The sequence below is a fragment of the Ascidiella aspersa genome, chromosome 5, assembly GCF_963924565.1.
Source record: "Ascidiella aspersa chromosome 5, kaAscAspe10.2, whole genome shotgun sequence".
Lineage (NCBI taxonomy): Eukaryota > Metazoa > Chordata > Ascidiacea > Phlebobranchia > Ascidiidae > Ascidiella > Ascidiella aspersa.
This window is the reverse complement of record NC_139451.1, coordinates 20,886,043-21,013,164: the sequence shown is the minus strand read 5'-3', so window position 1 is coordinate 21,013,164 and position 127,122 is coordinate 20,886,043. Positions and strand designations below refer to the sequence as shown.

At 37.9% G+C, this 127,122-nt stretch overlaps 5 protein-coding genes and 1 long non-coding RNA gene across 9 annotated transcripts in view; 4 read left to right on the top strand and 2 right to left on the bottom strand.

The window, feature by feature from the left end:
- Positions 1 to 363: 363 nt before the first annotated feature.
- On the top strand, positions 364 to 4,118 carry LOC146145350 (arrestin domain-containing protein 3-like). The gene is made up of 9 exons (XM_083389735.1): positions 364 to 706; positions 898 to 992; positions 1,509 to 1,604; positions 1,693 to 1,820; positions 1,959 to 2,138; positions 2,472 to 2,562; positions 2,640 to 2,740; positions 3,265 to 3,364; positions 3,617 to 4,118. Exons 1-9 carry the CDS (start codon positions 594 to 596, stop codon positions 3,655 to 3,657), a joined length of 945 nt encoding a protein of 314 aa, XP_083245861.1. The 5' UTR covers positions 364 to 593; the 3' UTR covers positions 3,658 to 4,118.
- A 4,281-nt stretch (positions 4,119 to 8,399) lies between these two features.
- LOC146145349 (arrestin domain-containing protein 1-like) lies at positions 8,400 to 13,053 on the top strand. Its single transcript, XM_083389734.1, has 9 exons — positions 8,400 to 8,586; positions 8,778 to 8,873; positions 9,394 to 9,489; positions 9,578 to 9,705; positions 9,845 to 10,024; positions 11,495 to 11,585; positions 11,663 to 11,763; positions 12,272 to 12,371; positions 12,634 to 13,053. The coding sequence occupies exons 1-9, from the start codon at positions 8,475 to 8,477 to the stop codon at positions 12,672 to 12,674; spliced, it is 945 nt and encodes a 314-aa protein (XP_083245860.1). The 5' UTR covers positions 8,400 to 8,474; the 3' UTR covers positions 12,675 to 13,053.
- A 1,326-nt stretch (positions 13,054 to 14,379) lies between these two features.
- LOC146145348 (uncharacterized) lies at positions 14,380 to 20,385 on the top strand. The gene is made up of 3 exons (XR_014498708.1): positions 14,380 to 14,539; positions 16,427 to 16,487; positions 19,949 to 20,385. It is a non-coding gene; the product is annotated as an uncharacterized LOC146145348 (long non-coding RNA).
- A 4,534-nt stretch (positions 20,386 to 24,919) lies between these two features.
- Positions 24,920 to 70,013, bottom strand: LOC146145347 (zinc finger protein GLI2-like). 3 transcript variants are annotated; one of them, XM_083389540.1, is made up of 29 exons: positions 69,683 to 70,013; positions 68,995 to 69,143; positions 49,690 to 49,791; positions 49,064 to 49,201; positions 47,225 to 47,338; positions 44,874 to 44,967; positions 44,049 to 44,245; positions 42,413 to 42,695; positions 41,439 to 41,618; positions 40,235 to 40,337; positions 40,031 to 40,195; positions 39,793 to 39,865; positions 38,752 to 38,861; positions 38,116 to 38,265; positions 37,229 to 37,393; positions 36,266 to 36,430; positions 35,074 to 35,175; positions 34,260 to 34,449; positions 33,601 to 33,795; positions 32,711 to 32,940; positions 31,812 to 31,902; positions 31,126 to 31,270; positions 30,477 to 30,717; positions 29,494 to 29,637; positions 29,005 to 29,269; positions 27,746 to 28,293; positions 27,317 to 27,403; positions 26,839 to 26,998; positions 24,920 to 25,951 (listed from the first exon to the last, which is right to left on the bottom strand). In XM_083389540.1, the coding sequence occupies exons 1-29, from the start codon at positions 69,940 to 69,942 to the stop codon at positions 25,812 to 25,814; spliced, it is 4,986 nt and encodes a 1,661-aa protein (XP_083245666.1). In that variant the 5' UTR covers positions 69,943 to 70,013; the 3' UTR covers positions 24,920 to 25,811. The 3 variants fall into 3 exon arrangements, with proteins under 3 accessions (XP_083245666.1, XP_083245665.1, XP_083245667.1); XM_083389539.1 differs by having other exon boundaries at positions 40,031 to 40,337; XM_083389541.1 differs by lacking the exons at positions 68,995 to 69,143; positions 69,683 to 70,013 and adding an exon at positions 58,987 to 59,161 and having other exon boundaries at positions 40,031 to 40,337.
- A 43,973-nt stretch (positions 70,014 to 113,986) lies between these two features.
- LOC146145346 (uncharacterized) lies at positions 113,987 to 120,759 on the top strand. Its single transcript, XM_083390324.1, has 4 exons — positions 113,987 to 114,184; positions 116,268 to 116,359; positions 119,716 to 119,846; positions 120,405 to 120,759. The coding sequence occupies exons 1-4, from the start codon at positions 114,005 to 114,007 to the stop codon at positions 120,560 to 120,562; spliced, it is 561 nt and encodes a 186-aa protein (XP_083246450.1). The 5' UTR covers positions 113,987 to 114,004; the 3' UTR covers positions 120,563 to 120,759.
- Positions 120,760 to 121,891: 1,132 nt separating this feature from the next.
- The window catches only part of LOC146145345 (aspartate--tRNA ligase, cytoplasmic-like), a 13,092-nt gene continuing 7,861 nt past the window's right edge, over positions 121,892 to 127,122 (bottom strand). For both annotated transcript variants that reach the window (XM_083389480.1, XM_083389479.1), the window contains exons 9-12: positions 126,351 to 126,497; positions 125,976 to 126,099; positions 124,939 to 125,122; positions 121,892 to 123,475 (exon numbers count right to left, since the gene is read on the bottom strand). In XM_083389480.1, the coding sequence (XP_083245606.1) occupies positions 123,384 to 123,475; positions 124,939 to 125,122; positions 125,976 to 126,099; positions 126,351 to 126,497 (547 nt within the window). In that variant the 3' untranslated portion in view covers positions 121,892 to 123,383. The remainder of the gene's footprint in view (positions 123,476 to 124,938; positions 125,123 to 125,975; positions 126,100 to 126,350; positions 126,498 to 127,122) is intronic.

The window sequence follows — 127,122 nt, the reverse complement described above, 5'->3', positions numbered from 1 at the left end:
ACAGTTAAAACGAGCCTCACGACTTCGATCATGTGAGCGCACAGCGCATAACTTGTTTAGATCGAAAGACAGCATTTCAAATGTACACGTGTACAATGGGCAAGAAATACGAAGCGGCATCACGTGCGTCGTGCGATGACGCAACACTCGTGATCCGCTGCCAACGTGTTGTTGAATTCGCGCGAAATAGTTTGGTCACCAGACCGGCGCATCTACTTATTTTTATTATTTGCAATCGCTAAACTAAAATCACGTGAACTATATTGTCCATTTTTACATGGGATTGCCTCAGCATTTTTCGGGTTTGCATTCTGCATAAATACAGCAAGCCATCGACAGGATTAAGTACTTTGCTGTAGCGAGCAAGCCACACTTAACAGTTGTAAATTCCGAGAGCATAAACTGGAAGAATAAGCAATTCGCTTTCTGTTGGTAAATAGAATGTTACTCGTAATGCTATAATTTCGAGCATACGTTAAGCTTGAATAAAATGCGCCAGACTGCATTGTCCTAATTCGTTTTAATTTAAATTTCAGAATTTGTTTAAGCAAACTCTAAATAATTTATCTTTGATTATTTGCAAGAACGAAGAAATGAAACCTACAGTGGAAATAATTTTCGACAGAAAGGGCAATGAATTTGAAGCCGGTGAAACCGTCAAAGGTGTTGTTACTTTTATCAACACAGATGAGATAAGAAATCGAGGCAAGTCAATTTTAAACGCTAAACACGAATATTTCCGGTGCGTTTTTAAGTTTACTTTACATTGTTTTATTGTAAAACCACAATACACCAAAACATATTTCATTACCGTATTTTTTTAATGACAGAATTAAAGTTAAAAATTTGTTTATAGCCACGAACTTGAAATCTGTTTAAATTGCTGCGTTTTTTACGTATCTTTGTGCGCTGCGTTGGCAAGTGTCAAACAGGATACAAGAAAGCTGAGATTGAATATTATATCAATGATGAAGTGGAAGTGTGGCCAAAAGGTATAGTTTGTGACGTTATTTGAAAGTTAAAACCCTTTTGGATAGTCGTGTTGTGACGTTGCGAATGCTTTTTAGGGTGATTTGTAATACATGTAATTTAGGCTCCATGATAGGATATATCAACCAAGCTTAATTTGTCTATATGGCATAATGTCAACAGAAAAAAAGAGCTAAAACAATGCAAAATAAAATTTTACTTCATATGCTTTGTTCATTAAAACCTTTTGAAATATTTCCCCCTTTTTTTTCATTTTTTTTAAATTAGGTATTTCCAAGTCAAGTAATACTCAGACCAACAAAGTGCTCAACCAAACCAATTTGTAATTGATATTCTAAATTATAGTATAGTGCTGCCACATTAGCCTGTAGCACGATTGTCAGTTGGGATGGAACTTTACAGATGTCATAAAGCGTAGTAGAAGCAGAAAATATTTCGACGGTTCAATCCAAAACATTAATAGTGACTTATATTTCAACGCATCAATAACAATATAATGTTTTCTCTTTACGTTACAGAGAAAACTGATGAATGTGGCAAAGTTTTGGAAGCCGGTCGAAACGAGTTTCCGTTCGAGTTTGTGATTCCCACTGGCTCTCCAATTTCATTTAACGGTAAGAGAAAGGTTTTTATAAATAAGTATAACTGGACAAAACTGCACCAAGTTGTCATTTTAAAAATGCAATACTTGTGTTAAAACAGGAAAACATGGTTCTGTTGAATACTACGTCGAAGTGGAAGTGGATAGGGTTTTCAGACCGACCAACTATAAATTCCAACGAACATTTTCAGTCTACAAAACAAACGAAGGAAAACAAGAACTAAGACTGGTAAAAAAAGGCGTTTTTTGCAAATTATTTAAATTAGAATCCCACTTATCCTACAGTACGATACAGTTAACGTATTGAATTAGAATTACTATTATCGAAATTTGGCTATATAGGCGTTTTAACGAAAGTCTTGTTTAGGATTCCATGAGTGCAAGTGTCGTGCAATCACCTTTCATGTTTTGCAAACCCGACGATTTCACTCTCGGGGTAAAATGCGATCGAAATCTTTATAGAAGTGGTGACGTTGTTCACATTCAAGCGGACATTGGAAACAAGAGCTGCTGTATTGTGACGGGATTGCGATGCTCACTGGTTCAGGTAAACGGATCTTATAAATTATGTTTTGCATTATCAGGGTTTCCAATCTTCGAGAGATTTTGCAAACTATTTAAAAACGCTATGAATAGAAAATTATATATTGTAAAAGAAGTCTGATGATTTCTGTTAGGTCTTCGGAATGTAGATATACCTTGGGAGATATTTTAGGTCACAATAATTGTCTTTTCTAGCCTATTCGATAAATTTTGAAAACCTGAACCACCAAAATCCTGGCGACGTATGAAATTCTAATCAAAGAAACACGAGATCAAACTGTTATAAACTACAATGACCAATAATAATATAAATAATATAAATTCATGTCATTTCCAGGAAGCGACTCTAAAGGGCGATTTTCTCTGCAAAAATCATAAAGTTTCTTTAGTTGATCAAGTCGAAGTGATGCAAAAAATCAACAATGAAGGTGTCTATTTCAAAATAGTAATGTGTGTTTTGCTTAAACGATTGTTGAATCACTAATGCAGTACATTGCTTTACCAGGTCCTTCAACCTTTACTTGCCAAGGAAATCTAATTATTCCAGTAGATGTTTTGCACAGCCTTCAGGGATGTTCAATGATCACTTTGAAATACTGCTTAAAGGTAGGCTATAGCAAACTGCATGGTTGGTCGAATTTTTAAACTTACTTCAAAAACACTAGATTCAAGGGGGTACAGTAATTTTATTGCATGTAGAGATGCTATTTCGTCGTATTTCTTTTGACACATCGGTAGTGCTGGATTTTTGTTATATTTTTTATTTTAAGTTGTAAATAAGGATCTCTTTTTACAGATTTGTAAGATTGTAAATCAGAAAAAATGTATGGTTTTGTACTGACATATAGCATTAATAAAATCATAGGTCATAGGCATTAAAAAGTTGGGCGAAAATTGCAACAAAATTATAGTAAAAAAATAAACACCATTTTTGTGTTTTTAATGCATAGAATTTGTTGACATAATAAAGTTATTACATACAAAAACAGAAAGAACAGAGGGCTCAAGTTCGCAGAATGCAAATAATACGAATATTTATATTAACGAAGGAAATTAAAATATGTTTTCTGTCAATTTATCGTATCGACTCTCCAAACACAACGTATTACCTTCTTTGCATTTTATGTCAGATCGAGGCTTTGATCAAGTACGGCAATCCGGTTTATGTCAGCATCCCACTTCGCATTGCTTCACCAGGAACAAAAAAAGATACTATTTTTCTTGCAGATGGTACTTGCACTTGAAAAAACAATTATTCGTTACCTATACACACGTTTTGCTGATTTTTTTTTATTAAAAACAATAGTTTTGAATAAAGTATAGTTTTCTCTGGTCCAATAATTGTGTGATCAAAGTAACTGAATCTAACCATAACTCCCTATATTCCTAATGATGAAAGTCACTAGTGTAACATACCTAACAAACTCCCGTTAATTGCTCCGGTATGTGGCTATAATACTAATATCATTTTTTTAATTACAGAAGTGAATAGCAAAGGCGGCGTTTTCGCAACTAAAGAATAAATCACTTTACTTGGCTTTCATCATACAGTTTGAAAAAGTCTCCAGTAACAGTGTTGTTTTATTTTCGCTTTCGTTACTAATTCTAAGTTACCTATTTTTTTAAGACATTATTAACCTATGACATTCTAAGTTCTTTTTTGTCGTGGATTTTGCAAAAGCTTTTAATGCTATTTTATTTGCACCTGTATTGTAAGTTGTAGCTTTACCACATGTTTTTAACGTCTGTATTTAACCGTTATTTTGCGCGTAACCGCATACATATTTTGTTCGCAATAAAATCTTGGTTTCGTCTGTAAATTTGGACCAAGCTTAAACTAATGTACTCTTTAAATTGTGGGGTATAAATTAAGGTTATTACTACTATTACAGTTATTTTGTGACTTGTCAAAAAAAATCAAAATTTTGTCAAAAATAAGTCAAAATCGATAAAATTGCACATAAATTGTTTACAAAATAATAAAAAACTAGACATATTTCAAAAATTCTTGTTCAGTTAACATTTTATCAAAAAATTAGTTTTAAGTTATATTGAACGGCAGAATTAACCACCCTGGTCTAGTCTATCGCATTAGGTTCAGCCTAAAATTAGTTTTTGCATTAAACAGTTGTTTATCTCTGATTCGAACAATGTATTAAACAGTATTTGGTGTAATTTTTTTGCTTAAAAAATCCCATTTCTTGTTTCGATAAATAGGTTTTTGTTGATTTTCTGTGATTATTTTTACATTGTATTTCAACTGTTTACACAACATTTTTTATAAAATAACCAACGTATTTCTATAAGTGCTTGTCTTTTTAAAATTACAAAAATATCAACTAAGCATTTTCATAATTTTGCTTAAACCTGAATAAAAATACCTAATTTGCGTTTGGCCGTTAGTCATTTAAACATCAAAATCGTGTGGTTGACGACGCCAAGGCACAAACAACAAAATGTTGTTTTTTGTTTAAATCAGTGCTCTTCAACCTTTTTTTAGTTTGTGAACCCTTAAGGTTTTGTGACAAACTCATTTACCCTGTTTACTTAAAAGGTAAACTGAGGTAAAAAGCGATCTGAAAAATCATTATGCTTTACAATATCATCATGTTAATCAAACCGAGCGGAGATGGCGAAGTTTTAAACACTGTCGGTGAGAGTTCGATTATGGCTGCAGGCTGCTTGCGAGCAACATTGCATGTCATTAAACAGCATTCAGTGTTAAATATTTTATATTTCATTAAAAGTTTGTTATGCACCCTTGTATACCTTTTCGCGATGGGGTACCTCGTGCATATTTTAATGCACCCTAGGGTAATCCGTGCACACCGGTTAAAGAGCACTGGTTTAAATCAATATATTTTTAATAGGTAAAAACTTTGTAAAAAAATATTTTTAGGTCAAAATTTCTCATTTTTTAGGTGAAAAAATATTCGACCTACTTACAACATAACTTTGTGACGTGATTGATGAAAACTCTTTATGATTTTACTTCAAACGAAAATCGCTGAACAGCCATGTACGTATAGATTTTCATTAACTATTATATCTCATGTTTTTGGAGCATAATGGTTAGAGGTTGTAGTAAGACGTAATAAGAATATCAAAGCCCATACAAAATTAGGTGTCATTTTGAACGATTCGAATAAGTTTTTTCAATTTCAACATAGAGAGAAGGCACTGGTAGTAAGTGTATATATATCGCTGAGGCAAACATCTGAAAGAAGGAAACGAGAGATACACTATCTAAACCGGGTTGAGCGGCGATTAGAAGGTAGGTCGTCGATAGCAGATAAGGCCATCCACGTGATTCAGATGTTAAAAAGAAAGAGAGGTATGGAAGCTTGGTCTGCATTAATTTCTGGGTTGTGCCGTGTTATTTCTACGGTTTCCTTTATCAAAAGACGACGCCAACATCGACTTGTCGCAAGAATCTTGGTTTTTTTTAAATCTATTGTGTGACCAGGATTTTGAAGCAAATGCCTGGCCACGTCTGTGTCCTGCGTGGACCGTGATGAAGGGTCGTGGTTGTCCATACGCGCTTGTAGATTACGCTTGGTTTGTCCAATATAAGTAGATCCGCACAAACATTCCACTTTGTAAATCACTCCTGACCGACGTAGCAACTGCTGATGGTCCTTGTATACAAAAAACGATATCTCATGTTGTTCTTTCTAATGGGATCATTGCTAGTTTTGACTTAAATTTGAATTACATTTACACTATTACGGTATTTTTATAACATTGGTCAAATTGCGATTACTTTTGGTGTACTGCCGGTGCGCCGTTGTTACGTTTGTGATATTCGCAATTTTAGCCCAATTGTTAAAAAGGGACAAATATCCAGGTTTACGCCAAAAGTATGTACATGTACCTAAAGCAGGGGTGTCCAACTCAAACATGCCGGCGTGCCAATTTTTATCTTATAACTTCTTCCCGTGCCAAAGTTTCGTAACCGAACCAATTCTTTTTAATCATAAAAACGCTTATTTTACCAAAAATAAGAACGTTTATTTAAACTTGAAAAAAAACTGTCTAGTTGAAATGCGCATCACTACATCAAAGTGTCTCTCGGTTAGCTGACTTTTGTTTCTTCACACCAAGCTATATAACATTACGTAAATGCTAGCCTCCACACAGTATAATGTTACTATATCAAAAGTAATTGTTGGTTGTCGTGATTGCCGCGATTGTTTTATATTGTGAACAAACAAATTGGCTGTATAACAAACTTGGTATTTTCTGGCAATTAGCTGAATAACAAATTGAGCTTTTTTGGCAATTGGCTAAATAACAATTTTAGTATTTTTTGGGGAGGGCTTGCGTGCAATTTTTTATTAGGTCGCGTGCCACATTTGGCACGCGTGCCGCTTGTTGGACACCCCTGACCTAAAGGTACGATTCAAGTTTTATTTGCGTCATAACGACTTTTTAATTCTAAAGAAGAAAATGTATTGTGCTTATGGCTCAACAATGGAGAATTGACTGCTGTAAACTTGTGAAGTAACTTGAACAATTTACAAGTTTTTCTTTTAAGTAATGCGAAAGTGAAAAAATTAGCTTTATTTTGCATCTGAAAAGTATTTCGGTTGGTATGGCATAAATAACCGTGTGTTACAATCATTTAGGAAACATGCCGCGTGCCGAAAAAATAATCCCCTGATCTAGCACTCACGACATTCATTCATCACGTGATGTGACGAAGCTTGTCAAATGCTGTCTGTTTTAATGCCTATTTGTTGGACGTTTACCGGTATTGTTTCGATTTTCTAAGGCGGGTTAGCATCTCCAGCGTTGAATATCACCTATCTGCCACATAACGGTCGTTTATCGCAGTACATTTCATTAATATTTGCTAAAGCTTGGACATAATAATAGACCAATTCAAATAAGTTGCCAAGAGAATTTTTTTCAACCGCATCTTCATTGTTTTTTTCAACCGCATTTTCATTGTTTTTTTCAACCGCATCTTCAAGTGTACAAATATTGTCTAATACACAAACAATAAGTTATACTGATTTAATGTGAACTTGGTTTGTCTTTTGGCTAGCTTAGCTTTAAAATAAGTTTGCATATTAGAACACACATATTGTTGACTATTTTAACTACGTAAGTGCTAAAAATTGTGATGCTGTCTTTTCACATAGATCAACGCTTCTTTACCGTTGCGCCCTGGAAGGCCGCCAAGTGCGTCACGGAAAACGTGTTCAAAATGTTGGACATATATTTTTTCACATTTTCTATTAGGAAATGTAATAAAAACTTGCAAGAAATTTAAAAGAAATGCCGGTATACCAAAAAAAAATCGCTTCAGATATGTCTTTACTTAAAAAGGTTAAACACTGACCTAGATTAACTTTAAATGTTATCGCGTTCCCTCAAACTAGTTTTATAACACTTTTTTTAATTAGTAGTTTTGGTGACGACTGTGAACTCGAATTTTAAATCAAACAAACGCTTTTCATCGCGCTTTGCGCTAACACTTTACTGCCGCCTTAAATGCAATTAAACACGATTTTAAGTATAAAAACAATCCGAGGCACGGTTGATTTACAGTTGTTCTAACATGAAAATAACACAACTCTTAGTTAACATTTTGTGCGGCCCGCAGAGATTTTCTGAGTTTGGTATTGGCCCACGACAAAAAAAAAAGGTTGCTGACCCCTGTTTTAATGTATGTAGTATTAAATGATATCCTTAAAAACGGGTTTGTGGAAACCCGTTTGCAAAACATAGGCTGTTAGCCCGTCAACAGTTAAAACGAGCCTCACGACTTCGACCATGTGAGCGCACAGCGCATAACTTGTTTAGATCGAAAGACAGCAATTCAAATGTACACGTGTACAATGGGCAAGAAATACGAAGCGGCATCACGTGCGTCGTGCGATGACGCAACACTCGTGATGCGCTGCCAACGTGTTGTTGAATTCGCGCGAAATAGTTTCGTCACCAGACCGGCGCATCTACTTATTTTTATTATCTGCAATCGCTAAACTAAAATCACGTGAACTATATTGTCCATTTTTACATGGGATTGCCTCAGCATTTTTCGGGTTTGCATTCTGCATAAATACAGCAAGCCATCGACAGGATTAAGTACTTTGCTGCAGCGTGCAAGCTACACAGTTGTAAATTCCGAGAGCATAAACTGGAAGAATAAGCAATTGGCTTGCTGTTGGCAAAATAGAATGTTACTCGTAATACTATAATTTCGAGCATAGGTTAAGCTTGAATAAAATGCGCCAGACTGTATTGTCCTAATTCGTTTTAATTTAAATTTCAGAATTTGTTTAAGCAAACTCTAAATAATTTATCTTTGATTATTTGCAAGAACGAAGAAATGAAACCTACAGTGGAAATAATTTTCGACAGAAAGGGAAATGAATTTGAAGCCGGTGAAACCGTCAAAGGTGTTGTTACTTTTATCAACACAGCTGAGATAAGAAATCGAGGCAAGTCAATTTTAAACGCTAAACACGAATATTTCCGGTGCGTTTTTAAGTTTACTTTACATTGTTTTATTGTAAAACCACAATACACCAAAACATATTTCATTACTGTATTTTTTTAATGACAGAATTAAAGTTGAAAATTTGGTCATGGCCACGAAATTGAAATCTGTTTAAATTGCTGCGTTTTTTAGGTATCTTTGTGCGCTGCATTGGCAAGTGTCAAACAGGATACAAGAAAGCTGAGATTGAATATTATATCAATGATAAAGTGGAAGTGTGGCCAAAAGGTATAGTTTGTGACGTTATTTGAAAGTTAAAACCATTTTGGATAGTCGTGTTGTGACGTTGCGAATGCTTTTTAGGGTGATTTATAATACATGTAATTTAGGCTCCGTGATAGGATAATTTGTCTATATGGGCTTAATTTGTCTATATGGCATAATGTAAACAGAAAAAAAGAGCTGAAACAATGCAAAATAAAATGTAACTTCATATGCTTCGTTCATTAAACCCTTTTGATGAATAGCAATGAAAATTAGATTATTTCCAAGTCAAGTACTACTATAGAGACCGAAAAAATGCCCGGCCAAACCAGTTTGTAATTGAAATTTTAAATTATGGTATATTGCCACATTAGCTTGCAGCACGACTGTCAGGTCATGAATCATAAAGTATAACTATGGGAAGTATAATCCACGTTACATAACGTTATTCTGGCTAGTTTAATTACAACTATTAACCAATACATTAATAGTGACTTTTATTTAACCACATCAAAAAAATATATTGTTTTCCCTTTGCGTACAGAGAAAACTGATGAGTGTGGCAAAGTTTTGGAAGCCGGCCGAAACGAATTTCCGTTCGAGTTTGTGATTCCCACTGGCTCTCCAATTTCATTTAACGGTAAGAGGAAGGTTTTGATAAATAAGTATAACTGGACAAAACTGCACCAAGTTGTCCATTTGTAAATGCCATACTTGTGTAAAAACAGGAAAACATGGTTCTGTTGAATACTACGTCGAAGTGGAAGTGGATAGAGTTTTCAGACCGAGCAACTATAAATTCCAACGGACATTTTCAGTCTGCAAAAGAAACGAAGGAAAACATGAACTAAGACTGGTAGAAACATGTGAATTTTTTCAAAAAAAAAAATAGAATCCCCCCAATTGTACAGTATATTATACCGTTAACGTATTGAATTAGAATTACTATTATCGAAATTTGGCTATATAGGCATTTTAACGAAAGTCTTGTTCAGGATTCCATGAATGCAAGTGTCGTACAATCACCTTTCATGTTTTGCAAACCCGACGATTTCACTCTCGGGGTCAAATGCGATCGAAATCTTTATAGAAGTGGTGACGTTATTCACATCCAAGCGGACATTGGAAACAAGAGCTGCTGTATTGTGACGGGATTGCGATGCTCACTGGTTCAGGTAAATGTTCAACGTGTTATGAATGATGTTTTGCATTATCAGGGTTCCAATCTTCGAGAGATTTTGCAAACTATTTAAAAACGCTATGAATAGAAAATTATATATAGGAAAAGAACCCTGGTAATATCTGTTAAGACCTTGTGAGATATTTTTGTCAAAATAATTGTCTTTTATAGCCAGGGTTACCATCTTCTCAGACCAAAAATAAGCACGCTAATAAAGACCAGGGGAAGATCCAGGATTCCGGGGGTGAAATCCAAGCTTTTAGGAATAACGTTATAAAATAAGATAAAAACTTGAAAACAGCTATTTTTGTATGCGCAAAACGTAGCTTAATCCACCGAAGCTCGAAAAAATGCGTTTACTTGGTAGAAATTGGCAAGTTAATCACTCCTATTTAATTCAAGCTTTATATTTTTTTTACTTTTTTGCGCCAGAACGCATCTGTACACCTTTTAAAGCAGGGGTCGGCGACCTTTTTCTAGTCGCGGGCCAAACCAAACTCAGCCAGTTTTCGACGGGCCTTAATATATTTCCATTTCGATATAGCTACCATGCTCACGTCGCCTTCGGTCTGAGAAGCCCTCTCAAAAAGCCAAATATACCTAAAGGGCGAGGAAATACGACTCGCGCGAAGCGCAGAAAATTTTTTGCACTTTTTATTTAACATAGTTGAAAACATGAGGCATGGCCGATTGGCCGTGTTCACCGTCCATCTTGTGAAACAGGTCGCGGGCCGGATGCAATTTACTGGCGGACCGGATCTGACTCGCGGGCCGTAGGTTGCCGACCCCTGTTTTAAACCGTGGTGCATGGCAGCATGAAACGCCTGAAGCTGACCTGCCTGGTAGTTAAGTTTAGTTCACTTGGCGGAGTTTGGCTTGTAATAAAATTATTTATTGAATGATTTACTGTAATGCGTCACGTAAATGTCAGTCCTCACGTCAAGCCAAAAGTGTACTTAATTGATAAAGCAAGCTACCACAATTCCATAGGATACAATGCATTTTTTTGATTTAGAATAAACAATCACAACTCTTTAATCTGGGTTAAAGAACTTGGTAAATATAAATAAAGGAAGTCTCTCACTCCTCCTTTAATGTTAAAATAATTGATAAAGAACACTTTTAGAAACTAAAATAAGACAAGCTAAGCACACAACTCTAAAATAATCACGTTTCTTAGAAATAAGCACATTTGTGTTTTCTAAGACACTGCACCCAAAAATAAGCACATTTGTGTTTTCTAAGAAACTGCACCCAAAAATAAGCACAAATCTTAGAAATAAGCACGGTATGGCAACCCTGTTTATAGCCTATAGGCCCTATTCGATCATATTTTGACATCATCGTTGGATAACTTGTGAGCCACCAAAATCGTGGCGTCGTATGAAATTCTAATCAAAGAAAAACGAGATCAAACTGTTATAAAGTACAATGATCAATATATAAATTTTCATGTTATTTGCAGGAGGCGACTTTAAAGGGAGATTTTCTCTGCAAAAGTCACAAAGTTTCTTTAGTCAATCAAGTCGAAGTGATGCAGAAAATGAACAATGAAGGTGTGCATAAAAATAGTAATGCGTATTTTGCTTAACAGATATTTAAATCACTAATGCTTAATACATTGCCTTACCAGGTCCTTCAACATTTACTTGCCAAGAAAATCTAATTATTCCAGCAGATGGTTTGCACAGCCTTCAGGGTTGTTCAATGATCACTTTGAAATACTGCTTAAAGGTAGGCTATAGCAAAGTGCATGGTTGTTCGAATTATTATTAAACTAATTTCAAAAACACTAGATTCAAGGTGGTAAAGTATTTTTATTGTATGTAGAGATGTTATTTCGTCATATTACATTTGGCACATTGGTAGTGGATTGCTTATTTTTTTTTACTCTAAGTTGTAAATAAGGGTCGTTTTTTAACAGATTATTATACAGATTGAAAAGCAGACAAAATATTATGGTTTTGTACTACCATAGCATAGTTCAAGAAAATGATTTGTCATAGACAGTAAAATCTTTAAAAAAATTAAAAAAAAAGAAACATTTTCTTTATGTTTTCAAGGCATAGAATTGGTTAACATAATAAAGTTTTTACATGAAAAAAGAATAGAGGCCTAAATTGGTATAAAGCAAATAATACGAATATTTATACTTACGAAGGAAATTAAAATATGTTTTCTGTCAATTTATCATATCGACTCTCCAAAAACAACGTGTTCACTTTTTTGCATTCTGTGTCAGATCGAGGCCTTGATCAAGTACGGCAATCCTATTTGTGTCAGCATCCCACTTCACATTGCTTCGCCTGGAACAGAAAAAGATACCCTTTTTCTTGCAGATGGTACTTGCACTTGAAAAAACAATTATTCGTTACCTATACACACGTTTTGCTGATTTTTTATCAAAAACAATAGTTTTGAATGAAGTATAGTTTCATCTTGTCCAATATTTTGTGTCCAATAATTGTGTGATCAAAGTAACTGAAGCTAACTATATATCTCTCTATTCTTAGTGATAAATGGCACAAGTGTAACATGACTAACAAACTCCGTTAATTGCTCCGGTATGTGGCTATAATACTAATATCATTTTTTTAATTACAGAAGTGAACAGCAAAGGCGATGTTTTCGCAACTAAAGAATAAATCACTTTACTTGGCTTTCATCATATAGTTTGGAAAAGTTTTCTGTGTTGTTTATTTGCTCGTTTATTACTTATTCGAACTTACCTATTTGTTTTTAAAGACGTTATTAACCTATGACATTTTATGTTATTTTATCTTACAGTTTGCAAAAACTTTTAATGTTATTTTATTTGCACCTTTATTGTGAATTGTCACTTACCCACATGTTTTAACGACTGCATTTAACCGTTGTTTTGCGCGTTACCGTATACACATTATGTACGTAATAAAATCCTGTTTTAGCCTGTAAATTTGTACCCATATTCAACTAAGTTGCTCTTTAAATTGTGGGGTATAAAATACAGTTAATCCTACTACTTCAACTCATGAAATACATAAGATGTACAAATCTGGTAATCTGTTGAATATACAAAGCTCTGCTGACATAAGACGAAAGCGTTATAGGATAGATTGTTGGATTTAATCAAATACAACCGGTTCTATCGAAACAATTATTACCTTCAGGTCAAGGCAATTTACTCCGATGACGAAATTTCAAAGTCTTTCGTGGAACAGTCATTTCCTCAGACCTTAAGCATTTTTTCAATAAACATTCGGAAGTCGTTTAAGTTTTGGCTTGCTCTGCGTCACGGAATGATTCACAAAAGAATGATCGCATAGGTCGAAAAACTCGTTGCCACGCCGCACTGGGAATATAGACAAAAAACAGAGGCGTGAATATACCATCAGGGGAAACGGGATTCAGTACAATTTTTCGCATACATCTAGTTGCCTTTATGCTGGTTTTATGCTGTTCTAAGCTTTACACACACAAAAAAGTAGGTAAATATCATCTCAAAAACGCTTCTACCGTATTGCCAGCCCCTTTGTTTTACATGGAAAATTGTGCAATGCATTTCGTTTTGGACGGTTTGGGCTTTATTTTGTTCATTCTTGTTGTGTTTGGATTACTTATTGTATTGCAACTTTTTAAGACATTGTAGTCAGCACAATGTGGAATGTTGCAAGGCCCAGGAAAAGTACAAAATATACAGAAGACGTGATACAGAAAGAGAACCACTTAAAGGGGTTGCAAAAACAAGTTTTTTTATTGCATAACTTTATTTTCGCCTAAAATGACATACAAATAACTCGTTTACCGAACCTTGCTCCTTTAGGCTACTTCATAATTGAATCAGTATAGTGTCATTATTAGGGCGAATATTTTTTGACCTAAAAATTGACAAATTTCGACCTAAAAATATTTTTTTGACGAAAGTTTGACCTATTAAAAATACCTTGATTTAAACACCATGCTGGTGTTTAAAGTACTGCATTAGTGTCTTGACGTTATCAACCACAAGTTTTTGATGTTTTACCCTACTTCAGGTCGAACATAAATCAGTTTTTTAGTTTAGCAAGGGGTAACGTTATGTAGCTTACTAGGTTTGTGTACATGCAAAAACGTAATGCGAATGTTACCAACAAGCTAACATCAAGCAATACGCAATCTGTCGGAAATTGGAAAAAACGATTGCGATGCTTTTATGTAAGGTATGGCAAGGACGTACAACATTACCGACGCGCATCCGCTATTGCAAAATCTACAAGTTGTTGGATGGCCACCAAACGCTGCATTGCTTGCTGTTTGCGCGTTTTCCAACGTTCTCCACTCCTGTTTTACGTCACTATATGCACGATTGCGCGTTGTGCGGTTTGCCTTTCTCAATTCCAATCGATTTTGAAAGGCCTTATAGGAAAAAATTGTTAAAGAGCCTCAAAAGTATTGCAACGTTGCCTTGGAGAAGTACGAAAATCTCAAGGAAGTTAAGATGAAATTCGCAATAGCAGCTGTTCTTTTGCTGTACTTCTTCACGCAAGTTACGGTAAGAAACTTTACGTATTACGAATTGTTTTACTTTATTAGTTGCATGATAAAACTTTCTTTCAAATAAATGTTAAATAACCTGCAAGCCAATACAGGAAAATCTGTAGTTTCATTAATATTTATAATTTAAATATTTTTAAGTAAGCGCGACTCTTTAACGCACTCTTTGATATATGCTGTGGAAGTTTTTTTTAATTAATAAATTTACTCAACAGCTTTAAACTTTAACACTTATTCAAGGTATTTTAGGAAAATCTGGTAGTTCTGTTTATCTCGTAATTAATGTTGTAAAGTCGCAGAAAATACCTATAGAACAGATAGTGCCACAAATCACAATTATATCTTTCTTTTGTTTCTATGTCGGTTTTGCATGTACGTTTTTTTCAGCTATCGCCTGTAGCTGCAGATCACAATCTCTAGGGCTACCGTATGTTTAGGCTTAAAATCAGGACTCAGGCTTCCAACTGATATAGCATTTTTGTGGCCATTTAAGTATTGCCCGAATATGCAATTAAAAATATGATTCCGGTTGATTACGACCAATGAACTTAAGAAGTTTAATATTTCGCTCGAGAAATTCGCCTTTAATATTTTTTCGGCACATTGTTCATACAGACAGCTTGTAGTATAATGCTATTTTGAATTCCTATCTTCGGAAAACAACACCTCCTACTAGCAAACTAATACTGAATTAGCTAATGTACAAGCAATCAACCCAACCACTAGACAAGTTGCACGCTATAGTGACGTAACAATTACATTCGCAGGTAATGCAAGGAATAAAAAACGCACATCGGGTAAGGCTCTTCATCAAGTTGGCACAACCACAGTAAACTTGAATCCATGTAATGTAGCCTATGGATGCCCTGGACGTACCTCGCCATTAACACAGAAAATGTGTAGAATTCCTACTGAATTTACTTGAATTTTACAACAAAATTTCCAGCCAAGGTGATAAGGGAGAAAAATGCCAAAAAAATTTAAGACATTGCCATCGGTTGTTACTTGAGTGTACGGATAATGTCTTCGGGACTCTGCTGTGGTATAAAAGTTAAAACTATTAATGTATAGTTGTGGCACCCTAATCGCTTAAGAATCGGATTTGTTCTGCGATGGTTACAAAATGCGACCTGTGACTATTAAACGTAACACAATTTTATTTAAGAAATAAATTTGTTTTAAAAGTATGCGATAATTTTCTGCTATTCCGGTATACAATTAAAAGTTGCTCCATTACCACCTTAAAAGCCCTCGGTATCTCTGATATTGCGCCCATACCCAGATAAACAAACACTGTGTTACATAAATGCAAGAAAAACTGTCAAACATTGTCTATACAAAAATAAAAAGCAATAAAAAAAATTGTCTATACAAAAATAAAAAAAGTTGCTTACAGTTGCAAGCTTTGTAGTGAAAAAAAAACAAGCTTAGCAGCGGAAACAAGTTGAAACAGTGCTGCCCCAAACACATTTTTGAATTGTTTCCGTATAGGTTCAGTTCTCATGCCCTCAGGCTCAGGGCGATTTAACGTCATAAGGTTGAGTTCCTTTCAATATCAAGAGGACAATATCGACTTTTATATTTTCTCAGAAATTTTAAGCGACTGATCACTGATTTTCGACAATTTGGTGCAATATAGCAAACGATTTACCCAAAACATTGACAAACTATAGCTTTTTACGGTATCTGGCGTGATTTTGACCTCATTATCGCTTTGGTAAACTGTGGTAATAGAAAACCAACGCTTCGTTTACAAGTGATAACTATTATAAACATAAAAAATCTAACGGATTTAAAAAAAAACACGGTTTGTTGCTTTATTAATACGATTCTTAAAGAGTTATTAATACGATTCTTATAGACGTTACCTTATGTTTGTTCACAGGCCACGCACCTCTGCAAGACGGCATGCCAAGGCAACGATTGCAGAGGAAAGAAGTCAACGGGTGAGTAAACAGAACGCTGCAAAGTTGGCCATCAGTCCAGCGAGCTCCCCGGCCAAATATTAAATAGCGCATTTGGCATGCACGATGTGTATTGATTTCCTCAACTCTGATTGATAAAAGCGCTGAAATGTCAAGGTCGCACCGCGTTGCCAAATAACCCGAAGCAGGATGTTGTTTTTCGGGTCAGTTGAACTTGAAACATAACATTTTGCAGAAATCCTGCATCTAACATTACGTAGAGGGGTAATTTTGTTCACTCTTATAGGTTACGCCAGAGCCAAATGGCGCAATAAACCACAGAATAGCTTTGTTTTCCTTTTTAGTCTATTTTTTTACAAATGCTTTGTTTTAAAAGCAATCGTTGCTGGCTATAGCTTCCTTGCCGAATGAGCAAACCGTGGAGCTAATGATACGGAGCCGTTATAGTTGGCCAGTGCTACTTCGAATGACAAACATATGCAGGGGCATTATTTGAGTTCAACATGGCGCAAAAATATGATTTACCTCCAATTTGCCGAAACAATTAATTGTGAGAAAGGATTTTAACGAGCACAAATAACCAATGATCAAGTTAAGTTTATACCTAAAGTGCTATACCGCCGTGCCATATAGATCGCGTATGACTGACAGTGTATATATCACAGTTGCATAGCCATACACTAAGGCAGTGGTTACCAACACGTTTTTAAGGCGACCCATTTTGAAAGAAAAATTAGTTTGGTATAATCCTCCGACCCAAGCAAATTGTCGTAGTATCATACAAGACTCGCCGAATCTGTCGATCTATGATGCAAGCAGAGCAAGCCAAAAAAACAACTGGCCTGCAGTGAGGTTCGAACTCACGACCTCCGGTCAATTGATACGAAAAGCCGTAATCGTTGGTCATAAAGCAGCTTCCGAGGGGCTAGATCACAGTTGTTATTAAACACATATGTGTGTGTGTCTTTCTTATCATACAAGATTGCGTTGCAAATGAACTGCACTACCAAAGCAGTTACTTTTTCCGAAAATAATATGTTTATCAAACCACTAATTAGATAGTTGTACTTGCTTGCTGTCAGTGAGTTTTTGAAATCGAGACGTTAGTTTGCTAGAGCATAGACGCGTGTCAGCTTTAACTTTTAACCGGTTTCGCTGTTTAGTTATCATATTTTGGTTTTGTGATCTCTTCACGTTTTATGTTATTTTTTTCCAAGATACAATATGCCTGAAAAACAACCGACCCAAAAAAAACAATGAGGCGACCCAACTTTGGGTAGCAACCCATGCGTTGGGAACCACTGCACTAAGGTACGCCACAGCGGAAGACAAAAATTTCGACAATGACGTCTCTGTAACAACACATTTTTTCACCCTTTTTGTCTAGCGCTGACTAAACACAATTTCTTGATGCACACGGTTAGAGAAGAAAGGAACAAATTTTAGAGTCGTAGAAATTGTAAATTGTAGTGTGTAAATATGAAAACATGATTTCATGCAACAAAAATTCTTCACTGTAAAAATACATATTATAAGTGTGGTTAAGTTACCTGAAAGACCGGTGAAATTTTTGAGCCCAAAACCAATCTTCGCGTTTGTGTCCATAGTCGCTCAAATCTTTGTTTGATCGCCGTTTAAAACCGACATTCATATCTACAAATGGTTAAGCTCACTTACACAGAAAATGCTGTACTTCTTGCGATATAAAAGAATCACCAGCCTGCATTTAAACCCCAAAAAAGCTCAACCAATCCGTGTGACGAATTTCCATGCTAATTGTTCATGGGTTTAAAGCAGTGGCTACTAAACTTGTGAGCTCGAGGCACACTAAAAAAATAATATTCATGGCACATCTGAAGCAAAACTGTGGGACAATTATTAAACGTTATATACCAAAATCCAAAAAAGTCCTGCGGCACACTGTATGCCACGCAGCACTTTGATAAGTGCTATAGTTTATAGGTTTAAAGCGCTAATTTCTAAATTTTAAAGGTTTGCCCTCTAACACAATAAAGCATTCGCCGTAGACCATCATCAACACATTAAAATCCAGCATAATTTAATTTGTCCCTTACGAGACGGCAAAGCGATATGTAAATTACAGAATATCATCAAATTTCCAATATATGGTGTGCATTTATAGGGTTGCCTGCTTACGTGTATCAATAAATGGATTTGCAAAGGGTTTGGTTATTAATTTCGCGACAGATTTAATATTTCTTAAGACATACCGCTGGCGTGCCGGTGCACACAGGTCTAAGGCTGGTGGATTGAAGTTACGGCGACGCTCAGCATTACTAAACCAGTGGTATACTTACACTTTTAACTTCTTGCCATTGGAAAAGTTTGCTGAAATTGCCACGCAACATGATTTTCAATAGTATAATGTTTTTTGTCTAACTGTGTATTAAAAACGCCAAACGAAATCAATTGTTACAATTATGTAATAATAAGATGAAATGCACATGTCAATACCTGTAAACATTTAATTACCTCAGTTAAGTTTAAATGCCAATCGGAATCATTGTGCGACGCACTTGGAGAATTGAAACGACGCATTAGGGCCCAGCAGGTGGTTGCGACACTATATAGTTCTGTTCTAAAGGATCGATGCCTAAACTCATACAACAAATTTTGCGACTGTCTAGTATGCCTTTTCCGTGCGGCACTGGTACGTTTAAATGCACTGAGGTTGATTTAATCCTCGCAAGACATCTGTCAGGGCAAACTCGCGCTTGTTAATTGCTAAATGACTTCCAAGGATTGTTTTCTCGAAATAATTGAATTCCGATTAGATCATCAGCGTCGCGCGCTCGCAACGTTCAGCTGTGTTACACATTTCGGGACTCCAGCAAAAAGGCAAAAAAATACGTTGGTACAAATTAAATCAAATCATGCGCAAGAACGAGAGTATGAAACACCAATGTTTGAAAACATTGTTTTGAAAAAATATATATATATTGTGCTTCGCGTGGACCACGGTAGGCAAGACATTTTCAAAAATAACGACATAAATTGACGCCACAATCGATGATTTCAGAACTATGCTGATTTTTTTCATAAATTTACGTCACAATCCAAATAGACTTTCAGAAATATGCAGATGATTTAAGTAAAATAGAGTCTAATACATTTAGTGCTAAAATGTTTATTTAAACTCCTTTGTTAAAAAATTGATTTTACTTATTAAAAAAATTAAAGATTACTTCTTAAATACAAACGAATATTTCAATTTGGCTTTCATGGACCCCATAAAATTAGTTCACGGATCCCCAAGGGGTCCATGGATCACAGATTAACAACCCCTACAATAGAGTGTCATATTGGTATTAAACTTTTGCTCTAAATTTTGGGTGTCGTAATTATTATATGTGCGCGACCTATCTGTTTAATAGTTACCATAACTTTGAAATTAACTGTGTAAGTCTTGCTCCATCCTTAAGTGTAAGCGTGTTAACACTTTATTGTTTTTTCTTTTGCAGAACACTTTATTTGCCTCATGTGTTACGCCAAGAAAGCTTGCCCGTCGCAAAACCAGAAAATGGACAAAATTAAGCTTCACGATCCGACCGTGAGGGATTTTCTTGATCACGTGTTCAAGTGAATTTCGAAATGTAATTTTTTTCGCCGTTTGCGTTTTTATGTCAGTTGCTAAATCTGATTTTTACAATAGTCCCGTTTTTAACGCAAGTAAATAATGTAAAGTACTTTAAATGTCCACTGTTCGAATTTGCTTTTGTTCATGCTGTCCTAAATGTAAGACAGTTTTCCGGCCATACATTTAAGTCAAATTTGTACTTTACTCGCCCCTGAGATTCTAGTTGCCCTTTTGATCAAGTTTTTTCATAAAAACTTCGCAAAAATGACACTAAATAAAATATTCAAAGTTCGTATATAGTCCTCGAACTATAAAACCCGAGTAATTCTCACTTGAGACTTGAAAAGATCCAGTCTGATAGCAAAAGTATTGCGTTTATTTGGTAGAGAAGAAAAAAAAAATTTATTTGAAAAATAGCTTTATAGCTTTATAGTCTTCCCGTAGCAAGGACAAAACAGAGGGAATTGCAAAACATATAATGTATCCAGATTAAAATGGTATATCTTTATATAATTATTATACGACTTTTCTATAATATCACATAAGGCGTTTCTATAGTTTAATGTTTCAAACCATTTAAATTGAAAAACATATATAAATCGAAAAAAACATTTAAATTGAAAAGAACATTAAAATACACCGGGCATACTGTGTCGAATATAGGGCGACTGAAAGAAGTAAAATGTTCGCCCCGAGTAGTTTATGGTATTAACTGCTTGTTCCCATAGCCCCAGTAAAAAAAACGAACAACATGTGCCTAACAAATAAATATTGCGTTTTAAATTAGTTATAACTCATGTATTGAAACTTAAAATTGGAAAATATGCCTGCAGAACATATTTGGGAATTGAAGGGTGTAGAGTTGTTTAAATATGATACTGTATAGTTTATGATTGTTGTGTGGGATTCGAACTCACGCCTTCATTCGGAGATCAGAAATTTACATCTTACGAACATCAACTATCATTCATTTTACACATTGCAGCACTCTTTTGAGAATAAAATACATTTGTCGCTATAGTATATGACTGTACAAGGAAATTTGCGCAACCCATAAACTGCTGTCTGAGCGATTCTTGGGGCATTCTTTAAACAAAGTTGCGGGAATAATTAGGCCCGAACATGTCTTCGTTGTGAAAAGGCTAAAATTCATCAGCCTACTACTTCTTACTTCTAGTTCGTTTTCGTTACCAGCTATAGACGTTTTGCAGATATTGAAGTGGACATTGTATAGGCCCACTTTGGGCCACTTCCCCTTTCACACTGTTTTTACATTTATTTATGTGCATCGCTCGTTTTACTCGATGCCCCGAAGCTTTACCCATGACAGATGCCACAGTAAGGCCGTGGTGTGATTGTTATTATCGTGGGTTTTACGACAGGAAACACCCAAGCCATATCTTCTGGTAGAGGTCGGCAATTCGAATTAAATCTCTGGGCTAGCCTTAACCAATTGTTAGGTTCTTGCCAACAACGTACGACTTCTACCATCCACAATCTAACGGAATTGTTGGAAGAATGCACAGTCGACTAAGGTCGGCGTTAAAGGCACTTCTTACAGACCTCAACTATATAGGTTAACCAACTTCCAATAATATTGCTTAAAATTAGGGCAGAATCAAAAGCAGATATTATGGGTGTTCGGCAGCGGAGTTGGTGTATGGAACCACATTAAAACTACCACGAGAATTCTCGTCATCTATAAAAAAAGTCTAAAAGAAAGAAGATAGCCATGTAAAGTCTTAAACCTGTTAATATCGAAAAAAAATTTCTGCCAACGCATTTTTTCTTTGTTGCAGCTACAATGGTGCAAAGAAAGAGTCAGGCTATTAGTTGGATCAGTTTCGAGCATATTGACGGTTGTATATAATTTCAATGTTATTTCGTGTAAACAATTTCACTATCTTGTTAAAAATGATCATTCCTTATTCGCAAAATTGAGGAAACCGCGAAGTATTCATGGGCTTAATCTGTAAAATAAATTTTAGTTGTTGTTTTTGTGTCTATATTTTTGTAAGTTTTGCCTGCAACTACCAAGGAAATGTAAAACATCATCAAACTCAAAGGAAAAATTCTACTTTCGTTTTACTTGCAGTCAAAAAAATGTTCTCTTTTTGGTTGGTGAGAATATGGTAGCCCTATCGTTAAGGTTTATCATCAGAATAATGTACCGAAACGATTAAAAAGCAATGTACTGAAGCAATTTTTAATCAGAATAATGTACCGGAACGCTTAAAGCGCATGTATATTTTGGAAATGACTTTACAAAGTTACGTCCTAAAGTTATGTCTAAATTAAAAGGCTAAAATGTTTCACGTCACATTACGAAAAATTACCTGATTAACAGTGCATACATTTTATACATGTAGAAGGCAGCATTAAGCGAATGCGTTTTGTTGATTAAAATCGCAGTGCGCGCTAGTAATTTATCGCTTATTATTCCCCTATCTTGAAATTTTGGCGAATCCGGAGACTTGCGGCGGCTACCCTTACATAGCAGATCGCCAGAAAAAAAAATTAAACATTGTATTGTGTTGTTTTTCATTGTTGAATTGTGTATCGGGACACCAAACAAGAAAGCGCACAATACAAGCAGAGGCAAAGAAGGGCAAAATGCCTAAAATTTACTTGGATATTGTAATGGAATTCGGGGGTCAGATATTTTCTCTGTTGTTTCGCTAGGCCATAGTGTAAAATGTAAAACCACCAATGTATAGTTGATAAACCCGAATCGCTTAGAATTTGTTTTAATGAGCTTACAATGATCTGACTTGCGGCGTCCTGATGAATAAACTTAGGAGATTTTGTTCAGCAAATAACATTTAATAATTTTTACCTGTCCTAAGTTATTGTCATGACACAAAATAGCTTCACAGACTTTTAGACACTAGGCCTACTATTTAAAGACGCAAACAATCAAAGATAGCGAAAACACCGGGCCACACGTAGCTGTACCTTGCGAGGTACACCATTGTGGAGCATCACATTAAAGGAGACCTGGTGAAAAAGAAACTAGTAAAACAAAACATTTTTTACCGGAACAGCAAACTTTTTTTTACCGGAACAGCGAAAAGCGAAAATAATTTTACCTTAACGGCGTCCCGGCACCATGTTCACTGTAACGCCTTTACGGAACATTCCGGTGTAGCAATCATTCAACTGAGCTGTGGCCGGAACTATCCAACGCCATGTTTCCACAACCGAAAAGCGTACCAGTATTGTGAGTCACAATTTGTGACCCGTTTCGGGCACGAGTTATTCCGATGTTTATATACGTGAAAAATTGGACAACATTAGCATTAAATCTTTGGAACACAATACACGGGTTTTTCAGTAACTTCAATAAAAATATAAAAGCCATAATATTTGATAAAAGCGACATTTCGCAATTTACAGACGTTTCAGCAATAACTCATGCCATCATCAGTGTAAAAACCAAGTGAAGATATTGATTTTTACACTGATGATGGCATGAGCATTAAATCATTACCGGAATTGGGTAGGCCTACCCTACACTATGCACGGATCTGTAATGTAGCTTGATAATAAATTGTAAAGCCAAAAAGGTCGAGTAAATCGACGTTTTGATACGAGCTTGTATCATCTTCAGTTAATGTGACTGAGAAGCTTACATTGGCCAAACCCGACGGACCTGTTAACGAGGGTCAAAGAACATAGAGTCGACGAGAAATCAGAGGTTTGCAGGCATTTTCTGCAACATTCCGATCATAAGGTTAATTTTGGCAAACCCGAAGTTCTCGGATGGGCTTCAGACGTTTTTAGATTGCGGCTACTCGAGACGCTATCTATCCAAGACTGCAGCCCCGAACTGAATGTTGACACCTTATCACAGGGGTTCTTAAACTTTTTTTACCGCGGACCCCTAAAATTTTCTTTTAGCTCGCACGGACCACTGTAGGAAACTAAATTCAAAAGTGACGTCATAAATTGAGGTCACAGTACAAAGTTTGCTGATTTTGGTCCAAAAATGGGAAAGTGAAATGAAGTCTAAATACATTCAGTGCAAACCAGTTTTGTTTTTATTTAACTTGTTTTTTTGTTTTTTTATAAATTGATTACTTCACAAGTACACTAATATTTCAATTAGGCTTTCATGGACCCCCTAAAACTAGTTCACGGACCCCCAAGGGGTCCATGGACCCCAGTTTAATAACCCCTGCCTTATCAACACCTCTGTACCTGTTCAACACCTGAAGGTGCTAAATAATGCCTCAACTTGCGAACCTCAGACTGATAGCAATTGCGATCTTTTTGGTTTTGCAATTTATTATCAAATTACCGGAAGTATCTTACCCAACTGCCATAGGCAAACCTCTTGTTTCCTGTATTCCGTGAGTAAAGTGTTTTTTTACATTGACTGATTTGACGCCACTAGTAGACTTAAAGAGAGTTTGAGAAAAATACTGTATGCCTTTTTAAAAGGTAACGTTGTTTATTGTGAGTACCGGAACGCCTTTTATGTGTACCTATAAACAGGTACATGTGTAATAAAATCAGATAGAAGTGAACTAATCAAATGCTTTGGCACGTCTGTAGTTTTGTCAGGTAAAATACGTTCTAGGCCAGACAGAGGTTCACATTAATTCACACGGATATCCAAACGTCCACAGGTCTGCTGCAACTTCCGTCATGTGGTAAAATAGATTTATGTACGAACATTGATTTATAGCTATTGTACCACGCTAAAATAGACAACGTTTTGATTCACAAACGGTAACATAATGAGGTATGACACTCAAAGTATTAAGACATATATTAACTTATTTTAAAATTGGTTTTCAAGTCTCGGCGAGTTTCACTATCGGCAAAACAACGTTAACGGTTGAGGCGGTGGACCACTTATACTGACCATCCCTTCAGCTTGTACTACTAGGTAAATTCTACAGTCAGCGCGAAATACCCACTTGTATTGTTTTGCTTCAATTGGCTCGCTGTCAGGCACATGCTTACGCAAAAGGCAAACAGAAACGCTCGACTATTTACACGAAGAAAATGCATAAGAAGGTTGAAAAATTGCAAAAGTGGGGGCGGAACGGTATTCATAAAAATCAATAAACGTCGTTAAAACTTGGTCGCGCACCTGTAGTACAATACAAAGGCAGCAAAGGTAAGGTGATAGGCAGTTTTTAAAGGCAGTGCAACAGAAACGACTAGCATATGGCAATTGGAAACTTTTGAAAGTATATAAGGTTAGGGCAAACTTTACTGTCTACTTGTCTCACCCCGTAGCTTGTTGGCTGCCACGAAAGCGTTAAAAAGGGTAAAGGTAAAATATTATTTTGGGGGTTTGTATTGCAAGCTCTACAGATCTTCCATTCATAAAAGATCGTCCATCCATAAATCCTATTTGAAAACTTTGGGCAAAAATGCGACTGAATGAAACTTTTGAACGAAAATAAAAAAAATCACGAACGACAGCTTCCGCCGAAAATAAGTTTGGCTGTAAAAAAAGGTTTGAGGCACAAATTTGCCCTTGACATTCATTTTCAAGTTTCTATTATATTGTGAATAGAAGAAAAAAATTTTTTTAAATACTGCATGGTGACAAAAACTATGTTTAAGATATTGTAATCCGCCATTGGTTATTGGGAAATGGGCGAAAATTTTAACGTACAAAAACGGTTACCATAGACTCCAGTCGGCGACCGAATGCGAGACATTTGTCGAGGCAATTGGCCCGTTTCAGTTTAAGACAACATCTCAACCATAACCCCGTTGACGACCAGTTACTGTGGTAACATGCCCAGATACTTGTTTTCCTCTTCGAGCGCCGACAGCATTGAGCTCATGCTGTTGATCGCCATGTTGGAAGCCGGGTGTTGGCTGTTAGACTGCTGGGCAAATGGTTTGTTCATTACGGGAGTCGCTGCAAAGAAATACAAATTCGTTTTAAAAAGAATACAGCTTCTGAAGCACCGCGTGCGATTTGTTCAACAGTTTCGTACGAGTCAAGTTATAGGAGAAGTCAAATTATTTTTAACCGGTGGTTGATTTTAATTAGACGTTACGCTACATCATAGGGCACGAGGCTATTTCGTAAGCGTTTTGACCAGTGGTTCTCAACCGCGACTCAGAGAGCCGCATGCGGGGTAGCATCTTTTTAGCAGCTCGGAATAATGTTTAAAAAATAGAATGATTTATCACATGCACATTTGCCCACGAGATCGCACGACATCAGCAGGTATTTTGGGATTAACTGTTTAAAGACGTAACTTTGTGACGTCATCCCTGAATATTGTCATGCCCCCAAAACAAAAATACTGGATTTACCCCTGCATATAACATTACGCTATGCCAAAACAACTCTCGAAAAAAGCTTGCCATCTGAAGCAGGAAAATAAGACGTTTTAGAGTAAATGGGAAGAGAAACAGTTTCTTTTTGCGGCTTTTTCGCTTAGTTTCGTTTCAGTTAATTTTCGGATTCGTTTTGTTAAATTTTTGTAATTTATGCAAAAAGCTTCACCTACTAAACATTTATGTTAAAAACTAGAAATAGGTTTAAGTTCCATTTAAGAAAAACCCCGCGGGCGGCAGAGTTAACCCCGCAAAGGGAATTGCTATTCATAGTACGTTTAACTACAATCTCCTGTCAATATAATCCGAAATAGGAACTTCTCACCTATGTGTAATAAGCCTTGCAAGTGTAGTTGCTGGCTTTAATTATGAAGGGACACCTTTAAGAAATTTACATTGAAACTCATCGTAATGAGGAAGGTTTTTGTTTTCCAAACACTTCTCAGCTATACTCGTTACCTAGACGTGACGAAAACGCAGACATGGGTGGTAGCGTGACGTCGGTGTTGGTGGCCGCACTCATTGCGTCATCATTGTCGTCAATGACGTCATTTCGGTATGCGTTCTCACCGTTGGGGCCTGTGGTGCTGTCCGCCGGCATTTTAACGTATTGTTGTTGCTAAAAAAAGTATTTGCCAATTTTCAGTAAATATAGGAAAAAGGGCGAAAATTAAAATCATATCCTTTAAAAGAAAATCAAGCAAACTACTACGCATACAAAGCATCAATTCAATTGAATATCCTAAGATTTAAAATCAAAATCAATGTAACCGTTGACTTAGAACACACAATTCTAAAACCTGACTTCGAAATGTTTTTGTTTATTTAACAAAGTCTAATACAAAAGGAAAAGTCCAAAAACGGTACTTGTCTGACAATATTTACTCTTTAAACAGGAGACGAGGTGCATTTAAGATCTTATTGCCGAGCAACTAACCATTGGAACGTTTGGAGTGTTGAAAACATCTGGCCGAAGCTGGGGAATGCTGTCAAGAAACTCTTGCTGTAAGAATTCTTCGGGAATCTAAAGACGAACCGTAAGTAAAACTTTAAAATGCATTTTCTTTGAACAGGTCGTTTCGCCGTTTTTATAAGCGGAAATTTAAACACTTAACAAAATAACAATGAAAAGACAAATCTTTTTGCGTTCCAGTTTGTTATAAAAAGTTCTAGTCAAACCGTTTGTGTATATCGACATTGCCAAACATATTTGACAAAAAACACTTAACTACGCTGAACAACAAGGAAAAATTTAATCACATTCTAAGATACGCATTTATTCAAATCACGTTTAAAACTTAAAATTTCACAATTTTTAATGTCTCGTTTTGTCTAGCAACATTCATTCATTCACTCCGCGAATTACCTGTGCATCGGGGGTAAAGTTGACGCGACCGCCGTGAACGGGTTGGTCCGATGATTGCGTCACCGGAACTTGTGACGTCACGCCAGCGGGGGGCGCCGCGTGGCTCTGACGCAATCGCGTGGCCCTGAGGCGATTCTGGGAAGACGTCGAGGCGCTGGGCGGTGGCCTCGGGGTCAGGTTATTAGCGTTGGGGACCGACGGGGCGCGGGAAAGTCCCGGGTGAGGTGCCGTGAGGTGATAGGCGGGGTCGTAAAACTGCTGATTCCTCGGGGCGCCGTTTTGCGGAGTCATCGCGTCCATATGGCCACCTACTGCGCCTGCGGGGTAATTCATGTATTGCGGGAAGGCTTGACCTTGAGAGGGCGCGTGGTGACCTTGAAACGACCTCTGTGGCTGATGCGCATGACCGGGGTGGTTTTGGGGACCAGGATGGCCACCGCCAGCGTGATGAAGGGGATGGGCAGGGTGGCCAGGGTGCGAGTTGTACTGTGCTGTCGGGTACTGGTAGTATTGCTGTTGTTGGTGATGAGAAGTTGGAACTTGATGATCTAGAATAAACAAACGTGAGCTATAAACGATGATGTTTATTTCGAAATTAGTGGCATCGGATAACTTATTTTCCCACTATCGACTTGACTTGCTTAAAAGTGATAAATAATAAAATAAAATCGTACTTGTTAAAATACTCTTCTTTGTTTTATTTGAAAAACAGATATTTACGTTGAAAAACAGATATTTATTATTATGTGGATAAGTCAATTATCTGCAGAAAGATAAGGCATTAATTGTCTGCATTAATTTTATCGACAGAGATTGGTCGCATCACGACGTTATCATTTTAAATTTGAATCAAAAACTTGTCAACACAAAATTATATTGATAAGTTGTCTGGGTGCACATATTGTTGACTATACACATGTCCGAATGGCATTCCAGTCCGCAATGTGTTGAAGAGAAACGGTTACTTTACCAATATATTTTGCATGAGGAAAAAAATCAGTCCAAATTCACTTTCCATCTTCCCGTCCGAACGCAAGAAATTCGCAAAACGCCTTACGTTAATTTTCCTTTATTGTTTGTCCGGTATATATATATTTTCGCCTATAGTTAAAATAGTATTTCCCGGAAGGAGATTGTCCGAATATGTGGTCGTAACGTTGGTACTTTAATCAAATTTATCCGGAAGAACATGTTTACAATAGAAAAGATCAACTTTTACAACGTGAAATATGTATCCTAATATCAAAGAAAAAACTTACAGTTGTAGCCGCGCTGGGCCATCGCCGCCGGATTGCAGCCGATTTGAGCCGCTTGCATATCAGCGTTCATGTTTTCCATCAGCAACTGCTCGTTCACTCCCGGATGTGGATGGTAGGTCATCATCGACGGGTCAAAGTTGTGCTGAGTCACCGGGTTGCCGCCGTGATGATGCGGCGGCTGTTGGTGCTGACTCAGCGTCATGTTGCTGTGGTAACCGCTCTCGGCGCCGCCGAAGGAAGTTCCATTGCTGTCGGCACGCTGGGCCTAGACACGAAAAAGCAGGATTTTTAACGGAAAATGGTATTTGGCGAATCCGACTTAATTGGTTGCTAAAATGTCTCTTGTAGCAGGTTTATCCAATAATGTGATATACATAGTATTTACATATTCACAAAATTAACTAAAGTTCTGATCTTCTGGTACAAACATTTTTAACTGTACTGCAGTGAAAGTGTGTTATTATACATTTTTCAATTCAGTAAACTAACCTGAATGCCCCTAGGGTTAGGGTAACCATTGCATTGTGATGTCACCGGCCCTCGGCTTTGACCATTCGCCATAATCCCGGGGAGCGGGGCGACGTTGTTCCAGCTATTGTGGCGCTCGACGCTCGGAAGCTTGTTCGGATCGATCTGTGACGTAACAAACGAGTGTTTACTTTTAAACACATGGACGGAAGTGAAGCCAAATAAGTGGGAACAATTTAGGAGGGTTTTTAGTGGTTTACAGCTATTCTGTGGGTAGTTGTAACTAGGTCGTTACTATAAATGCTATATGAAATACATATTTACTGATTATAAAGCATAAAATAGCCAAACGGCAAAGAGTTCTTCCAACAATGGATGATTCCAAAAACATTTGAACAGTTGACTAAGTTATCTTATCTTTAGGTGTTAACCGTGTAAAACTAGACTTTTATATTAGTTATTAATTATCAATTATTTAAATGCAGTTTTGCATATTTTATTTAAAATGTGAACTGACAAATATCAATTAATTTTATGGTGTTTTGATTTAACGTTTTAAATTACCTTGGAACTCATCTCGGTGCATTATTATCTTTTTAACACTTCGTGATGGTATTTTATTTGCTACTTTGCTTTCTTTTTCTGTCTAATATTGTATTTTATTCTCTATGCTATTCCATCAGTTTGATCTTTACATTATTTTACACTGTTGATGGCATAAGTTATTTCCGAAAAACGTCAAAAAAACAAAACAAATATGGCGATTTTATACAATGTCTATAGCTCTGTAACAGGTGTGTCACACCAATGAAATCATGTAGAAAACTAGGCAAGCAAGTACAAAATAGGATTCATTTTTTAGAATATCTTAACCGGGGTACAACTTCAAGGAATTTCAACTGACCTAGAATACAAGAAATATTAGAATATAGAAGGATAGTGGAAATGTAATGAGTAAATTTGTTTCTTATTTATAAAATGTACTTTACAACAGATTTGTTCACCTGGTTGCCCTTGCGTATAGGGTCGCTGGCCCGTCGACTGCCAACCGGATGGTTGACATCACGAGGCTGAGGGGTGCGGACCTGGCGCGCATAGGCCCCATCGCTTCGACGCCGTACATCACAACCCCCTTGGGGCGGCCCCATAGCTTTGGGTGGCGTGGGTTGCATGCCGCCGTAGTTGCTCGGATTGTGGTAACCGGACATTTGCGGATCTGGTATGCGGCCGTTCGTATCGTCCAGCCTGAAATGAGAGAGAAAGTTTAATTGCTATTCTGAGACTACGATATTTTAAAAACATCACGAATAAAACAATAAGTAAACAAGCAATAAACCTTTCATTAAAATGAAAAACGCCCCTCACGAAATTATTGTTTGTATCTGCAGTTTAGTGTCATGTTATCATGATAACTCAATGTGTAAGGTTTAAAAATTTAAAGCTTATGTCATTTCAAAATGTTTCAAAACACTGCTGCCTTACAAAAGTATAAATCGGATGCAATCAAAAACAAATATTTCAGCGATTGAGGTCAAATTATGTATTATAGACACTGATAAATAAACCTGCCTTAATAACGCTAAGGGCAGGGAAGTGGTCATTGCCCATAAAAAAGGATTTCAACAACAAATATAACGAACGATGTTATCTCACCATTTCGTAAGTTGACCCTTTGAATAGGTATCTCTGTCCAACGGCGTAGGCGGGGGCCGACCAGTGACCTCGCTGAACTTTGACCTCAGTTGGTGAAGGTCGTAGGGGTCAAGCGACTCGTTTATGCTTCCCATTTGATTAGGCCCTAGGAAAACAGTCTCTGTTATACCATTTCAATTTCTCGTAGACTGTTCTAATACAGTGCTTTTCAACCGGGTGTATTGTACACCCCAAGGTGTACCACAATTTTTAAAGGGTGTACCACATTGATGGGGTGTTCTGGGGTGTACAAGATACCGAAATACATTAAGCCTATTATCAGGTATCATAATAAATAAACAGGTTTATTACCAGACTGACTGCTGGAGTGTACAATACATGGCACAACCTGTATTTAAGCGTACGTAGCTTGCAACATACTATATATATTCTTTTTGCGACATCATATCCAAATAATTCTCTTGATGGTCGTTATAGTGAGGTACTAATTAGTTCTTCATAACCGGTAATAGTTTATTTTGCAGTACAACGGGGCTTAAGTTTAGTGCATTGCGTGGACTGGGGTGTACAATTTCTTCAACATACGTAAAACTGTATACTGTCCTAAAAAAGGTTGACAAGCACTGTTCTAATTTATGCATCGACACTTTAAACTGATAATGCAATCGCCAGCACAGCGATGTTACCTTGTGCGTTCGATTTTGAGCTAGATCGCCTGGATGAGTCGAGAGAGATGGGATCGTATGAACCAGCCACGTTTAGCATGCGATTCGAAACCTTAAGAATAAAAAAATAAAAAATTGAATAAGTTGGTTGCATTGAATATGTGATAATAGAAATCACCTTGACCCTTGTAAGATTAATGTCGACCTTAATTCCTGATTAGTAACAGTCAAATACTCTAGCAAAGCTAGCAAATTTGAGGTCAGACACAATTATAGTATTTTGCTGTGATTCAGCTTGGTTTGAAGTGTTGCAACGCCGACACAAACAAGAAAAATAGAAAAAAGAGAAAAAAAATAAAAAAATAAAAATAACGTCAAACGACTTCCATTGTACAACGGAACTGTCTTCGAAGTAGTTAGCAAAAGTTTCATTAAGTATAGTTCTGAAACTTGCAACTACCCATATAATTAATAGGTATAACGAATAAATTGGTGTGCCTGGTCGTCTACATTAAAATTGGAACCACTCAGTGAAACTACTTATTTTAGAATTATCAAGAAAGGCATATCAAAAAATTCATGTTATTGGAACTATAAAAAATAATTAGGACTCGGAGCCCAGGGAATGTACAAAAAGGATACCATGAATTAAAATCGACCACTTTCAAAGAGCTTATTAATTTTTATTGGTAACTTCAATAGCAACACAGCGACAGCGATGAAACAGTTCCTGATGGCTGACTTTTCACCTGCTTTTACGCCTATACTTAAAAAACGCTAGAAGCCTATACTTAAAAAACGCTAGAATTATTTCAAGGGGGAAAAAAAGGATAAGTCATACAAGAAAATCTTAAACGTCGTGACTTCTCATAATAAATGACGCCCCTTGGTGCTGTGTTACGCAAGAATACGTCACTTACTTGACTTGATCTGCGACTGCTCATCGAGGCGTTGGAAGATTTGCGGCTCACGTCGCTAACCGTTCCGCTATCTCGTCGATCGTTGCTGATCAGCGACACCTGGCGGCGGGACGGCAGCAGCCCGTTTGTCAGCAAGGCGGCGCCCTTCGCTTGCTTGTGAAACTTGGTGTGCTGCAGATGTTGTGTGGACGAAGTGACCTCCGGCTCGCCGATGAGGTTTTTGCCCAAAGCTAAAATAAGACACCGTAAGACGGCTGTGCTTAGCAGACTGGCAGAATCTTGCCAGCCTTCTGATGGCAAGCATTTTTGGCGTAAATTCTTCGGTTTTTTGGTCGTGCCCCAAAACTTAAATGGTGTTTTTGTCAGGAATGTATCAACCTTGCCATGTTTAGACGATAAACAAGATTTAAAAAATGTAAATGAATTAGCAAAAAGTTTTTTGTTGTTTGGTATTCACAAAATGCTCGTGTTTGCCATTGAGCTATATTTTAAATTTGCCTACACCAACCCATTGACTGCTGTACAGATAATAGTTAGAGCAGCCGGTTTAATTTTTCTCAAACTATTGCTTTGCAATCGAAAATTTCACTGTCGTTTCTGAAAATTACTTTGCCGATTGTTAAAGAGAACCGTTTTGACAAGAAAGGGTTGTAAAACTGCTAAATTATGATTTAACAATAATAGTAGCAACACGACATTATATCGTCCGTCATATACATGATGTAATTATACCTCAATTAGATATAACTTATACCTTGACAAAATACGATACGTAAGCCGTAATCGTTGGTCAAAAAGCAGCTTCAGAAGGGCTAGATCACAGTGTTTGACACACATATGTGTGTGCATGTTACCTTGACAAAAATAATAAATTCGCAAAACAAACCAACCCATTTTCATTCTTTCAGGTGGCTGAGGGTTCGGGTTGTTGGGGTCAAAGTTTAGATAATCCGAGCTTGAGTATTCGTAGGCCTCTTGCCCGCCACCCAGCGACAGGTTCTGCATCTTCTTGTTGACCAGTCGGGGAACCACCCCGGTGCGGTGGTGGCCACGTGATAGCGCTTGCACGCCGCCCGACGTCGAGTCTTTTGAGAGACATTTTTTTTAAATTTTGACTGGGGAGTTTTAGTTTCTAGCGAGAAACCGGCCTAGGCTAGTTTATTAGTCTACGCTGGGTATGTTAGAAACACAAAACATGGCAAAATAAAATCAGCAGTTATTTCAACAGGTTGGAATAATTGTAAGAAAACATCAAAACCGTTAAATTTAACCTACTGCTTTCAGACATATATAATTGTGAAACTATGTAGGAAACGCATAGTTTTCACAATTATTAAAATGTGGGCAACGATTTGACTGGCAATTATTAAAACGTAAGCAACGATTGAAGTACTAACGTCCAGTTTTACGGACACATTTTTCTAAAGTAAAACAAAAAGTTTATACAAATCGTTGAAAAGATAATTTTCGTAAAGAATTTCACACAGAGATAGTCAAAAAAATCAACATTAGGAATTTTATCAATGGAAGTACTTTTTCGGGGACTTACCCGGTAGGGGATTTTCGTCGACCACGATGTCTCCGTCGCTGTCTCCCTCGTTCGCTCCCACATTCACGTCCACGCCCGAGTCGTTGTTTTGTGACGTCATGTGGGGTGAGTTTTGCGGCGTCACCGACACGTCAGACCCGGAAGTGCACGAGGATTGGTTGCTCTGCGGGTTCATGTTGTTTGGGGGGTTCTGAAATTTTCGGAGGAAGAGTTAAGGTAAACCAGTTAGCAATTGGGTAATTGAGGGGCCCTTTGCGAAATATGAAGTCACACCGGAATTTCGGTGAATTTTTGAACGGATATTGCCAAACGCCAACTTGAATATTAAGTTTGAATAACATTGAAAAAAAAAGGTTTTCCAATGTTGGATGGAGACAGTCGATAGTAAGTAAAAAATTATCCGTCAGACTATTCCTGACAGCTTTGTCTGATTTTACAGAAAAACATTGCGTATTTAACAAAAAATTAGATAAACCAAAAATATATGAAACTGACTTTAAAATTATCTTTATTCCTTACTGTCAATTTCATGGAAAAACTACCTCCATCAAACTTGGCAAAATGTTTTTGCACAAAACTATACTGGATATTCTTTCGCATTAAATGAACTACTGATATATCTTGCGACTAATAATGATCCCTGAATAGATATTATAAAGCAAGAAAAATTCCTATATGACTCAACTATATTGTAAACTGTTCAAACTAAATATGAAAACAGATCATATTGTTTTGCCCCTGAAAATATACTGAATACAAAAAGTTGTACAAACAATATGAAATTTTCGCATTCAAAGATAATTGCGTCACTTACGTTGTCGCTTGAACTGTGGTTTGGATTGGGAGAGAAGTCATGACAATTGGACTTGGACGACGTTTCGCTGTCCTTTCGCTTTGCTTTCTCGACTCCGGGCTCCTAAAATAGTCGTCAAAGGTTTTACAAATAAAGCGCTGAACATGATATTCTAATACAAATCAAAAACAGCTCCTCTGGTAATTTTAATTTTTGACCAACGTTGATAGTCTAACGTCTAACGAAACGTCATAAACAACTGTGGCGTATCATTTTTAAACGTCTGAACTTAAAAGTAGAATATTTGTTCATGTAGAACTGATTTCGTCTCTTAACTTTTCAATATTACATTTCACTTTTGCGAAAACCTAATGGTGTCTAGACCAGATTTTCCTAAATTTTTTTCACAAGGGTCCCCTAAAACTATTTTTGCTTCGCGTGGATTACGGTAGGCAAGAAAATTAAAAAATGGACGTCATACATTGACGTCATAATACAAATAGACTTCATAAATCTTCTGATTTTTGTCAAAAATAAGTTAAAGTGAATTGGAGTCTAAATACAGTCAGTACAGAACCGTTTTATTTTTAATTAAAAACTATTTTCTTCGAAAAATTGTTTACTTCATGGGTATACACTAATATTTCAATTAGGCCTTCATGGACCCCCGCCCGCAAACTAGTCATCGGACTGCCAAGGGGTCCAACGGACCCTAGTTTAAGAACCCCTGGTCTAGACACATAAACAGTAAACTAAAACACGTAGCTTAAAACAATTATCATAAGATGAGTTTTACAATATACGATACTATCTCAATACAGCCACGTTTCCAACAGCGTATCACCCAGTTGTTTTAAGGGGCACAAGTGTGCGGTGACTAGTATGTACAAACATTTTGTGAAAATCATGGTAAATTGTAAATTAGTACACCGAAACCCACTGCAGCATCACCTAATCTGTCGATCAATGATGCAAGCAGGGCAGGCTTGAAAAACAACTGGCCTGCAGTGAGGTTCGAACTCACAACCTCCGGTCATATCGGGAGCGTCCATCACCTTACTAATGCTACGTAAGCCGTAATCGTTGGTCAAAAAGCATTCAGAAGGGCTAGATCACAGTTGTTAACACACAGATATGTGTCTTTCATTGAAGTTTTAAATTGATATAAAAAAAATGTAAAAAAGTTTCCGTTTGACGTTTTTTATCATTGCACCTGTTTGACATTGAGACCCGAGCCTTTTTCCTCTCGATCTCGCTGTGCCTTCATGCGTTTGGTCACGTGAGCTTCGGGCCCGTGTACCGTCTTGACGTGCTTACGTAAGGAGCTCGGGTCGGTGTAGCGTTTCGAGCAACCGGCGATCTTGCAAGCGTACGGTTTCTGAAAATGAAGAAAAAAAAGGTTACTTCTGTTAGTGATTATGACAGAGTTTTACTAAAATAGGTTCTTCTGGTATATATTTTGTATATACCAGAAGAACTTATTTTTAGTATACTATGCCTGGTAGCAACAGGATATTTATAACAGAGTTTTATTCAGGCTGATTTTTCCAATCTTTTTGTCTTCGAATAACGGTAAACATAATAAAAACACGTCCTAAGCAAAACTTATAATTACAACGTTAATGTAAACTATTCACCCAAACTAAAATAAAAAATCTGGCGAATACATGCAAAAGTTTAAATCCACTAACTTAAGTGTTATCGAAGTTAAAGACAAAATAACTTTAAAAGAAAGTAGATATCTTCAAATCATTCAAAATAACTCTTTAAACAGATATAACAAAAATAAATATTCAAGTGCGATACGCAAGCATACGGTTGGCCACTTGTTTGATCCTTTTCCATAGCCGCCACTTATTTCGTAATAAAAATGTAACTGTATGATTAGGGTTCAGGGTTGTTCAAAAAAACTTTTTTGGCCGAATTTCAGTGGGAGTTGTTAGGCCCCCTGGAGTTGTAAGGTTGCGTCTAAAACCTGACAAACCAAATCTAAGCACGTTCGGTTCAGTATTAACCGTGCTACGTCAATTTGAAAATTCAGATTTAGGTTAAAATTAAAAAAAAATATCTTTACCCTGAATAATTTTTTTGGCTTGTAACGGAATAGCTATAATAAACCTGTTTTACCGTTTAAAAGTGGGTAGTCAATGAAAATATACGAACATCGATTTCATACCTCGTTCGAGTGCGTCCGATTCTGGTGCTTTGCTCGGTCCGACGCGTTGCTGAAGGCCTTCGTGCAAGACGGGTACTCGCACACGTAGGGTTTCTCGCCGGTGTGAGAGCGCAAGTGGGTCTTGAGGTTTTCGAGACGCGAGTAGGCCTTGCTGCAGCCCTCGTACTAAAGAAAGGCGGACGTCAAATAAACGGGTTAGCAAATCTAAACGCCAGGCAGGTAATGTGAATTTAAGGCATTTTTATTTGAGTGCGATATGCGAAGCCGCATAGAAACTTTTATGATTATTCGCAGCGTATTTTTCATAATTTTAATACGAATGCAACCAGAAGTGGTTGTCTCATTGTCTGATAGGCATTTACATGTATGGACGAATAAATAGGCATTTCAAGGTACAGGAATGTTTGAAATACACTAAGTAGCATAGCGAACTCGAAACCTAATATAAGTATACCATTCTTTTCTAACGAGAATAAAAATAATATAAGGAAATTTTTTTCTAATTTAAATGAAAAAAGAATTGTTATAGCGTTTTCGTGAAAGCAAATTGTAGTTCGGATAATAATGGGTGTGCAATTCGTTTTGAATATCACCAATACAACGCAAAGCGCAATCGAAATAAAAAGCACAAGCGAAACCCTCACTTTATTTTCATTACAATCACGCAACTAAACGGAAAGGCGGACGAGAAATAAACAAATAGCACCTATCAAGAAGCTACCGGTTGGGCTAAAGGCCAGCCCACTTAACTTTATGAATTGCAAGAATTTTAGAATTTAAAGCACAGATATACTCAGAGGGTTATCGAATTCTCATAAAACACAAACATAGAAAGCGTCGGTAACGTATTTGTATACTTACAACGAATATAAACCAAAACCACTCACATTGCACTTGTGTGGTTTCTCCCCGGTATGGCGCCTCATGTGGACGACCAACATGTATTGCGCCTTGAAGGGTCGCTGCTCCCTCGCGCAACTGTGCCACCTACAGACGAATTCCTTTTTGTCGCCGTGTATGTGATCGTTGTTGATGTGCTGTGAAAACATTTTGGTAAATCTGAATCTCTTAAAATAAGCGGAAAATCATTCAAGAAATTTCGATAGTAACGCTATCCTTTTACGCAAGGAACAACTGTCCTGTTACTAGACAGGCGCTCTACCACAACGTCATGGTGCTCAAAACCAATGGAAAAAAATAAAATAAAAAAGTAGCCTATCCTTTTATGTCGTGATCATGTAATTAGTGACTTTTGTTGGTTTTTATTTCACTTTACATATTCATGTTTTTAATTAGTATTTTTTCGTTGTTCATTTGAGGATTCTGGAAACTTTTTTGTTAAATATTTATTGAAATTTTACTGCCTTACTTGACTTTCATTTTAAGAGATTTGTCTTTAATTGTTCTCAAAACATCTTAGGAGGTCTTGTCAAAACAAGTAACGTTAGTCAAGATGATCAGCACAACCTAACAGCTGTATTTAAATTACAAACAAATAGGCCTATTTACGTAAAACTACTCACGTGCACAAGCTGTTCTTGCGTGTCGAACTCCATGCTGCAATTCGTCCAATCACAGTTGGTCTCGTACACCGCGTCCTCGTCATTGTTGGCTGCGGAACCGGGCGAAACCACTGTGAAAAGTTGACATTCGATGTTACAGTGTTTTGTTTAAAGCAAACGCTGGCGAATGGTGCAAGGAGTAGAGCAGTGGTTCTCAAACTGTGGGCCTTTGGGCCATTTTTAGTGACTATTTTTTAATCTTTAGTTTTGTCATGTAGTTGTGAGCAGCGTGTAGCAGTACATTCACTGTACTGTTTTTTTAAATGGTGTGGCTTAGAGTCTAGGATCACCCTGCTATCCATTCCCAAAATACTATTCTTTAATAAATCATTTAGGCCTTATAAACAACACAAAGGTAATTTTTTTTTAAATGCGACTATAAACTTTTCGCACTACACGTAAGATTTATTAAGATTACGTGTTATATGACGTAACTTTGTGACATCATTTGATTCACTTAGTGGGCCTTTAATAGGTCTTAACAGAGCATTTTGGGTAGCGGCAAAAAAGTTTGCCGGCCACTGGAGTAGAGCATAATTTTTACACCGGCGAAAAGCCAAAACAAACTACTTTCGATGAAGTACACTTGACAAGTATTTTATTGTTTGCTGTGGAGTCCATTTTCGTTTGTCTTTGACGCTGTCACTTTCCAACGCGTCCTTTGTGCCGCCAGGCGATTCTAACATTTGTTATTAATGGCATGGACGTCGGCAACCGGGTTAATAACTTCCCATGTTCGGCGAAATAGGACCTACAATTGCGCAGAAGTGTCTCACGTGACAACATTACAAGTTTGTCTTCTACACTAAAAAAAAAAATAAAAAATAAAATAGTGACCTTGTCTCGTGAGTTGACCTTTTCAATCGCCTTCACCTATTTACGGCGACGATTACTGTCCGATTTTTTTCGAAAACAAAAAACTTTTTAATGTACAATCCGTGCTAAATTAATCGTTTCATTACACTTTTTAGGTGTATTTCTGGAAAGACTGCACATTTTTACCTGAGTTTGAATTGTGGTTGTGATTGTTAAGGACAGGTGGGTGACGTTGTTCGTTAAGAAGCTTGGTCGTTGCCTGCGCAAAAAAAAGTTGTTAAATAACAAGCAAGTGCACGAAAAATAGACTTTTCGTTTGTTAAACGTTGCGGTTTTGTACTAGCCTATTTTATCTTGCTATTATTCCTTAATTATAAGCCAATATAAAAAAGCCTTAGGGGAAACAAAACTCGTTATCAATTACCGTTCGATCGAGGTAACCGTGTCCCGGCGCAGTTTCCTGCTTCATGTGCGCCGGCGTGCCACCGTGCGGCTGCATGTTGCGATGCATGTTGACCGCCGGGTGGTGCGCTTCAAACGGATTGGGAATGGACGAACCCTGTTGCTGAAGCTGCTGCTGTTGCTGCGCCTGCAGTTGGGCCTGGGAACGCTGTTGCTGGGCCACGGCGGCCATATTGTGTGAGAAGGCTGACGTCATTTGACGCGACAGCAGGTGGGCGTGTAAGTGCTGCGGTGACGTCATCATGGGGGTGTGGTAGCCAAAGGTGGGACTGTAGCGAAACATCGAATGGTTGCATGAAAAGTGTCACGCGAAACACTTGTAACATGGTGAATTCGAAATTTACTAATATAATTATATGATGCTTTTCTAGCGAGAATAAAAATTCGTACAACAAATTTTTTTCTCATTGAAATGCAAAACATGTTAGTGTTTAAGTAAAAAAAAACAAATTGTTGTTTCAATCAGAATAGGTCTCCCGTTAAATACAAAAATTATTATTATTATTTTTAAGCTCTTAATAATGTATTGATAGAAAGTGTTAGATCTAAATCTATCAAAATAGTTATGGAGAAAATGTTAAACTAACCAATTATTTTGGGCATTAACATAAATAGTAAATAAAAGTGCCAGTATTACGTGTTAACCAAAAAATTCGTTCGATGTTTTTAAGACCCAAATTAAAAAGAGTTTAAACTTTCTAAACGATTAGGGATAATGTGTGATAATCGTATAGGTATTCAATCCAAAGTTGACCAATCGTCGTCAACCAAACAATTAATATTGCACTATCGAACACTATCAGGAATCAAACAATCGTTGAGCTCAATCGTTGAGATGCACGTAAAACATTTAATAAAATCAGTTGGATTTACATCGAAAACAGGCGAAAGACTATGTTTTACGTGGCTGAATACGTTCGGTGGATTGATTCAACAAACCTGTCCGACTAGGACAGTTGTTTTCAACCGGGGTGCCGCGAAGAATTGTTAAGAATCTGATCTTCGCTCAATTGGTAAGCTTCTTGATACAACCTTTTGTGTACGATTAGAGATCTTTGTATCAAACGACATTTTTTACATGTTTAATTGACTGTGTTGTACCAGTTAATTTTATAGTGTCATTGCAGTAAAGTACTCAACGAAAATTCCAGTCGGGATGCCGAAAATCTATTTATCATTTTTGAGGGGTGCCGTAGGTCATAAAAGGTTGAGAATCACGGGACTAAGACAATGAGATATTCCTTCAACATTGTTGTTAGTAAGAGTGCCGAAAATCTATTTATTATTTTTGATGGGTGCAGTAAGCCATAAAAGCCTGAAAATCACTGGACTAAGACAATGAAAAATTCCCTCAACATTATTGTTCTTACCTTATTCCGCCAGCTGCCAAATGCCCGTAGCTACCGCCACTAGCCACCGAAGAACTTCGCGAGTTGCTGAGACCCAGGGGCAAAAGGGAGTTGGGAGAAGTCCGGATCATGGAGGTCAGGTCGAGGTTGGGGTCCGAGAAGCAGGGTGAGATGGAGAGGGGGCGCTTGCGTGCGCGGGACCTGGGTTAAAGAGGGTGTAAATCAGTGTTGTTATTTCTGTCAATAAATTGACTCAAGTGCACCTAAGTCACTGTTTTCAAAACACTTGACTTGATCTAAGTCTTTTGGGCAAATTACTTGACTTGACTTGTCTTAAGTCTTTTAGACAATTGACTTGGGTTGAAATTAAGTGTTTTTATTGCATTTATCCAAAAACTAATTTTTGAGCGTAAAACAATTTACGTGCCCTCCATTGACTTTTTGGTATTTTCAGTTAAGGTATTGTTCTTAATCGGACGAGTTTACCCATTTTAATAGGTTAACATGTAAAGTTTTTCATGACAAGGATTTAACTTGGAATTGACTTGCTTTAATTATGACTTGACTGGGACTTAACTTGACTTAGAGATATTTTACGAATGATTTGACTGGGACTTAAGTCGTTCTGGTGAAAATACGTTAAAACAATGTAACAGCTTGGATTCAAACGGAAAATATAAACGCTGTACGTAATATGAAATGGCAAACCTTGCTTGTTCAGTATTGAGGCAATATTGTCGAAATATTTGTTTTTTATTTATTCATATTTGTCGAAATATATAAATATGCGTTTTACATCACTTATCTTTTAAACGATTTTTTGTAAATGGTATACTTTATAAATTCACTGTTTGTTGTTATTTCGAGTGAAAAATCATTTTTGTAATTCAACTAATTTTATAGTTGCTAAAAAGTCATGCATTTCATGTCAAAGTTACTTATTCTCTTAATCGCACTAACCATTTTACAAACGTGTCGATCGTGCCGTTACCAACCTGCATATCGGGCTCTGGAAGCGAGCAAGCTCGGCGTGCTTCTCTAGCGCCCCCGGGTCGCCGCTCCGCGCTGCAGCCGCAGCCGCAAGGAGTCGCTGCTGCTGCATGAACTGGTAGTAGGCGAAGGGTGAGACGGGAGGTCCCATGGGAAAGGCCGGGTTCGTCATCTGTCCTCCCCCGCTGTTGTTGTTATTGTTGTTGGTTGTGGCCGCCGTCGATGCCGATGACGTCATGTTGGCCTGGTGCGCCGCGTTGTAGTAGGGTAGGGCGAGTTTTTCGAGTTCTGTTTAGAGTAAAAAGACACATATTTAGCATCAACTAGTCTAAAAATGTTACAGTTTTCTATTTGATCGGAATATAATGGCATTATGATTACGTTACACTTATGCAACAATATAACAAATACGTTACAATTAAATGTGTTTTGTCGCATTATTATTTCAGTATGTACGCCGGTATGAAAGATGCAGGTTTTATGTAATGGTCACATCTCACTGTGGGTCGCACAATAAAACTTGCATTAAAAGTGCGTCGCGAACTGAAAAAGGTTGGGAAGCACTGAACTTGTCGACTGAAAATATTTAAGCTCGTCGACTGAAACGTCGATGCACATGATTGTACTAACTCCGATCTGGCGATTTAAGAGCTTACTGAACATTAATAAAGCTACATTTGGTGAATTAATTTGGCACTGCAAATTTTGTTCCGACACAGTATGCAGAAAACCACAGCGCACTTCTAGCCTGCAGTCAAACTACTGAGGTTGCATGGGATGTATCCAGTGGTGGGATTCAGCCGGTTCGCACCGGTTCTATAGAACCGTCTCACAAAATTTTATGAGATCAGGGAACCAGTTGGCATTACTGGTTGCTTTCAATGGATTTTTGCCTTTTATCTAATACACCGATTTCGCACGTAACAGTCATACATTGTGTTAATTTTTATAATTGTAGTAATTTTCCTTTTGTGATTGCTCGTCTGAAAGTTGAATTTTTTGCGTCATAAGTGAAAGTCATAAGACGACTGCTGCTTTTTAGTGTGGCTGTTAGCAGTAATGAGATTCAGCCGGTTCGCAACATTTTTAACATGTTGTACAGGCTCATTTTAATGGTGAAAAACAAATAGTTAGTTTTAATTTACTTGACTTTTTATTTTTGTTGTTTCTATCATTCCCTTGTATAACACAGTGTTAATGTGTGCTTTTATAAACTAACGGCAAAATCACTTTTATAGTAAATTTCTCAGCAAAATGGTTAAGCCTAAAGTGAGGTACTAATTTAACAGTGGCGTGCAGCTAAATACGTAATATATTTGTGCTTTATTTACAAATCCACGGTTATTGCTATTAATAATATTTCAACGTCAATACGTTGTCCTACACGTGTTATGTAGAGATGGGAATTTTTTAAGATCAAGTGGCGTATCAATGCGAACCAAATGGGACGGCATAATGTGAAAATTTTAGTCCTAAATTTATTTTATAGCAAGCAACACTAATACCTGATCTTCTTTTATAAGCTAACGGCAAAAACAATATTCAATGAAATTTCTCAGCAAAAAAGCCAAAATTAAACTACAAAGTCTTGAAAAAGTTAATTGAAAACATCACCAAATAACTACACAATCGCCAACTCACCCTGGATCGAATGGCGCGGACTCAGGTTTCTCGCCTGGGACAAAATGGACATGGTGGGTGACTGGAATCCGTTGATGTACATTTCTAGGGGAGAGGTGTGGGTGAAGGGGTTCGCGCCCCCTACCCCCATCGGCTGGGGTGAAAGCGGAATCAGCGAAATGTCGGAAAGAATGGGACTGTTCGTCACCCCTGGGGCTCTACAAAATAATGTAAAATTCATATTAGGACTTTGGAGCAAAATGGTTAGAGGTTGTAATAAGACGTAATAAAAATATCAATGCCCATAGAGAATATGTTGAAAACGAATAAAGAGTTATTCAAAACGTTTTAAATTATAGCTACTTTTGTATTGGATTTAATATTCTAATTACGCCATCTTAAGATGATATCATGGAATGGTATACCGTATGGCTTAAAAAATAAATACGTGAATTTTTAAACATAAGTTACTTTGAACAAATTTTTAATTTGGCTGGAACCATATACAAAAAGTTTTTTTTTTAGATTTCTATTTAAGCGGATTACCTTTAAAAAACAAAAAAATTAAAAAAGCCAATTACTGAAAATCAAGCAAACAGATTAACAATTTGATTGCACCAACTAAATCTTAATATAAGTATTGCAAAAAGAAGCCAATTGTTTTGGATTTAAAAAAAATACGCCCTTTTATATCTTTCTAAAAGAAGAAAACTGATATACACTATTATAAATCTTTTATAAAAAAAAAAGATTTAAACAAGGTAATTCAATTAAACTTTATTATTATACAGCGAATTTTCACGAACTGCTTTAAACAATTTCCTATTAAAGCTACAGCGTACTCACGTATGCATGTGCATTTGCCGTGTGTCGAACGGAAACCGGCCGTCGCGCATTTGGGGATCCACCGGCAAGTGTGAGGGAAATCCCGTTTGTGCAGCTGCAAAATATAAATAGTACCTTACTGTTTATTCTGATCAGGAATTTTGATAAAAACAAGTAGAACCTTTGATATGGATTGAGCTCCAACCGATAAACTTTAATCGATATATTTACCTATTTATAATGTACTGCTTAAAGTTTGCATTATTTGGAAGTCAGGGTAATATCACTTTATTGCATTGACTGTTTTGGTAACGGAACCTATAGATTTTAACAACTTTGCATTCCCATCATGCTATACAATGCACCATTTAAAAAAAGCTAGACAAGCTATTACAAGTTGGAATTTTCCTGCTTTAGGGTAATTAAAACAGTTCACGTTCTATTCAATTCAGTTTTTCAAGGAAATCTAAGATAACAATTCACGAACGTAGTTCAAGTTTTAGGCAGAAATTTACGATTTTTCGGAGAGATGACGTCTTCTGCAAGGGCAAATTAAGTGATTTTAAACAGCGGCATGGGTTATTCTCGCATTCTCTTTTTCCAAATGCCGTAGTTTACTCTTCACATTTAAAAAAAAGATAATGTGATGAGTTTGACAAGTGAGAAGTATTAAAATAATCACTATCTTACCAGGCTATAGTTAACATAGCCACGTTCCACTGACACACACACATGCAGAATGAAGCATCATAAGACGGCCGCGCCAAAGACTGTAAACCGCATGATTAAAACTTGGAAAGCCAAGAGACGGGAAAGGCTAAATTAGTGGGTATTTTCCAGATTTTTCTGCGTTTTTTTCGATCTGACACAAATTAGAAGGCGCTGTGAAGGCCTGGGAGAACGCTCGCCAAGCCAATGGGCCAGAGAAGGAGGCCAACGTAAGACGGAAGCAAGCCGCGATAAGCAATGGGGAATCGGATAAAGGTTTGGGTGGCAATTCGGATTTGGCTTTGATGCGTCAAGATTAAAGCCGGTCGCCCGCTGCGAGGCTAAGTGGCCATTCTATCGGAGTTCGGGAGCACGCTTATTGGCCAGATTTGGCGATTGGCGCGAAAATTACCGGGCTGTGGGAACGTTTTTGTCGGTAACGGTTCTGTCGGCTCATGGCAGCTGGTATAGCTTTCAATTAATAAAAGCTGTTAAATAATTTGTGTGGTTAAGGGCAGTTCTGTAATGACTTACGTCAATGACTTGAGTTGACTTAAGTTGATTTAGATAAATAATTTGACTTGACTTAATTCTTTCACACAAATGACTTGTGCTGAAATAAAGTGTTTTCATTAAGCATATTTCAATCAAAAAAATTGGGCTATTTATCTAAAGTTTTGCACATAAAACAATTTGCTTGCTATATGTTGCGAGTTGCTGCTCATAATCGGACTAGTTTATCAATTTTAATAATTAACGTTTAATTTTTATGACAAGGACTTGACTTGAAATTGACTTGATCTAATTATGAATTGACCGCCTTAAGTTTTTTGCAAATGACTTGACTGGGACTTTTCATTTCACATGTTTACAACACTGGTTTAAGGCTTGCATTTCTGGAAGGAGGGGATTCCAAACTAGAATAAATAAACATAGTCAGTCGACTATCAGTAGTTTCAAAGTAAAATCCTTGCTATTGTCCAACCATAGTTCTGAATAGCCAAATAACTCCTACCGCATGAGGTAATTAGCCTGTGGATTTCATTCCCCGCGATTTAGGGAGTTTGATTTTGATAGACACATTGCCATTTAGGTTAAATATAACAGTCGGTCCCGTTCACTTGATATTGCTGTGGCAGAGCCTAAACTGTTTTACCAAAGGTCAGCATCATACCGGGAATAAAAGCAAGCTAAAGACGCTGACCTTGTTTTAACAAAAATGTAAAAAACACGTCACAGAATTTTACGGATAATTAATGGTAATAAGCCAAAAAAGCACATTTTTATAGACATTTCTGTGTTTAGCGGATTTCTTAACCGGTTGACCGCTATGTTCTTTGGGAGATGCATTTTTTATTAGGCTTCTTTAATTTGGGGGCAAAATAGAAGGTATAACGTGCCTACAGAACAATGTAGTTACTATATTTTAGAATTAAGAAATTATAACACAAAAGGTTTGGTGTATGACGTTTTTTTCTATAAAACATAAAAACAATTTTTCTCAACAGTGATAGATAGTAGGTCCCATATTTTCACTACAGAGTCTCATGTTCAACATAAACCCAAATTATTCAACGCTATAGCTATATAAACTGTATTTTGGAAGTTAATGTAATTATGTATTATGTAAAAAACAGGTTCGGGGTTCCTCGAATAAAACCTACCTAATCCGTTCACCGAATGGCCGAACTGGTGAAAGCTCTGTTGAACTGCAGCCAAATTTTGTTGCTGCTGCGATTTTGTGGATTCGGATCCGCTCGAGTCACGACGTCTCACACCTGCACAAGCAATTATATAGTTTCCAACTTAATTCACTCATGATTAAATACTAAAAGAAAGACAATGAAAGACACACACAAACATATGTGTTTAATAACATCTCTGATCTAGCCCCTCGGAAGCTGCTTTATGACCAACGATTACGGCTTCCGTATCAATAGTACACCGAAAAGCCATCGCAGACTCGCCGAATCTGTCGATCTATGATGCAAGCAGAGCAAGCCAGAAAAACAACTGGCCTGCAGTGAGGTTCGAACTCACGACCTCCGGTCAAGCCGGGACCGTCGCTCTACCAACTGAGCTATGCAGGCTCAGAGAGGAGCGAGTCGAGAAACAACCATGCGCCAATACTTGCACATTTTGTTAGTACAAACAACTTCACACTGGGGGATCATCAGTCCGTATCAATCAATGAAAGATAAACACAAACATATGTGTTTAATAACATCTGTGATCTAGCCCCTCGGAAGTTGCTTTATGTAAAAGAAAAGACACATTCAACTATTATTAATATTGGGTTGGGATTCTTTGTTTCCTTGAAGCTATAACAGGTTTAAAAGTTGAACAGAATACGAAAGAGCTTGCAAGTTAAGATAGCAGCTATATTGTTATAGACGGTAGTTCGCAGCAACAAGTGACTTGAAAATATTTCCTTGTAATTCAAAGAACATCCTGCGCAAAATATAATTAATGAGGCGGGTTGTTGTCCGAAATAATGTTTGATGTTTATGATTGTTTCAGCGTGTAAGTTTTAACAGCAAGCGTGAGTATAATTAAGTATTGTAACATTTTACAAAAACAACAAAATTGAAGATAAAAAGGAGAATTTTAAGTACAAGACAGAGAAAAGTTTAAGTTTCTAATACGCTTCGCTATAGTTCACCGACTAACGAAAGCTCAGGCTACTATACATTATTGCCTGGGCATTTTTGCCTATCTCAATTAGCTCCTTATTATGCTGCCGATCTAATATTTCACTGCTTTGTAATTCTTATATGTCTGTTAAGCCTACAAATGTTTGTCAGCAATCAGAGATCAGCCTTTTTGAACTATGTGCCACACAAACACGATTTCAAGATCAGAGACTTTATGGAGAAACGTCGGATTAAACGTAGAGATTTAACAAAACAGGGTGTAACAGAATTGCGACAAGCAATTGGTTTCCACTAAGAAGAACAAGAATGCGGATAATCCGATTTTTTGCTGTCCGCGTGTATTAGACGTGTTCATTAAAAGTCTGCGGTTAGAACGAAACCTATTTGCCGTCAATCGAACGCGTATTCTTTTCCATTATGTGTGGTGTGATAATGCTTATTAAAGTATGAAGAAAGTCATAGAAAACATATATATAAAATACTATTTTTTAGTTTAAAATATTATTATAAAATGTTTGCCATGAGTATTAAATAAACTTCGAAATTTGTAGATAAAAATACTGGAGCAATTTTGAGGACAATCGTAGGCTAGACAGTATTATAAACTAAACTTTGATCAAACACTTTTATGACAACAAAAGTGACCAACATCTTATTACAGCTAATTTGTGTTGTTCCATACTAAATAAACAGTAGTTAGTCGTAATGTTTACACGCTCTTGCGTTATAATATATGGGTGATTTTAACGGGCAAGTCCTGTGTAACAAAGGCGACACTGTATTTGGTGACGGTAGTGCTAGAAAACGCTATGTGAAACAGTACAAGCAGCTAAATGATGATTTTTTTACCCTTTAAAGCTTGTTCGCTATGTCCATGTCCATCCTGATCAAGGGAATTCCCCCTAGTTGTCGAAGTTGCCTGCTCTTTATTCTGTTGTTGTTGCTGTTGTTGTTGTTGTTGTTGTTGTTCTTCCTCCGATATTTTAACTGCTAATTCAGATGAATTAGGAAAAAATAGCTGACTTTTTACGGTGGCCGTTAACCAATTTATGCGACATTTGGTTAAGTTCTAGGCGTGTGTGTTGCTGGCCGCATTTTTTGAGGTAAAACATAAATATATAAACATAATATTTATTACGCACTCTTTATATGTGCTGTATTCGTAAAATTCAGTCCTAAGATGGTTTTATTATGCAATTGAATTATTAATGGGTCAGAATTTCTCAGTACGACTTCGTATTGTCTTTTAGAGGACGCTCTTAGGAGTTTCGATTAATTGACGCTCCTTGTCAATCAGTAGTCACTATCACATTCGAACCACTGATACTTTCTAAACAACAAAGCCATAACGTTCAAAGCAGTTGTAATATTAAAAAGCCATTAGAGTACCATTGTTTTCCTAACACTTGTTTAATCTGCTAATTAGAGTTTGAAATACAGTTAGTGGGACGTAACGAATTAGAAGCGTTACACACCTAGAGGAGTACCGACACTAGGTGGCCTCAGATCGTTCGCTATTGCTCCGCGGCGCCCACTACCGACACATTTCTGCTGTTGAGCTTGATCTTCGTCATTTTCTGTAAGTAAAATATTATAATTTAAATACAAAAGACGTTAACAACAAAAGCAAGTGTTCCAGAGTGCTATTGTGCGTTTGGAAGGTAAAATTTACTTTTGGAAGGTAAAATTTACCATTTATTTCTTTATAGCTAAATTTATTTCAAAAGTGGTGCATCTGTTGGCTTACAATTTAATGTTAGTTTGCCCAGGTCTGATGTAGTGCTTAGTTCAGCATTGGTTAAAACGAGAACAAAATCATTTTTTGCTATAAACAATAGGAAAAATTCCGCCTTCCCTATTTAGTACTTGAGCAAGCGTCTCAACCAACCAAAATGAAGCCATACAAAATCAGGCACAAACACCACGACCAAATGCCTTTAGGCGTTTTATAGCTGGCAATTGCATGTTCGGCAACTATAACCTAAAAACTAATATCATTGTTTGCCTGTCGTCGCCTAGGAGTGCCTTGTTATGAATTCCGGCTTCAATGACCCTTGACTTTGGGGTGCCCGTAGCACGCGCGGATTAGGGGTTGATGTCCATGTTTGGCGAGTTTACCCCGCAGTCCCACTGGGGTTGGTGTCGACACGGGAGGGGCTGACGGACTGGGGCAAGTGGGTCTCGGGTTTGATAAATGGGGTACGCTTGAGATTGCGAATGTTTTTTGGGGTTAGAAAAACACAGTTGGTCCTAGAGTTAATTGCCTTTAGTCACAGATGCGTCTAGTTCATTCGCAATTCGCATATATATATTGTTTATGTCATAAGCATTATACTGGAAAAAATTCCACTTCAGAAAATATTCTCTCACGACTAAAAGACAGCTTCGTAATGTAACTTATCAGTTCAACGCCAATTTTGAATTTAGGTTATAAAATATTTAAAAATGCCTTTAAAAAATCAATAATTTCTAAGAAAGATAAAGTGGCACACCATTAAATGTGCCACTCGCCGAGTTGATCGAACAAACGCCTAAGATAAATTCCAGAAAGGGCAACGGTTTCAAATGACCCTCCCTTCAACCGTAAGACCAGTGACAGATATCTATGACAAGGGGGTACCGCTAATCGCCCGTAACCCGACGGCCTCGTCTCTCAAAAAAAGCGGTCTTGCCAGAACGCACAGAAATGCAAGGACAAAACCTCTTAGCGACTTTCAAGGGATGGTCGTTGGCTTTCTATTCAGCGGGGGCGGCGCGCTTACGTAAACTACCTCGATAGTGCGTGCCAACCTTGTAAACATACTCCAGAGGTGTCCGGCCCAGTGAGGCGCACCAAAGAAGGCGTGGGTATTTCGCAGGCTGGATGATGAAATTCTAAAACTTAACCTACGTGCGATTGTAACAAACGAAACATTACATTCCTTTGCAAAAACTGACTCCGACCAATGTGTTTTCTGTCGAAATGCCCCTAAAACTTTATCGCATATATTTTATAATTGTCATCATATATTAAAATCTATTGGAAAGAAATTTACAAACTTTTAATTTCCTTGCAAAACGACCCTGTTTGGAACTGGTGTTGACAATCATTTGTTCAATTGCTTACCGTTAAGTGCGCGATTCGTTATATACCGTTGTAACTTGTATGCAACATATTACCGACGCTTTTTAAGTTTATTTCTATGATCAAGGCTATAAACAATCGGAGTATATCTGTGCTTTAAAATCTCGCAATTCATAAAGTAGAGTGGGCTGGACTTTAGCCCAACCTGTCGCTTTTTGATAGGTGCTATTTTATATGCTCGTCCATTTTCCGTTTGTTGTTTCAGCGTAATAAAAAAATGGATGGTTGAAATTCGACTTGGTGCGAATTTCGTAAAGCAAATGCCTGTTGCCTCTCAGAAGATTAAGGGCTATAAAATGCGCCACGTCAGCGTGACGTTGCATGTATTACTTTCTGATTACATATGGGATAATTTTAAAATTGCTAAGGGTGGTTAAGGAAATATTTTATCTGGGTTCTGGAATTTATCCTTGAGAACAGTGATGTCAGGAAAGTCTGAAGGAAGCCATGGATTCAAACCGAATTGTTGTATTTCAAGTAAAAGTGTGGATTTTTTGTTTCGCGAAATAAATACGCAAAAAAAGCTTGTTTGTCATCAGTAATGCGTGCAAAGCTTAACACGGCGCCGTTTCGAAAAAAATGGGGTTAATCTAACAAACGCCAAAGATAATTGCTTGGTAACCTCTGGCTTTAAAAAGAAGTGCGTCGACAAAACGCTCGTTGGAAAAAATCTCAAAGGGGAGCCTTGTTTCCAAGATAGGCTCGCGCAGACTCGGGTTGCAAAAGGCCTATGTCAACAAATCGGTTTAAAAATGCAATCCGAAACTAATGCGTAATTGCACCAAGGCCTGTTTTCGGCCGCAATGGCTCCTGACCTTTCGCCAGTTATTTTACCTGGCAGCGCCGAGCCTATGTTTGTTTTGGCTATATAACTATACAAGGGGTGCTGAACCTAGAGCCCGCTTGACTCTCCATTGTGACCCACAACACAATATTGTGAAAAAGTATACAGCGTTTTACATATTAGACGTAAATGTATAAATACTCCTTTGAGTTGATTTCTGCATTATTGGCGATTTTCTTAAAATCTGCACTTTTTAATAGTAAAACTAGGCCAAACATCCTTACGTCGCATATGTACCACTTGTATATATTTGTAGCTTAAAACTCGGCAAATTCATGCAGCTCACATTGTAGGTTGGCACCCAACAATAGGTTTCTATTCCACCGCTGTACTACACGATATACTAAAAGGTTTGTGTTCGCTGGACCGGAAATTTCGAAAGGCGTTGAACTAGTAGAACTGGGGCCGAATCAAGACAGCATGTCAAGCAAAACAATCATTATCGGCTATTCTGCCTGCAATCAAACGATTACAGCGCATTTCAACTCTGTTTAAAAATACATTTAAGACGTCAATGTGGGGTCTAATTGTGTGTTACTTATTGCTACTCTGTGGTAGGAGAGCAAGGCACAGAATTCATTTGCCGGGCAACATGAATGCTGTATTTTAGTTCGACTAAAAATGACCGATTTAAAAAAAATACTCCTAAAAAGCTTTACTAAGTAAGTCAGCAAATTTGGCAAACAAATAAGCTACATGAGGTTACCTAAATTCAATGGCCAAGTAGTTGTGTGATTAAAACCGAGTAGGATTTTCGTATCCTTTATTAAACTTCACATTTTATGAAATATACTCAACATAATGGCTCGTGTATTGTAGATTGTAGTACATGAAAATTGATTTTCTTCGCCAAGCCAAATTTGTATTCCCATTCTAAAAGGGAATTGTCGTTTTAAACCTATTTCGCCTTGAACAACTTTATGTCTGAATGCGAGGGCAAAGGGAGCAATGTAAACTCGCAAAGTTTGGTTTTCTTGGAGGAAATGCTATAGCCGCAATAAGGTGTCGGGTTCGCCCCAGGACACTTAACCCGCGGGGGCGAAATGCGTTTTCTTCACGACCCAGAAAACCATCGGCGACGCAGCTCAACGGATATCGGGGCTAAGGTACTTAATTGGTGCTACGGATTTAGCTGGGCCGTATCGCTTATCGCTTTTCATCGATAACGCATAGTTAATTAAATCGTTGTAAAGACAAATTTGTATTTCGGGGTAAGTGCAGCACTTACGGGCGTCACAGATTTTAATCACCCTCATTTTACCTATAAACATCACTTTATAATAAAACAATAGAAAATTTGCGTGAAAGACTCCTCTGAAATTTAAAACAATTTTAACATATACTTTTTCCAGTAGCAGCATCTTAAGCTGTAAATGAAATTACAGCCTGAAATATATCAAATTAGACATTTGGTACAGTTACCCATGGTTCAAGAACAAATGGTTAACGTGTAGCGTAAACCGTCACAGCGTGTGAAATAGCCAAACAGGCGTCTGCCAGCTACAGTATGAGATCAAGACCAATCAAAACTACCAGAGTAGGTAGCAAACCCATACCTCCGTAGGTTTACAACAAGACGTAACACATGGCACAGTTTTTGGGTTTAACGAAGTTTGCGGAAATAACAGACATGGACCCAGTAAAAGCCACTGTTGCAGAAAACTGATAATCGTTTAGGGCGGTTATTAATTGGTGCATTTATTAGCTCTTATCGCAATCAAATAGCATTTTTCCGTTTTGAACACAAAACCGGATACTCTAGAATGGCATTTTATCTTTGACGAAAAAACAAGATTGCGCTATTGAGCTACTGATGCGGCTTGTGTTTCCGTCCTATTCGAGTTATTATCTCCCACCCGAAACGTGGCTAAGTTGAGGTTCAGGAAAGCGTTAGTCAACAACAACCGCCAAGAGATCGTCAAGGGACGTTAGAGCTGGGCGAACAACAGAAGTTGGCAAGCGTTCGGGCCGGCGAGCGGAGGAATGTTCATGTCTAATTTGCGGATGCGAGCGAATTTGCCAGGACTAACCGACACACACACGAGTGAGGCTTGCAGCGCGCTCAGCACCCTGGACCCGAAGTGAGTCAGTCGTCGGAATCAAAGCGCGAACGGCGGCGAGGAAAACGAGGGAAGTCGACAAACTCTGGTCGGCACTCGGAGCGGGACACGCTTGATCAAATTACAACTCGCAAGCGCTGACAGGTCCCCGAGCAATTTTCTCATGATGAGCGATTCCGCTAAGGTTGGGGGGGGGGCGTTTGTGCGTGTGTGTGTGTGTGTGTTGTGTGTGTGTGTGTGTGTGTGTGTGTGTGTGTATGTGTGCGTGCGTTTGTGTGTGTGTGTGTGTGTGTGTGTGCATGTGCGTTGTTGCGCTCGTGTGTTTTCTGCGTAAGTAGCTGTAACCGACAAGAAGGGATGAAGTTGTTGTGTAGGAAGCCTTGCACAAACTGGTGGGTTAAATTTAATTTAAATGCAGTGTGTTGGTTTTGAAAAAAGATTAAGGGTTAAAAAGAGTAATTCAAAAGATAAATGCGTTGCGAAGCATTAATATAGTACGCGTATTTTTATAATAATAATTTCTCAATATTTTCCAATACAACTATTAGCCTACTCAACGCTTGCATAACAAAATCGAACTGTTAAATTTATCATTTTGCAAAGAAACGAAAGCAAGGTAATGCTTCTTCCCCACTTCTCCTGTAAGACGCGCGATTTCGTCATTTAAACTTTGCCATTCACTAGTTTCCGACTAGAAATAGACGAAGCTCTCGCGAAAAGCGGCAACGGGCGCAGTATGTCCGGCACGCAGCGAGCAAGAAAGCAATAGTAAGCATCGACATCAGCACACCAATCAATCGCGGCGCTGTCAACGCTCGAAAGCGCGCTTGGCGATCGCCTTATCGGCATGGCGACTCGAAAAGCGACGGGAAGGAGCCGCCCAGAACGGCACTCGGGTCTGGTTACAGGCCTCCCAGCATTTATGTGACGTGACGAAAGGGCGCTGACCACCAAATGGCCAATTGGTCAGCGGGGTCAGCCGCATCTGCCCAGCCTGCGACGGCTCACGAAGCAAACAAGCCAGGCCGTTGATGGGTGAACGAAAGGGGGGAAAGGAGATTCCAGGCGGTCGCCCGGGGACGGAGATAAGCCAGAGGAAAACCGAAGGGAAATGTGCGAGCCGAGCATAGTCGAAGGCCAGTTTACGCTGTATTTACAAAAAACGAAACGACCTCTAATAAATAGAAATCGCTCTTCTGGTGTAAACGAAATATAATCCGACGTTTCATCAGCAGATACCAGCTGATCTCATCAGGGTTATTAATTAAACGACCTCAGTTAGGCCATTTGTAAGCACTCATTCCAAATTTATATTTTCGAAGTAAATTTTTTTTCAATTTTTGAATCAAGTAAACTAACCGTAGCACTCTCCTGCGCATTTTTTAACGTAGAATAAAGTAACCAAAAACAGAGCACCGTCGGCAAGAAATTCGGAGGTTAATTTAAGTAGCAAGCCGGCAATAGAAAAAGAAGCGAGCACGTCATGAATTATTCACACGGTAGCGGGGAACAATCGACAACGGCTCCTCCCCGCCATTAAACAACAGGCGCCCGTTATACTTTCCCACAGGTTACACCGAACGCGCACAACGCACACTGACAATCGCTTTCCGGCTGTAAACTTGCCGAAGACGCCGGATCATCGACCTAGCTTAACTAAGCCAAGAGCCGATCGGCGAAGAAATAAATTATCATCGCCGCCAGTGTCGAATTCGCCAAGGCCGACACACAATCGCTCCGGGCTTAGGGCGGCCCCCACAAATCGCGTCACGCCGCTTCGGAGATCAATGCCCAATGGGGCCTGGGGCTGTGGGTTCATGCGCGATTGCGGGCCCCGGCCACGGGTGTTTTTCTCCGAATCGCTTTGCTGCGCTCTAAGGGGGCTGTGCGGCGAGGTGCGACGGCTGAATGAAGAACAGCACGCGACAAAGTATAGTGCTGCTGCTGCTGCTGCTGCTGCTGATATTGCTAAAATTTGTTTTTTTGTTGGCTTATGTTACAACAATGAAGCACCTTCTAGTGTTGTCCTGGTAAACTAATAATTTTTCATAATTTTTAAGTCAAGCCTTAAGAGCCAATTTCACACCAAATTCGAACAATTCTCAACTTTTGATTAGATCGAATTAAGTTCAAATTAAGACGATGTCTTAATTATGTTTTTTGGGGTATTCTACTGAAAAATGTTCTGTTTTCATGCACAATTTCTATTTGAGTGCTGTGGTGCTTATAGGGTGATTTACTACGAAATTTGTTAATTGTTATTTTAGGCGCCCTAAATCCAACTCACGTTTCCTAAATAAGAATACTGAACATTTTTTTTACTAAAAGGTACGGTTCGAGATTCAGCCTTTCAATGTAGCAAGTCGTTTTAGGTTCGCTGGCCTAATTTGTTTTTGTTATTAACTAATGGGAACTTAAAAAAAAAACATGTTGCCCTGCATTACGAATTGTCTGGTAAACCGACTGTAGTACGCCAATCCGTTGTTTAACGAAGAACACAGCTAATTCTACTTTCCCCTCCTTCCAAGCAATGCATACAACATAAGTACAACATAAGTACGTGTGCATGGTTTAAACTATTTAACAAGATTGTTTTTTGAAACCGCGTGGTCAACAAAAAAATGTCAATGAATAACTTGGCACGAACAAACGACGACCCGACTACACATCAACTGCTGGTAGTTAGTTTTCAACAATCCCTTCGGATTTGTCGCGAGCAAATCGCCATTAATGAATTCCAACTTTTTAAGCGCATCGACGGCGCAATGTAATCGCTCGGTCGTTAAGAGAGGGCTACTTTGTTTTCGCGGCTCATAACAACAGGTCGGACCCGGCCGAAACTTCGCGAAGACGGACTTGACGAAGAAACGCGACCGCATTGTGCGCCACAAAAAAGCGCTTTTCGGCCATCGCGAAACACCACGGGTGCCTCGGGCGAATCAAGTACATTTAACCTGCACCGTTAAGCGTTTTGCCTGGGCGTACGCGAACTGCGCGACAGCTACTTGGTGCAATAAGTCAACGATCAAGAGAGTGGGCGGTTTTATAAATTGACATATCAGATGCCTTGTGACTGAAACTGGCTGACCTGAATTAATTTTACCCTTGTATAATTTTCACGCGCATAGTCGTGTATAAAACGTTAAGTAATAACAAGGCACCTAATTGCACTAAGAGCCTCGATTCGTAAATGGTAGGTAAATTGGTCTTTGTTAGAAATTTATAAAGGAAATAATAAAAAAGTGATACCTTTCACGGCTGAATACCAAAAATGTAAATTTAGCCACTCAACTGTTCAAACGCTGTAAAGGCCATTAACGGCTATTGTGTTACTAATGTGCTGTTTTTTATTAATTAACGTTATTATTTTAACAGAAAAAAATACAATATGTTTTAGAATTAACAAAACAAAAAATAATGAGGCGGCGCTCTAGGTTTTTTTCAAATACGGGTGGCCTTGACATCTAACAAAATCAGAGAAGCGATAAGTTGGAAAATCTAATCACTCGTCTGCGGAAATTTATTTCTTGTCGCCGTTACAATGCAGATATCTCATTGCGGTTTATCATAATCTGTGACAGGGTGCGCCAAGCAATGAAAACAGATTCACCAAAACTTTTCCTTATTCAATTCGATTCCAACGTTTGGTTTCGACTCTTTCTGATCCAAGCAAGGTATGTTGGTTTCAAATCTCAAATAAAAAAACACACTACGCAGCGGAAAACCGCCTTAAGAATCCAGGTTTGTCTGATAATGCAACATTAAAACTTAAAAGCACTATTTTTAAAAGCGATGTTTGGTGAATAAAGTTATCGACAAACTAAGGTATAAATGCTTCCCTAAAGCTAAAACGCCTTCATTGGGTCAGCACGGATACCAAACTGATTTCTTAAGAGTATGTCACTGTTAGCTGGTGTATGATATCTTGCTAAAAATATTACTTTATATCCCTATTTGAATGATTAGTTTGCAATGAACGTTAATCATATATTCCAAAGCGAAATAAAAAGGCGTATTAACTGCCAAAATGAATTTCACTTGCTAGATTTCATTGGTAACATTTCTATGTAACTAAAAAAACTTGCATATAAAATGGCTTAATTATTCAAAATGCCATATATCTCTGAAGTGTTCAAGTACAACCTTTCAACAATTGTGTCAGAATTTCTGATCGCATGTGCAAATTTCAAAGATAGCGAAAAACAGTTATCTGGCATGGCCTGTGCAAACGCCTTGCAAAAGGTAGGTTAGCAGATAGCATCTTATCTCAATCCCCTACATCCCTGTTTTGAATTCGAAACTCTATTCCATCAGCTGTTATGAATTCGAACTCTATTACGTTATTTATGTTAATTTGAACATCACGTTCCACTTAACTTTGTGTTTAACAAAAATACACCTAAAGTATTTTACAAAGTAAGATGGAAACAACTTTTAATTGTACAATAGCAAATAGTACATTTTTTGTAAAGTTAACTGCGAATAAAAGTTTAAGTTTATTAAAAGCCTATATATACTAATTTCTTGGAAAAGATTTGATGTTATTGTTTATCTAAAAAGTAATTTAGGAAAATAAATAAGATCAAAATACAATCGTAGCCCTAAAAAATCCGAAAATGAGGGAATTTCCAAGTTTAAATCTCTTAGTAATTGGTCAGTGATTGCGCTAAGTGTGCCTCTTCAAAACTCTGGTTCTCGACAACGAGCCACAAAACTATGTTAAGTTTAAGTTGTCACTTGTCACCTGACAGGCCGGCGGCATCGCAGCGTAACTCCCAAATTAAATCTGTCAGCTCTTCGGTTCCGCCATCCGAGGGACGCATTATGACGTCATAGAACCTTTGTGTTCTTCTCGTTTGTCCATTTCGAACAAACCACGCGTCTTTCAAAGTGCGACTCCCAAAAAGGGAATTGATTAAAGTAAAGCTTGTTTTGCTGTTATCCTGTATAAGTTATAATTTCCAATGTCCGCAGAGCACAAGTTTGTTTCGTTTACTACTTCCTATGATCCTGTGTACCGTGTACATAAAAAGAAATTTACGAAAACAACGACAAAACTTGTTTTTTTGTAAGCATAACTCTGTAAGTCAAGTCAGTGTGAATGCATTTGTTCAAAATTTACAAGCAGAAGCGGCAATACACCCAACAACTGTATTTATATATTAAAACCAAATATCGACCTATTGCAATATGGTTTCAAACAGCTTGGAATAAAAAAGCACGCAAGTCAGCAAATCGCTTCTTTTTAAAGAATTTCTAAATAGTTTTTAATATAACACTTCGAGTTGTTTTTCGCTTTCTCGTACCCTTTGGCTGTTTATTATTTTAGGAATCTCATTCTTCCTTAGCAACAACACGACAAAAATCCGCCACAAAACCACACCCCTTCGTTACCAAGGTGTTATCAGCACACAAATCCCTTTTTACTGCCCGCTCAACTTCAACAAGAGATTACAAACTTCGGGTCAACAGCAACAAGGCGACCTTTCCTCAAAATTACCGGTCACCTGAAAACGCCTGCTAAAAAGCTGGACAGCCGAGGCTTGTTCAATCGGATTAAGTCGACGGTATGCGAGCGTTCGTTAGTCCGCTAGGCCGTCGCGCTTTTGCTTGTGTATGCCACAACAGGCTAATCATCTCCGCGCGGCCACTGTGTCGAAATTCGGGCCGGATATGGGCCGGGCAAGGCGCGACAATATTTGCGTCTTGCGGTTTGATCCCGAAAGCGGCAAATTAGCTTACTCTTCTAAAAACAGGAGGAGGAAAATTTGGGCAGAGAAAACGGGCGAAAGACGAAATAGCCCGATAAAGATGCGGTAGGCCGCGCGTTTTAATCCGATTTCTTTCTTTTAGGTAATGAAGCAAACATCCTATGTAACACCGACTGCTAAAATAGCCAACTGACCGAGATAGCTGAAACTTCAAATCCTTAAATGTATTTCCCCTAAATAACAGGCTGTTTAAAACTAATAATATATAAATATTTAATGTTGTATTTTGCCTAAGTTGTGCATCAAAACAACTCATAAAGTCATCCAGCTTTGCCTTGAATATCTTGCTTTGCCGCCGCCTAAATATCCACTTTAGTTCTAGTCGGATCGGCATCCGAACGGTATTTTGTATTTAAGCGTTTTTTTGACAGCGATTGTATAAAGGACTGAAATGAGCGCATGCCACAGATTTAACAAGTACAACAACGTGTTATGGGTCATTCCGGCGCGATCGTGTTCTCCAAGATCGAACCGCAAACACTCTACAATCAAAACAAGCTGCACCGCTTAACAATGAGACTCATCACGTTGTGATCTTGATAAATAGGATGCTGGTTCCCTGTAAACTTCGCTTGCTTCTGATTATGAAAAACATAGTGCATGGTTTGTCCGTGAAATAAATTTCACGTGCCAATTTTTCATCGATTTTAGGACAACCGGCCACCTAAAGTCTTAAAACAGAGGGGCTTACAAAAGTAGGCTGACAGCTAGGAACTCACAAGCAACGCTAAACCTCGATATTTGCTCGTTATAATTGTCGAGAGCGCTGAGGCAAGACGGTATGAGCCCTAAAGGCAAAATTCCGCTCGCAACTTCTGGCATCTTGCAGCAAAACAGTAAACGCCAACAAGAATTCCGGGTTTACTTCTGAACAGCTGCACCACTGATTTCGTCAACCCGTTCCACAAAGCAGCATCGTTCTACTGGCTGATTGCCGAGGCGGTCTAATTAAAATTTCGTCAAAATTAGCCAGCGCATACTTTCGGCCTAATTGCGGTTTTACACACTGCTGCAGAAAATGTATCTTCGGTTGGGCCTATTAGCAAAATTACTCTAATGAAACCTTTATAAAATTAAGTACTTCCAAGTCTGGCGAAATTTAGTGACTAGTCTGGTCAATTATGATGTTTTTATATTTATTTCAGGATAAAAGAAAAAGTATCAAATGTTTACTGCCACTTTTAGTGCTGCGGTAATTCAAAACTGACATAAAAACTTAAATCACGCAAGATATTAGGGCTACGTTTTTTTACAACAAGAAGCAATTTGTAAAAAAGTTGTGCCATCATCGCGTTTTCGGATACTTATACATTTCTTTAGACATCTGCGAATGTTATATATTTATTTTGCCTAGTCTGATGTTATACTATACAAAACAATATTAAATAATTATGCTATACTGATTTTTTTTAAATAACATAAAAACTAACCCTTCCGATTTGAAATAGGCTGACATTCATTTTTACGAGAACTTACATGACAAAGGCAACAGTCATAAAAGCAAGCCGTAAACGAATCCCAGTTGGCTTTTTCAACTTCCGCGTGTACAGGGTTTAAAAGTTCAAGGCAACAAACCAAGCTAAATGCTGCTTTTCTTCAATCTGCCAGCTCTGACAGGCATTCGGACGACAGATTCACACCTAACTCCCAGCAAAACCGAGTCAAAGCACGGCGTTAAAATCTCAACGGGACTTTTAGCGAACGAGCAATTTCGGGCAAATAACTCCCAGATCTAGTTCGCGCAGTCGCCGAGAGCAGTTTAGACACATTTTCCAAGTTTCGGGCGGGGTTAGGCGAGGGACAAGCGGCCGAGAGTCAGTTTGTGAGAAGAAAACACCAGTAGACATGGCGGAATCGTTGCGCCACAGGAAATTAACGAGATAAAACGCGTGAATCGTTCCGCCGACGGCCCCCGCCGTATCTAATTGCGCATGAGTCAGGCGATTGCGTAGAAACTCGGGAACTCGGTTGACCACAGGGCACAGCAAATGCATGTAAATCGGGGTGTCGCCGCTTTCCACAATCCGTCTTTTACATAGCATTTTCACGTAGGCTAACTCAGTGCTTCTTAAACTTTTTTAGTTTTGTTCACCCCTAGCATCTATCTCCGGATTTTAATTAACCCTTCTCTCATAATATGATAAAACTATCTCGTGTATATATAACAGCACACCCGGAATATCCGTCCTGCCCGCAAGCTATCATCCATTTCTGACGGTTCACCCTTATTGGCTAGCCATGGCCATATTATGCAAAGCGAAAAAACAAGTTTGTCAAAGCAGATGCTGAGCCTAATGGATACCATGGGGGGAAATGTCTTCGTATTGAAACATCACCCGAAAATACTTAACAAGCACGCTAATATAACTTTAAACGGGATAGTACCAGTTACCGTTCATTAAGTAACCAAAGCCACTCATTGAGGTCATACAGTCATAGTGTAAGGCAAAGCGACCTTATTTCTCGAAAATGCTCCTTCTTATGTAATCGTAACAATAACATTTAAACTCAATTTAAAATTATCCGGCACAATCTTGCGCGGAATGTTCGTCTAAATATCTTTTTTTTAAGTTTGGCTAACAAGGAAGTTATAAGTCGTCTGCAAAAGGTTTGTTTTGAATTTATCCTATTACCTGTTAATATTTATATTAGCAAGTGGAACTCTATCTCTTAGATTTTTAGAAAATATGAATCATTTGACAGCTTGTATAGTGTGTACGAGTTCTGGTTGAATATGAGTTTGCCTTTAACTCAGTTTGTTTTGGTGGAGTCCTTTTACATTTCAAGGAAGATTTAATACGCTTAAAACCCCCTGGAGCAAATAGTGTGGAACAGCGTAAAGCAATGACGCCAAAACGGTGACTTCTGATTTATTTAAATGTACTAACTGTATATAACAGTGTTACACGGTAAACCGTAAAATCTTTCCAAAATCCTTCTTTGAACGGCAAAGTGCACTTGGCCTTTCCCGAACCAACAAACAAACGAGCGTTATGAGTACAAGCGAAAACCGGGCAGCTGCAAACAACGGGTAACTGTGCCTGGGTCGACAAGCTCACGACAACAATTCGCATTAACTCGGCGTACTAAAAAGCTTGCTGTCAGTGCGCAATTACGATTTCTAAGCGGCCGGCTGCAAAGGGCCAGCATCGTAATAGGATTAACTGCTGGCTCTGTTTACCGGCTACGGCCTAAGCCATTTTCTTCGGCCAAATCGTGCCGTCGGGTCGCGCCGCAGGACTAAAAGCCGCACGTAGAGATCTCGGTTAAGACTTGTGGTGCGACTTGGCCAATTCCTGTGAGGCTTTGGGATTGTGAAGCCAGCTGTACAACTGCTTTGCTTGTCGGAAACGTCAGCTAAACTCGCAAAATTGGCCTGCGCCGTGCGCTCTGCTATAGGCTTAGATTTATAGGCGCATTGGATTCGTTGAAACGTTTGATCCGGTTGTATCACATTCCAATATGCAAAACACCTCCTTATTTTTCCAAGGTGTTGGCTAGGTTGACATAATAGCAAACAAAACAGCGGCCCGCGATATTACTACTAATATATATGAATAAGCTTTTTGGAATCCCATTCCGCTTTATGTGACATAACGTGTTGCTAACAAACAAATCCGAAAAACACTGGGCAGTTTTTACCACAAACGCTGTTGCAGATTAGATTTTATGCCTGCCTGTACTGCTGAGTCCTAAAAATAAAACTGCCAAAAAGAAATCCTTAAAATATACCTGCCACAATCTGGAACAATCTAGGCGCATCAATCAAAAAACGCCTGCTTTATGCCGAGCTGTCTGTCGCGGCAAAGTTAAGCCAAATCCTGGATACTTTGCCATTGGTTAATGCTCTCTGTTCCTTGAGGCCATTTATTTTCGTTAAAAAGTGTCGGCGAAAAACATCTGGCCTTCTCCCGACGCCTTTTCGTCGTAAACGACTTCGTGTTTCTCTTTCTACGGCACAGCCTGGTAAAGCACGACAAACGCAAACCGCCTCAAACGACACTAGCCCAGTCTGTTCGTTCAGGCACGGCGAAAATTTCCACATAAATGGCAAGAAGTGATACAGTGTGGTTGGGCTCAAGGCGAGGCGGCGGCGGCGGCAGCTCTGCTGGTGCTGTGGTGCTGTGGTGCGACGTGGGTGGGCGGCGATTTTCGAACGTACACAACAGCATTCAATCATGATTGTGACATCACAGCGCGACCGGTGGAAGCCGGCCGTTTCACCTGTTTTCTTCGAGCGGCGAGTGATAGGGGTACGTCATGCGCGGGTAAGACGCTGGGGAGGGGGTATAAGGAGATTTTCGTTGGCGCCTCGGGGTAATTAGGGGTCAGGCGAAGTTCAGGCGTTGTTTCACGGGGGAGTTTGCGGGGAGGAATGCGTCTATTCGGGCTCATTACACTATCTCGTTGTTTAGAGCGGTCTTCAGTAATTGTAGGACCGAGTGCATTTAAATTCAATACGCGGTGTTGCCTGGGTTTATAAATAGATTTTACAATCCCATCGAGTTTCCAAATCGTTTCGAGACCTGTGAAACGGAACAGTTGATAAACTACTTCGGGGGTCAACGCTCACAATAAACGTCTAATGCTTGTCTGAACCTAACATAAACCATTTGCAGAAGGAATATTAACTATTAAGAATAATATTTGCTCATAAAAAAATTCAAATCTGTTTGTTATCTATTTGTTTTCAATATAATCTTTTAGAGTTCATCTTGAAAAACTTGCAGAAAAATAAGTAACGCCACAACCTTACTGCAATTACATCTTTCTGCAGCGACACAAAACTATAAACCAACTATATGTGCAGAAAATATTAGTTTCGAAGAAAGTACTTGAATACGCCTGTCTGCTCAAAATTAGTGTTGACTGAAAATCTATATAATAATTCCAAAACTACGCATTGCTTGATTTATTTTAACCTTTTCTGCCATATTGTCTTACGAATAAAGATCACTTTTCGGTCAGCTTTGGCAATTTTAGGACGACTATTATCTTACTGACTGCCGCCGCCATTTCGACTGTAGCGCCCATCACTCCAGTCGTTTTTCCAGTTCAGCGAAGATCCGCAATTCTAAACGTTCGAAAGTCAGCGAAAAAAACTCGAACTTGCTGTTGTGCCTGGAAACAACCCATCCCGTGCCTCGCGTTATTTCAGCTAACCGGCGGCGGGCAATTAGGGAGCAGGCCGAATCAAGGTTTCGCGCATTAACCGAAAAATCTTCGCGGATTTAACGCATGGAAGCTCCGACCGATGTGACGCAGTGGACTCGACAGATTCCATAAAACGTAGACCGGCTGCAGTTGTTTTTTACTTGGTATTGCCGGTCACGCGTGTTGCACTTACCCTTGTCTCAAAGTCTTTTAATTATGTGTAAACGACTTGACTTGGCTAAACTTTAAAAATTGAAAATTCGGTTGGCACAATTTTTGTTAGTAGAAAAAAATAAGCTTGGTATGTGTTTCCGCAACAAAATCTTGCCCTCCAACAGAACACATAACGGCGACGATAAAAGTTCTAAAATTACAAAAAAATTACAAGCGGTGTGCTGTAGAAAAAAAACCTCTTCTTTTTTTAACCTAAATCACTCAGACCAATATTCGAAGTGGACTTCTTGCTATGTTCGTTAAATTTTAGTGGTCTGTGGCTATTGTACGGAATATTCTACACGTTTGCTCGCTATACGTTTTTGGTGTCGTATAAAACCAAAAAAATTCTTAGATATTAACTCATATTAACTTGACATGAGATATTTTCCAAAGACAAGACTTAGAGTTCAGAATGACTTATTTTTAAAACTGTACATACTATACTGGCTTGGGATGCCTTCAATATTTGCCGAACTGAATACACCAGAAATATTTCACAGAAAAAGTATATTTAAAAGCCTCACACAGGAAAAAGTCTAATTTGGACAAATATAATACTTTGGTCTAGTAAACGAATTTATTTGAGCCCATTATAGGTAAACACGCCCGAATTAATTTTGGCGTCGTTGCGTCTTCGGTGATTTGCCGGGGATCAGCACAAGCAACATTAATTCAACACTTGGCGTGTGTGCTCGTGGCTTGGACAACAATAGCGCTCATCGAATTAGAATCAGATTTACGACATGTATTCGTGCGATATCGGAACAACAATGGCCTTAATCCGCCAAACCCAAAACGCGCATAAACAACGAAATATTAAAAAAGAAAGTTCTCCCGAGTTTTGTCTCGCTAGGTGGCGCCGTGGTGCCCCGTAGAACAGGCCATTTTATTTTTTTCGACAGAAACGAGTTGTGAGCGCTGAGCAACATCTGAAGTGTAGTGCCTCCAATATGCAGCACAAAAAGTACAGCAATATCCACCAATTTTCACACTTTTGACAATACGAAATACAAACGTTAACGAATGTGTAAGAACAGTAACTGTTGCTTAAACGCCAAACCTTGAGCAATTTGCAATTTACGTTTGGTTATCTTTTGAAAATCCATATCTTTAATAAAAAATAACGATCGAAGAGGATCAATTCAAGTTTACTCTCTATGCCTACCCGTAGCTTATGATATGACAAACATATTTGGATCCACTTCGTGATGCTTTGCAACGAAGACAAACCGGATAACGAAAAATGCCCCAGTTGGCAGCGTGAGCATAACGTCGACGAGCGAAACAAAACATCGTAAATGAGACGGCGGTACCGAAATAGAAGCGTGAAATTAGCTGCACAGCGCAGCTGCGTACTTGTTTGTTGCAAGAGGCGGTTTCGTCCAAGCGGCTGGTTATGTTTAAGGTCACATTAACGGACCTGTCTGTAAACGCTGTATATACACAAACTTTGGTCTACTTGGCAGAAAATGAAATAAAACCAGGGAGGGTTTTATTTGGGGGGAGGGGGGTTGGGGGCGTTAAAGGCGGATAACTTATAAAAAGCAGACCAATAGGATTTTTAAGGATTTGTTTATTCGATCTTCGCCAGAGTATAAAGCGCAGATAAAAACGCCATTAGTATTTTAAGTACTCAATTGGTAATAAATGGTGTCTTTAAAATTAATTATTTTTACAGCACGTTGACAGTTAATGAGGGAATTCAACTTTCCAATTAAGACTATGTAAAAATTTACAACAAACAAACTCATTCTAGTTTCTCTTCAGCAGTTTCCAGTGTGATGTAATAGTACCTTTCCTAGAACACAAACAACCGAAATGTTTAAACTCTTTCATTAAAAAAAAACAATCGCGTATCTTCCAAACCACGGTTGACCGATAGGACATGGGGTAGCACTTTACCCATTTTAACATATTCGGCTGCCCGCCTTCCCCACCGTTTAATCAAACCCTAGTGACAATAGTGTCCCTGCGATAACAACGCGGCACCGTTTCACAGCACGTTTGGGGTTTCGCATCTTGCGCGAGGAATTTGGTCTTGGTCACCTTCTATGTTCGTCTTAGGGACACAAACAACAAGCTCGACCCGGGTGCGGGACTTAAGACCAGGTAATACCTCGGGACGTAACCAAACAGCACCTGGAGCCGGTTTACGGTGAAAACAGGATTGTGGCTTGCCCGCCGACGCGCCGCCTTACTTCTTCGTTGGCGAATGATAGACGAGAGATCGTTAGCTGTATTAAGCGGCCAATCTAAACAGCATACGTCGAGGAGCCGTCGGATCAATCCGAATTGTGATTTTCATTGTGACGCAACAGTCGCGCATTTTTCAAACACGCGACGTGGATTTTGCTGTGTAATTAGAGGTCGGCATTTGACGGCCATGTATCCCGCAAGTGGAATTTTCTAACGAAAAACTGATCTAAAGGACTCTAAATAACCAACCAATGCGTCTTCCAAGGTTGAAAATTTAAATTTAAACCCAGTGTTTAATTAAATGTACACAAAATGTTAGACTGGTCGGTGCTTTTTGTATTCTTTATTATCGTTTATTTTTTCCTGTGAAATGTTACTTTAACACATAGTACTCGGCCAACCCAGGATAACCTCTTGTGATCCCCGGGCCGGGAACCGCTTATTTAAAGGAAAGTATTTCTCAGTGTTACGGTAATAATATATGACATTTGGATGACAGAACAAAGCGCGAAGTTCTCTAATCTCCTTAATCGACGCAAAATAAGCCTCAGACGGAGAATTGAACGTGACGATTTGAGAACCGCAATACGCGTAATTTCAGTTTGCGTTACAAGTGAGCCACGGGCTCGGCTTTAAGTTTCAAGCGCAAAATTAACAGTCGCCTTTTAAAAAAAGAGGCGTGGTAGCGATTTGGCTGACCGCCAGGGAAACTTTGTGCGGTTTCTGAGAGGTTAGTTGCATCACACCACTGACCATCATACGTATCGCCAGGTGCCAAAGCGGCCGGTAATTCCCTTCCTTTTTTGACACATTTCCTCTTATGATTGCCTATCGGATACATACTTGGATTCCGTCACTGAATAATTATTATTAAGTAAAGCAAAGCATTTTTTATTTCAGTTTTTTTAAATAACTTTTTTCAATTTAAAAACAAGAGTACTAACGTGTTTCAACACAACTTTTCTTAAACCCTTTACATTTATAAGGGTAAGTCAGTATGTCGAGCTGTCTGAACTTTTGCTGGTCAGACGCCAAAAGTCAAAACATAAACCTTACAATTATTTTATATTATCAAAAAAGGCAGTTTAAATAAAACATGATACGAAAAGTTTTTTAAGTTAATTTCAAACTGAGATTGTCGGCTGACACTACTTGATGTTTTTTAATTAAAAAATGTGTGTTAAGCATTTCTACCATCTTGGATAATTCTGTACACACTTTTGGCTCATTTTGACAGATGCTGCACCACTGCAGACCAGAGACACAAGGACTGTACATTGAAGGCTGGTTAGCTTTAACTTTTGCCTTAAAAAATAAAAACTGCAACATTTTTCAGGTCTGAACTGTGTTTATGAGACGTTTACGTACCTCCTCTCTGCTGAGGTTTATTTTCGTTTACATAAACAATGACCTACCAAATGACGTCGTGCTGGTTGCGGCAGCCGTCTCTGTGTGTGACGTTGCGCGACTGGTCAGTCGCAACTGGTGACGCAAGAAGGCGGGCGGGTGACGCCGTGATGACGTGGCACTGCTTACGTCAGGGTTGGTATCCGAATTGGAAGAGCTTCAAAATGCCATATAGATTCAGTAGGTAAAATCGATAAGAACGTTTTAAAAATAAAAAAAATATAAAACCCCTTAAAAAAATATTAATTCGGCGTTAAACAAAATAACACGTAAAACGAGGTAATATAATTTAACCAATTTATAACAATTTAAAACAAAACGAGGTTAAAAAAATGTATGCTGGTTACTCGACAGACTACATTATATTCAAAAAGCTTTAACCTAGTCTCCTTGCATAAAATGCGTCAAAAACACAAATGCCTCCCAAACTGTTAGTTTAACTTTAGCTCTTACATTGCGAAATGAAATATCCTGACTAATTCACCAAAAACTTATAATTTTTTACGATTCATAAACGGTTTCTAAACTTTAAAAAAACGTTGTCTCTAATTTTGTTGTCGATTTTTAAAAGTCATAAGCGGTTGAACCAAAATCTTTAAATAAACAAACGCTTTTTATATATGGGTGCAAAATGTATCAAAAACATAGCACAATCGAAAAAGTTCGTCTTGAAAAGGTGCATTGGACAAAACCTACTTGGAAAAATAATCCTCCTCGTGGCTGGTTGTCGACGTCACTAAATCCTCGTCGTCACGTGACTCGCTGGCAGGGGCGACGCAATCGGCGTTCGAAATATTTCGCGCCGGCTTTTCGACGTCGTTTTCCGGCGGAATGAATGTGCTTTTCCCGATGTCGTATTCGCTGCTGACTGAAACCTGGTTATCGCGCAAGTTGCCTTTGTTGTTGCTGGTTAGGTGGCTTTGATGTAGTGCATAGGCGGCCGGGCGGTTTTCCATGTCATTACCCAGGCCTGTATCATCACAAACGCACAGACCTAAATTGGAGTTATACCTAGAAGCGCATGCAAAAGACCTAACAAAATGGAAACACAATAATTAATAACATGCCAATTAGGCATTCGCGCAGTAAATTTATCGGTAGTTTGAATTTTGCAAATCCTGTATAACATTTTTAACGAGAAACAACTTGAATCTTTTTTTACAAAATAATGTCACCTGGCACGTTACAAATAAATAGCGTTAATAGTTACTTGCAAATAAAAACAGTCTGGTCGTCGTTTGACGGGTTATACGACTGTTTGAAGTTTTAAACGACTTCATGGCAAATTGTATAGGCTACCTAATCGAAGTTCAATATAAATGGCCAGATGGTCATTAATTAGCTGGCTGGTCAGTCTAGAGACCTAATGATAGCGTAAAAACTTTGACAAACAATCATTTTATATTTATCTCGTGCTGTATTAGTTTGGATAATAAGTTTTACCTAAATGCCATGCCGTTTGTTGCGCACAACTGTAGGACAACGTTATCGGCGCGATAAGTATGAGTCACGATGGCTCATCGGAGATTATCGGGAAGAGGCCTTTGCCAGCCGGATAAGTAAAAGCCACGGGATCGTAGCGATCCCAGGAATTTAGCAGGTATAAAAGATGGCCCGCTAAAGCCTGACAATTGCCAGACCACATTTTTTTGGAAAGCGTAGCTGTTGTAACTTGTGCGCAGCCTGTTTGGCACTTCTCGCGATTTTGCTGCGCGCATATAGGACGCTCGGAAACAGAAGTAAACTCTTAACCCGTTTAACCGCGGGCCGAGCCAGTCTCGAAAGTCTCTCTACACGTGATCTTGTTTCAAAGGCGCCCCTGTCAGCTTCGGTTAATTATATACGGCTCGGCTTTGACAAGCGTTAGTCTCGCATCGGCGACCCAGGTTAAAATGCTAAATTTGCCAAGCTTTCGCGAGGAGCCCGTGACAGCGCAAAGCGCCGGGGTTGCCCTCCGAAACGCTGCTTCTGCGTTTTGCAGCGCAAACCAGTTGACTTTCGGCCAAAGAGAGCCTAAGCCGTGTTTTTGCTGCTGGGTGTAACACAACCCCGATCATTCCGGAAACACGCTCTCGATCTACAAAGCAACCGTGGTGTCTTTCGATTAGCAGCGGTTGCATGTATTTCCAAATAGTCCTTTATTTTTAAACGGCTTGACTGACATTTGCGGTTTAAATTGTCAAAACACAACTGACAAAGGCGTAAAATCACAAGACGCTTTCTACTCCAGTCACAGTTTCACAAAATTCCTGGGTTATCTTTGAATAGCGCGTTTAGTGAATCTTGAAGCCTCGTGCGTTATAATCTGCGTAAATTCCAACGCAAGGATTTTCTAACTTGTCCAGGCGCTGCCAAATTCTCAGACAGCGCAGGAAATTAGGGGTTATGGCCGGGGGCCGTTTTTCGCGAGTCGCACTCGAGGCCGCACTTGATTGAGCGCGAACAAAAAATCACCCGACGGCGAGTTGGAACGCGAAACGCTTGGGCCAATGGGCATAGGCGCGGGTCAAATCGGCCTGAGGGCTGGCGATACGGTTTCCACAGATTTCCTCGAGGCTGGCCAGACGCGGCTACCAACTTGAGTCGAATACACCCGCCGACGAGTAACTTGACACCACTCAAAAGCCGCCAGAGTCTTCCAGACGAAGACAGCAATGGTGGATTGCAGCGCGCCGCCCTATTAAGTCGAGGGCCTTCATCGCGTTGTTTTATCGCAGACAAAGGTGAAATGTGCAGAAACGGGTCAACTGTATTTCAGGTGCTCGCGGCTCGCAGAATTGCGTTTCGCCAACCGCTTTCAAGTGTTCGTTTTTTTCTGAAGAGTGTCGCCTTCCTTCGCAACAGGCAGGTGGCTGTCGTTTCCGTTGAATTTGAAAGCTTCGCCTTGTTTCTTTGCATGGCGAAACGGATGCAATCGACCCAATTTCACATAAATGGCTCATTTAAATGGGCTCGGTTAAATTGATATTGATAGACTCACTAACGGGTCATTGCTGCTTGTTGAAATGTTTGGCTTAAGCAGTAAATCATACCTGCGTGTTTCAGCTCGGATCTGGCTTTTGCGTGGATTAATTCTGTATAAAGCTTTACTCAAAGACGGTTAAACCTTACTCCACAATGTTAACCGTCATTGCGGCTCTCCTGTGCATTTTATCACGATTTTAAATCAGCTTTGAGCCTTTGGCGACCACTCTTAAAATCGTGACGGCTTGCGCTTCCTTCTAAAGAACAAAACTGCCGTTCTCCTAAAAATAAACAAGCGAAAACTGGCCGCAGCCTTTACGCCACATCCGACTGGCACCTGAATGCTGCTATTTCGCCGTTTCGTGAGAAATACAATCGTCATGCAAAGACCAACGCTTATCTGTTCGACCTTTCTTCGTCGCATCGTGCGTTCAATAGTTAAAAAAAGATGCGCCCAGCCACCGCCGCTACTACAACACTGCTGCTGCCGTCGTTGTGCGAGGCGGCAGGGCACAAAAGTTTCCGGCGCGTTCATGCGTTAAGGCGCCAGAGAAAAACAAGCGGCGTTAGAAAAACTGGACTGCCTGATTTCCCCGTCGCTCGTTCGCCCAGTCGGCTCGGTCGGACCTCGTTACTGTAAGCTTTTTCCACGCTCAAATGGAACAGAATGGCAGGCAGTCGGTCGCTCGGTGCTGCGTGGAAGGCAGAGCGACATTTTCTTTCTCTCATATTTGGCCGCTGTGCTTTTCTTGCGTCGATGTGGGAACTGCGATTTTTATATATTTTTACGACTGAAATTTGAGTCACGAGGAGCTGTTTTGGTTGGGTTGCCAAACAATGCTACCTTTTGTGAAATGATCCGGGAATTTAAAACACACAATCGCAAGCATAGAACCCTACACCAAGTCGTTTACCTAATCAATAATGCAATGAAAAAGTGCACACCAAACCCACGCACTCTTGAAATTGAAGCTAAATTTGTACTAATGACTGCTGAGAAAAGTCCGCACGTTAAAATATAGGATAAATGATGGGTCGTTAAGCTCTTGACGAGAGGAAAATATTGAACAGAACAATCAGGACTTTTATCTTCTATCACAAAACTACAGGGTAAGAATTTTTTCGTAGTCATGACCCCAAAATTATACTTTACACATTTTTGGTCATATTAGATGGGTCAAAGGCAACAACTTACTTGAAATCTTTGATTGTAAAACATACCGCCACCCTGCTTGAGCAGCTACTATGCAAAAAAACGTCGTAAAACTAAAACGCCCAAATATTTTTAAGAAGAGCGAAGTAGTAGGCAAAACCTGAAAAGAAAACACATACTACTTTGGCAATAATGAAATACAATAGCGACCGTTTAAAGGAAGTCGAAACCGTGGGACAAAAAATTGTTTTGCATCATGCCGGATACAAGGTATTCAACGGATAGCACGGTTCTTTCAGCTTCTTTCGTCAGCGGCTTTACCTATGAAAGCGAATAGGAGTCGGGCTTAGGGACAGTATAATTTGGCACATGCGTTTTAGCAAGTAATAATGCTCGCGACCAGAAAGACCCGTTTCGCGACGAGAATATTACAGTCTGGCCATTTCCTGTTTTCACTTCGAGGCAGAGGATTTGTATTTCACCTAACAGGTGTTGCAACCGCACTCTAACAAGAATATAACTACAGCATTCGGTGTATGAGAGAATTATGGCGGCATTCGCTGTACTTGGATATGGGCTTAACAAGCCTATAGTAAAAAATATGGGATAACATTTAATTTTGTAAGTAGTTTAGACACAATAGGTACACGCAAGTATCGCCCATAAACACCCCAATTGTGTTTAAAGGATTTCTTCTTAGTTCTTTATGGATACAATGTTTTAGTTAGTAACGATGGTTTTGTAAACATAGAGGTATAAGCTGAGTTATAGAGCACTAAAGTGATTTGTTTGACATTGAAAACAATTATCTAAATACTCTCAACAAGGGGTAGTTCCCGCTTTTGGCATTCTCTGCGTGCGCGCGCAACATTCGCGAATTTTCCGAAAAAATTTAAAAACTACCAGAAAAAAAAAACTCGAAGTCCCTCACCGCGACGACTGCTGACAATTTATTCCAGTTTCGCGTGATTGGTGCCTAGCCAAGCTCGACCAAAATCGGCCCGAGGACGAAGCAGGGTGCCAACTGATTTTTAACGCGCTTCTGTATTTCTCAGTGAAGCACAAGGTGGTGACTAAAGACCCGTTTACACTACAGCTGAGCTGAGCTGGGCGTAAAACTCGCTCCAAAACGTAACCTTTTTCTTTGGCTGCCCTGGGTTTGAGTTTAGCAAAGCGTGAAAATCGCGAAACAATAGAATTTAAATGCAAATTATGCTTTGCTCAGCTCAGTGCAGCATTATTGTAAACGGGCCTTGGGGGTGGAAAGAGAGTTGCAACGGGGGTGGAAAGAGAATTGCGCTGCGACCGACCGAACTAAGGGGGGAATGAAAAGGGTATAGGTCGCCGCCAAACCTAAGCTGCGCTTTTGAAGTCGGGAATTAACGGGCTGCCATTGCTGAGGGAGCTTGGTGAAAGCGGATTAGGGAAGGTGTTTTAAGCCCCGACGGTGGGTTGTGCTGCGATCTAGATCTTGGCACCCTGGAGTAGGGGGTCTAGCGCTGATTTATTGCGGATCTATGAATGACGGATGCCTTTTTATCATCTGGTAAACGTAAACGAAAAACTTCAAACCAGGCAAAGCTTTTGGTGTTACAGTAAGCGCTAAAATACACCACATATATGTTGTAGTACGCATAGCTTATCAAAACTTACACCTGTATATTAATTTAACCTTGCATTTGGGAAACAAAAAGCTTGCTATCATACAAGCAACTTTTTATATCTAGAATATTTTTTAAACGAGGAATACAAGAACAGTAGCCATTTTAAAAAACACGACTCAAGTGTAAGAATTACACGAGTGAAACCCAGTGGAACTCCTGAACAAACAGCGAATTTCCGGTGTACGAATAATTTCACATCAAAATTTACATGCCATAAAAGTTCCGACGACTGTTAGAGAAAATCAAGGGCGATAATGGACGGCACGCAAATTTCCGAGAGTCCATTGAACTTTATGAGCAACGCCAAATTCCTCAACAACGCAAACAATTCCGGGCGCAATCAGGTTTACCGGTTTGGCGCGTAATAGTTTAAGTCAACCTCCAAATTGGATCAGGCGTCGGCAGCCCGTTGCCACATAAACGAGTTCGCCCGTTTAGTTTCTCCAGCGCGCATCTACGGTCAGGACCGCAGCGCGCGCACCCACCATAGTAATTGGTTTCACGCACCTGCAAATTGCACGCGCAAAGTTCGCGCCCGGGTTTTCTGTTGCAGGCGCACACACGGCGCGGATTAGGAAGGCCGTCGAGCGACGGAATTGAAGAACGAGGCATCGCCTTGAATAAACATGTACATCGCCCCACACGGAAGCAGCTCGCATTTCCTCCGGCTGTATGGTTTAGGCAGTGGTTCTTACCCTTTTGCCTTGCTGCACCCCTTTCAAATCACCAAACACTTCTTGCACTCCTTTCAAATACACAACCAATTACCGCACCCCTTTTAGAATTGCCTAAAAACAAAACCATCGTAATTGTATTTTTATACAAGTAACTGATAACACAGCAACACAATAGCAAATTTTGAGTTAGTTTTCATTTAACTGAACAAAAATGTACATTGCAGTAATACGTTTTCTGTGTCTGATTAATTTTTAAACTTTGGTTTAAGGGTTCAAAGTAAAAAAACACCGATGCCACGTGTAACCTTGTAATATTATGTATCATTCCAAATATTAGGTATTTGACAGTAATATTGAGCATTGTCTTACTTGTCCTTTTTTGGTAGTTATTAGCTTACATTTTAAAATCGCTTGGCTGTTGTCATAGTACGATATCAACTAACCCTAGCAATCTTCAGGGTGACAACAATTTGCATTTAATTATGAAATCTTTGTTGTCGTTTTTAATGCGTCTAAATTAGGGCCTGTTTTCCTTTATTCCTATATAAGGCATGATTGATTTTTCACAAGGAGACGCTTGTTAGAGACAAGTGTCACCATTTGAAGTGGTAAATATATGGCAGCCCTACTAGTTCATATTTAACATTGCAATATTGACACCTGCTTTACGACCGTGGTATGTGCTCATGGTATGCACCAAGTCATTTGATTCCGACGGAGGATATTTTTGAAGTAGGTTGGGGTTAGCTAATGGCTTGTTTCCAACTATTACAAGATTAGAAATAAGCTTTCGACAAAAAGCGGGCAACATTATTAGAAAATAAGTGCTGTGGGACACCGATTATAGTATTGAAATTTGTCAGAACGTCAAATATAAAATTGTTTACCGTTTAAAAGAGACACATGTCTTTAATATAGCATTTGTGAAATTTTTGTAAAAAATAGGCCATAAACTTTCTTTGGTAGCGAAAATTATGAGCTTATTTGGCAGCGAAATATTAGGCTCAATAAAAATTCGCGAATGTATTCAAATTGCCAAAGGGATTCGCCACATTTTTTAACGAGTCACGCAACGACACAACGAGGCCATTTTCAACATGGTTTTGCCTGCGCAATTTTGCCACCCTTGTATTTACGAACACGCCCCAATCGTGACACTAAGTCTTATCATCCAACGTAATCGAAATGGCGCGCACACCACAACACTGCGCCAGTCATTGCAAAGGTTCGCAAGCAGTGGAACGATTTCCTAGCAAAATTAAAATCATAAAAGATAAAAGGCCGCGGTTAGGCTGCTTTAAAATCTTTGCTAAATCGCCGCCGGGCCTTAGAACTTCGCAGCGAGGCCGCATATGGAAATCTACACATAAATAATTTAAGTTACGCCAAATGAAGCGGCCACTATATCAAATCCGGCCCGCGGGCGCATAACAAAACTTCAAAGCACATCGTTGCGCCCTCACTGGTAAACTTAGAAAAACTGCCTTGGATAAAAAAAACCTTATCCTTATAGCTACCGACTATCTAGCCATAAAAGTTATTTGATCACTTAAATCGAAAAACATTCCATTGGCAAGCCGTTAAGTCTAGACAGGGTTAACTCATACAAACTTAAACTTACACCTGACTGAAATATTGCGTTTCAGCACCTACTTCTAGCTTTCAGCACCAATTCCAACGCAAAAATTTCTTCCCGTTTAAAAGCAATTGCCCAGCAACAAAAACATTGTATAATATTCACCGAGTATTATATTCTACAAACCAAGCTATTTTTTTAGAGAAAAGCAACAACTTAAGAGTTGTACTAATTTGAAAGGTTTTAAGGCTCATTATAAGACCTTCTTTGATCGAAAATACCGCAAACTACACTTTCACACGATAGGTCGGCGTTAAACGTTTCAGTTGTACCTGTTAACTATTAAACTGCTAACTCAAAGAAGCGAAGTTGATTAGTTCATCGCTTTTATTGCCTCTCTGACTTACGGCTACATCAATTATCCCTGCAACTTGGTATTCGTTCTTCTAACGAGCAGCGTCCAGTGTATTTCCAGAGGATCCACACGTTGCCTAGCAGAACAACCGTCGCCGACACTTTCCTCTCAATCTATCGCGGCTTCAAGCCGGAGAAGCGCCGCGTGTGATCTGCACCGTTCGAAGACAGCTTAATTGCCGCCTTCGTGGGCCGCAGAATTGCTCGGCGTGGATTGAGCCGACGGCGGCGGCAGCAGCACTTGTCAGCGTGGGCTAAACCCAGCCTGGCCTTGGCGCTGCTATACGGCTCGCGATAATCGGGTATATCGCGCGTTTTCGCGCTAGTGTTGTCTCACCGTTCGACGACTGATTTGGTTGCGTCAGGCCAAGCTGTTAGGTGCTGGTATAGTTTTGGTCACGGAAAGTGCGATTAGCCGCCGGCTATGTGTGCAGTTGACTCGATAGTGTTGCGGCACCGCCTGATAGGGCATGCCGCGCATCTGGGGTTGCAAAACGGCGCGCACGTCACTGTTGCAACCCGTACTGAGCAAGGGTTGCCTTATTTTCTGATGCCCTGTTCCGTTGCTCAATAATTAAAAACCGTCACGTTTATTTTAGAAAAAATCGCTTTTAAAGATTTTGAAGACCAGTTTTAATGTATTTTCACTTTTGACTAGAGCTAAAATATTTCAGTTTTGGCCCTTAAGCTAAAATATATTTTTTTCTCCTGTATGGCTTTGAGATGTACAGCTCGGTCCAACGAAGGTCTCCAAGGAAAGCGCATTAGTCGAGAACCGCACAAAACGATAACATCTGTCAAGTCGCACCCGCAGTTGTCCAGATAACGTCAAGTGCGCTTGAGGTAATAATTAATCGCACTTCAACTTTACGCCTCTAGTGTCACCTTGCGACTCTAAGAGATCGAAAACCTATGCCACAAGATGTTTTCCGCCAACCACTAGGGGAATTTCAGCAGTCTGTCAGTTAATAAAATACGACCAATGCTTGAAATAATTTTTTTTAGTCAAAATGTTAAGTTCGCCGTCGCACACAACTTTTGTATCTACCCATGCTTTTAGTTAAAATTCTTGTTTATTTTTAGTGTTAAACAGTTTTTTTGTTGTACGACCCACATCAAATTTTGTGACGTTATGTTCTAAATATTATAAATATCCCTATGATTATGCAGAGTTGATAAGCCTTTGAGAATTCAAGCAATTTGTCACGCTTTTGCCAGCAATGTAAAAAAATGGTTCTTCAAAATAGGTGCTTTTGGCGTTTTTAGCGAAAATCATTCATAAAATGTTCTATTTCTTGAAGGGGTCATGACTGCCAATGTGTTTCCTCTAAGAATATTAATAAAGTGCAAAAAGTTTTATTGCTAAACTTTAATAGACATAGATGGCGCGTGAAACAACTGTAATTGCCCAAAAAAAAATTACTACGCGAACAATATCGTGTTTCTGTGCGTTTGCTCAAACGTGCACTCTAGAGGAAACACTGGTTGTAGGAGACTTACAAGACGCCATATTTCCTATTTACTATATTTGTATTGCAAATGTAGTGAACATACTGCCGCTGTGTGCGGCATCGACTTTATTATTTAGGCCTGACCCAAACTGGCGACCGTCTACTTCATAAAGTAAAGAAAATCAGTGTCACAAAAAAACATTACAACGTCAAATGCGCCTTAACTAAAGTAATAAGCACATTCGAAAGTAGAATACTTATTCACATAGCACCAAATTCGCGTGTACGGCAAATGTGAAAGAGGCAAGGGCTCTGGCGCCAAACGCGTTTTGTCGCGGTTATTCGGATTTGTCGCCGATTCGGAGACACATATACAGGGGCGGATGTAAGACGTGATGCTAGATGGCATGAAATCATTTCCGATTTCTATTGTGTCCCGGTCCCGATTGTAACAATGCAGCACGCCTAGGGTGCCCTGTACAGCACCTTATTGCGATACCTGGCGGGTTGTTATATACAAACTGTTAAGTATTGCGATTTGCGGTTGCTAGTTGGTATTTATGATTTACGGATTGAGCGGGCTGTCAGTTTTTGCTGTTGTTTTTTTCGGTCTGGATAAAGCATCTTACCAAAAGTTGTCTGTTTAGGAAAGACAAAAGATTACTCAATATGTCAACCCATACATTGCCAACGGGATTATTGTTCGTAATGTGTTTTGTAGGATAACGATAACACCGTTCTGTTTCAGGCATTTAAATAAATATAGTTGTCAAAATGGCAAGTATTTGACAAAATATAAACCAACTGCCAACAGTGTAAGTGATTTATATTATTTTTGTTTCAGTAACAGGATTTTAAACAAGAAATTGAAGTTGAGCTGTTGTTTGACTGCATGCGGGACATAACGATGCAGTTGTTCGTCAAACTGTTGCTGCCCTTGGCAATACTTGGACAGTTCACCAATGCAACTGGTAATTGGAAACGAGCTAACCACGCTTATTTATCCTTGTTGAAAGTGAACAGGGATGTTATGAACGAAGAATCCCATCTTTAGAGCAAGGCATTTGTGTATACTTTAAACGAAAATTAAAAGTCACTTGAAATGACAGTGGCAATATTTTTTTACAAAAATGGCAGTAGTATTACGGTGTACAAAATTAGTTTTTGTGTATATATAATTTGTTATAAACAAAGTCCTTCTATATTGTTTTGCGCATACAGTGTTCAAGAGTTAGTAAGATAAATAAACAAATATGTCCTAGAATGTGTTTAAGTCTATCAAATAAAGAGTTGAACGAAATGAATAGTGGTATTTCTTTTTTCAGAAGATGTGGTGTTATCACGCGAGAAACGAATAGCCCCTGGCGAGGAACCCAATATCACCGAACTGCGTAAGTTAAAAAAAACTTTTTTGCGCGATACAAAGCGTGTTTTAAAGAGTTTAATTAGGCCGGACCTAAACATTTAAAGAGACATGGTAGATTGGTAGTAGTATGACGTCATGCCTCCGGAGACATATTTTGTGACTTTCCAGAGCTTTGTTAAAAATTCACATGCTGGTGAAAACATAAAATTATGTGCTTTCATTTCTTATCTTAAAACGTAATCGTTAGGTAATTAAAAGGATTACTTGAAAAAACAAATATTCGAAATTTTAGCTTATCCTATTTCTTTGGGAGTATTTATTACTCTGGACTACTGCCTTTAAAATAGTCGTTATTCTACTTTAGTCTAAAGTTTAAACTATAGCTTCGTTTTGCAGTGCTATTGCCGCAGACAAGTATGGGCTACATTCGCTGCGAAGTTGATGCGGTCTATATCAGGTGAGCGTGGGAGCAATATTGTTTTCCATGTTTGACAATTCAGCCTCGATTGATAAACGGTTAACATAATCTCATATCTGCTGAAACCCTTTATTTGAATTGACGAACTGGGAGTATTATTGAAAAAATGTGTGATTCTTTGCACGAAATTCATCCTTTTTTCGTAATTTGGGTCTATATGAGATAGAAATTGCCATAAAAAATTATTAGAGTCGATAAGGCTACATCAGATCGAAATTGCTATGAAAAATTATAAAGTCTAAACGGCCAACGAAAGCAGTTCAATCAAAGTCTACCATAAATGTAGCTACGCTAGCTAACTGACTTCTATTCCAATTCTCAGTTCTGTACAAAATTATTTTATAATTGTATATGTGCCGCCCATTTGTCTTAACACTGTCCTTGCATGGTATTGCTGCAAAGCGTAAGCTGTCGCCCAGGAATTTTTTTTAACAATGTAATTGTTTAAAAAGTGTTCACGACACGATAAAAAAAAATTTATTAGAAAAACAAAAAATCAAGCAAAAATAAGTTCGTGCTCAGCTATTGGTCGCTTTAGTCTTTATATGCGTCTTTGCATTGTCTCAGTACCACAAGTACGGGAACTTGGTTCGGAACGAGAATGGCGCTTGGTAGCTGCGCAGCCATATTTCGACTGCACTTGTCTCGTTAGGCGTCAAAGTAGCCAGCAGTGGTGTTTTTTGACACAAATCCGCGATGTCTTTGCTCGTTATAAGCGGCAGATCGTTGGAAAAGTCGTCGACAAAATCCACGATTTTCGGATTCAGATCAAAGCTGTAGCAATCGTCCATGGTCTGGATAAAGCACATTTTGTTAACATAAAAAAACTGATAGTAAAATTGCGATAAAATGAATGCAAATGCTCACCATAACTTTGTCCATCTCAGACGGACAACCAGAAACAAATGGAATCGTATGAATTGACTCTGGAACCTTTTCAATTGTCGCCAAGAAATCCACGCCGCTATTGTTTATTTTGCTTAAATTTGTTGACTGCCTCATTGTGCCAATAACTGTAGAAGAGGAGCATTGATGTTGCGCACTTTCCTGGATTTGCGTCAAATTTTCTTCGAATATTTGCTTTTCCGATTCCTCCACTCGTTTGTCGACCTCTTTGCGAATCTCAAATGTCTCTTCAGTCCAAACGAACGAAGTTGGATTCGTAGATTTTATTTTCCACGAGCTTATACTCGAGTCACGTTGTTTTTCGCATTTCCAGTGCGGAATGTCAAAAAACAAAGCCGAAACTTTTTCTTTTGACTTTTCTTTTAATTTGGCCTGCTCAGCCATTTCTTCTTCATAGTATCTGGCCCAGTCGTCTATTTTCGAAAACTCTTCGATTTTTTGCAAAATTGGTTACGATTTCTTGGACACGCTCCAATTGATATGATAAACCTTTTGGAAATATAGAAAAACGTATAGTTATGGATGACATTAGTTATTTTTTTAATATATATATATATATATATATATACCTTCATGAGCAGAAATTATATCTTTCACCACCTTCTTCTTTTCTTGCAACACTTTTTTCTCCGAAACGCCTCCAAAAAAACTCGCATCCAACTGCAATGAAATTTTCACCATTTATAATAGTGGATATTTTTTTATTTTGCTGCAGCTATATACAGTTTTTTTAAGGTTTGGTTCGGGTGACCGCTAAGCAGTTTTAAGAGACCGCAAGTGTTTCATTTAAATACCAAAAAGTTGCAAGTCCAAAATTTGGAAAACCGCTGGAGAAAATTTGGGATACCGCTGGGCCTATATAATTAAAACATATTCTACTGCGAAACGCTATTGTTAAATGTATTTTTTTTACCTGAGTTTTGTTTTCCATCTTGATACTAGCCTTACACCGTTGAACAGTTGACCCAAGTAGCCATAAAACACTGTAAGAAACAATAATTGACCAAACTAAAAAGGTATAAAAAGGTATTTTAAATAATACTATTTTTTAATAAGTCATTATTTCAAGAATAACGAATAAAAAAGCTTACCTAGTAATCAATGCACGTCCGGTGATACAAAGGCCAACCAATGTCATTAGGAATACTGAGATCATTGAAGCACTGAAAGCCAAATCGCTCTGAAACTCTTCCACTGATAAAGGAAGTGCTTTTACGAGACACTGTTTCAATTCGAGAAATTTATCTTCGAATTTTGGTTCAGTTGGACCCTGCAAACCGAAAACTTTAAGCGGAGCAAACGAACTCTCGCCGACCGTGCAATGAAATCTCATTTTTTCGAATTCCTAAACTTTCACAAGATATACCGAGTATATAGCATTTGCAATCAGAGCAATATCAAATATGCCAAAAAATATTGATTTCCCAAAACTCATTGTTTGAGCTAAGTGTGACGTCATAGAGGGAGTTAGTAACATTGGTTTTTGCAAGTAGAAAATGAACGATTAACAAACAATATAACTATGAATTTTAGTAATGTGGATTTTCCCCACTAACCTCCTGTAAGTTAATTAACGTTATCATAGAACGCTGGCTATAATGTTCGTTGAATTCGTATTTAATAATTAATATAGAAGTTTTTTTGGAAAACACTACTTTATAGATTGAAAAGAGTTATAACTAGGGTGATTAATTTTTGACTAAAAATGAGAAATTTTGATCTTAAAAATTAACATATTGACAATTTTTATCTAAAAATAACGAAAAGCTAGCATACTATCGAAATACTAAATTACAACACAGGTAAGACAAAGCAAATACTTTTTTTGTCCGAATTAGGGATACACACCTATTTGAAGCAAAAACAAATCTAATGCAATAAACCATGTATCTGTGTAAATATTTTGACTTGGTCTTAAAATAAATTTGACCAATTTTGACGTAACGTTTAAATTTTACGTTCTCTTCCATGGTCATTGGTCACCTTTATCCTAATTATGCAACAAGAAGTATAGTTACTAAGGATATATCCCAGCAACAAAAATACAAAAAATTTTTTTATTTTTTTGTGAAAGTTGTCCTTAATACAGAAGTCTGAACCCAAACTATCTCGTTTTAGCATCAACAAAACCTTCGCCGAATCTACGGGCATGGTGCTTAACCGTTTGGAAATGATCGATAAAAAGGGCAACTTTCTGGGACCAGAATGCATGGGGCAGTTGGAGAACGGTTACTTCAAATGGAGCTTGGGCGGTCCGTTTGGAAAGTGTGCATGGGGCGTAACGGTAAAACCCTTATGCTTGATGTTTTTGTTAAGGTGGTGGGTAAATTTGCTGGTGTGTCGTTTTGTGTTGCATGCGAAATCCCATCTTTAAGGTTTTATTGAGAACAGTAGTCCTAAATCTGGGATCCACGGACCCCCGGGGCGAATGAAGTGGTTTAAAAGTGTCCGTCATACGATTTTTCAATTACAAACTTTTTTTTAGCCTTTCTATTAACTTTGAATAATAATTATTGAAAAGTTTTATAGAGCCCTGATTTGAAAAGTAACAATTATATACTGCACCGTGATGTTTCAACTTTTATTTTATAAAAAGAGTTTCTTTTTGTTCAAACCAAAGGCCTCCGCTAGGTGAAAAAATAAAACAACTGAGTTAAGTTGACTACAAGTAAAATTGTAGAAAAACATAGTAAGAATATCACAGCCATAGATATCATTGTGAATGTTTCAAATAACTCTTTATTTGTGAAGTTGAAAATGAATAAAGAGTTATTCGAAACGTTTAAAATGCTACCTACTTCAGTATGGGCTTTTTGATACTCTTGCTACGTTTTACTACAACATCCAATCATTATGCTCCAAAGTTGAAAAACATAATGTTCTACAATTATTGCTTTTAGTTATTTCATGTGTAATCAACTGCGCCAAAATAAACTTGTTTAAACTCTTGTTTATTTTTAAATTTGTCTCTTATCACCAATGTTTTTAAGTTTAGACTGTAACGTATAGCTATAACCCAACTTCTGTATTTCTTAATCGAGTCAATGTCAAGTTATGTGTCTGCTGGCTTGTTTTGTAAATCAGGTGAAGAGGGTTTTCAGAGCTGAAACATGCCTTTACAAAAGTTTTTCAAACGCCCTTTTTACGAAAGAATTTGAACGCGAAAGCCAGCGTTTCTTAACCAGGGGCATGTACTCCTTGGTGGTACGAAGCACCAAATCAGGGGATACGACAAGCAGTGTAAAATGATGCGTTATTTAGGCATATTTGTGAAGAATGCGTACTTACGAAAAGCAACAACAAAACAGTCATTAGTAAATTGACTGATTGTTTGTTTGTTGTTAGTATTGTTGAACTTGCAAGACTGTTTTTAATGCATGCATTCAATACGTAATTAAAAATACCTTGAGTTTAATTCCTATTATTACAATTTTATTACTTCTGTTGACTATTGTAGACGGGGGTACGAGAAAAAATTCATGAAAGCCTAAAGGGTACGAGCGCTAAAAAGGTTAAGAAACACTGTTATAGCTGTTTGAAAGTAACCATTTGCTGAAAAATTTTTCTTTAACTAGTGTTCAATTTATTATTATCATACTTTTGCCGGCATTCAGTGTTTGTTTGATTTTAGAACGAGCGCGAAGCCCAACTGGTTGCCGTGTACTACAAAGCGTGTGCCTATCCGGAAACCAGCAACAATGTGCACGTGTCGAGAGACCCGCTGTACACCTTTGTGATGGGATGCGGCTACGATAGCACCAATAACATGATGGTGGGACCCATCAACCCGAAACTGATGTACGTAAGTTCGCACACATAGGTGCAAGAATGGTACAAAAGCAAAGATTAGTTCTAGGGAGCGGTCCGATTTTCGAATATGCCTGGTAAGTTGTTTAAACTTAGGAGGAAAATGACCTTCATATACTTTGAACCAGAAGGAAAAAACTGTTGTAACAGTAGGACAGGAGGTTGATTACATTCTCCAGGAGTGTGGTTGGATATTAAATTGCGAGTTTAAAATGGATTTGAATCTCAGCAAACCTGATTCTGCCTACCAATAAGCCATAAAGCGTAATTTTGAAGTCCGCACTTGTAGAATAAAAAAAACTTACCTCGTCTTACTGTATCGCCCTAATATTTTATAAAGCTGTCTAAATAGCTGGCATGCAGGCCCACTAAGCACACCTCATACACCAAAAGATGACACGTGATCGAGAGTAAAATCATGGTTTGAAATGTTATGTCTGCCTTTGTTCTAAAAATTAAAAAAAAAACGAATGTATCCCAAATAAATAAACTAACTCAAACTTTACCGAACTCAGAAAATGATTTTTGCATTTTCACTACAAAGCGAGGTTTGCTCCTTTTGTCAGCATAACACAGCGGTTCTTAACCGGGAGGGGGGGGGGCGCGAGCCCTACTTCAATATTTATATTTTTTAACATTTAAACTGCAAAAATTTTTCGCGCTTCGTGCGATTCTTCTTTTTTTTACGTTTGTTGACCTTTTCTTGGCACAAGAGTAATACACATATCATCGAAGGTATAACGGCCCCATTTAAATTACACTTTTGCTAACTTACAGATAAATGACTAAAGGCCCCCTTTCGAAATATTTTTATCGATATTTCATACATGATAACACAGGATACCAACAGGGGATCCGAACTTTTTGGCGTGAATCTATATAATGTTTTTGCAATATTATTGTGTGTCGTCACACCTTTTGAAAACGATAACGCAATGTTTAAATTTTGCGCTTGACATTTTTTTGGCGCTCGACAGACATCACAGCCTTACAAGTTACAACTGTGGAGTCCATGCCCTCACAACACGTTTGTCAAAATCGGCTTGTTTCGAGCACGAGCAATTTGTTGTGTGCCCAATGCGAAGTCTTCTGAATTACCTACAGTTTAACCAATTTAATCAAATAAAACTCAAATTTTTTTCCCGCTTCGCGCGGCCATCACTACACTCTCCTATTTGTTGTGTTAGCGATTGAAAAATGACAAATTGCTTTTCGTAGGGGGGGCGTAAGGCATCGGAAAATTACCAAAGGGGGCGCGGCTTAAAAAAGGCTAAGAACCACTGGTCTAACATATAGGGCCTATATGTCAGCTAAAGGCATATTTAAAATAAAAGGTTGGTGCAATATATAGACAACTAATTGTCCTTAGCACAATAGAAAGGTCTAAAAACAATCTTAGTTAAAGTTCTTACCCTAAATGCACATAGTAAATAACATAAAGTAACCAGTCGTAATGTAAAGATTGTCAAAAAAGGAGGAATAACGTAACGAAACAAGAGTTAACCAACGGTTTCTTTCTCGCAGCCGCAACGACGACATCGTAAAACCGACAGAGAAAGAGTTCCAAGTTACATTGGAGCGTTACACCAGCTCCGACTTCGCGGAACTCGATCCTTCCCAGCAAATTAACGTCGGGGAGCAGGTGTTCCTGAAAGCGCAGGTCCAGGGCGATCACGGAATGATCTTGCAGGTTTGTGCTTCACAAGTGGGAAAGCTTGATAGTATCCGATAGGAGTCGATACCAACTATATAGCAGTGCTTCTTAACCTTTTTTAGTTTTGTTCACCCCGAGCATCGATCTCCAGATTTCATTCACCTTTGTCTAATGATATGATCTAACTATCTCGTCTATATATAATAGCACAAAATGATTTAGGTTGTTTCGATTTTTGTTAAGATCAACTCAAGCTAAGTTTAACATTGAAAATCTACAATTTCTCGATTCCAGAAATATAAAGCTACAAAAGCACAAAACACAGTCTCCAAATTTTTGTACTTGAACACTTAGTGCAAACCAACTTTACAATAAGCAAAAAAACACCAGTTCAGTAGTCGATTTACTGCAGAGCTATCATAAATTTCTGACGGTTCACCATTATTCACCCCTGCAAAAAATAACAATAGAGTCATTTTACAATCACCCTGACAAACTATATGTAAATGTCTCAATGTGATTAATTTGTAATGGGTATAGTGCGTATTCAAGTCTAAAATGCTTGCGCGTATGCTTATTTGTATAACAAATACTCTATTTTCCGAACTTACAAAAAGTTTCGCGGCACACTTGACAATTTCTCAAGGCACACTAGTGTGCCGCGGCACACAGTTTGGGAATCACTGCTCTAGAGAAAGAATAACAACAATTCAAACTCTTAATAGTTTATCAACCCGCACAAAAATTTCTTTAAAACGTTTATAGTTTCCACTAGTTTCATTTGACCTTTTTACTTTATACGACAAGATATATAATTTATAGGTATACTTATACTGATATTGCTTTGATTGTGTGATATAGCATATACTGATGACGATTCTTTGTTTAACTCTATAGCTTAAAAAAGGTATATGTTTTAAATCAATTCCAAAAAGCCAACTACTAAACGAGGTGCAGAATTGCTTTGTCTGTATGGCCAACAGATTTAAACGTAAGCATAACAAGCGTGTTTACCAATATTCAGGGTAAACGATGCTGGATTAAAGCTTCTAATTTGCTAGGAGCTCCGGAATTCACTATCCTCACAGACGGGTGAGTTTTATGTAGCCCGTGAGCCGCAGCATTGCTTAGAATTTCGATTAAAAATATAGTTTAAGCCCGCGTTTAACACAACATAATCTGTTATCTTATTGAAAAATCCAACTCTACCTGGTTACAATGCGCCCATTTAACTAGATTATCCAAAAAAAGTGTAAGTGTTTTCATTTTAACAAATAAGCAAAATTTAAAGATTACAGCCGCGAATTATACGTTGCAGTCTATCTGTCACCTGAAGGTGATAATTAATGTTCTAAACGTTTAGAAATTCAGAATGATTAGAATCGGGTTCGACCTTTTGTATAGGTGAGGTTTGGATATATTTCAGTCAAATTAACTGATAATGCTACCATGCAGTGCGTATCGAATCGTTTTTATCAAGGTGATATTGATTTACTCGTCCTCTTTGGCTTAGAGATTTACTATTAATTTATTATTTTACTATTTTATCATTTTTTGTGCATAGTGTTATAGTGTTTTCCTAAGGAGCAAAACCGTGATGAGCTAAGAGGATATGACCATACCACAAGTCGCACAAATCTTTTAAATGATTGCCAACAGGTACACCAGAAATCGCAAGTTCTTTAACTAAACATGTCGACATCTTTAAATTAATACAGATGCCCAGTGGACGATCCGTTACTTGGACCGAGTGGCAACGTTGTGTACGGCTCCCACGACTGTCTAAACGTCGAGTTTTCCTTTCACGCCTTCTTCTGGCGCGACATTGCACTGGAGGAGCAGAAACTCTGGGTATTCTGTGAGCTAGAGAACTGCTATGGGGATGACTGCGGCAGGGTGTGTATATCTTATGTCTTGCATGGGCGGAAATTTAGCTTACCGCTGCTTGGTTAAAACGTTATATAATTTTAAAATCGAAAAATGTATCAATTGCGTCGCAACTTTCATAAGTGGTGCTTAAATTACTTCTCAGTCACATTAACTGAAGATGATACAAGCTCGTATCGAAACGTCCTAATAATCAAGATGATGTCGATCTACTCGACCTTTTTGGCTTTGCAATTTATTATGAAGCTACATTACAGATCCGGCATAGTGTACCCCAATAAAATAGAATGCTTTTGGTGGAGTCAGCTTTCATTTTAAAGCATGGGCAAGGAACCTACGGCCCGCGGCCCGCCAATGAATCATGCGGCCTGGCACTAATTTCGTTAATATAAAAGATATAAATACTAAAAAATCGCGTTTTGCGCAAATGTTGTTAAAGCATCTTAAATGTTGTTAAAAACACTCTTTAAACTAAAAAATACTTTTAGGCAAAACAACGAACAGGCGTTTTTTGATTAAAGGTCTTTTTCGCATTTGGTTTAATAAACATGTTTTGTTCATGTAAAGTGCGTTGTACATTACTAAAAGTAAATACACAACCACAGAGTTTAGCTAGTCAGGACGCGGTTTACAGTCTTACATTATAACAACCAGAACGTTCATTTTGAGGTATCTCACAAACTTGCAAAATCCTTAGCAAACTAGAATAGACATCTGTTTTGTTTAACTTCAGAACTGCGATGGTCCATCACCGATCGGTCGCAAAAGGCGATCAGCTTTTAGCAACCCCGAATCCCGGGTGGTTTCCCACGGACCCATCCACATCATGCCCCCACAAGAGGATGAAACAGCTGAAGACATTTCCCTTGGAGGTATGGCAATAAATCGATGTCATTACATTTTTTTGTTTCATGTGCGTCCTAAACACTTGCAAGCAAAGCGATTAAACTTGATTTCAACTTAAGTTCGGTAAAAGAAAAATGTTGTATTCGCTTTTTTCTCTTCTTTAGGCAAAGTTGTCAGATATACATAAACTTTTCATTTTTTTGGTATTACCAATAATAATGCGCATTAGGGACACTAGCGAAATACCAACGCAAGCAACGCATATATAAGGCAGGGCAGTAGACTCATAGAGTGCAACAACAAAACACCGGGTACAAAATTAGTAGAATGGTCGAACTCCATGACAGTATTTAATTTAAATTCGAATATTACGTGTTTTCTGTTTTGTGTCACAGCTATGCAATATCGGTCAATCGGATAAATTAATTTTATACCGCGAAGTTATGTCAATTCTTGCAACTTATAAGTTTGCGTCAGTAGTTGATTTGATTAAAAGTTTTGCAAGCTTATCTGTGCCGTAAATAAAAAAGTTTTTCTGCGTACAGAAGACAGCAAGGTCGTCTACAAAAAAGGCGAAGTGAGCAATCGTGAGCAAATGTTAAGGGCGCTTATGCAGACAAGGAAACAAGTTACCGACTTATTCCAGATGATGGGCATTTTCCTTATCTTTGTGCTTGCCCTTTGCATGTTTGCTGCGTACCTGTGCACGCGCAAGAAAACCGCGATTGTGAAAACCGTATTTTAAATCATCGCACAGAGTGTTACTTTGATAACTTTAATAGTCGGATTGGTATATACTTTTAATATTTTTGAACGGTCGTATCGATGTTTTCGATTATTTTGTGATATATACAAACAACGGTAATCAATATAGACCTGAGCTTCCAAATTTGCCGAAGATAAGGTTTTAATTACAGTGCATAATACAATACTTTTTGTTATAATATATAATGCAATACACTTCCAATAGAATGTTTCGCGATAATAATTCTGTTTGTAATGATGGAATAAGATCAATATAAACAGTCGGAGATCAATATAAACTGCCTTCTTTCTAAGTTGACATTTAATCTGCAAAACGGATGGGAGATCTTAGCAAGATGTACAACAAAACTTGTACAGAAATATAATTCGACCAGGGGTAGACAATTATTTTTCACAGCGGGCCGCAAAAGAAACAGAAAATGTTGATGTGGGCCTGGCCAATCATCTGAAATACATGAATTTTGTTCCGGCGCGGCAGGAACATTTTTAGAGATGATGTCATCAACTTACGTTATAAATAAAGTGACCGGAAACATTTTCTATACGTTAAAAACCGTGTGCGAAGATAAAAGTAAAACAAAGTTTAATCTTTAATAAAAAGGGATAAAAAAGGTAGGCGCAAAACTTAGTTCGGCTACAAGAGAAAAACCTTTCAATTTAAACTTTCCAACTCATTGTTAAAATAACGACATTGGTCAAAATAATCATCGCAAATCAGGTTTATATTGAATTAAAACTTGCATTTGCTGGTCGGCCAACCAATCGGCACTTGTCCGGGAGACACAAGACACGGCAAAAATGTCGTCTGGTAATTTTTGTACTGCACCTTATTGTTTATTATTAAACATTTAAACCGCCTTGTTATTTTAGACTAGTTAACTTACTAGTTCTTATTTGGCCGGCCCTAATATGTTCTCCAAACTGTCGTTATAACTTTGTGATGACATTTTGTGTGCTGGCTAGGTTCACGGCACACGGACATTTTTTACGCAACTCTATAGCAAAATGTCTGGCGTGAAGCCAGCAACATGTTTGAGTTCGATGATTAACCGCCTCAACCTGTGCTGGACTCCACAAGTTGAATGTGAAGTAATATCGTTGCAGCAAACACCTGCCAACAGCTATATTCTCTATTTGCCACCATGAATCGCAATAATTTAAAATTTGCGCCGGAAGCAACTTGTGTTTTGTCAGGTAAAAACGAGCATACTATTTAAAAACCAGGATCGTATTCAAGCAGAACCTAAATAAAAATTGCGAACAATCTTACATATGGTGAAGTTCATTTTTACGCAAATTTTATTTATTGTAACTTGTAAAGGTGGAATGGCATAATCTAATGGAACATTTTCGATCCAAGCATTTGTCGATTTTTTCACCCAAGTACCCCTCTGTAAACCCACCCAATTTGCATTAAATAAATCGTAGGAATCCGAATTCGTACATCCATTGAATCGGCAAATTTGTCAGAGTCGGACTCGAGTTTATTTTTTGCGTGGAGTGGGATCGCGTTGTTTTAACCAACATTTCCGCAGCCCTGATTCTAACTGACAACATGTTCGCATTTTCGTAATTTGTAAAACTTAAAATATAATATTAAGTCAACTTTTTAGTGCCCATGCTAGAATTGCACTTACAACCTTTATAACGTTCAACTAGGCATGTGAGATACTTTGTATACTTGTTCGATACTAATACTTTTTTTGTATACTTGTTCGATACTAATATCTGAAATTTTGGGTAAAATTCACAACCATCTATTTCGATACCAAACGACATTACTGTGACAAATAGCCGATCTAATTAAATCCTTGATAACAAATTGCAAAGTCAAAAAGGTCGAGTAGATCGACATAATCTTGATTATTAAGACGTTGCTATACGAGCTTGTTCAGTTAATGTGACTGACATCTTCAGTTAATGTGACTGAGAAGCAATTCAAGCATCACTTAAGAGATGGGACGCAATTGTTATCAGTCTGAGTTTCGAAAGTATAGGAGCATAATTTAGCACCTTCAGGTGTTGAACAGGTACAGCGGTGTTAATAAGGTAATCAAATCCTGTTAATGTAATGTTGTAACGTTGTTAGCAAACATTTTCCGAAGATTGCATAAAAATAATAGTTTAAAACATTTTTTAGGCGTCCTGAATTTGCAAAGCAGCATAAACTCGAAAAAAAAGAGGGCCTTGGCACCACCTGCATGCTTATCATGTTTGTCGCTTCATCCGTTTCTTCTCTTTGTTTAAGTCCGTTCTTGATCGAATATTTTGGACCGAAAACGGCATTGATTTTAGGCGAAATTGTCTACATAGTTTATATAGCAGCCAATTTTTATCCAAGTAAGTTGACCGTGATTTCATAGTTAGACAATATCAGGGAGTCGAACCGTTTGACTTTTCCAGTTCAGGTTCGGTTCAGGTTCAATAATTTTTGGGGAATCCGGTTCAGTTCCGGTTTCGGTTTTGAGCGATTTAAAAGTTCCGGTTTAGCTCCGGTTCGACTAAATTTATTTTCAAAACCGGTTTAAAAAGTTCCGGTTAGGATACAATATTGGTTGCGTTAAATCTAAAAATGTGGGTCTATAAATGTGAATAATTATATTGAATTACAACTCGTATTAAATTCAAGTTACGTGACGTTTTAAAAAACTAGCAGCTGATTATTGAAAAGATTATTCTTTACTCTGCAAAATACAAGTTGTGACGTAATGCTGGATTGAACCGCTTTTCTTAATAGGCTCGGATTCGGTCAAGGTTTAGGTTCTTTGTTTAAATATTCGGTTCAGATCCTTAAAATCGTACAGAAAACGGTTCAGGTTCGGTTACGGTTCGGAAAAATTTAGCCCAATCCCGGTTCATAAAGTTCCTGTTCGGTTCGGGTTCTCCCTGATACATATACATAAATAGTACACCAAAAGCCATTGCAGACTCTGTCGATTCAGTGAGTTTGCTTAGGTAGAAACCATACTTTGCTAAGGTAGAAACCTATGTCCAAAACCCCTTTTTCCAACGATTTGGATGTGTTCAACGAACGCATCTTCTTCCACTTCGCTAAAAACTGTTAGATGGCCGGTAGTACCAGTGTCTTTGTTGCTCAACGTTCCCAAAGGAATGTTGTTCATTTTGCTTGCTAACGACAGAAACTTTTTCTGAACCGGCCCCATCGCTGTTGACAATGTTTGACTCGAATAGGCTGTAGGTATAGTTTTCGTCAAGTGATCGTTTGTATGCACGAACTATGTTTTACAGTGCTTATCAATATTCTAGTTCAGGGGTCGGCAACCTACGGCCCGCCGATGCCTCTTTGACAAATTAGACACCATTTCACATACTTTTTGACTATTTGAACTACAAAAGTGCGAAAAATTTTCGCGCTTTGCGCGAATGATCTTTCTACTTCCGGTTTGGTTACGTTTTGATGCTGTTTTTTCAACTAGATCAGCACTTCTTTACCATTGCACCGTACACAGCTGCCAAGTGCTTCGCAAAAAACGGAAAACATATTAAAATATTGGACATATCTTTGTTAAGATTTTTTTAATTTTCATTTTTGGCAATGTAATAATAACTTGCAAGAAATGCCGGTATACCAAAAGAAAGTCGCGCTAGCTTCGCTCGCCAAGTGCGCCCACTTCAAAACGTTTACAAACACAGAGCTAAATTTACTTTAAATGTTATCGCGTTCCCCAAAGTAGTTTTATTACACTTTTCACTAGTAGTATCGATGACGACGTGTGAACTCGAATTTTAAACAAAACAAAGCCTTTTTTGCGCCAACACTTTACTGCCTCCTTAAATTTAAATAAACACGTTTTTAAGTGCAAAAACGATCCGAGGCCCGCCTGATTCACAGTTGTTCGAACAGGTTAATAACACAATTTTAGTTAACATTTTGTGCGGCCCGCAGAGACCTTTCTCAGTTTGGTTTTGGCCCGCGACAATAAAAAGGTTGCCGACCCCTGATCTAGTTCATAAAATATGATGATTTAATGGATGTATTTTTATGCTGAAAAAAAAATTAAACTTCGGTATGCATACCATTTGCATGGTCAACGAAAGTACCACTAAGGTATGACGATTCTAAAGTAGGACATTATTTACCAATGATACTTTAATGCAACAACAACACGTATAGGATACTTTGAACAGCACTAAAAACGTTTTGATGTCGCCAAAAATGTAGGTGGGGCTACTTTGAACACTGTTCAAAGTTAGACACACCAAAATAAAAAGATGACCCACTTTAGTAATTTTTAGATAATGAACGATATTCTCAACATAAACCCAGTTTTGAATTATCTTTCGTGTGCTAATACAATTCTTAGCATTTTACTGAAAAACATAGATCAAAACCTCTTTTACTTTCCGAGATCCAACTAGAAGTTTCCAGACTACTTACAAAGTACCAAATGTTAATAAAAGTCACGTGGTGCAGTTTTAGTATCAAAGCAGTCCTTACTGTCAACATAGAAATCTTGTTTTAAAATATTCGAAAAGAGCGGGTATTGAAGTCTATTTCATGAAATTTTCAGGGAAAACCGATTCATATTGTGTATTTTACGGCCCTTAATGTATGGTGCAATGAATTTTTTAGATTAGTGTTCAAAGTGAGAGTGCTGTTCAAAGTAGCCCCTCATCAGTTGGTGGAGAGGCTGTCCCGGTATAACCGGAGGTCGTGAGTTCAAACCTCACTGCAGGCTATAGTTGTTTTTCTACTCTGCTTGCATCATTGATCAACAGATTGGACGAGTCTGCAATGGATTTCGGTGTACTATCCTACGGTAATTCACAAAAAAGTGGTATACCCTACGACAGCGAGAATAATGAAGAAAATACTGCATGCTAATAAGTGTGGATTTATTAATTAACTGGTTATCTTTTTGTTAACATTTTTTAATCAAATACGAGTTACAATATTTAAAATTAAATTTAAATTTTGTGTATATTCAAAGGTAGGCTACAAGAAAGTTGTACAAGAGGCATCAGACGCTGCTAAGACACAACCGCTCGTAACCTACACCCAACGTGCCTTGGGATATTTTTATGCCGCCACTTATCTTGCTCAGGTAGCGTCTTTTGACAGTTTGAGACCTAACGTATACAAAGCTTTCGTTTTTTACAAAAATCATCGGAAACGCTTTCACTTCGGCAGTTTTTTTAATATTTGATGACAAAGATAGCGGATCTCCGAACACAACAGTTGCGCCAACGTCTCTTGCGAATCTTACCACTGCAAATACGGATTTAAGTTCTTGTGGAGCGAATGATTGTCAGGTATTCCTCAAAGTGTTTATGAACCTAGGAGCATAATGGCTGGAGGTTGTAGGAAGACGTAAAAAGAATATCAAAGCCTATAAAGAGTTATTCGAAACGTTAAAAAAGATACCTACTTATGCATGGGCTTTGATATTCTTATTAGGTTTATGAACCGTTAACCCCTCTCTTCCTTGGGACCATCAAGTCGGTTTGGGAGAGGCTATATATACTAAGTTACTCATTAAATTAATTTTCTTTTAAGATCAAATTTGGGGTTTTAATGATGGATCAATGGATCTCCCTGTGAATTGTTAGATCATACCAATTTTCTTAAGAGTTTTCTGATTTTTTTGTAATAAGTTGTAGCCAACTCATGGAAAGTTAATAACAACTATTTTAAACTATTGTTACTTTCTATATAATCAGTGTTTATCTATATACCAGTTAAATAAAAAATTTGGATATTTTTTATTGTGATTTTATTCTTATAAGGTAGATGCCCTCTGTTAATGGCTTACTGAGTTTAAATAGAAAAATAGGGTCCCGCCGTATCGTCTAAACCTATTTGGGGGAGTGCAGTAGTAACTAACTAAAATAACTAAACCTACAGCTTACTACTTACCAACTACAACTTATCTCCTATAGTACTATACTTACTATACCAATCATCACACACAAAAGGTTAAAATCGCCGTTTAACTCGGGCCCTACATCCATGGCGACATATGCCCCTGGGAGTCCGTTTTCCATAGCGAAGTCACAAAAATACTTTTTTGAGTTTATCTTAATAACATTACTGTTGCTTAGTAATAAATTTCAAAGCCAAAAAGGTCGAGTAGATCGACAGCATCTTGATTAGGACGTTTCAATACGAACTTGTATCATCTTCAGTTGGTGTGGCTGAAAAGCAAATACTGTCGATCTACTCGACCTTTTTGGCTTTGAAATTTATTATTAAGCTACATTACAGATCCGTGCATAGTGTACCCAACATTACTTTTTGATTTGAAAAATGAATGTGATCCATTGTTATCCAAAAGTTGAGCACAACGGAGACAATAATATGATTCTGTTCTGTTTAAAGCGTTTCATAAAATATTTGTTTAAATGCTACTGGTACACGGAATGATTTTTCATTTTACCGAAGAAATCTTGTTTGTGGACCATCTCTTAGTTAGACATTAAATAAGTTTATTAGCTTTCAACTTAACAAGCCATTGGAACGAATTCTATTTAAAATAAATATGAGGCAAATAACTAAACAGCATTCCCTGGATAGAGAATCAGAGCCGCGCCCCAGTGGTGTCATCACAATAAAATTAGATATGTATTCTTTATTGTTTTTTTGCACTTTTGCAAAATTAATTTATTTGATCAAACTAATTTTACTTCTTTTTGTATTATACTTATCATCTTAATACAGAATAAATGCATAAGCTTGAAGAAAACCAGAGCACAAAATAATGATAAATAACGTCTGTTTTGTCCAACAATCATCTTCCAAACTTTCTTGAATCGTCCAACGATTTTTCACTTCTAATTTATTAAAAAAGTTAAAAATACATTAATATAACGCATTAGTAGAACTTCTTATCGGATAAACGTTGCAATTCGCGTAGCACATGTATGTGATTTTATTGCAAAATTACGTGAGAAACTTTTGTTAGTCTCTGTTCTACTCGCAGGGCCCACAAATTCACAGCCTTCACTAGGGCATTATGCCTTTTTTGGCGGTTTTGGCAACGACAAATGTAACACATTGCATTACAAATTTAATCCTTTTTGCTTTTCGTTTTTCTACTCGGCTATATTTTTGTACACGTTTTGGGACTTATAAGTATAATGGTAATGCTAATGCTCTATTTCGTTAACATTATTACATTAATGAATAAAAATTATATCATTATTGCTTTAAAAAACGCCTGTAAGAAACACATTATTTGAAACGGGACCAAGATTTGTAAAACCGAGCTAAAATGTATATATATTGGTATTCATGCGATTTATTTATTTCAGGTTTAACCGCCGTATACTTTAAATATCATTTAGCCGTCGCGTTCAGCGTAAATAGTTTGTTGATGACGCTCGGTATGGCTACCGCCACTGGGTGGAGCACCATGCTATGCGTCTCAACCAAGTTGTACATTCACATCGGTTTCTTGATAGTCAGCATGGCCACCTTGCTCGTTTGTGACCGGCTGTACAACAACACAAAAAGCTTACCAACCATTGTTAAAAAAAGCGCGGAAAGTACTAAAGATACAGAAGAAACTCAGTTTCTGTAATTTTCATGCAATTGTAATTTTCACTGTGAGAGTTTGTCGTCTTGTTAGAATAATTTGTCGCTTTTCCCCTCAAAAGGGTTGAAGTGTTTATTGCAAAATTCTAGCATTGTTGCGTAAAATACGTTTTTAACTTATGACATTTTATAAAGTTTGAATTTATTCACGGCAGTCTTGTAGCGTAATCCGAATTCTACAATTTGTTTTAAGCTTCAAGGTCGTTAAGCAAAAACTATTTAGAGAGTATAAATAAACACGATTAGTAAATAAAGGTAACCTCAAGCTAGTTTTATCAAATTCTCAACTTCTAGGTTATTCGATTTGTTCTACCGAGGAGATCCTAATTTATCAAACGAATCCCTAATTAATGTTTTTTAAAAAATCTTAGCAGTGCCGACGTAGTGTGATTTATTTTTAAAAAATGGTTGTATGAAAAAAAACGGCTGCTGCCAGCAGGGCTGGTAGTCGGTTAAAAATAACCCAACCGACTTTCGAGTCCCGAGTCCGACTCCGGTCAAATGTGCGATTTCGTCGAGTCCCGAGTCTGGCCCTGACTCTACAGCAGTGGTCGGCAAACTTTTTTGGCGCGGTTCAAAGTAGTCTTTCCAGAGTTATTGAAGGCCCACCACGAAAAACCACTACGAAACAGTTGCTGATTTAGGATATTTATTTTAAAAGTTAAATATTACACGGCGCCTTGATGCCCAAAACACTGCCATGTAATGTAAAACATATTATAAAACGAAGAATATACGCGCGAAGCGCGAACATTTTTTCGTTTGCATATACAGTAGTTAAACTTGGCAAAAAATATAGATCGATAGGCTCTCAGGACCACATTGGCGCGTGAGTCTCTCCAACCTGTGCCAATTAAGAAATTCTTTACCACGTCAACTTTTATAATAAAGTGCAATGAATGTACGGATATGACGCGGCCATTAACTACATGCCAAGACTAGGCTATTCAAAAGTAACTCGCGGCCCACTAAAAATGGGTTTGCGGCCCACATTTAGGCCGCGGCTACAGTTTGCCGACCACTGCTCTACAGCCTGTATTCCACCAATTTACGTTACTATAATAATTAAGCAATCCACTTATAGGGGTGTCGTATAATTCATTCACTCATAATTAAATTAGGGCGGTTAATTTTTGATCTAAAAATAGAAATTTTGACAAATTTTGACCTGAAAATATATATAGTTTGACAAACTTTGACGTTAGGAATACATTGATTTAAAAACAACATATATTGTTGTTTGGATTACTGCATTAGTGTCTTGGCGTGGTCAAACACACGTTTTTGTTCACAAATCAAATATTTTGATAAGAATATGCAAAACTCCTAAAAGCTTAGTTCATATTTTTTGCATATCGAAAAGACAAACAACAATAAAAATACCAAAGAAAAAAATATGCTAGGTATGTTAGAAAAATGTTATGTAAACAGTTGAAATACAACTCAAATATAATTGCAAAGTCTTAACAAAAACCTAGTTCTCGAAATAGCAAATAGGACAATTGCAAATCACAAGCAAAACGATCCCATTTTAGCATAATGCACAATTTTCATGAAAATTGAGGGTATGGTTTACGGTAAGTGGAGGCAAACTGTTAATCGTATACTCAAATGCATGTGCCATATGGGTATTTAAGCAGACCATTTAAATAGATAAATTCCTAAACTCGCAACATCTTAGTGTAGTTGTTGCCAAACTTTTATAATTTTACGTGGAGGCCGCACTCCTATTGTTTTTTAACGATTTTTTAGGAAGAAAAGCTAAGATAAAACAAGAAAAAGGTAACTAAATAAAACACTGAGCAATTATTACTAAGTGAAATGGATTATAAAATGGTTTAGTCTTTCCGTTCATCTATTTTGGGTGTGGTTTAAAACTTTTTATTCTCGGACCCCATAAAAAAACTATTTTAAAGACTCTGGTTGGTCCAAGGACCCCACCGACCGTATAATTACGGATTATAGTTAGTTTTTACGTTGGGAGAATTTATTAACCTCAAACCTAACTAAAATTTAGACAGTTTGTCAACATGCCAACTATTTGCTTAAGCTTTTAAATAGCACAGATGCAAAAAGATAAAATTATTCACAAAAACAAATCGACGACCTGTGTGGTATCTTTGAACAGTTACCTGAGATGTGCTGCGGTTTATGGAGATAGCGTTCGATGATTACCATTCATGAAAGACATGTTTTCGCGGAAGGCAAGCATTCCTCCTCCGTTCATCTAGTTTGTTGTTGGGCGTGATAGAAGCTTACACTATAGGGGAGCAAACTTTATGTTAACTGTTAGCAGACATTCAACCGCATTTGAACAGTTGCTATTTACGGTAATGGTAGACTAAGACGCAGTGCTGTGGTACTAGAGCAGGGGTCAACTAATATTTTTTTTAAAACGTTTAGTTTTGAGCATTTTATTAAAACAACTTTTAATCAGGGGCGGACCCTGGATATTTTGCAAAAATGATTCTGATTAGCCTACATTAAAAATGCGTTTGTATGATTTAAAATTCGAGTCAGCACAGCGTAACCGATGATCATAATAAACGGATTTAATAAAAATACTTTTGGGAAACGCAAAAAATTTAATTGGCTGAACTTCCTTTGTTGATAGTTCCAGATTATGCAGCTGGGCGCCTAGTTCCAGATTGATTGTTATGTGAGGCGCAAACATACTCGGTGTGCAAATAAGATTAGGGCGAAGGGCGAAGGGCGAAAGAAATTTACATTTACGTAGCTAAAATAAACAAATAATATGGGAAACGGCCTCCTGTCTAGTTTGCAATTGGTGCGGGCCGGAGCTTGCCCGCGGGCTGTACGTTGCCGACCCCTGTGCTAAAGGTTAGGTTATAAGACTGTACCGCCTAAGTTTTGCAGTTATTACTTTGCAAGATTGCGTAGAAAAAAACTTTTAAATTGGCACTTAAAAATAATTTTGTTTTATGTGGTATATGACAAATTTTTACGTACACTATATGCACATACCTGTAAGATAACTTGATATTGAATCCTTAAGTTAAAAATGTCGAGTAAATCGACATCATATTGATAAAGACGTTACTTGTATCACCAACAGTTAAATGCACATTGACTGATGATGATACAAGTACGTTAGTACGTATCGCAACGTATTTATCTAGATAATGACAGATTTCGTTCGCCAAACAGGCTAAAGGCTAGGATATTTTTAGGAGTAAAGGATGTAGCCTATACAATTTTTAACTTCTTTATAACGTTAAAAATAACGATTTAAATTGCCAAAACATCGTAATATCATACACACCAATCCAGTGATTACGTGTTTTCGTAACCTAGAGCAACCCAGTTAAACTTCAGCTAATTTTTTATTTCGCACGTCTGAAACGAAAGCAGTCATGGTAAGCATGCTTAGTTTCACGAAGACTCCGTTGCTCTGCCTGATGTTCATGGTGAGGTTCGACAAAACTGTGTCTGCTGTTGCCAAACCACCCTGTCAGTTATCTAAGGTAAGTTTCAACTTCTTTACTACAACATGTTTTTCCCTAAGTATATTAAACACTGAAGCTTTTGAGTTGCCAAACTGTTTTATGATTATACAAGGTCCAATAAAAATTTAAAACCATCTTTGAAAAAAGTTTTATCTTTTTGCCTTGTTTTGCTCAAATGCCACAAACAATTTTCGTTTTTAACAAATATTTTGATTTTCGCAAAATGTCCATGAGCTCTATCACTAACTATATCCAAAAGTCATCAATTTTTAAAATAAATAAACTTTTGACTGTACTACTTCATTTGTAGGCATATATGCTAAAAAGCCGTTAATGTTTGGAATGTCTCTTTAGTCATTTTCAACATGGTGAGACGGTACTGCTTTAAGTATATTTTATACTGCCAAGTCAGACTGGCAGACGGACCACTTTGGTTGAGATAGTGCATTTCTCCTTGTTTCCTTCTTTTTCGCAGTCTGCCTAAGCAGTACATGCATATATTTAGAATCAGTGCTTACGTACCATGTTAACAATGAATAAAGAGATATTCTAAATACGTTCAAAATGCTAACTATACTTCTGTATAGACTTTAATTTTATATTCTGCATTAACCTCCAACCATTATGCTTCATTTATGTAATTCGGAACTTTGTTATCGTTCGGATTCCATACAATGAACAGCACAACTAAACTTGGCCGCTGAATGTCTTTCACACAGCACAACGGCAGCTGCACCTTCCAGTTTAATAGGACAGTGATTGTGGATGGCAAGTGCATGAACTACCCGAGCCTGGACAGCTCCTTTTGCAATGTGATCGACGCATTGTAAGCGAATGGTTCTTAACACAGACTTCTATACAAAAGTTTAAAATTGTGTATAATTTGCTTTATTCTACGAATACGCGAGAACCTGCAAAATAAGGATATAACACAAAAAAATCAACGTGGGTAATATTCGGACCGGCGCTCAGTAGGGTTGTTCAAAGTAGAAATTCAGATCCTAATGACTATAATCCAATCTAATGCTGCTATTTATACGAGATAATTAGTGCATATTCTTTCAAACACATTGCTTTCCCGCAGCAAGTTGCTTCTAATTTGTATACATGAGTGTTTAGATAAATGCCTTGAACATTTATAGTGGTTTTTACTGTAAATGTGACTTATTTAGTGAGAGTTTTTTCGGGTCATTGTATTCTTGTAGATTACATAAGCGTTGTTTAATACAGGGGTTATTAATTTTCATAACTCGGACTCCTTAAACCTATTTTGGATTTGGGTGGACCAGGGTTGGCATGAATTTTTTAAAATGACGTCATCAACAAGTAGACTTGCGAAACCTGCTGTTTTGGGTGCTGAAATTTACTCTAATACATTTAAGGAGAGAGCGCCAAAGTGTTTTTTTTTAGTTAAACTCTTTTGTTTCTTAACGTTTATTTCTACACTATAAAATTTATTTTTAGCTTTTACAAAACTAGTCCACCTACCGCCAAGGAGTCAGTTTTGGAAACCCTGATCTAATCATTATTAAGGGTCAATTCAATGTTATTCTGCAACCGGCCAACTTGTCTTTTCGAATTTTAGAAAATTTTTTAAATGCTACAAATTTCATTCGTAAAATATGGTGGTTTCGGACAAAGTAAAGTACGGGCTACGTAAGGTTGGCCGTAGGTTTATTCAACGACGTTTACTCATAGCGTTATTGTCAAGAAATAGTAACGCATTACTGGCAACCATGATGCAGGAATTCTCGAACTGGGCGTGGAGAGGGCGTGGTGTGTTAATTTAATTTTCCAACGATGACATGGAATACCTCATTTTCATATCTTAATTCATGCCCTTTAGGAAAGCTTGCTGGACTTGTGACTTAGTTACCAAAGAGTAACTAAGGCGCAGTTTAAAACGTAAATATTAGGTGATGTGTTACTTTCTCTTTGTATTTTTACTGTTTCAAGTTTGTGGTATTGTTTTGTGTTCTGGTCGTTAGCAAAATAGCGGGGTTGTTTAGTTTTAAGTGTGGAAGCCTAAAAGTCTGTTTGTTACTGCAAGATAACCAGGTGGTCGTGGCCACTTTCACAGATAAGATTTTGGTTCGCAGCAAAAACGGTTAAGAACAACTGATGTAAGCCCCACAGGAGATGAGTGAGAAATCTCGCTATCGGGTGTTAACGTGTTAACTTGCTGATGTATAGTGGAAACCTCCTACGGGCAGATGCGCTATAGAGTGTTAAAAGATTGTCTGGGGATTGTAATAAAGTCAATATGGGAGTCTTGCTCCCTAACTGATAACACTTGTTGACGTAATGGCAAACTTAATGGTGTTTGAGGGGCGGTCCACTTTTGGTGGTGCTTCTGTTAGACATGATAAACCAACTTTAATTGCTTTTTCAAACCCATATTTGTTAGCATAAACTAAGCCGCATAATGCGTAGCAGTTTGCAAGTCAATAATTGGACGAAAATGCCACGCGCATCGCACTTTTTTATCGTAGCCTATATTGTCAATTCTTGTTTTTTTTGGCCATAGAAAATTCACGAAAGAGCAAGATGACTTGTTTGTACAAGTGGCAAAACAATAACGCGAACAACATATATAGGGGAAGAAATGTTTAAAATCCATTATGTTTTTTATGACACTAAACATATTAATATAGCTCTTCAATTTTTACAATGAACTGTTGTCTATTGTGAACTGTTGTCTATTATTGAAGGCCAATTGTTTATATTTGTTAAACTTAAAAAAATAAGAAATAAAATTTTAACAGCTATTACATTTTCAGCGATCATCTCCCGAGGCACGTCTCCCATTCTTTGTGTTCGATGACGAACCCGAAAACTAAAGGTAAGCAGTCTTGGCGGCAAAATCACTAGGATTTTGTTAGATGGCAAACTGACTATGATTGGGTTATATTCGTAGTCATTATCATTATTATGTCTTGAAATCAGATGGCACTCTTTAACGACAAATTGTATTGAAACTTTGACAAGATAAAATAAATTAAAATACACTAAGTAGAAGCAAAAACTCGAGTAAAAGCGATAAGAAGAATTCAGTCTAATACATTCACAGGCACGAGCTTTTAAGAACGTGGCACAAGTGAGGTGCCGTTGGGTGCCGTTGCTTAGTTTTTTGATTACCAAAACTTGAAGGTATTTTATACAGTGCAATCGTTTGTTAAAATGTTCACCAACAGGCTTCCCCTTCTTATTGCCTATTACTCGCGCTTGTGTTTCTACTTCGTATTTTTTATGTTATTTCTACTTTGACCTGATGAAGCACGGTTGTGCGAAAGCTCGTTAAGATTTTATTTTAGTCTATCGTCAACAAAGGGTGCCATCTGATTTCCAGATTCAGAATTAGACAAATACGGCTATCAACCAAGATTACCATTGTTATAGTTTGCAATTATACATGGTTAGGGCTACTCATCTAGTTTTAGCAAACGCCTTTTGAGACCTGGTCAAATGCGGTAAAAAATTGAAACTGGCTAATTTTACTTGTATTGGAAGCACAAGGCGTAGTCCTACCGCGAAGTAGTTAATTATTTTCCAGTAAATTGGAAATCTAAGCTCCACAGCGAGCGGTTCAAAGTTCCGGGCAAAAAACATAGTTCATATATTTCTCTCAGCGTTAAGTAAATACTCCATTTATAGAGCTCACGAGAAACGGCACCAAGTGCTCAGTGGGATTCGTTATTTCGACGAGCGAGTTTGGAAATTGTGCCTGTGTGAAAGAAAACGATGCCCTGGAGAGTGTAGCAGCCTGCAAAGGACCAAACCGCTTTGCCACATTCCATCCGGCCTGCACTAGAAGCCCACCTGAAGCAAAACCACCTTGCGGATTTGCCGTTAGAACTACGTCGCCGCGCGGCATTACCCTTGTGCTTTTTGTGGTGTTGCTAAGACTGTTACAGAAGTGCATTATCTGTACCGTCTGAGTGATTAGTGGGATTTTGCATTTGCTATTTATTTAACGACCATTCGAGTGTGTTTCGCTAAAGCAGTGGTTCTTAACCTTTTTTCAGCCGCGCCCCACTTTGGTAATTTTCTCATGCCTTGCGCCCCCCCCCATAAAAATATTTCGACATTTTGCAATTAAATATCACTAAGAAAACAGGAAAATAGTGAAGGGTGTTGTTGGTCGCGCGAAAAATTTTGAGTTTTATTTGGTCGAATTGGCTAAACTGCAACCGAAGAGGCGTTTCGCATTGGGCACAAAACAAATTGCGCGAGCTCGACACATTGATTTTATCGAGCTGATTTTGACGAACGTGTTGCGAGGGCATTTACTCCACAGTTGTATGATGTCGAGCGCAAAAAATGTCAAGCGCAAATATTAAACATTGCGTTATCGTGTTTCAAAAGATGTAACGACACACAATACAACGGCAATATTGCAAAAACAATATAGTTTCGCGCAAAAAAAGTTGGACTCCCCCTGTTGCTATAGCTTATCTATAAGTTAATTTAATAGGGCGGTGATACCGTGGATTTTTGAAAAATGAATTAGAAGATTCGCGCGCAGCGCGAAAAATTTTGGCAGTTTCAATGTTAAATTGGCAAAAACAGAGTTTGTATGTAGGATGCCTAACCCAAACGAAACCATTAAAATCACTGCAAAAAGTTAAAATATTGAAGTCGAGCTCGCGCCCCCCTTAGAATTGCTTGGCGCCCCCCTAGGGGGGCGCGCCCCCCCCCCCCTCCCGGTTAAGAACCGCTGCGCTAAAGGATTAATCGCTAAATGACAATACGCGGCGGCGCTTGATTTCGATGTCGTCCTACAACCAGTAAAACGTGATTTGACTGTTTCTTTTTATTTGTACCTAAATAAGGTGAAATTAATAACTTCGCAATGGAAATAAAATCTTAACAACACCAATCAGTAGTCATTTTATGGATTCCAAAAATGGAAAAATATTTCCCTAACTTTAAACTAAACAAATGTGTTTCAGGACTAACAGTACCTGACCCTAATTTATTTAAAAAACAATTCTCTATCGCTTTGGTCTCATACAATTAGACTTAGTTCTGTGCATTTCCAAAAAAAAACTGCACGATGAAATTAGAAATCACTCAAACGACCAGACGCAGTAAAAATAGAACAAAACTTAAGGCCTCTGTGATAGGCCTACTAAAGAATGTGTAATCACTTAACATTGCGTGGTGACAAAAAAAATGTAAAGACGTAATAGCAAAATCAAAGCCCATACAGAAGTAGGTATCATTTTGAACGTTTCGAATAAATCTTTATCCATTTTTCAATTGCTATATGTTCTTACTACAACCTCCAGCCATTATGCTCCAAACTTTATTGTCAGCCACTATGGAGAAAAGACAAACTATGTTGAAAAAGAATAAAGAGATATTCGAAACGTTCAAAATGATAACTACTTCTGTCTGGGCTTTGATATTTTTATTATGTCTTACTACAACCTCCAACCATCATGCTCCAAAAAAAAGGAAAAAAAGGGCAACTATATACATCACATAGAGAAACACACTTGAACTAATTATAACAAACTACTTGTTCAGGTGCACCATTTGCATACCTACGTTTGCTTTTGCACACGGCACGGGATGCGGTTTCACATAATTATACTCAATATTCTAGTTTGTTTGGTCTTCAAGGGGTGGGGCGAAATTTGTCGATAAAGTTCCGATCTTAGGTTGTATCAGTTCAAAAGCTCAAGCACAAGCCACATCTCGCTGTAAGAATGCACCTTAGTTCGATAAACCGGTTGTAAAATAAATACCATTTAAACATACATGCTTTTACGAATAACTCGCGTTCTTGGAAAGAAGGTCTCATCAAATGCGGGATTTTAAACTTGATAACCATCGTTTTAGTGGTAAAACTTGATGTCATCTACAAACATTCGACTATAACTTCAAAGAAAATATTTATCTTCATTGAAGTACAACAATAAACGTTGAAAAGCTTTTAGATTGTATCTATAGAACACGGTATGTATTTTTGCACTGCGCGCGAACTTTATACGTGGTTACTGAGGAGCAATACAGCCTTTAAAACCAAACGTCTAGAGCCTTTAAAACCAATCGTCTAGAAACTTTATTTATTTTGATCAATATACGTTTTTTTGCTACGCGCAAACGCTTTGCTGCCATCTCCATGAGAGTATTGAAACCAAAATTCAGTTCCATATCTACGCATGGGTTTGACCGGAAACGGAAAGTTCTCTAAAGTCCTTGCTTCATAACGCGACTTTATGACTTTACTGGTAATGTCATAATATTTTTATTTACAATAGTTGGCAAAATTCTATATGTCGTTCGGATTTGAATATATGTGCGATGTACACATGCGGAATGGCCAGTTGCTGTGAACCTGAATATACAAAGCGCAATAGAAGCTTATTATAAAACACGTTAGGAAAATAGGCAAAACAGTTTGACTATCATGGGTATAGTTAAACGTTTTGTCGTTTGCGCAGTCGATTTTGTAGGAATAAACTTACAAAAAATTGGACACTACTAACTCTAACCCCGGCCTGACAAAGCACGATTGTGCCGAACCTCGTCAATAGTGAAATACAATTGTCAACATTGTCATTTTTTCAGTTTGTGAAAAAGATCAGTGCGGATGTCAAATTATATTGTGAAAACAAGTTGTTATTTTTTATGTATGCAACAATAAGTCCAAATAAAGTATACAAAACCCATAGTTTAATTTTCAAGTTTTGGCAACTGCATTAAAATAACTGAGCTACAATAATATTATATATACGTTAACCTTGGCAATTTGTCATTTGTAGGGCTATGACTTCGCATTTTCTGTAAGATGTATATATTGGTTGTAATTCACAGAACGAATCCAGGACTATATTAACATTTAAAAGGAGTCCCGGGTATAGTGTAAGAAAAATCCAAATAATAAAGCTACCAAAACGTTTTGCCGATATTGTCATGATTTCGATGTTCGACCGAGGAGAAGGGCGTCAAAAGGCTTCGGAAATTCGGCTCATCGACCGCGAAACAACTACTGTAAATTACTGCGAGAGATTTATACGGTTTTGAGCCATGTTGAAACAGGAGGGGGTTGATCTACTTCCACTTTGCGCCAATGAACGTCAACTGTCGTACTTTTGGCTGGCCTAAATCTGCCAGCACTGGCCAATCAAGTCTGCGCCGGGCAATCCTTCGGCTGCGTATACATTCTTCTGTCAGGCAATTTGTGATTTTTGTTGTTCTGCGTGTTGCGAACTTCAGGAGGGGATGCGCCTACCCAATATGGAAATTTGCTGATAGATCTACGATTAGAGCTGCCTCAAACTTTAGGTGAACTTTAGCTCTTAACCCTTTTTTTTGTTGTTTAATACCATAACATAAAAAAGTATATCATTTGGCCAGCATAATTAAGTTGATCTACATGCGTGACTTGCCAGACATAATTCGAGTCAACATTCATCCCTTCCTGTAGTTTGTTAGGGTAACATAAAACAAGAGATTGCCAAGTTCACTACTTATTGAATCATAAAGTTATACATAGAATCGGTAAAAAAATTTCTTCTGGTGTTTTGCATTTCGATTTAATTTCTACTTTAATATTTTAAGCTATATTTGATTAAAAAATCTCGTTTTTGCTTATTCATTGTTCGTTTTTCTAAAGAACAAAAATAACGCCAGTTTTATCTAGGATTTAAAATACTGTCGCACTAACCTGACTTAATTTATTTAAAAAAAAAAATATGTAAGTAAGTATTTTATATTTTTTTTATTTATAAAACGTCACCATTGAAGCAGGCAAGAACCCGAACACTATATGAGATATCGAAATATTTATTGGCGCTTGTTTTATTTAGGGAGGTCAGCACGTTTTTTCTATTGGGTTTTACAACGAACGGTTTAATATTGCCTTTGTCCAATGATGAGAAATAGATTAAATTTGGCCGAGGTTACACTTTGTTGCTGAAACAAACAAGTTTCCCAAACGCCGTGCAACTCGCTAAACAGACATGATTCGTGTGTACTGACGACGTGGAAACTGTACACGTGGCGGAAGCGTATCGTAATTTGCTGTTGCCCCAAGGTCAGATTTTATCGCGTCAGGTATGTCGAAACTTTGGCGATACTTTGGCGCCGGCTTAAAGCTATCGTTTTGAATACATTCGTGGTTTGCCAGACGGATTAGCTAAGATCAGGTTTGTTTTTTTGGACTTTAGCCGACACTTTTCTCCGTTGACAAAACATCAATGATGAAGTTGTATGATACTTTTGTTTTTTTATGTCAGTATCTTCTCGTACAACAGCCCAAAGACAATAGTAAGACGAGCGTCGAACTTTTTTTTTCCATTTAGGTGTTTTTTATACAAGATATGGTAGAAAAGAATTATAAAAATATGATGTCAAAATATATATAATAAGTAGATTTCACTAAAAAGGTAAACAGGAAATCTTGACAACGGATGTATAGCATATCTCACAGTATATGAACATTGTAAAGAAATCAATTCTGATAAAAGCATGCACACTGCGGTGGTGTATCCAACAAGTGATATACAAAGCATTGCAATACGTCTACTCCAGCAGCTAAACCAGTGTTTGCTACCATTTTGACGTTTTCGTAAAAATACAAATTAAATGCTGACCACAATTTCGAAAGAATGTTTCGTTACTAAGACCACTGGAGTTAATCTTTTATTTAACATCACTTACAAAGTAGTAAAGTTTAATACTGCAAATTGGTTCATTAAAGTTTAGCATGAATTATTAATTGGAGATTTAGCGCCAAGAACTACTCAAGGCGGTTTTTTGAGGAAAAATACTTGCATTTTCTCAGTAGCTTGATAAAAAATCATATAGTTAACTAAACAAATGAAAAAATATTTTTGACGGAACGGCAGAGATTTATCGCGGACCTGCACTAGCCGGCGGACAGGCGGTTAAAGCAACGACTGAACAGTCAATTCGGGCCCGAAAAACGCAAAAATGATTCTAAAAAGTGGAGTTGGCGCGTTCATGATTTGCGGTTTTGGCAAGCCGCTGGGAAACCTGGAGCTATCAACGACCTGTTATCTTCCGTCGTCGGCTTTCAGAGGAGGGCGATTCCCACAATATCTTTCGCGCCACAAACAGACAGACATTCGTTAAGTGCGGTGCAGTGTGGTGAAAGCAAGCTGGGAAGGCCGGAACGGTATTTCGGTAAAACAATTTTTGTTAAAAAAACATATTTCTTTTCTATAGGGACATGTCCTAAACATATAATTTTTGGGTACTGTGTATATATAAATATATAAGTACTCCTACTTTGTATATACAAGTTTTAGGCTACTTATTTGCAGATAGTAAGCCAATTAAGCAAATCGTACGCATTGTCTACCACTCCTTGCATTTTAGACAAGAATTTCAGCACGACAACCTCAGGTTTCTTAAGGTTACTGGTTTCATTACTTAACTTAACTTTGTGAAGTAATTTGTAAACAAAATAAATTAAACAAATTTGTAAACCAAAAAAAAATGCGTTCTATATACGGTCAACCCTGGGGCGCTGTATTAAAAAATGGTTTTCCTAAGAGGTAATCCTGTAGCACAGCGGCCAATAAACTTGGTTTTTGAACTATACAGATATTTTTTTAAACAGGCCAAGGTTTTGGCAAGGGTCGTGTTGTTCTTAAGCAAATTGCCAGAAAGACTAAGTGAAGGGGTTTTCAAATAAAAACACATGTGTAAGCTATTGTTGAGTTTTACCATATTGGAGGCCGCTGAGTTTTAAAGTAAAACTATAATTGCGATTTTTAAAATATGCGAAAACTGAAAAACATTAAAATCATTTTTTCTAATTTCAACAAAAGCCTCTCTTTTGTATCAGTTGCTTAGTGTACAAACAATAATTACTACCAGGCTTTGTTTTTCAATAGTTATAAAATTGCTTTTGCGAGACCAAAGCTTAAGCCATCTGCTTTCGTTCGAATCTTAGTTGGAAATTTGCGGTTGTCTCATTCACAAAGTACATTTGCCCGCATTGTTTCGGTTTGTGTTTTAATTCGTCTGGCTTATTTTAGATTAGAGATAGGCCTGAAATATTTTTATGAGTTGGATATTTCTGTTCAAATAATATCCAGGATTGTCAGGCAAGTGTTTTTTTACGTGTTAATCAGCCACTGGTAGCTCAGGTTATCCTGCTTGGACACGTTTTCCACAGTAAGTGTGAATGCATGAGTGGACACCTAATCTAGGAAACCTTTATGCATCTACCACGATATGAAATTAAAACATCAATTGTACAATTGAAACAATGCCTGGCAGCAACAGCATATTCATTAATCGCGTTTTTCTATTTATTTTATTTTAATTATGTATTATCTCCTCCAATAATTATTTGATTATAATCAAGGTGTATACCGAGCGTTCGTGTTATTAATTCTGATAGAGCCTTTAAATCAGGGGTGTCCAACAAGCGGCACGACCTAATAAAAAATGGCACGCAAGCCCTTCCCGAAAAATACTAAAATTGTCATTTAGCCAATTGCCAAAAAAGCTCAATTTGTTATTCAGCCAATTGTCAGAAAATACTAAGTTTGTTGTACAGCCAATTTGTTTGTTCACAATATACCATTGTTTGTTCACAATATACCATTGTTTGTTCACAATATAAAACAATCGCGGCAATCACGACAACCAACAATTACTTTTGATATAGTAACATTATACTGTGTGGAGGCTAGCATTCACATAATATTATATAGCTTGGTGTGAAGAAACAAAAGTCAGCTCACCGAGAGACACTTTGATGTAGTGATGCGCATTTCTACAAGACAGTTTTTTAAATAAACGTTCTTATTTTTGGTAAAATAAGCGCTTTTATGATTAAAAAGAATTGGTTCGGTTACGAAACTTTGGCACGGGAAGAAGTTATAAGATAAAAATTGGCACGCCGGCATGTTTGAGTTGGACACCCCTGCTTTAAATGAACGTCGAAATGACAGAGAATAAAACATCTACTAAAAAAGGTGTATTTTGGTTGACAAAAAAACTATTTTTGTTTAGAGGGTTAGATACATCAAATATTGAGTAACTCGTTTGTTGTACCTAATATGATTTCTTTACTAACAAGGTGGTTACTCTTCCTCAAACATTTTGCCGAATTGTGATGCATCCATTATTTGATTTGTCTCTTCAAAAAGCTTTTACAGCGCATATTAGGTTTTCTGTAAGTTTGGGAGGTTTAAGCCCTTCACGTCGACGTGTACATTCTATTTCGGTAATAAACAACGCAAGATTCGGTCAGTACTGCATGAATTTTATAGTTTGGAAGAAAATCTTTATATTAAAGGTCGTTGGACGTTATTAGCCAGTTACAGTTCTTCTCGGAAGCGTAAGGCTTCACTTTTAGATTGCAGACTATTTTTGCCGACTTTTTAAAGCTTTTTTTAAAGCAGAAGCACCTTTAGTGATAGAACTTACGTCACCGTGGCTTTCGAATGAGGGCGAATCTCCCAGTCTTGTTTAGGCCAACGCGACCAAAACCGCTGCGCAGTAGATGCCGAATAACGATAGCAAAAAAATCTCCCCGATCGCTGAAAAGTGTCGATAGATTTATTGGTGGAAGATGATCGTGCAGTAGAGCTCGCCTGGCTATAAATTTGGCCGACCCTCGACGAATTTGACAGTACAGTTGGCGAAGGCTACCTTGTCGGACCCTCGCCAAGCAGCGCTATGTAAACCTGAAGTACTGCTTGTGTCAATCGCGCAGGCCCTTTAAAATCTACCGTAAATTATTCGGTCAGAAGAGTGGCAAATGCTTTATAACCGTATTTTTGCCGAATAGGCACATTTGACCAATAAGAAATATTTACGTGATTTGTTTCTGCGCGAAAAATGGTAAATTTATAATTTACGGCGTTGGAGCGAAAACCTATTTGATTTCAAACATATTACATACCAGAGTGGCGACTAATATGTCCTAGCGACGATGTCTTTGAATCAGCTAACAGGTGTGGTGTAGAAACCTACCATTTTTGTACAGTACCGAAGCCAGCTTTCAAAAATGAAATTGCAAGGATGAATAAATATGAGAGAACAAATAAAATAATAATATTTAACCCACCCAAGCGCTAACTCGCACTCCAACCCAAATAATGTTAGTAATATAAACCCGAACGAAAATGTGGCAGGATTCTAGACCAACGTCTAGCTCTCTAATCAAAGTTTATAAAGTGAAATCTGCAACCTCGGTCCAGCAATAAAGCAAGCCAGTATGGTAAAATATCGTGAAGAAAAAAACAAAACAAAAAACAGTAGTTTCAAATCGTAGTCATTTAATCGATCCGTCTTTGTTTTACTCTACTCAATTTATTGTTTCATTTCAATATTTTATTTCTTCGATGTCACTGTTTTATTGCTAACCAGATCGTTAGGGCTTGGATACACCATGGAACTGATCCACCTCTTGATCACTTTTGTCATGTGTCAGTGCGTCGCAAGGGGCTGCGTGATGCCCCTACAAATGCCGGCCGATATGGTGGAAGCCGGCTTCAGTCGCAGTAAGTGGGAATATTTGCAAAAACAGCAGCAACTTCAGATCAGCGCGGGCAGAGCTTGCACGACACAGGTAATTAACATATATCATCTAAGACAGGGGTTCTGAAACTTTTTTGACCGCGGAACCCTAACTCATTTTGTTGATTCGCGTGGACCACGGCATGCAATAAATTTTCAGCGATGACGTCATAAATTGACGTCAAAAAACAAGTAAACTCCAGAAATCTGCTGACTTCGGTACGAAAAATTGGTAAGTTAAACGGAATCGAAATACATTCAGTGATAAAACGTTTCATTTTTCGTTAAACTTTGTTTCTTAAAAAATTGATTACTTCTTCAATACACACTAACATTTCAATTAGGCCTTCATATACCCACTAAAACTAGTTCACGGTCCCCCAAATGGTCCATGGACCCCAGTTTAAGATCCCCTGATCTAAAACATGCGACACGAACTTACGTTTGAAGTTAACTCTTGGGGCGCGCGTTAAATTGTCTTAATAAAAATGGAAAAATCCACTAGATAAAATTCTAAAATTATTAACTGAACAAATTGCGATTCACGTTTCTTTTATAATATTCAAGTCTTTCAAATAAAAATGATTCCGTAACGGGAATCCGTCGGTGCTTTTTACACAAAAAAGACGGACAAATTGCATTTCAGTGAAAACATCTAATATGCTCGCCCGAAATACTCACCCTTACGCCTAAAATAAAAAGAAGAAAATTTTACGCTTGTAGAATGCGCAGGTTAATTATCTCGGGTCCCATTAGCAGCTTTGCAGATGTCAGTTGAAGTATGGTGTGGAATTATCACCACAAACCTAGTGGAGTAAAGTTTTGTTACCGCTTCTTATGGTCAAAATTATCAACCGTTTTTGGTGAGTCATTATAAACTCCAAAAGTTTTTTTTTAATCAACCGTTTACTTAGCGTTAAGGTGACGACTGAATACATAAAGCAATTCTTAAAAAAAAAACGTTGACTGATGGGCAGTAAGAGTGGAATTGTCACAAAACCGCATAGTCGCCAAGAAACTTGCGGACAACGTTCTGACCTAGACGTGCGCCCGACAGCAAACCATCGAAAATTATGGGATTTTCGAAAATAAAGATCCTACATTTCTCTCATGGGACGATAAGGCATTCTTACTGGGAAAATGCGGCGTCGCGAGCGTCAATGTAGACGCCAAGTGGCAGAAATGGCGCCAATTTCTATCGAGATCGGGAAATGGAAAAATCGTTTGTGAATTTGTTTCGGTCTGATGCGTAGAAGTATAGATTGGCAAAAACTTCACAACTCGTGTGTTAATCGCGCAGGACCTGATTTAAAAATTTTTTGGCAACTAATAGTTTTTAAACAAAATTCAAATATATGAGCCAAAAATTAGTCACTGTCGAATTAGGGATGTCCGATTCTTGACGTTTAGCCCGATACCGATATTTACGCAACAAGTATCGCAATCTGATTCGATAGCTATGACGCCAGAACTATGCTCAAACAACAAAATAGTTTCAGACAAAACGGACAAAGTTAATTTTGCAAGAATTTCAATTCCAAATTTTTATTAAACTTAAGTTTTAAGGTAGAAATTGTTGCACGGGGTGGCACACAATGGCTAAAATACCTATCTTAATTTAATATCTGACCAGTACCGATACCACCCTAGTATCGGACGAGTACCGATACTACCACTTGCCATCGGTTATAGGCTTCGTTTCGATATTTTTGGTGATCCAAAGCCGGCAATTTTAGTAATATTTCGCCACGCTATTTAATGCACCGGCATATAAACATTGTTCAAACTGAAAATAAAACAGCGAGAACTTTTGCTTGCTAGTTACTGGCTGGTATTTTAGTGCTAAACCATAGGTTGTGAATAATACTGCGTTTCACAGTTTTAGACAACCATGCGATTTGGGTGTTACGCAAAAGCCATTTTTGTTCATAGTTAAATGCTCAAGTCATGCAAGCACTAAACAAGAACAGCATCGTGGCTTCCACTATACTGCACTTCTGCATCGAGTATAGGGCCTCATATCAGAGCACTTATTACGTATAGGTTGGCTATAAAATTATAGCTGACTGAATTGGTTTGACGTTTTACTGGAAAATGGAAAATGGCTAACGGCTCCAAATCTTTGTTCTACGCAGGGCAAAAACTGTAACTTTATTTTGACGAAGCGGATCATCGTGACAGGAAGATGCGAGACGAGCAGTATGCCCGTATGCAACCATACATCCAGGTAGGTTTATGCCCACGACAATTTTCAGTTGCCGGATAGATCCGCTTAAAAATATATATTTAAACCTATTTTTTTTTAATTACAATTTTTTTTAAATGTTGCGCGCTTTAGTGAGGCTGTATCAACAACCTGGGGCCAGTGTAAGCCATGGAAATGAAGTTTATCGCCGACATAAAGCATTAGTTGCTTTAATGAAACAAGCACACACTCATGGGTGTTAACTGTGATTCTAGTCCTTCTGCGATGGCTACTAGTTGCTTTAACTATAAAAGTAATGACTACACTTAAATTATTTTTAACTGCCACAATATTTTTCCCGCTAGAACTAACTTCTTGGGGTCGGCAAACATGTATAAAAAGCTAACGGAATATGTATCGTCCATCGAATGACTAATTGAGTTTACGGCAACGGTGTCCAACCTGCGGCCGTAGATGGATAATAATGCGGCCGTTAACACGTATTTTATTAACCGTGTGTTGGTGGCCATGTCCGTGCTGGCGTTCGTTAATGGTTAATATGCTAAATGCAGATTCGAAATTTTTACGACTTAAGGGAGTGAAGTTAATTAGATCAATCTGCAAAACAAGTTGATATCATTGATTGATTGATGCAAAAATAAATCAATATGGAACAGTGGTTCCCAAACTTTTTTGGATCGCGGCAGACTAAAACAATCTTAAATATTTCGTGGCTCCCTTTTAGCAGAACACAATAGAAAAATTTTACAAACGCCCTTAACACGCGACACACTATATGTAAATGTCTCAATATTATTAATTTGTAATGTATAGTGCGTGTTCAATTGTAAGGCTTTCGTGTATACCTATTTGTATTAAAAAACTCTATTTTCCGACATTACCAATAAGTTTTGCGGCACACTTGGCAATCTCTCAAAGCACATTAGTGTGCCGCGGCACACCGTTCAGTAATCACTGGTATAGAAGATGTGTAACAATCTGAATTGTGCTGTCACATAAAGATAAAAGGAATTGAGGATACATAATAATAAACGGCTTAGCAGACATGTGTTATGCAAGTTGTGAATGAAATTAAGGCAAAACTATGGGACAGGTTAAGCGGTATATATAAAAAGCCTCGTTTAAACGAATAAGTTTGGGTAAGTAATCCTTAAACTGTTATTGAGCAAATGGAGAGAGAATACATTGAGGAGTAAATAGCCAGACAAAAAAATCCGTATATCGTTAAAAACAAAAAAACAAAGAAAGATTAAATCATAAACCACAGACAGTAGGCGCGGAGACACAGGTCAACGAACTTGGCACCACCCTGGACCTGCATGCGCACCGTTTTAAAGATCAGCCTGACCTAAGTCAGTTGCATCACGTGTCACATTCAAAAACCCAATAAACGATTTTTTTCGCGCATCGCGCGATAAGACTATATTTCAGTTCTATATTTTTTCACGAGATCGTTAGAGAACAACAAGTAGGTTTAAAAATAATTGTTCTATGACGTTCCGTTATTACTTAACTTTCTAACGTCATCTCTAAAAAAATTGTCTGGCGGCCGTGAGATAAATAAAGACTGTCAATGCGGGCGTCAACAGCTAAAAGGTTGGACACCCCTGGTTTACGGTATCACAGGATATTTTTAACGATTATTCAACCTTAAAGTTGTTTTGTTAATCGACAACAGGGTTTGGTGGTGATTAAGCCAAAAATAATTTGCCCGAATATTGGTTATTTTATCATTTATATATAATAATTGAATTATTGCTGCAAGGTGGACTTGGTCAAGTGAACGTTGTCATCTGTATTAATTAGAATAGCATTAAAATTACAGATCTTTTATTGCTTAAACAATAGATTGGAATCAGGATCACGGAATTCGCATAACGTAAATATGAAACTAAAACGTAAACCAGAGTTAGTACACCCTTTACTGATTCATAACCATTTTGTTAACATTCACAACCATTTTTTTAAGGTGTTTTACTATCGGAAGGTAAATGGCAAAATCACGTCAAGAGCATTGCTGAAGATTTGTTTTATTTAAGAAACTGAAAAACAACAAATACGCCTAATTAAAGGGACTTCCTGATTTGGTCGAGATGCATTGTATTTAGATGAGGTTTAAATGTCAATAATCACCTGATATATATTTTTTCTTTGTGTCAACCCGATAGGCCCAAAACGAAGTCACAATGGACTTGATATTTCAGACTATATTGGCAACGTGAAGTTCTCTGTGCTACAGAGACAACAATCTTATTTATTTAGTGGGTTTCACTTAATTAAAACTGGGACCAAGCCGCTCTTTGGTTGCTTAAGGTTGCCGGCGCGTTATCTATTCTAGGACATATAAAATGGGTTTAGATTGCGATCGGTAAATTTAATAAAACTTTTCTTTTGACCAATCCTTGTGGAACACCTTTTCAGTTTCCTAAGACCACGGAAGATAAGGCGTGATGTATATTTTGAAGACTTAATCTGTTTACCTCATCTTTCGCATTCAGTATTGGCCCTTATTTGGCCCTGCCCTAATCACGATCCTGTTGATAAAGCTTAACCATATATAAATAGAAAATATGTGGTAAAGATAGTGGTTTACAAAGTATAGAATCTGTCCCACTAGCGGAGCTTTGTAAAATCTTAGTGGGGCATATAGACATGATCGAGCGTTACCATATTCTTTAGATTTATGTAGTTCGGGTGGGTCCAACATATTTAAACAAATGGTTCAAAAAGTTAGGATCACTGGTTTAAGACAATTATCATAATCTATATGTTGTTTAAAATACATGTTACTAAATTACTTTATGAGTAAAATGTACGGTTGTGAATCTTGAACATACTTAACATCTATAAAATATTCTGTAAATGATTTCACATAATGTTTTAACAAGTAAAACTCAAGTTTTAAACAACTCGATAAAATTGTAGTAACCTTGCTTTATGTTTAGTTTGAGTTATATCGTCAGTTCCAGTAAAAATAGAAACATACGTGGTAAAGCCATCTACAATAAACGATTAATCTAAAAAACTAAAATAAATCCGGACAATCATGAAGTCTGATTGGCACAATCTCGAATTTTTTGTTGGACTTTTACGTGTTAATATATGAGTCAGGGGAACAGTTAACGACAGGCAAACCTGGCAACGTCAAGTCTTTTTAATAAATGTCAAGTCCAGTTAAGTCATATAAAGAGCAAGTCAATTCCAAGTTAAGTCCTTGTAATTTCTCTGAAAAAAAATTGTCTAAAAGACTTAAGTCAAGTCAAGTCGTTTAAAAACAGTGACTTACGTGCACTTAAATCAAGTTATTGACGTATGTCATTAAAACATTGTCGGACTATAAAAAAAAGTTTTCTAGTTAAATTTGGTTCTTTTATTAGTGACGGGACAAATCTTATTGTGCCTTTCCACCCTGCCTGCAGCGGCATCACGCCAAGCGCATATGTTCAGCAGATCGTGGAATTTAGCCCTCCGAAAGCAAGTGAGGTGCTACGAGATTTGGGCTACATGGGTAAGCAAGGAATAATTTTTTCGGTGTATTCGTGTAGCATAAACAAGCGTTCAGTTTAGGGCAATTCTCAACCAGTTGGTCGCGACCCAAAATTGGGTCGTCAACTGCAATATGTACCATCGGTTGGAGCTATTTAATTTGGTTTTGAGCCATTCTTTCCCCAAAATTTACGTAAATTGAGAAAGCAATATGAAGACATGACCAATATTGATTAGATTTCAAATTATGAACGCTACTGTGTTATTTCTTTATGACCTATTTTAAGCTTGAAAAAGTTCATTAAAGAGAATTGGGTTACCATAAGCTTCGATTTTGAACGTACGTTTAGTAGGCTATTTGCGCCGCAGTAAAAAGGGTCGAGAAACCCTGATTTAGGGCCCTCTGTTGAATTAGCGCTTCCTTTTACAAAACGATCAAAACACTCTAAATCTTTGTTGGTTTGTTTTTTATACTGAAAAGATTTTCACGCATAAGTATCGAGCTCTAACGGGAATAATCTTTTTTTTTTTAAATCGAGGGGGCATGTCGCACGTTTCAATCGTCTTTGATTATATGCAGGCCACCCGAAAGTGGCTTTGATGGCCGTGCCGTGCAATATAACGCAAAGGGTCGAGGAGGTGCACACCGGGCACTGCTTTCAACATCCAGGTGGTCACGGCTGCCGCAACAGCGAATACAGCGTGCACTACCATAAGCCTTGTGATCCGGAGCAGTAAAGACAAAAAAATCACCGACCGCTGCAAAATGCTTATTTTCCCTTATCCTCTCACTCTACATATTTTCTTTTACTCTCTTACTTTCTTCTTCTTCTTTCTTTTCCCTATGGATTGCTGTATATATGACTATTTGTTGATAACAACTTTCGTAATCTTTTGTATATTGGACTAAACCAAAATTACACTGCACTCAAAAAATGTTATTATCGACTGGTTCGTTTAAATAGTTCTCAACCTTTTTTTCATGTAGCACTTCGTAGGGTTTCGTCGGTAAGTACCGCCTAGTTTGAAATCAAGCGCTGTGCTAATTTTTTTTTTTGTAATCTAATACGTAATAACACTTCGGAGGTAATGAGGTAATAAACACGCTACTTGGCAGGAAAGTTTAAGTTTTCCCCCGAATGGGGAGTCTACAGTTAAAATGCGAAAAACAAATTCGCAAACCAACTTGCTTTTCTAGTACAGTATGTTTTACATGTTTTGGTTATCTTTTCAGTTCAAAATCGGCCGAGCATATACTGTATGACATGTTTCGCCGATGTGAACCCATAAACACTACAAATCGCAATTTTTGTACAATTAATCTATAAATACGATCATAACAGTAATAATAGGAATCTCCTGTGCCATGTCACCTAATATAAGTTAACAGTGTTACCGAAGTAAACCGAAGAAAGGCATTTTTTCGCGCTTTGCACGATTAGACACAGCTTTAGTTGCATATTTGCGTAGTCATAGAATCGGGAAGAGCAAGTTCCTAAAGTTGTATGATGACTGAACTTTGCAAAGTAAATCGGTGAAAATTAAGGCCTGAAACAAAAATTCTGGTACTGCGCATGCTCGCAGAATAACTTTTTTGATCGTTCACAACACCAACCTATTAGGTGACCACTATTATTTAATTTAAAGTGAAACCATCTTAAAGTTGTTTAACTGGTCTAAGAGTGACTTATTCTATTATCACTAGGGCCCGCAAAAGTCAATAAAGTTAAAATTTTTTAAGGACCTTGTCTGTCCACGAAACAAAGAATAAAGTTGTTTTCAGCACCTAGGGGACTGTTACTAAGAAGTTTATAGGTTAAAATAAAGTTAAAATTTACAATAAAGTTAAAATTTATTAATAAAGTCAAAATTTGTCAAATTATGGCTTTTGACAACGTTTTTGTGTTTCTTGAGAGTAGTTTATGTAAATATCGTCATGGAAGCATTGTAAATCAGGAACTGCGACACAATTAAACCATATTAACCCGTAAAAGCAGGCAAAATGTCAAAATGCCCACTTGGATCTGCAGTAACTTTTCTCGCAAATTGTCCATTTTTTTTATTGGTTGTTACAAAACACTTCCTTTTCATAAACGTGGTTATTTCGAAGATCAACAGTTTGAATTTTAGGAATAGCCTACTGACATTCTGTAATACAAAAATGCCTGAGCAAGCTTAACCTATCGCCAAAAAAACGATGCACTTTTTAAAATCCATAATACACCTTGACTTTGCAACAAAATATCACGTTTGGGTCTGAAACCGACAAAATATTATGTTTGGGTAACTGGCATCAATTCAAGGAAGAGCTGTGGCCTCTACAAACAAGCAATTTCGTTAGGTTAAAATTTAATAAAAATAAAGTTAAAATTTTTTTTTTAGGTTAAAATAAAAATGGCCCTAATTATCACTGTTGTTTAAAACACGAAGAAAAATGATTCCGTCGTTTTTATAACATTTTTTATATTCATGGAACTCATTAACTAAATACGGAACATCCTGATCCAATAATAATCAAGACACAATAACCAGTTCATAAGGTTTACCTTAGGCCATTTCGATCTCACAGGTTAAAGTCTAAATTTGAAGCTTATCGATTGTAATTTGTATGCCAACCAACAGAAAAAAAAAAACTTTAATCGGCACTCCCGTAAACGCCAAGATTATTTATTGAACACCACTGTACAAATTTCCCATGCGGGTTTCGATCGACTGCAGGAAGGTTTTGCAAAAATATTGCAGACACTTGGGTTGGAAATTTTAACGCGATTGGAGTTCGACGATTGGAGAGCGAGCTGCGATTTTAATCGCAAATTTTGGCGCAAGAGCGAAGCAAAGAAAGCTAATATGGCTTGCAATATATTGCCGCGCAGTTGAATTCCGCAAATCTAGCACGGCGTCCCACTTTTTCGAACAACAGGTTTCTTTTCAAGCATTTTAGTACCATACTTGGATCCTCATGAAAGCATCAGGAATGTCACAATTGCGGAAACATCCAGCAAATGTGCAAAAAAGCAATGCAAGTTAACCTAAATTAAAATACATAATATACTTCTTGTTTGATTGCATTAACGTCATTTTCAGAAGATTTATTATTTAGATAAAGAACTTAAAGATGACCTTATATACGAAATGTGTATAGCCTATAGTTTTTTTGTATAAAATCCTAGCTGTCGCTTAAAATACCAAGGTATTTTATGTAAAAATGTCTAGCTGTCGCTTAACCAAGGTAGGTATTTTATTCAGATTGGAGATTTATCTGTGTTTTCTAAAGGGGAGGCGAGTATAATTAAGTTTCAGTATAACATTCAAGTACAGCTCTAAAATTGCCTAAAATGCCAGAAGATGATTGATCCCTAGCTGTTTGTTGACCCTCAATAGAGATTTTTGCCAATGCAAACCGATTTGTGTCACTTTCCTTGGTGACATGAATGACAAAGATATTGCTATTTATATGTGGTTTTCGTTTAACCTTTCAAACTGAAAAAAATACATCGTTTGAGAGAAAACGGTCGAAACAGAGCGGCACCAAACAAGAACGTTCTGGAATATTGGCCTTCTATGGAGTGAGTCGCTTCGGGTCACGTGGGAAAAGAGAAGCGGAACGAATGTTGTGAAGACCGAGGTAGAGCATCGTCACTCGTTCCATACCTGGATAAAATGACATGAGGTAACGATTAGATTAAATTTTAAATTAATTTTGGAACCACGGGGAAAAATGTGCATAAATAGGAGAAAAAAATAGTAACTTATATTAATCGCAGGTAACTTAGTTTAAAGGCAGTGGTTCGCAAACTTCTTTACTTTGCGGCACAGTAAAATATTAACTAACATTCGCAAAAACATAGAACAAAACAATAATTTCATAACTTCGCCATTTGTAAATGCTAAGCCACCAGTGGCCTAAATTACTCTTTTTCACAGCTTTAGAAGGTCCACTACGTAAAACCAGTACGAAAACAGTGGCGAAATCAGGATATTGGTTTCAAGATGAAGGCATTAAAATGACGTCACGATGTTACGCTTTACAACGATTCTTCTTACAAACTTCGTGCGCGAATAGGAAGACAAAATCCAGTTTAATTGCGTATATAAAAATAGGTTTATTGTTTTTCAATTGGCAAATTTTTAATTGAAAGGATACGTGACGATTATGGCACATAAAAGGGTTCTAATATTGCTTGAAATAACGGCATTTATAGTAGTATAATTTAACAGAAATTAGACTGTACCGTTATGAGTCACACGCCGCATATCACTTTCTTGAGTATATAAAATCCTTACATTTGAATAAATATTACTCATGATACAATACCTATACTACAAAGTTGAATAGAAAATAACTATAGATATAATTTGTTATAAATTGCATTTTGTAGGAAGTCTAAGTCCACATAACGTTAGGTTATTGACCCCAAGAAAGGGTGAAATATTAAGGGGTTTGCCCCCCCCCCCACATTCTTGATGCCGAAAACACTGCCATGCCATAATGTAAAACATATTAACAAACAAATAATACACGCGCAAAGCGCGAAGATGTTGCTTTTACATATAGTTAAAGTTGGAAAAAATAATAGCCTGAACCACGCTGAGACAATATAAAAACTCTAGCCACACCAACTGTAAAATATAGTGCAATGAATGTAACCTGATATCGCGCGGCCCACAACTACATGAAAACAGTAAACTTTTAAAAAATATCTCGCGGCCCACTAAAAATGGCTCTGCGGGCCACATTTGGGTCGCGGCCCACAGTTTGCCGACCACTGGACTAGATAAATGTCTTCATATAATCTTGCTAGCATGCCTGTTTGTACTACAAATAAGTTATTTTTCAAAAAAAAACTAAAAGTTACCCTTCACAATTGAATCTCTCGAAGCGAACTAGTGGCCACGTCACACAGTTTAAGAATCAATTATTCAAAGGCTGACGTAAACTTAGGGCTAATAACCTAAACAACATTAACTTAGCACGTTTCGGATTTTACTTTGTTCATCAAAGTAATGAGGTCATTTGGCATCGGATAGGACAGCGTATGTTTCGGCAAAAATATCCAGAGTATCGGTATCACAATAAATCACTAAGTTTCAAACAACCTTACGCCAACACTTACCTATACCGCCACCGGCGTGCGGGGGACAGCCGTAGCGGAACGAGTCGATGTAGGCCTCGATCGTCTTCAAGTCGATGCCGTGGGCGGTGGCACGCTCGGCCAGAAACTCGGGGTCGTGGATCCTCTGCGCGCCCGAAAGAATTTCCTCGCCGCGCATGAACATGTCGTACGAGTTGGACCATTTCTGTAATTTCAAGCACCCGCGATGAGACGGCATGTCGGTGGCATAGGCCAGTGTTGCAATCATTTAGGTTCAAGGATGCAAGTAATAGTGCCAGTGCCATTTTTTTCTCGACATGATCCTCTCCGAGCCTGTGTAGCTCAGTTAGCAGAGCGACGGTCCCGGTTTGACCGGAGGTCGTGAGTTCGAACCTCACCGCAGGCTAGTTGTTTTTCTGGCCTAGCTTGCATGAATATCCTTATTTGATCGACTGATTCGGTTAGTCTGTCGAGGACTTTAGTGTACTATAATATGTACGCCGTTATCGTTGATCAAACAACCACTTCATAAGGGCTAGTTCACAGTTGTTGTAATGTACACGTATTTATGTGTAATTGTGTAAGCATCTTTCATTGACTTAGGCTCAAGCGACTGTTTTAAACGACTTGATTCCAGTGTTTTGGACAAAATAACTTGATATTGATTTAATTTTTTTTAGACGAATAGAAAAGGAATAGTACCTGAAACTAATGGATCCGATCTAATACTAGAGGCTTTATCAGTGTACAGGAATGTAATAATAATACAAAGGCTTATACCCTATTCAAATGGTATACAAAACCATGTTATTGAAACACAAATAGCATCAGTGTAAGTTAAACATCATCGCCAAACACTTACAAGTGACTCACAATGTTAGCTCATACCGCGACAAGGTAGTAACACCAACTGCCGTAAAGACAGCTGCAATGTCACCGTGTACACTTCTATAAAAATGCGCTTTAGCAAACTCACTGTTAATCTTAACAGTTCCCAATCATTTAAATGGTAATATTGGCGATTAACCCTTGTACTCTTTGAGCATCCCGGTACTCACCGGATTGTGTGGGTCAGGCATCGTGTAGAAAGGCCTAACTTCAAGCGGGTACTTGTCCAGGATGTAGTAGTCGGTGTCGTACTTCTTGCGCACCAGACGACCAAGGAACTTCTCGTTTGGGGTGCTGCAACAAAAGGTAGGCCATTGGCTGTAGTCAAACGAGTCGAAAAAACGTGTGGTCAAAGATAGATTCTGAAATTACATCAAGTTGTTAAAAGTATTCCTTTGAAAATATTTACCCATAGCTTAAGAACCATTTTGTTAAAACGAAGCATACTTTTCGCTGAATTTAGGTATGCTTTTGTTTCTATCATAAGCGCCCCGTGTGAATTACTACTCTTGTGCATTTAAAACCGGAAACACTGTTTTCTTTACCTGAGATCCTCGTTGTCCTGCATCTCAACCCCGGCCTCGTTGAGCATTCGAACCGCCTCGGGATATTGCAGGATCAGGGTCGGCTCGAGAAACTTGAACGGTTCGCTGGGATACTGGCGACCCACAGTTTCAATCTCCTTCGCGTAGCTGTGAAACGACAGGCAATATTTTTACGGGGTTGTTTCTAAATTGAACTATACCTACCAGAGTTGGATCAGTTGTAATTTGCAATTGTAATTGATGTAATTAATTGCAGTTTTTAATGCAATGGAGGCATTTTCATTCTGAATCTGTGTAACTGTAATTGCAATTCCCTAAAATTTTAGCTAAATTAATATTGAGAGAATTGAGTTTCAATAATGTTTCAAGTTGCTTATCTTTTGGGGGGGGGGAGTAATGAGACTTAAACTGTTTTTCATATTTCAACAGCAATAGAAAACTTAGATCAATTGTAATTTGTAATTGATGTGATTAATTACAGTTTTTAATGTAAGTGTAATGTAATTGAAACATTTAAGGGAGTAATTGTAATTACAATTGAACTGAATTAGTGTTACTGGTCCCACTCTGATACCTATTCTACCATAAGATAAGCTTAAGGTAAAAAAGATTATAGCGAAAAGTTACGCGATAAGCCGAACTCGGTAATCCAAACGCGACATGTTAAGTGTGACACTTAGGGTAGTGTCGCTGCGAAAGTTTTTGAAAATGGGCAAGTGGTGTTATCCTGAAATTAGTGCTTGTTAACATCGTAGGGTTGGATAATACGATT

Coding starts and splice junctions, on each gene's coding strand:
- LOC146145350 (XM_083389735.1), top strand. CDS start 594: ATGAAACCTACAGTGGAAATAATTTTCGACAGAAAGGGCAATGAATTT. Junction 707..897: donor GATGAGATAAGAAATCGAGG/CAAGTCAATTTT, acceptor GCGTTTTTTACG/TATCTTTGTGCGCTGCGTTG. Junction 3,365..3,616: donor TACTATTTTTCTTGCAGATG/GTACTTGCACTT, acceptor TTTTAATTACAG/AAGTGAATAGCAAAGGCGGC.
- LOC146145349 (XM_083389734.1), top strand. CDS start 8,475: ATGAAACCTACAGTGGAAATAATTTTCGACAGAAAGGGAAATGAATTT. Junction 10,025..11,494: donor TGCGATGCTCACTGGTTCAG/GTAAATGTTCAA, acceptor TGTTATTTGCAG/GAGGCGACTTTAAAGGGAGA. Junction 11,586..11,662: donor GCAGAAAATGAACAATGAAG/GTGTGCATAAAA, acceptor TTGCCTTACCAG/GTCCTTCAACATTTACTTGC.
- LOC146145347 (XM_083389539.1), bottom strand. CDS start 69,942: ATGGAAAACCGCCCGGCCGCCTATGCACTACATCAAAGCCACCTAACC. Junction 44,968..47,224: donor CCATTCGGTGAACGGATTAG/GTAGGTTTTATT, acceptor TATATTTTGCAG/CTGCACAAACGGGATTTCCC. Junction 44,246..44,873: donor CGGCAAATGCACATGCATAC/GTGAGTACGCTG, acceptor ATTATTTTGTAG/AGCCCCAGGGGTGACGAACA.
- LOC146145346 (XM_083390324.1), top strand. CDS start 114,005: ATGGAACTGATCCACCTCTTGATCACTTTTGTCATGTGTCAGTGCGTC. Junction 114,185..116,267: donor GCAGAGCTTGCACGACACAG/GTAATTAACATA, acceptor TGTTCTACGCAG/GGCAAAAACTGTAACTTTAT. Junction 116,360..119,715: donor GTATGCAACCATACATCCAG/GTAGGTTTATGC, acceptor TTCTTTTATTAG/TGACGGGACAAATCTTATTG.